The following is a 125,325-nucleotide window of genomic DNA, read 5'->3' on the forward strand; positions in this document are numbered from 1 at the left end:
GGGCCCCACGTGGCCGTCAGAAGTCACCGAGTGGAATGCCATCACCGAGGTCTGCTGCATGCTTTTTGGAACTAAGATCACGTCTTCTGGGCTGGTTGCGATGTTTCATGGTGTTTGCGGTTGTTCATATGTTCGGTTATGGAGATACCATCGTCGAAAAAGACCTGCACGTGCTTGCTCGCTTCTCGAAGTCCTTCAAGAGGAAACAATCTTTTTAACGTCACAGCTGCTTCAACATCTATGTTAACAGGTCGATATGCATCAATGCATAAGAGTACATGTTTGAGGTGCTGGTATATCGCTTTCTCATAGCGCGGCTACCTTCGTTGTAAGTTCGCTCCACTGTTTTCGCGAGGATCCTCTGATTTAACTGAATTTTGCCTTTTAGCCCCCCTGGAAAACCGGGGGAGCGGCCGGTGTCAATGCAATAAGTATGTAAGGATGAGTCAACATCTTCTCTTCCTCCAACGTTTACGCCTGTTCGATACACACTACTTTCAGCCATTTGATGGAGCATAATTAGAGTATTGGCATGCATGTGGGCGCGGACTAAGTTGATAGTGACTTGCTTAAGCCCACGTTCTGTGATCAGCCGATTCAAAATTACAACGCAACCTGCATAACATGGAAAATATTCATTAGCCTATACTTACGTTCAAAAATTATCTTAATCACTCAAAAAATAGTCGTTTTAGAGGAACTTGAAATTTGTCCCAATTTATCTGCCCAACCCTGTAGTAGACATAGGGTGGCTCCGAAGTAGTGAGTGGGACATACTCAGTTGAGCTCGCCTGAACTCTGAGCTCGTGACTTATCGTCTATCAGGTGGGGCTCGGCTCAAAGTTCAGCGGCGATTTCTGCAGATAGGGCAGGTCTGTTAAATGTTTATTCCACGAGTCCTTCAATGGTTGGCTGAGTTAAATAAACATGGAATGAGTTGCTTGGCACTTAACCATCCGAAGACACAATCTCACCTCTCTCGCCCCATGCCTGAAGACGCTCCTGTCAGAGATCGATTGGATAACACATCATCCACTCGACGATACTGATCTCAGCAGACCCCTGAGTAGCCGACCTGGCAATGCTGCCGCCTCACCCTCCCAGACGGTATTCCTGGATCCGCCTCTGTCCAGTCTAGTCCAGTGGTCATGCGACTGCCGTGCCCCACGACGGTCCTCCCTGACGCCGCCCCTGACCGGCCGGCGGAGGGGGGGGGGGGGGCGGCTCAGGCAGAAGCCACTCGGGCCTTGGTAACAACTGGATTTCCATTACGTCATGGGTGATGATGTCACACCACGGGTGACGTTTCACTGCTGCTGCTGCTGTCCACGGAGGGCAGCGTTTGTGAGTGGAAAACAGTTGCAACATTGTAAATGAAGGCAGTATTGGCGCTTATGCTACATATGAAATTTATAACAACATATTGATATTAGTGAACACTCTTGCTTCAGATTTCTTGCGGGGAGGACGTGGCAAGAACAGCTGATTGACTTTCTAGTGGTGACGTGGCGGTGGAAGACATCTTGGATCTTTAAGTTTTTGGTTTCAGTTTTGTTTAATTTCAATTCGTTCATCATTTATAAAATCCCAGTGCACAACGGTATGTAAAATGAAGCCGGGAAGGCCCGGTAAACGGGTGAGGGCTGATGAATCTTTTTTCGATCAAGGAAACAATGAAAACTCCGGGTCGTACCTCAAAATCAAACTCCTCTCGGGGAAAACACTTAAATCCAGAGGCTGGCCATGGGTGCAGTTAGGTGTTAGAGGTGTCCTGGGGGATGTTGACAAGTTGGAAAAGGCTAGTTTTTTGACTGATGGATCTTTGCTCGTCAAAACGAAACATGCTCTCCAAACTGAAAAGTTTCTGAAAGTTAGGAAATTTGCAAATGAGGACTGTGAAGTATTGAAAGATGAAAGGCTGAACACATCACGGGGCACTATTCGTGCATATGACTTAGAAGAACTTAGCGAGGACGAGGTGGTCCAGTGGCTAAAGGACTTTGGGGTTGTTGGAGCAAAGCGCTTCACCAGGAAAGTGAATGGACAAACACAAGGGACCCCAACCCTGCTACTTACCTTTGACAGACCATCCTGCCCAACAAAACTGCAAATGGACTATGTGACATACCACGTGCACACGTATATACCAAACCCCCTGCTGTGCTACCGGTGCGGCAAATTTGGGCATGCTCAGGAGCGATGCACTAAAGACAAGGTATGTCTAAACTGTGGACAAATGCCTCATGAGGGAGAATGCACGCCCCAGTGCATCAACTGCCGACGCACTGATCATGGGTGTCAATCTCATGACTGTGAAACATGGCAGAAAGAGAAAGAAATATGTAGGATCAAAGTGGAAGAGGAGGTATCTTTCAGCCAAGCCAGGAAACTGTATGATGACCGCCATGAGCCCCCTGTTCTCAGAAATTATGCTGCCACTGTGCGCACTCCACATATTACTGGAAGGCAGGAGGATGAGGAGTTGAAAGGAAAGGTAGAAAAGCTAGAGAAGAAGGTAGATGAGATGATGACATTGCTCAAAAAACTGACTGAGTCGCAGATCACAGAAAGTACCTCTAAAGGTGCTGCTAGTACAACAGACACAGTACGTGTAAAGGAAACCCAGAGGGATGTATTACAGAGATCGAGAGGTGATGAGACAATGGGAGATGCTACAACAGACAGTGATGAAGGGGAGGTGAATGATACGAGGAAAACTCATGAAATTACGCAACCCATGGAAAGAGATGAGGGAGACGAAATGATTCAGACATGTGACTTGACACAGACAATAGACACAGTGAAAAAGACCAAAGATGCTGCCAAATGGCAGACTGTACAAAGGCAAAAGGGTTTAGGACGAGGAAAAGGCAAAACCAAACCACAGGTATCTGCTTGTCCAGATACCATCCCCCCCGCTCCCCCGCTTGTGAGAGCAGGCATATCCAATGAAAGAGCAGGGGACAAACCCATGACAAGAAAGCAGTCATGGGTAGATATTTCACAAGCGGCATCAGACAACTGATTGGAGTGAATAGTATATTCACTAGTAGCTAGTTAGTTTTTCTTTTCTTTAAAAAAACAAAACAAAAAAAAAAACAAAACAAAAAAACAAAAAACAAAAAACAAAACAAAAAAACAAAACAAAAACAAAAAAACAAAACAAAAACAAAAAAACTTCTCTAAACTCTAGAGGCAAACACATACTACACCATGGTGAAAATAATGCAATGGAATTGTAGAGCATTGATTGGAAAATGGGCTTCTGTCAAACCCTTCCTTATGACCCAAACATGTGATGTTTACTGTTTACAGGAAACTCACTTCCTTCCATCAGATGAATATGATTTTAACTTGCCGAATTACACAAGGTATGATGTTTTTGGCAATGATGAAAGGAGACAGGGAGGTGTGTGTATATATGTTACTAACAGGATTCCTCACAGACTGATAACTGTGAACACCAACTTACAAGCTGTGGCCTGCTCCATACGAATGGGCAGCTCAACCATGCACATCTGTTCTCTTTACCTACCCCCCACTGAACCTTTACAATATGAAGAGTTGGAAAGTCTGATTAAGCAGCTCCCGGAGCCCATGGTTATCTGTACGGATGCCAACAGTCGTCATATGCTTTGGGGTTCGGATCGATGTGACCGAAGGGGAATGATATGGGAACGTTTGATCAGAACTTTTGGACTCAATGTTCTCAATGATGGTAGTGCTACTAGAATTGATGATTACACTGGGCTGTACTCCCATATCGATCTGACAGTATCTTCAGGATCAGTCGCCCCCCACGCAATGTGGATGACTGAAGATGATCCTCATGACAGTGACCATTTCCCAATTTATATAACACTGAATAATGTTGTTGACCCTTCACAGGACTCAGACATTTTTTATGGATGGAACTTAAATAAAGCAAACTGGAATGAATTTAGAGAAAAGTGTACACTCAACTATGATGATCAACTGGGAGTAGAAAACTGCAAAGTTATGACAGACCTTATTGTCTCAGCAGCAACAGAGACAATACCTAAGAAAACTGGACATGCAAAGTACTGCTGTCCTTGGTGGACAGATGAGTGCAAGAAAGCGATTACAGAACGGAAAAGGCTATTAAACCGATTTAGGAGAAATAGAGAGGTCCCAGGACTATTACTTGAATATAAAAGAGCAAAGGCCAAAGCCAGACAGGTTATTAGGCAGGCCAAGAAAGACTCCTGGCTTAAACTCCTTAGCCTCTTCAATTACCAGACCCCCTTACCCAGGTTGTGGGAGATACTGAGGAAATTCACAAGGAAAACGAGATACAACAGACCTTTACCCGTACTCAGTATAGATGGACGTATTATCGATGATACTTTTGAAGTTGGGAATACACTTGGACGATACTTTGAAAGCATCTCCTCGCAGGAGAACTACTCAGAACATTTTCGTACACGAGTTGATGACATTATTAGAACTATGCCTGATTTCCGTTCTAACAATGCTGAATGCTACAATGACTTATTCACCTTACCTGAACTGACAAACGCCATAAAACGATGTGGAAATACGTCTATAGGACCGGATAGACTGCATTACGCTTTTTTTAAACATATGGGGAATACTCAATACGGAGAACTTCTTAAGATGTTTAACGCAGTCTGGACGGAAGGTATTTTTCCGACAGACTGGTCACATTCATACGTGGTCCCTATCCTGAAACCTGGGAAGCCGGCTTCCAACCCTCAGTCATACAGACCAATTCAACTTACCTCATGCATGGGTAAAATCATGGAAAGAATGATAGCTGAAAGGCTCAAATGGTATACCGAAAACAAAGGAGTGCTATCGAAATACCAGTGTGCCTTCAGGAAAGCACGATGTACGGTCGACCACATTATCAGACTGGAATCAGAGATACGACATGGATTCCTCTACCACAAATATACGTTGGCAGTATTTCTGGATTTTAAAAGTGCTTACAATTTAGTGTCTACCCCTGCCCTCCTTCTAAAGATGTATACATTGGGCTTCCGTGGAAGACTGATGAAATTTGTGGAAAACTACCTGAATGGAAGAACCTTCCAGGTGAAGTGTGGTCGATTATCACAGATTTTTGAACAGGAGAATGGAGTCGTCCAAGGGGGAGTTGTTTCGCCGATACTTTTTAACCTGATGATAAATGATATTTTTGAAGGTATTTCAGATGAGTTCTCCTATGCTATGTATGCAGATGACTGTGCAATTTGGTTACAAGGAAGGCATCTTCCACAACTAATAACAACCATGCAAAACGCACTTGATTCCTTGGTGGAGTGGGCAGATACGTGGGGATTTACTTTCACGCCTACCAAATGTAATGCAGTGATATTTGGACGATATATGAAAAGAACTGAATTAGATCACATTTCCCTACTACGGATTAAAGACGAACCAATTGCATACTGTGACAATGTAAAGTTTCTTGGAGTGTTTCTGGACTCCAAGTTAAACTTGAACAAACATATCCAGTACGTTCGAGCCAGAGCATTGAAACGCATTCCCATATTGAAATGCATATCCGGACGTGAATATGGTGCCGACAGAACCATTCTGTTGAGGATGTACAAATCCCTTATACGTCCCATCCTAGAATATGCCTGTCAGGTCCTTGATGGACCAGCAAACAATGCAGTGCACTCCCTTGAAAGCATACAGAACGCGTGTTTGAGGGTAGCTACAGGAGCATTGCGGACTTCTCCGGTAATGGCACTGCAGGTTGAGTCACATGTACCGCCACTCTTCCTACGACGTTGGGAGATGACTATCAGATATGCCCTAAAAGTGACAGGATACGATGAACATCCATGTCGAGACTACATTGACGGGACCTTTACTCTACCTGACCTAGAGTGGGGATATATTAAGCGAATATCTGGATTCCCCTTCTATGAACGTCTGCAACATGTCGCCCGAAACCTTCGGATAGTTCTTCCCAATGATGTGACGCTTAAAGCCAGTGCTTACCCTGTATGGCAGCGACACCAGTGTGACGCACATAAACTAATTGAACAGCAGAAGGCTAATTTGGAGAGATGTGATGTTTTGCAGGCCTTTGAAGAGTTTAAGGGTACACACCCTGGATATCATTTCCTTTACACTGACGGTTCGAAAAGTGAAAGGGGCGTGGGATGTGCTTTCGTGCACGGAAACATGCAGTATAAAACGAAACTGAAACGTGACTACTCGATTTTTACAGCTGAGTGTGTTGCTTTGCTCCAAGCTGTACATTATGTCCAACATAACCAACTGGCAAACAGCGTCATTTGTACCGACTCCCTCTCGCTGCTATTAGCCCTGCAAACAAATGAAAGTAACCACCCTATGGTTACCGACATTAAGGATACTTTGCATTGTCTGAAGGAACACAATCTGCGGTGTGTAATCCTTTGGGTCCCTGGACACTGTGGAATCTACGGGAATGAACAGGCAGACCTTCAAGCAAAACGGGCTGTTTTACTAGATAGGACCGAGGAGGAGTATGAAGTGTCTGTGCAGGAATATGTGTCTTTTATCCGTGCAGCATGTTTTGATCAATTTAATAGCATGTGGGTAAACGATACTCGCCAGACAAACCTTAAGAGCATAAAGCATGTTACGGGGAACTGGGTGTCTTGTCGCCGGAATGTCCGACGTGAGGAAATAGTGTTATGTCGACTGCGGCTTGGACACACCAGAATCTCGCACTCGTTATTATAGACCGTGATGTGCGACCAGAATGTAGTACCTGCGGCCAGTACGTGACAGTGCAACACATGTTAATTGAATGTCCGAACTACGCTGACCAAAGAAGACATCTCAGTGTACTGTGCCGGCACCATGGTGCGCCGATGGAGCTGGGTACTCTACTTGGTGACTCATACCCTGATATTACTGACGCTTTGTTTAAGTTTCTACACGATAGTGAACTGTTTAAGAAAATTTAAGATTATATTGTTTATTGTATGTTTATGTTATGTGGCTGTGATATGTACAGTCTTTACCGTTTTGTTTATTTTAGTGCAAGTCTCTGTTGTTGTCTACTATGCTGTGTATGAGTGATAATGAGCTGTGATGTATGCTGTGAAAGTATGATATGGATGAGAATGAGATGAATGAATGAATGAATGAATGATGAATGACAGTGAATGGAAAACATGAGAGTGGAGTAGAAGGAGTAGAGATTTATAACAATGGTAAATAGCTGCTACTAACTCGGTGATTTGCTTCCCCCTCCCTCCCCACCCGCCACGGCACTCGCGTACACTAAACCGCTACAATATATCGGTACTGACAGTCGCACACACACATATTCAGACTATATCAGTACCGTGCACAATCAGTGTAGACCACATTGCTGTGTGCGATAGGCCGAGCTGAAACACAGCGCGCTCCTCTTACAGGATAACAGAGGAACATATGTTTACTCTATATACTCTGATACGTTTTTGGTATATACGCGGATATGTTGATCATATGTGAACGATTGGCGTGATGGCTGAGTGCAGGCCTTATGAGTATGAGCTGATGTTAAACTTGTGAAATGTATGATGTTTGTTTTTCTTTCTCTTTAATTTACTTTATTTTTATTTTTAGTTAGTGTAGTTTGACCAATCACTAACATCTAACTACGGCAATACCAACCTAAACTGATAAATCCTAACTGGACAAATCCTGGCAACGCATTTCCTTGTCCCATGGATCGCTTAGTTCCATTCCCTGGCCATGACAAGAAGGAAGAGAAGATGTGAAGACAACTTCTGGACGCTCTGAGCCCAAGAGGCTATGCGCCCTACACCAAAACAACAACAACACGATATTAGTGAATGCTTATTTTTGTTACTTTTCATAAACCCTCCATTTCAGGGTCTGCATGCAAAATTTCTGTTATTTTAGAGTCAAGCTATTGTACTAAGGGATTTATTTTGGCAATTTAGTCATTTGTTAGGTTATCAGGCTGCAGAAACTTTTAGTTGAGGTTGGTATCCACTATCCAGTTGCAGCTATAATTGTGTCATATTTTGTATCATTTTCTGAACATGTAAACACCTACCTATTTGAATTCAAATTTCGTGATTGTAGAAAATCAGTTACCCTCACATTGCAGCGTGGATTAGAACAATTAACCACACTTGTTATACTAAAAGCCTGTTTGCCATCAATTTTGGGAATCCAAATCAGTAGGTGGAACTATGGTCATGAGTACCCAAATATAGGAACGTTGCCATTTTTGGGAACGGAGTTCCCAAATATGGGAACGGGCGTTCCCATTTATGAGAACGGAAGGTAATTTTTCGGCCGTTCACCCACTAAAACTCATTAGTGCATCACATCTCAAAAAAGTGCACGCTAATTCAAGTATCTACTAAGTCTCTATAAAATTATCTTTAATCTGACCGTTGAACAAGGAAATTGACCGTCGAATGATATTTTTAATGATTTTTTGAAATGACGGAATGGTGAAAACATGGGTTATACTACATTTAACATGCAATTTTAAGGAAAATGAAGCGTTTTTTTACAGTTTGAGGTCAAGTATAATAATTTTCGCCTGGTTATGAAGTTTCATACTAGCGACACCAGATGCTGACATATGCAAGCGAACACGCGGACAGTCCCGAGGTAATATTGTTGACTTTTGGTGTCGGGGCGCACGACCGCGTGGAACATCAGTGATTTTACCGAACTACTGTTGTAAACTCAGTTTCAGTGGTTTAAAATTATTCAGCTGTGTTTTATCAGCCCGGAAAGACATATTTTATTTGGATGCTAGCTGTTTAGCGTTGTTTTATAAGCAGAGTCATGAGCGTGGTTTTTGTCTTCCGTGTTTCTAAGCGTGATCGTTTTGGGGGAATTTCTCTTATATAGGTCGCTCTGTGTGGCTAATTTATAATTTTTATGCTGATTTCGATCATTCCTCGTGCCCATCCTACCAGGCCTTTTGCCACTTACACTCATTAAGAAAGGAAAAAAACTAGATTTTCATTGGGACTAGGTGTTATGAGGGGTGTAACATATTCAGCGTTCCCATTTTTGGATACTTTCTTGTGCTCGTCAACTATCGGTGATAAACAGACAGGTGCTTGACATGTCTCCACCCTCGGCGCGAACGGTGGATATAGGTATGGAATGGGAAGACCTTGTTGAACATCGCTGAGCGTTGTGAATTGCGTAATCCTGCAGAGGGGGGGGGGCGTGCCCGCTGCGAGATCGACGGGAATAAAAGCGCAGAAGACCGGGCGAAACATGCGACGGTCTTGCCGGAAAGGTCATCTGATGATTGTTGCGTTAACAATAATTTGCGGCGTTGGACGTGATGCTTGTTAATGAAAAGAGCCCCTGAAAGGCTTCGGTGAAATCGTTCCCAATTTTGGGTACGCCGTTCCCATAATAAGGAACGCTTGCAGCGCCAGTGTACGAGAGCGTTCCCAAATTTGGGCTCGCGGCCCGGATGATGGACTGCTTTAGAAATACGGGAACGATTTGAAACTACGATGGGCCTTACAATATCAAACTCTTTCCCAACAATATTGAGACAAATGTCAGTCGGTTCACGATCGTTTTATATTCTTTGGACGTCATTTAACGGTTCTTTTTCTTGTTTTAAATAATGCCTACATGGCGTTCCCATATTTGGGTTTATCGTTCCCAAACATGGGAACGAAAATGCGTTCCCGAAAATGGATACGCTTGACCATAGTTCCGCCTACTGAAATTGGGTATTGGTAAGGTAGATGTAGCACAAGCTGCCCGATGCACGAGAATGGGTCTTTCTAACCAAACCTTACCTAACCTGACCTACAACCTACAGCCTTAAACCTAAAATTTACAACCTACGACCTAGTCCTACGGTATGGCATATCACAACAGCTTGTGCTACGTCTGCTACCATGACCCAACTTTGTGCCAATTCATACCAACTTAGGATGACAGTCACTGCAGATGTGTGCTGACCATGCAGGTCTTTGTTACAATTGCAATTCTATTGTGTTACAGGTTCGGCGTTCTACAGCTGCAACCCGCCATGGCTGGGCCACCGCGGCGGCATCACCTTCAGGGTGGACCTGCCTGTGGCCACCCGCCGGTCGGACCCGCCTGCAGTCCGCAGGGAAGCTGCCCTGCGAGCCATTGCAGAGCTCCCGCACCCGGACGTCACTATCTGGTCGGACGGCTCGGCTCGCGGCGGACGGAACAGGGCGGCGCAGGCACTGATCCAGTTCCACCACCTCAACAGAGAAGAGACCGTGCGCGCTCCTGCAGGGGCGGTCTGCTCCAGCCTAAGAGCAGAACTGACCGCCATGCGCGAGGCGTTCGCGGCTGTGGCCGGCCTGGAGGACGGGGAGTTGGCATCGACCAAGTCGGTCCGCCTCCTCACCGACTCAAGGTCTGGGCTCCAACTACTCGGCCGCGGCCCAGCTAACCAGACCATGGCCCTGGCCGCCGAGGTGTGGAGGCTGCTGAGTGCTGAGCACCCTCGCCGAGAACGGCACCGAGACGGTGCTCCAGTGGGTGCCAGGCTATGCCGGGCTGGACGGCAACGAAACCGCCGACCGCCTGGCTGGCGAGGCCACGGCGGGCGACCAAGACAGCGCACCGATCGACCTGTCGAGTGCGCGGGCCGCCGTCACGCGCCATGTCCGGGAGCTGTCGCGACAGAGGGCAACCGCTGCCCACCCGCACCCGGACCCCACGCCTGGCCACGACTCCCTGGCGCGCTGGGGTCGGTGACGCTGTCCCAGCTGAGGACCGGCACATCACCGCTGACCCGTGACACGCTCCACAAGATTGGCCCGGAAGCCGACGACGAATGCCCCGCGTGCGGGGAGCCCGACAGCGCGGCGCACCTACTGACCGATTGTCCGGCCTATGAGGCGGCCCGCCGCCGCCGCTGGGGTGTCGACCCTCGCCTGGTCGACGTCCTCGGCGGCCCGGCGACGAAGGTCGTCACCTTCATCGAGGATGTTGGGCGGACCGAGCCGCCGCTCGACCCGCCTGCGCCGCCGCCCCCCTGAGCGGGTTGGCGATGGGATGCAGAAGAAGAAGAAGAAGCAACTGCCAGCGCGCCATGGCGGCGAAGCCGAGTTCCGCCGCTGGACCGCCCGCGCAATGGCCAGCACAGACAAGAGACAACCGAATCACAACACCTACAATTACCTTATTGTTATGGTATTGACATTGTTACAATTAACCCTGCTCTTTCGAGCGTGGATGCACGCTGAAATTGTCGCATAATTCCATGCAGCTTCCACCCTTCTGCAATACAAAGTTTGAATACAAAGTAGTCTTACAATAGGTTTAGAACTTATGTGCAGATTGTCGATGCTGGTTGACTTGATGATTGGAATTGTGTTTATCTGTTTCATCTGTTTTGACTTAAATATATGGCCATGGACTATGGCCTACCTTGGGAAGTGTCTCTGATTTCAACAAAACATTTTTCATCAGGATACGCTGCAGGGTACATAGTACATACGTAGTGAAAATTTTGAGCATGTATGGGTGCGCATGTGGAGATGAAGACTGCGAATGAGACGGACTACGACGGTTTTTGAACCAATTAAATCTGATTGACAACATAATGTAGGACTAAAAACTGACTGTCAGAAGAATATTCACAGAATATTCACTTCACCCGGTACAACGAAAAGGGAAAGTCAGGGAACGGAGGCAGGGTACATCTCGAAGATCAATCAAATTGCAGGTGCCGATTGGTTATGGATCATCGTAGCTCAATGTACTGCCTTGTGCTTCTTTATTGATTGAAATTGCTTCCACCTTGTATTGAAAGAAGTTATTATGGAAGATTTTAAAAAGGTTCTGGAAAAATTCAAATACTTTGAATTTATATTTCTGCAGAATTATACACCCGTATCATTCTTTACATGTCAATATTTGTATATTATCTAGCATATAAGAAAATAGTGGCCTCAAGTTTCTAGAAAATATCTGATTTTGCTCTCTGGGCCACTGCAGATCCCTAAAAAGTTAGGAGCCGTCTTCATTATTTAATGTATAAAACCAAATAAATTATCACTGCTCAAAAGTGGAAGAAATGACAAATTAAAAAAAGTTTTCCTACAGCGTTGCAATCCAGATTTCAAGATAGTGATGGGCGCACTAGAAAGCAAGTAAAAGTACTCCACAAGGTAAAAGTAAGGAACAAGAATATCCTTATACTGTTTCAGAATTCGGTAACAAACATTTTTTTTGTGTGTTTTAAATACCCGAACAGATCGATTCCAGAATCAGTCTTGATGATATTATATGGTTTTTGTATGGTGTTCGTGGTACTTGAATGACCAAAGTCAGTACATGTCCATCACCTTTCGATATTTCCGTGGTGCTCGCTCCCATTTCATAGCTGCTCACGGTGTTTTCTGCTGACGTCATATGGTGCTGCTCCACTAGCGCCACCATACGGCGTCAGCTGGCGAATTATCCAGTTAATACCAGAGCCCAGCCACTCGTGGCAGCGGCGCTCTACGGGGAGCGTCGAGAGGCGAGGCTGAGAAAGTCGGCAGCAGAGGTTTGGGCTCAGGTAAGAAGTAAAAGTGTTTGTGAGGCAGTGTGTGAAGCATTGGCGAACTTTTCACAACATGTTGGAAAGCGTGTTATTCAAAGGTCGCGCTCGAACGACTGGTTGTCACAATTGTGAGCGAGCATGGCCTTGCATTTGATTTATTTATGGAAGTGGGCACTCATGATCCAGAGTCACGATGAGTAGACGAGTTGACCTGTCGCTGGCATGTGTCGTGATCGAATAGCTCATCAAGCGGGCTCCGGTAACATTGTGCACTGCATTACTAAGGTATTGTTCTAATAATCTTAATGCATAAGTATCCTACATCGCCGACTCAGCACAAGTGTAGTTTTAAGGCCTACAGAGCAGCTCAGGTTGCTTATTTCAACAGCCCTGATAGGACTTATCAACCGAGTCTGGCCCGAAGGCCAGAGCCCAGAGGTGTGGCGGACCGACAACCCTTGGACTATGTCCGGTGCAATCTCTACATTAGACTCCGGTGCTAAGAGACCGCACCTACGTTACCTACTAGACCGCGGCTCGTCTCCGCTGTCTGCACATGGTTTTACAAGTAGGGGTGAGCTGGCATTATTTCACGGCCTCAGCCCTCGCGATATCGTAGCCAAAAATAACGCTGACTTGAAGCCACGATGCATTAGGATTATTAAGAGCAACTGTCCAGGTGGACAGTGTCCGTCCACCTGTACCGATATCCACCTTCTTCCCTCAGTCTATCGCCAATGCCTCGCACCAGCAAGTCAGCTCGCCAGGAGGGCGGCGGCAGCGGCGCCGCCGCCCCGTCCCCGCCATCAGCCCGCGGCGTGAGCCTGGTGGCCATCGCGCTGCTACTGCTCGCCATGGTGACCGCCTACATGTACCCGCTGCTGACGGCTGAGCCGGCCGTACCGGAGCTACCAGACAAATGGTGGTCGGCCGGCGAGTCGCCCGCCCGGCCCGACACCAGCGTGCAGCGGTACAAGATCTGGGCGCCGGCCGGCACCATGGATGACATCAGGGTCAGTGCTAGTGATGTCAATTACAGAAAATCGCAGGCATCGGTAAAATCCTTTTTAAAAGGATCGCATTCCCAATCCACATTCCTAGTGCCGAAGTGGATTGCATTCCTACCCGCAATCCCCTTTTTTCACTTGGATTGTGATCAAATCCGCAATCCTTTTTTGCAATCCTGTTGTATTATTATGTGCACTAGTGGATTTGGGGGAGGGAGGGGGGCATAGGGCCGTGCCTCCATCCCCAAATCATCCATTTCTAGTACCTAGTCTTGCGAGTAATTTCTATCTAAGGCACAAGTATTTTATGGGAAATATTTTTTGCCTCAAACACCCCAACATTTAAAGCTCTACCCAACCAGTGTTTTATATTTTTAAAACTCGCCCTCAAATACGTAATTTTGCCCTTTCTATGTAGTTCATCAGCGTATATTATTTTAAGCGTTTAAATTAAAAGCGTTTAAATTATTTCAAGTTTCGATGTAAAGCCATTGATGGCAAAGTACGTTAAGCCGATGAAGCCGATTTCATAATTTTCCATCGCAACAAACCATTTTAGAGCACTAATCAAACACAATCCGGATTGGATTGCAAAAGGTAGAAGTATGATGCAATCCAATCCGCAATCAAATCCTGTTTTTTGGAATGGATTTCAAATCCAGGTGCAATCCACCAAAAGGGAATGCAATCAGGATTTTGCAATCCTGCAATCACAATCCTACCGATGCCTGGAAAATCGGAATACCGATACCAAACCAAATACCAACCAAAACCGTGGGGAAATACCGAAACCGAACCAACTTTGAAAGATGAGGCAAATACCAACTTTTTACCAATTTCTTAGCCTGTTATACATTAGTAAGGGTTCATAATACCAACAAAATACCAAACAATTAGGATTGAAATACCAAATACCAAGTTGATATCGGTTTGGTATCGGTATACCAAAAAGTTAGTATCCGATTGACATCTCTAGTCAGTGCCGAGGAGAGGGGAGGACAGAGGGGTTAGTGGGAAGACAGGGGAGGACAGAGGGGTTAGTGGGAAGACAGGGGAGGACAGAGGGGTTAGTGGGAAGACAGGGGAGGACAGAGGGGTTAGTGGGAAGACAGGGGAGGACAGAACCTCTGTCACAGAGGGGTTAGAAGGAGGATAGGACGAGGGGGAGATTGGGCGGTGGGAGGGCAGGGAATAAGGCAAGGCCGATACTAAGCGCCAAGCATCTTAGATGAGATGACCAAGTGAGGGTCACGCGGTTTATAAAGAGTTTACATAGATAAACAAACTCAGAGAGTATCAGATAGTATGCTTGGATGCATGCAAATGCAGTATTTCGCTTGGAGCACATAGTCTTGTAAAATCGCTCATGATGTTTTTAATAGGGAATACATTGCCGTGACACAACATACCCCGCCCCCGTTGTTCGGCAGTCGCGCCTGGCTCGTGCCGAGAGCCGGCTGGCGCCGCCTCTGGAGGGATCCAACTTCACCTACGGCTTCAACTCGGAGCAGCTGAAGAAGGTGCTGGACCACTGGAGCACAAAGTACGACTGGCAGAAGCGGCTCCGCGCGCTCAACGAGCTGCCCCACTTCCGGACCAACATCGACGGCCTGGACATCCACTTTGTGCACGTGCGGCCCGAGGTAGGCGGCGGACGGCAGAGGGGGAGGGGGCGGGAGGCAGCAGAGGGGTGGCGGGCGGCAGAGGGCGGAGGACACGGGAGGCGGCAGAGTCGCTCAGTGGTTCGTTCAGCTGGTTCACGGTGAGAGCCAGAATCGCCAGAGTCGCTCTGAAAGCGTGCCATTCCGGTGCCTCCACACCGCAAATAGTATCACTTGTCGGTGTCAAAATATCGCAACCGTCACCCAGGTAAGAGTACCTTCTACCCGACCACCAGCACCAAATGTAACTGTTTTAATAGTTTGATTCGTGGAGCCTGGAGGTTCATGTACTCTCGATACAATACCAGGTGGTACGTCTGCTGTGAGTGCTGATTGCAGCCCCGTCCCCCAGGTACCGTCCAACCAGCACCAGGCGGTACCTCTGCTGTCATTGTGCTCCCCTGTCCTCAGGTACCGTCCGATCAGCACCAGGTGGTCCCGCTGCTCCTGCTGCACGGCTGGCCCGGTTCGTTTGTCGAGTTTCGACGCGCGCTGCAGCTTCTGAGCCGGCCCCGGCCCGGACACCGGGTGGTGTTTGAGCTCATTTGCCCCTCATTGCCCGGCTATGGATTCTCCTCCGCTGCGGCCAAGCCGGGGCTCGGCACACCAGAGGTGGCCGCCATCATGAGGAAGCTGATGCTGCGACTCGGCTTCGAGAAGTTCTTCGTGCAGGGCGGTGACTGGGGCTCAATGATCACCAACCTGATGGGCACCATGTATCCGGACAACGTCCGAGGTGGGTGAAACCGCAGCGCGGGGAGGGCTGAATGAGATTATAACACAGCTGAACGGACGGGTAGGACTGGACAGCGTTATATTACGACTACCCGGGACGGGTGGGTGAGGTGAACTCGCAACAGAGAATCGTCAGATCAGCTTAAGAATCAAGCCTTGAATAACGCTTCAGATCATGATTTGTGTTTTGGAAAGTCGCAAAGTCCAAAGAGGAGAAAGCTCCGACCACCATTCAAGATTGTTCATGCAGTTCCCTGCGAACGCCAGCTACCTCTGTAAGCCTCGTGTAATAATACCCCACCATCCCCAGGCGCGCACATGAACATGGTGACTCCAAGTTCCACCTCGCCGCGGATGTGGCTTCTGCTCGCCGTCGGCAAACTCTTCCCCAGCGTCCTCGGATCAGAGTTCTTCCAGAAGCGCTACTACCCGGTGGGCGCGTTTGCGTCGCAGCTGGCCCGCGAGACCGGCTACGCGCACCTGCAGGCCACCAAGCCGGACACGGTGGGTGTGGCGCTGGGCGACTCTCCGGCCGGCCTGGCCGCCTACATCCTGGAGAAGTTCTCCAGCTGGACGGATATGGAGAACGTGGCGCGGCCGGACGGCGGTCTGCCGGGACCGTACGACATAGACGACCTGCTCGACAACGTGATGATCTACTGGGTCAGCAACTCGATCACGAGCTCGATGCGTCTGTACGCCGAGTCGATGGGCCGGCGCGTGGCCGAGCTGCGGCTGCACGACATCCCGTGCCGGGTGCCCGTCGGCCTGCTGTTCGCGGACAAGGAGCCGTACCTGTTCTCGCCGAACATGCTCGGTAACAAGTTCCCGGATATTGTATCGGCGCGGGAGCTGCCCGAGGGAGGCCATTTCCTGGCCATGGAGAAGCCCCAGCTGCTCGTGGAGCACGTGTTTGTGACGGTGTCGGCCATCTTGCAGCGGGAAGAGCGCGACAGGGAACAGCAGAAACAGACAGAACAGCAGCAGCAACAGAAACAGGAGCAGCAACAGAAACAGCAGGAGCAACAGAAACAGCAGGAGCAGCAGAAGCAGAAGCAGCAGCAGAAGCAGAAGCAGCAGCAAAAACAAGCGTGAGGAGGGGAGAACGCGGGAAGAAGGAAAGGAAAAGAGAAGAAAGGACAGAAAGGAAAAATACGTAAGAAACGTCAGCAACAAATGCGGTGGAACACGAAACTAGAAACGAATTGAGACGCTGCCGGACGGTAAGGATCGAGAAGCACCGCAGATACACTCATGGGAGTGAACCGCACGGGGGGCCAGTAAAAGGAGCTGTGGAGGACGAAGGCAGGGCAACGGATCGTGGGGGACAGAGGGTGGATGGTGGAGACGCATGGCGCAATTCTTGGGTCTTTGAGATGATGTGCCTCGCCTTCACGGCGCCTCGAACCTCCTAGTGTGGATGCTTTGTGCCCTAAGGAGACCATATTCGTCATAACCGCTAACTAGTCATATTCGCAATGCTCTTTGGCGTTGGCGTTGGCTTAGTGTCCTACAATGCAATTATTGGTGTTGCTTTGTATCGCATCATGACACTTGCCCATCCCTAATTGATATTGCTTGATTTGTGGGGTGGCAATATACTCAAATGGACTATACATGAATGGACTATACATGAATGGAGAATGATTTATGGAGGGCTGGATAGATAAATTTAGTGGTAATATCGTATTTGTTAAAGATAGTGTGCCAGCTTTCTTGGACCGTATGGAGTTAATGGCCCAGATAAGGAGAACCGGATTTTTAGAACTTATCCATACCTTCAAAACTCATGGAAACGTCTTAAATTCTTCAAATTTTGAGTACCCCAGTGCGAAATTCGCCCCGACGGGTTGTCGGTCGTACCCCAACCACATTTCACACCACTATGAACAATAAATGCACACACTGAAATTGCTATTACCGATATGCTCATCCAATCAAGTTTCGATAAACCCGTTCATCATCATCTCCTGCGGTTTCGAACACGCCTGTTAGGTGGCTTCTGATGCTCGTCGAGGTCGGAATTTCCAAATACGCGTGGTGCGTCGGGCCGCGCGCTCTGACTTCGGCCAAGAAAAATGCGTCAGCTGATCATTGTCATTTCTGCCACTTGCGTGTGGTGAAATGGGGTCATAACTTATAAGATGGCTTTTTCATATCAATTATTTTACATAAAATCATATTTGAAACCATAAATAATGTTCGACAGCCAAATAAAAGAAACAATACCAATACGGGCTTACAGTTTAAGGCTCGACATTGTGTTGTCTACGATTAGACAGCTGATAACTCATTCCCGTACGTCGTATGGTCGTAACACTATAATGACCTTTGCTTATTGTCACAAGTGCGCCGCATTCGCGATTGTTGCCCGACGCCTGTTTGCAGGTGAGCCCACTACAGTTGTTATACATATCTAAAAACCGAAAAACTTTTAGGCGAAAAAGGCACTATTCCAGGCCCATTTTTGATTTTTTTGCGATATTAGGTAAAAACAGAAGCTTCTTATCCTAGGAAAAATAAAATGGGAAATCTTTCAAAGGTGGCACACTACCTTTAAAGCAAAATTTCGGCAGCGTAAACATTTGCATCGCATGACATGATTTAATTGTCGTTCATCACAGATATCACAAACTATAAACACTCTCACCTAATGTACAAACTCATGCATTCTTAATCCTACCAGATGCTTGATGGCGGAGGGGTGAACCCGGCTGGAGACCTCTCAAACACAGTGACATCTGTTCACGCCAATTTCAGCCAGGCCAGATGTGGCGACTCTTGGAGTAACAGCCGGAGGAGATGAATCCACCGGGACCGGGTCTCACCCACAGCCACGCCAGGATCTACAAACCTCCTACGGTCCAGCTCACGGACATCAGAGCAGCACCCACTCCAGCCCACCTCCCCGACCAGGCGTCCCCACCTGCGCGACCCTCCGCCCGCACCTGGCGCCGGCGCTCAGTCCACCATGTCCTTCAGGCCCGGCCGCAGCGCCGGCCGCTCGGGCCGCCGGCCCCGGTTGAAGGAGGCACCCAGCTCGTTGGGCCGCCGATTCTGGCCCGTGTTTCGTCGGTAGGTGATCTCCTTTGTAAGAACCTCCTGTAGCGACTGAAAGCGGACGGGGGGGGGGTTCTCAGCATACGAGTGGTGAAAGATCGAGAGCGAAGCATCGGGGGTGACGAGCATCACAGCTACCGCCGGAGATCAGATCACGTGACGAAACCAGAGAAGGAGATTTTACATTGCTGGATGACTTTTGCCTTACCTACCGAGAAAAACTAGTTACCTAGTTAGATAATGACATTTATGAGGACACGAGTTACATCGCTTGCACAACCTTGGAAATAAATCGGCCATGAATGTAGACTAAAATTTATGTGTGATCACCGCACTCACCAGGCCTTTGACTAGTCCGTAGCTTTCCAAACCCTGCTTGACTTTCTTCCATTTGGACGTGATTTCGGCATCATTTTTCTTTTGTACCGCGGCCTCTACGCTGTCCATCTGTCAAGAGCAGAAAGCATGTCACGTTCATCAATACGAAACGGGTCGACAAAACCATCAGTCAGAAACGCACATGATCAAATCAAAGCGTTGCAATCAAAGCAAAACGTTAATGGCGCTGGCGTTGCTAATAATGACGATACGGATTGCCGGTGATCAAGCCTGCAGCTGCTGACCTCCCATAACAAAAACGTCTAACAATGTTGCTTTCAAAATGCCTTACGGCTTAAAAGGCCATTTCAGTCTCACTTCACCTATACTGCTTTTCCGTATCTTATGTGCATGCGGATCCACCCAGACTCTAGAAAGTAGAACTCCCTCGATCTAACAGACAGAACGCCATATATTTTAGGGATCACTGCCGCCATCTAGTCCCCAGCAGCGCGTCCTCACCGCGTCCTGAGTGACCGAGGTGGCCTCCCGCACGTGCTGCGGCAGGTCCAGCAGCAGAGGGCCCTGTAGTGTGTCCACCGCTGGACTCGGTCGGCCCAGCTCCGCGAGAGACATCGCCTGCACGCCAGAACGCCGGGAGGCGTCAGAGGGACGGGCGGCAGAGATACATGCGTCGAGCGGAGGGCACGGCCGACAAAATATTAGACTGTGTCAAACACGTGTACACGCGTCAATATTGCGGGCAAACCGACTCGGCCATTCATCTCAAATTGTGCAAAACAGCTACCTTTTTGTCCGCTGAATTTCACGTACATGTTAAAACCTGAACACATTAGAGTGTCTGCATGAAACTAGTATTTCAGAAGAATGAAGCTAGCAAGAGAAAAAAAAAACGCCAATTCAGCGGTGTATGAGCCAGTCCCTGTTCCCAGAGACTCCTCAGTTCCCGCCTCCAGTGGCGTCTGCCCCGCCCACCTCCCCTCTATCAACTCTCCCCGCCGAGTGCGGCCACCCACCAGCAGGTCTCGCGGTATGGCGCGGTCCGTGTCGGTACGCGGCTGTAGCATGGCCAGCGCCTCCTGGGGCTCACCGCGGCGCAGTGCCAGCGCGGCAGCCAGCGAGACAGCGCGCCGCGACACCACGTGACCGACAGCGTGCAGCCGCGCCAGCAGCGAGCGGGAGTACTCGTACGAGGCCGCGCTGTTCTGAGGGATGGGGAGAGCAGAGTCAGCCAGGGTCCTGAGGGGTGGGGAGGGGAGAGAGTCAGCCGGTCAGCCAGTGTTCTGAGGGATGGCGAGGGGAGAGCAGAGTCGGCCGGTGGTGACGAGTGGAAGACGGCGGGTCAGCGGTTAACGGATCGTGGGCAGGAGAGACAGTGATTCGGTGATTCATTGGTAATGTCACAGCCTTCTAAACGAGCCTTACCCACTGGTGAGTGGCGAGTTTGCCGATGATATTAACCGTAATGCTTCATATACCGCACTCTCAATCCATTATCAGCAACAAACACAGCAAATTCATTGAACTTCAATGTTGAATCCACCCCACACTACAGCAGACGGTCCGGATCCGCCCCTCCCCCCCCCCCCCCCCCCACCCTCTCGTCACCGTGAACTCACCATCTGATAGCAGGCCGCCAAGGTGAGCACGATGCAGTCGATGGGGTGTCGCGCGCCCTGCACCTGACGCTGCATCACCTGCTCCATTGTGTCCAGCACCTCCTGGTAGCGGCCCTGGCGGTACAGCAGGTCCTGCAGCAGCACAAAGCTCGACAGCTGGTCGAAAAAGCCCGTCAGCGCTGGGTCGTTAAAGGCCTGCAAAAAAAACGAGAGAACGGTGTGAGTTTTGGTCCAAAAGAGCACCTTGTCAACCATGATAATGCTTGGTTTTGATTTTAATCTATTGCTCAATAGGTAATTGGAATCATATTGTACCCATCAGTACATTTACCGAATGCAAATCGACCAGACAGCCCAAACGTAGACAAAGTTGAAGGATTACTCCAGTGGAGTAATAGTTCAAACAAGTCTTACAAACATGTCTCATCAGTGATTTACTACCACACAGTTCAACATGCAGTCTTCTCAGAGAGATTGTGACCGTGTTTACCTGCAGTGCCCTGTCGGCCAGGCCCAGGTGCCAGTACATCCGCATCACCACCGGACCGAACACAAACTTGTTGAACCGCAGTCCGGATGACTCACTGTGATACCTGCAAGGTAGAAATACTGTTACCTACTCCATATAAGTATAAACAGACAAAAGTTCACCTATGTTGACGACATATAATTTCTAATACCAGCCTTACGTGAGTACATCACAAAAATATATTGTGCTGTGGCAAATGTGTACTGGCAGTTGAAGGAATAATCGCAGTGGTATTGCATTTGCACATCCTCATGCCAATCAGAGCACCCACATTGTACACTGTACAGTGCTGGTATGGTCAGAAACATCCTGGTAGCATAGTCACCTGGTGAGCATGCGCTGCAGCAGGCTCTGGTCTTGTTCATCTGCAGTGGCCAGGTGCAGCATTTGGTTGAGGTCACCAGCAGTCACCAGAGCTTCACGTCCCTCAGCAAAACCTGTCATACGACTGTAGAACTCCTCCTTGGAATTGGCCATTTGAAGGGCCAGCTTCTCCCTCTTCTGAACATAGGAGTCGACGCCGAGCCGGGCAGAGCCATACAGGGTTCGGACTGCCAGGAGAGTGGGGTAAAAAAGGGTCAAATGAAGCCACGCTGGCTCCAAATGGTTAGAAATTGAGCAAAGTAAAAAAGTGAAGTGATTTTGGCATGGGCATATGATGTCAATATTCGAGTTCGTAATTGCCTTGCATATGTACTTGTTACGGAGCGAGCGTAGTCTTTCCTCAGATTAACGGAAATTTCTGAGTATGAGCGGCCGGCCGGCCATGCGGACGCTTTTGCGAGGCTTATATCTCAGCAACCACTTGACCGATTTACACGCGGTAATTTTTGTAGCGTAGCATCATTCCTTCTACCAAGTATTGGACTATTTCCGATGCATTTGGGTGACCCCTTATGCATGTGCCACGTGCAAACGAAGAGGTGTCACTTTTGTAACAGTTGCAATATCTCGGTAACTACTGGACCGATTGCGCTGAAAGTTGGCATGTAGGTAGGCACCCACTATAGGCAATGCATATCCATGTGCCACAGTGGGGGTGCTGCTGCACGTGCAGGGGTCGACTCCAGATCTTGAGAACAGATGAACCGATTGCGCCAAGATTTGGCACATGGTTAGGGATCGGTTATTAGGGTGCCATACAAGAGTCAGTTGGGACCCATTCCGCACGTGCGCTCATGCAGGGTGCCGCTTCAAGGGCCTCGTTTCATAATTACCTTGTATTGCAAGTGTATGTGAAGCGATGAAGAAAGCTTGAATAGTTGAATTTATTTATTTTGCAAGCAAGAACAGAAGGGAGAAGGCAGCCACAGCAATGAAAGCACACAGCACAAAATATTAACAAATTTTCATCCAATCAATGCACTCAAGTACTCTAAATCTCATGCAATAATGAATAAACCTTAACTGAAAAGGTCAGGTATACCCAGGTATACCTACCTATTTAGGTACTCACCACACGTTGATAGACCCTTCCGGAAGGTAAAAATCCTCAGTGAACTTGATGCAACGGCTAACATGCTTTCTAAATTTAAAAATTATCCAGGAATAGCTTCTGAATGTAGAATAAGAGCAATGCAGAGCCCAAATCAACTGGAAAATTGGCAATGTGCACACAGCACGCGCACACGAGCCCTGAGCCCTGGGCCCTGTTTCACCGGTGATAGCAGCACGCTGCTATCAAATTGCGCGAGCTGACGTAATGTGATGACGTCATACTGCTGACGTAAGGGGCAATTCTGGCGCACGATTGCCGCAATATTGTTTTACGTCATCAGCTAAATGTTCGAAGTTAATGTCCAAATTTTTCCTAAACCCAACTTCTTTTAAATACATCATATTGAAAAAATATATATATCAAAAATATATATACTATCATGACTGCGTAAACTCTTACTTTTAGGCTCATACGTCACTTAATGCCGCTGCCAAGGTCGCGGCAATCGGTTGTCGGAACTACCCATTACGACAACAGTATGGCGTCACGACAGCATATTTACGTCTGGACAACGAGTTGCGTTGGAGAGGCCGGAAATAGTGGCGATTTCAGGACCGCAATAATGGACCGTCATTGGAATGATTCTTTTTTAAACCGTGCGTTGTTTTTAGCCGAAATTTAGTTCTTACCATAAAAATATTTTGTAATTAGATTTTGGCCGAGAATGAATACCATCAGAGCTAATTTTTTACATTCATTGTATTTTGTCCAGAAGCATATAGTGCTATTTTATTGCAGTTTTTGCGCGTTTGTTACAAAATATGAAGCAAACCTGCAAAAAAGTTTCAAGGTGAAGATGATGTATATCACAAAATATCATATTGACCTCAAGTTCATCCGTTCCTTCCATGATTGACTAGACAGATTTACACATTTCAATTTTTTCTTGGATCAAAGGTGTCCGTGTGATCAGTGCCAACTGCCAGAGGTTAACTTGAAGGGAAGCTTGAGCTATGATAATTGCTCTTGTCCATGTCCCTCCACTAAGAAAAAGAAGTTATTAAATATTTTGCTTTGTGTATTCCAAGAGGAGAGAGAAGTGGGAGCTATTTTCTTTGTGCCTTCATGTCGAATTGAAGATGGATCATTAAATTGTTAAGGCGTTGATCAACCAAGCATTTAGTCTTTCTCGTACATAATCAGTGGCTAAGAAGAAAAAATTAATCATACCTGAAGTTTAGTCATCTTACTTCAACTCAAACTTTGCAGCAAGATCCCCAAGGACAGAGGATATATTGTATACCTATCCTGTAAATCAAAGCATTTTTGTGCTTGCAAAGGCTTAAGTTATTTGTTGTGTGCTCGGAGTGAGGCTATGGGCGCTTTGTTGTATGTTTATGCGGAGATTGAATATAACTGTGACCCTGTGATTGTTTGTATATTTAATACAGTCAAACAGCATATTCAAATAACATACTCACCTAGCTCATAGCTGTACTCCCGCAGGATTTGTACCTGTTGATGTCTCAAGCATGAACAAAGCACTAAACTAGCTTAGTTATCATTTCCCACATTTTTCTGAGCATCTAACATGGCATACAGCAGTGCAGAGCAGCTTCAGAGAAGAAACACTTAAAATGCACAGACTCACAACAGCCACCCAATGAGCCAGTTCCTCATTTGGCTGTTTCCCTGGATGTGGTTTGGCAAGGTGAGCGAACTGTTATCAAGTTGAAGGTTAGCAGGTAAGATTGAGTTAGGGTGAGTACCTAGTACCTATTACTGGGTGCTAATGCTATGCAGGTTTTGGGTAAGTTGCAAATAAGTGTGATGATTGAGGTTAGGTCAGGTTAGTCAGGTATGAATTGATCAGGTCACATTTTTATGAACACTTGGCAAATTAAAAAAAAAAACTAACATGACCTAATATGCTAACCCAACTAAACCTACATAACTACTAAACTATAGGTACTGAGCACCTATACCTACTTGTGCCTACATCTCATACCAAGTCAAAATAAAGAAGTTTCTTTCTGGAAGATTACCCTGGCAGTACTTTTTATCCCAGCCATGTGAAGAAAACTAATACTTCTCAAGTTCTGAGTCCCTTCTGGCCATCCACAGAAAGAAATGCTGACAGCTTTGCTTTTGTATATTAGACCAATAATCACCATCACAGAACACATGATATGATCACATCGTTGCATCATGCATGGATTGTCACATTGACAATTTTACTGAAATCCTTTTTCAAGAAATGCAAAGTAATGATGAACATCAAATTAAACATTATAAAGCTGATTTAGTGATCCAAGCTTTCTCTTCCAGTAGCAATAGAATGATCGCATGTTTCATTTGCCAGACACTGAGTAATGCACATTGACATTACCATCTGCATAGCAAAGTTAAGCTGCCCGGGTTTGTTCATTCTAGATTTTTTCAATTGGCAACTAGCAATCATTGATCTTGCTGCTGTAGCCTGTAAGTAATATTTCAATATTCATACCAATACATCAATACACGTTCATCAGCCAACATTTTCTGGCTTGATAGGTACTGCGCGTGTTCTTCAGTATTGATCTCCTGCAATATTATAGCTTGTTTTCGGCCAATAAGCTCTTTCAATTTTACTTTTTCTTGCTGATAGGTGAGCCAGATCAACTTGCGTTTATCTACCAACATTTCCTAACTTCAACCTGATATTACTCAGGACTCACAACTCAGGACTCTTAGCCTCCTGTATACATCAACTTGGGATGGTTTTCAGTCAACATGCTTCTTTAATATGATATAATTAAGTCACAAGAGATTCAAAACTTACAACAAAACGACATACAAGAGTTCGAAACCCATCAGATAGCGGACCTTGGAACGGAGAAGAACGGAGCGAAGTGGTGCTTCATTTGTTTGTTTACAATAATTGTAGTGCTGATGTATTGTTTTAGGACTCTAGCGGTCGGCTCATAAAAACTGAAACATTTTCACAAAATCTGTAAGGCAATTAATATTTCTCTGAAAGAACTTAAATATTAAAAAGCCAAACACCATGAAATACAGGAATCAGAACGAAAAAGTAACCCGAAAATCCAGCCTAATAACCGGCTCCTAAAACTGCGGCAAAATCAGCACTTTTCCCCGCAACTCGTTGTCCAGACGTAAATATGCGTCACGACATGACGTCAGCTCGCGAAACGTGATAGCAGCTTGCTGCTATCACCGGTGAAACAGGGCCCTGATCGGCGGCCGGCTAGAGCGCTGTTCGGCAGCCGGCTATTTTGTGTGCAGGGTATGACGTATTTCGCGAGCCGACGTCACAGGCGGTGACGTCGGCTCGCGCGCGAGCCGAGCGCCAACGACAAACTAACGGGAACTCTCGGACACCCTCGGGGCATAAACCGCGGAGTAGCATATTGAGCGAGTCTTATAAGGAAAATTCATATATTTTCGTTTCTCAAATGATAATCAGGGTGTATCTTACCTTTTCACATATCATTTAGGCTTACCTAACACTTCAGTTGCCAAATATCTGCAATTTATTCAAGTGAAGGTATTTTCAGTAAATATCAATGGTATGGACCGAACTCTTTTTAATAAAAACTCCAACCAACAGAAATAAAAATAACTTAATTTATTCCAACCATTTCCTCCAAATAAACAACATAAAAACTCACTTTTACACACATCATTCATAATAAAGCATACTAACACGCCGCTTTTGACAATTGCGGCGTCGAGTGGCGCGCTGCTAGCGCTCTTTTTCGATCGCAGAGACCCTGCACGCGCGCGAGCACACTACGTCACGTCCGGGGGGCACAGGTATATGAAAAATCGCAGTGACGTAACACTTTTCTCGCTTCTCATTGGTCAATAGCCCGTTGCCGGGGTAACGTGCACGTATGTGAGCGCGGGCAAGAGTACTAGCCGGCCGCCGATCAGGGCTTAGTACTCTTGCCCGCGCTCACATACGTGCACGTTACGCATATTTACGTCTGGACAACGAGTTGCGGGGAAAAGTGCTGATTGTGTTGCAGTTTTAGGAGCCGGTGATTAGGCTGGATTTTTGGGTTACTTTTTCGTTCCGATTCATGTATTTCATAGTGTTTGGCTTTTGAATATTTTAGTTCTTTCAGATAAATATTACTCGCCTTACAACTTTTGTAAAAACGTTTCATTTTTTATAAGCCGACGTTCAGAGTCCTAAAAATACACCAGCACTACAATCATTGTAAACCTTGTTGTAAACAAACAAATGGAGCACACAACCTGGCTCTGTTCCAAGGCCAGTTTTTGTACGTCGTTTTGTTGGATGTTTTGAATCCCTTGAGATTGACTTATATCATATTTAAGAAGCATGTTGACTGAAAACAATCTGAAGTATCCAGGAGGCTGACAGAGGTCCTGACTACTGAGCAATATCAATATCAAGTTGAACAAGTTGTGAAATTTTGGTTGATAAACGCAAGTTGATCGGGCTCATATATAAGCAAGAAAAAGTAAAATTAAAAGAGCTTATTGTCCAAAAACAAGCTATAATATTGCAGACCTTGGAGCAATACTGAAGAGCACGCTGAGCAGGATCATGCCAGAAAATGTTGACTGATGAGCGCATATTGATGTATTGGTATGAATAATGAATGGTAACTTACAGCAGCAAGATAAATTAGTGCTAACTATCAAGTTAAAATCTAGAATGAATGGACTTGGGCAGTTTTACTATGCTTACTATATTTAGATGCTATGCAGATTGTAATGTGCATCGGTACTCAGTGTCTGGCAAATGAAACATGCAATCATTCCATTGCTACTGGAGGAGAAAGCTTGGATCACTAAATCCACTTTATGTTGATTTTGATGTTAATCATCATCACTGTATTTCTTTAAAAAAGGATTGTAGTAAAATTGTCAATGTGACAATACATGCAATGATGTGATCATATTATGTGTTCATAGTCATTCGTAATAGTCATTATTGGTCCAATATACAATGGCAAAGCTCTCAGTCTCAGCGTTTCTTCCTGTGGATGGCCAGCAATGACTCAGAGCTTAGAAGTATTAGGTTTCTTCACAGGGCTGGAATAAAAAGTACTGAGGGTAATCTTCTTCCACCAAGGAACTCTACTTTGACATGGTATGAGATGTAGGCACAAGTAGGTAGGTGCTCAGTTCCTATAGTCAGTAGTTGACAGTTGTGTATGTTTAGTCGGGTTAGCTTAGATCAGATTGTTAGTTTTTTAATTTGCCAAATGTCCATAAAAATGTGACCTGAGCAATGAGCATACCTGAACCTGACTAACCCGACGGCTGACCTAACCTCAATCATCACACATATTTGCATCCTACCCAAGACCTGCATGGCAGTAGCACCCAGTTATAGGTAGGTACTCACCCTAACTCAATCTTACCTGCTAACCTTCAACTTGCCAAAAGTTAGCTCACATTGCCAAGCTGTGCCCAGGGAAACAGTCAACTGAGGAACTGGCTCATTGGGTGGCTGGTGTGAGTCTGTGCATTTAAAGTGTTTCTTCTCTGAAGCTGCTCTGCACTGCTGTATGCCATGTTAGATGCTCAGAAAATGTGGGAAATGATTACTAAGCTACTTAAGTGCTTTGTTAATGCTCGAGACATGAACAAGTACAGATCCTGCAGGGTACAGCTATGAGTTAGGTGCTAGGTGAGTAGAGTATGTTATGTGAATGTGCTGTTCCCTGTTTGACCGTAAGTATACAAACAAGCACAGGGTCACAGTTATATTCAATCTCCACATAAACATACAACAAAAACGGCCATATAGCCTAACTCCGAACACACCACAGATAACTTAATTGCCTTTGAAGGCACAAAATGTTTTGATTAACAGGACAGGTTTACAATATATCCTCTGTCCTAGGGGGATCTTGCTGCCAAGTTGAGGTATGATGACTGAACTTCAGGATTGATCAACCTTTTCTTAGCCACTGCTTATATACGAGAAAGACCAAATGCTTGTTTGTTTTGATTTACAGGACATGTATACAATATATCCTTTGTCCTTGGGGGATCTTGCTGCCAAGTTGAGGTACGATGAATGAACTTCAGGATTGATCAACCTTTTCTTAGCCACTGCTTATAAACGAGAAAGACCAAATGCTTGTTTGTAAACTGCGTTGAAAATTTAATGATCCACCTTCAATTCTGACATGAAGGCACAAATGAAATAGTTCCCTCTCCTTTTGGAATACACAAAGCAAAATATTTGATAAATTTTAGTGGATGGACAAGAGCAATTCAAATTAGCATAGCTTTCCCTCAAGTTCACTTCTGGCACTGTTGATGAATTACAACTGACGCTTATTCGCTTCATATTTTGTAACAAACGCGCTAAAACTGCAATATAACAGCACTATATCCTTCTTGACAAAATGTATTAAAAATTTAGCCCTGATGGCATTCGTTCTTGGTGAAAACGTAATTACAAAATATTTTGTAGTAACTATTAAATTCCGGCCGAAAACAGTGCACGGTTTAAAAAAGAATCATTCCAATGACGGTCCATTCTTGCGGTCCTGAAATCGCCACTATTTCCGGCCTCTCCAACGCAACTCGTTGTCCAGACGTAAATATGCGCACGTTACCCCGGCAACGGGCTATTGACCAATGAGAAGCGAGAAAAGTGTTACGTCACTGCGATTTTTCATATACCTGTGCCCCCCGGACGTGACGTAGTGTGCTCGCGTGCGTGCAGGGTCTCTGCGATCGAAAAAGAGCGCTAGCAGCGCGCCACTCGACGCCGCAATTGTCAAAAGCGGCGTGTTAGTATGCTTTATTATGAATGATGTGTGTAAAAGTGAGTTTTTATGTTGTTTATTGGTTGGAATAAATTAAGTTATTTTTATTTCTATTGATTGGAGTTTTTATTCAAAAGATTTCGGTCTATACCATTTATATTTACTGAAAATACCTTCGCTTGAATAAATTGCAGATATTTGGCAACTGAAGTGTTAGGTAAGCCTAAATGATATGTAAAAAGGTAAGAGACACCCTGATTATCATTTGACAAACGAAAATATATGAATTTTCCTTATAAGACTCGCTCAATATGCTACTCCGCGGTTTATGCCCCGAGGGTGTCCGAGGGTTCCCGTTAGTTTGTCGTTGGCGCTCGGCTCGCGCGCGAGCCGACGTCACCGCCTGTGACGTCGGCTCGCGAAATACGTCATACCCTGCACACAAAATAGCCGGCTGCCGAACAGCGCTCTGATCGGCGGTCGGCTAGTACTCTTGCCGGCGCTCACATACGTGCTGGTTGCCCCGGCAACGGGCTATTGACCAATGAGAAGCGAGGAAAGTGCAACGTCACTGCGATTTTTCATATATCTGTGCCCCCCGTAGCGCGCTTCTCATTGGTCAATAGCCCGTTGCCGGGGCAACGTGCACGTATGTGTGCGCGGGCTAGCGCGCTAGCCGGCCGCCGAACAGCGCTACGGTGCGGGAAGAAAATGTCTGCGCCACATATCCAGCACATGCGCCAGCGGCTTAAAAGAGTCACAGCAGCCAAAATATGTACGTCGCTAAACCACACTTCAAAACAAATTTCAAATAACTTTGGATTAAGTCAAAGGCGATGTAGAGAGCATTACCGTTCTAAGTAGAAACAACTTTTGTTTAGCTAGTGTCTGGAGTAGGTATTTCTTCTGGTGGGGGTCATCATTGTTTCTGAGACTCCTCACTGGCACCCCGCCCCGCCCCCCGCCTGCTAGAACCGAACCCACTTATATACGGCCATGGATTTATCTCTTATCCATGATACGGCCTTGCCCACTTCTGCTGGCAATGCCTTACATCCTGGAAGCATATTGCTTCGATTTACACCCCAGATTTACCACCAACATAACACGACCTTTCTTCTCAATGAAAGTCGCTGTTGTTGCTAACCCACTCTGACCCAGATGAAAGTCTATCTCCACAAGCATTGACTAAGAAGTGTATATACAGGCATACCAGCCAATATATCGCCATATCTATAATTAGGTGTCATTTCCCATGAGCCTACCAAAATCAAAAGCCAATAGCCATCATTTTAGTACCCAGTTAGTTAGGTTTGCTTCATATTCACGTATGTATCCAGACGTAAATAATGTATGACTTAAGAGTCATGTTACCTTTTCCTCAAGTTATAATGAATATGAAATAATATTTTCGGAGTTTCTTGAGTGATATATGTTGTGTATTGAAAGTCGTCTGCCCAAAAGTGCACGAACCGCGCGCGACAAATAATGTGAAATTGAAGATCAGCGAGTTTGTGAATTGAAATTCGAATTTGTAATCTGAGCTATTTCGTATTGTTTGTATCTTGATTGGTGCTTCGGCAATATAAACGAATTTGTTAAAGTTGTCTAAGTCCTCGATTTATAACATGGTGCCGAAACCCGGGAACTTATATTGCCGAAGTTAAAATAGGTCGTCATATCTTGTGTTTAAGCATGACGACAATCGCTGAATTAAGGCGTGGACGAGCAGCGTCTCGAACCTGGCTCAAACGATCCATTGCGAAAATAGAGAAGCTCATCGACATTGAATGTGAAGAAGAAGAACTTCGAAGTGCTCTTACAGAGCTGGACAAGCGAACGTCAAATGTGGACGCGTTCCAAGAGAAGATCGAACTTGTGATTAACGACACCGAACTTGAAGCCGATGTAGAAGAGGCTGCCGAAGTGAGAGACGGCGCTATGGAGGCGCGCTGGAAAGCAGTTCGGATACTAAAAAGGATGTCCACTTGTGATCGAGATTCGACGGAAAGTGGTGGTTCACCGAGTGGTCAGTCGACGACGGCCAGTACCACCTCGTCAAACGGTTCTGCAGGTCAAAATGCAAGACTTCCCAAGCTAGAGCTGCCCAAGTTTGGTGGAGCGATCCTGGAATGGGACTCCTTTTGGGATCAGTTTCAGGCAGGGATAGATTCCTCTGAGATACCAGAAGTGACAAAACTTGTGTATCTGAAGTCATTGCTATTTGGAGAGGCAAAGCAGGCCATTGAAGGACTACCAGTTGTCAGCGCTAACTACAAAGTAGCTTGCGAAATATTGAAGGAGCGGTTTGCGAGGCCAGCAAAGATAATATTCGCTCACGTAGAGAAGTTACTGGTGCTGGGTACAGAGCGACGAGACATGACTCTAAAAGCCGTCCAAGATTCACTCCTGCTCCACATCCGCAGCCTCGAGCGGCTTGGAATAGGAGGCGACAGATATGGGGTCATCCTAACACCCCTCGTGCTGAGCCGCCTGCCAGAATCCTTTAGGCTGGAGTGGGCTCGTGGAAGTGAAGGTCGAGAAAGTGATCTCAGCTATCTTCTAAGCTGTCTCAGAAGCGAAATCGACCGCATCGACAGATCGATTACTATCGATAACAGCAGCAAAACAAAACGAGACGTCAGAGAACGCGGCCGGGAGCAGAGAACCGGACACACGACTTCCTCGGCCACGGCTCTGCACTCAGCCGCTGATCAGGATGGCAGCGGAGGACCGGAACCTGGCGGCGCGACAGCTCACACTGGCAGGTGTGGGCTCTGTGATGGACGCCACGCGACAGCAAAGTGCCCTGACCTGAATGGGGCTTCGATTGGCGACCGTCACGGTAAGATTAAAGCTGCCAGATTGTGTTTTGTTTGTCTTAAAAGGGGACATGTAGCTGCGAACTGTCGTGCCAGGTGCACGGTGTGTAAAGGGAAGCATCATGCCGTGTGCTGCTTTAAAAAGCACGGAGTTCCTGATAGTGTCAAAACGCAGGTGTCGCCTAACAACAACGAACCCGACTGTGATGATGCGCGGGAAAACTCTGAAAACCCTGAGGCTTCACTGTCGTGTGCTCTGACCAAACAGTGTACTGTTCTGCCCACGGCTCGAGTATGGGTGCAAGGGGAAAAGGGGCTCGTCCAAGCCACCTTGCTGTTTGATAGTGGCTCTGACAGAAGCTATGTCACCTCTTCTCTAGCGAAACGAGTAGGTGCTAAGTGGCTAGGTGAGCAGAGTAGCTCGTATGCGGTCTTTGGGGGAGGTAAATCAGTCACGTGCAGGCGGAACTTGGTCCAGCTAACGGTGTCAGGGGCTAATCAGTCTAGTGTCTCAAGGGAGACTATCAGTGCTCTAGAGGTTCCTGTGATATGCGCCCCCTTACAGCGTCCCTCGGTACCTTCTGAAGCTCTACAAATGTTCAGAGACCTAGAGCTAGCAGAGCTGCACGACTCAGATCAAACACTGTCCATAGACATCCTTGTGGGCCTTGACGCATACTGGCGCTTCATGAAGGACGGAATAGTTCGCTGTCCAGGCAGCTTAGTCGCTCAGGAGACTTCCTTCGGATGGGTAGTCTCAGGCGCGGCGACGTGTGACCAGTCCCAGCCGGCATCCTGTCAGCTTCTGCTTATGAATGACATGTCGGAGTCGGCCCTTCGTAACTTGTGGGATCTGGACGTCATTGGAGTGAAGGAAGATCGAGATGATGACGCCAAAGCCGTGTTGGATGATTTTTCTTCCAAAGTAGTGTACAAGGACGGCAGGTATGAGGTGGCTCTCCCTTGGAAGTCAGGAGTGAGCCCAGGTCAGTTGCAGGATAACCGAGCGGGTGCACAGAGCCGTCTAAGTAGTCTGTCTCGGAAACTGACCCGAGACCAGTCGCTGGCTCATTCATACAACGAGGCACTCGGAGACATGGAAAACGGAGGCATAATTGAGGAAGTGCCAGTAAACGAGCTGAAAGGGTCATATCCTACATTTTACATGCCTCATCTCCCAGTAGTCCGTCCAGACAGTGCATCAACGAAGGTTCGGCCGGTGTTTGATGCCTCAGCACGTGGGCCTAATGGTGTGTCTCTAAACGACTGTCTCGAGGCCGACCCTTCTTTGATTCCGAGTCTGACAGACGTTCTGCTGAGATTTCGCAGGCATAAGTACGCCGTTACAGGTGACATCACAAAGGCCTTCCTCCAAGTCTCCGTTCAACCAAAGGATCGAGACTGTCTGAGATTCTTGTGGGACGTCAATGGAAGGGAGAGAGTGATGCGCTTCTGTCGGGTTCCCTTCGGCGTCACATCGTCCCCGTTTCTGCTTAACGCTACCATCCAGCACCACCTCGGTCTCCAGCCACAAAGCAGGACTGTGGCCGAGCTTCAGGACAACCTGTATGTGGATGACTGGCTCACCGGAGCCGATAGTGAGGCAGAGGCGAGAGCGATGTTCTTGGAGGGGAGTGATATTCTCTCTCAGGCGGGTATGACACTGAGCAAGTGTCATTCGAATAGTGAACTCGTACTTGACAGGAACGGCGCAGCCTCAGACACAGACAGACTAAAGATTCTTGGAGTTCGATGGGATCCATCAGAAGATGTCCTAAAATATGACGGTGTCTCTGTGCCGACTAATATAGTGCCGACAAAACGTGTCGTGCTCAGCTTTGTTGCAAGGCTGTTCGATCCTCTGGGCTTTTTGGTCCCATTTGTGATGACAGCAAAAATCCTTTTCCAGCGGCTCTGGCTAAAGGGACTGGAGTGGGACGATCCTATCCCGAGCGACGAGGCGAGCATTTTTCTGAAATGGCTCGGTGGCATTTCGCAGCTGCAGGAGCTCAGAATGCCTCGCTGCTACATGCAAAACGGTGTGTGCTGGTCCGATATGCCAGATCTCGAGGTGCATATTTTCGGAGACGCTAGTCAAAGCGCTTATGGCTGCGTGAGTTACCTCAGATATCGTACGCCCAGCGGTGACTTTGATGTGTCCTTTCTATTGGCACGAGCGCGAGTGGCACCGGTGAAGACCGTCACCCTTCCTCGATTGGAGCTGTTAGCATGCTTACTAGCAGCTCGCACGGCAGACTATGTCTGCAAAGCTCTGAAACTGTCTTCAGAAGTGCGCGTTCGCTGTTGGACAGACTCTACCATAGCGTTGGCATGGATAAAGAGCGAGCCTACGAAATGGAAACAGTTCGTCAGGAACCGTGTGGTGGAGATCCACACATTGACTGAGCCGTCCGTATGGAGTCATACGGCGGGTGTGGACAACCCAGCTGACGCTGCTTCGAGGGGACTGTGTGGGAAACTTTTCCCCTCCAACGCGGCCAGGCCGTGGCTGCCGCCGGACCCGGCGGACCGCTACGCGACCGCATCGTCACCCCACCAGCTGATGGGCGTAGAACCATCCCTTCCGCCCCGCATTGCCGGAGGCCGGGGGCGGAATGCGGCAGCGGCCGCGCTGGGCCGCGCAAACATCCGCAGGGGAGGACGCGGCGCGGCGAAACCACGGAGCGGCGCAGCAGCGCGACCAGCGGAGAGTCCATGAGACCCAGGTGCCTCCGCCGGCGCGGGTGGACCCAGCCGGGCCACCTGGCACCGCCCCTGCGAGCTCATCTTCTTCATTACCTGTTACGATCACCTGGCCGGCCGACTCCCACCGTTCGGCGCCGCCTGTCACTTGGAGGGGAACAACAACAACCCCTCTGGGCAGCAATCAGGGCAGGCCGGCGGCCGGACGGACCGTTACTAGGTCGAGTCGGCGGCACCATCTACTTCCTCGTTCTGCTCTGCACTGTTCTGCTCTGCACTGTTCTGCTCTGTCCTGTTCTGCCCTGCCATGTTCTGTGCGCTCTGTCCTGCGGGACTAGCCTTGCGTGCCGCGCCCGAGGCAAATGCCAACCGCCGGAGGCGCGGTATATAAGCTGAGTCCCGCAGTGATCTCGCCTCTCTCTTCGCTCTCCACTCGGGAGCTACGTTGGAGTTTTGGAGTGCGACGTGTGCGTCCAACACACCCAACCAATCATGTAAGTAGATGGGTGCGGCCCTTATTAGGGCAGTGTATATATAGCCATGGTCAGTGTAATCATGTGTGCTTATGTAAATAATTACTTTGAAATCTTGCACAGTCTGTTGTGGGACAAATGGTGGGGGAGAGAATGAACGGCGAACTGAACGGAACGGCACGGAACTCGGCAAACGTAACATAGAGCGGCTCGGAAGCTCAAACAAACGCTACCTTTTAAACGTCACGGTTAACTTCGGCACGCCACGCTACCAATAGTAATCCCAACCGTAGCAATGATAGAAATAAGGAACGTAACAACTTATAGAGAGAAAAAATAGTTTCACAGTGGTGGCAGCGGTGGGATTACTAAAAAACTGACTTATTTTATTTTAAGCACGCCTAAGGCGAGCTAATTAAATTATTGTCGGTTCCGCTCCAAACAGGGCGGCGAACCCAACGTTTTTTGTTTGTTTGTTTTTATTGCATATATTTCTTATATTGTGATTTGGTTTTGCCTTTAATATTAAATGTACGGCATGTATGTAGGTATCGGGCCGTTCATGTTCGCAGTGGTTCATCTCCCCCAACCTGTCCCGGCCAGTGGGCCAGGCGGGCGGCTCGGCCCTCGCGGTCAGTCACCGCGGGGTGCCAGCGCCGGCTCGCGGCGGTCCCGCGACAATTAGGCCCTGCCTTCCGCTCTGTCTGATTGGTGTAGGGACGGAGGATGGGCGTGGCCAAATTGAGTGTGGGGCTGAGGGGTGCCTCTGAGGACAGTGTATGTCCAGGTGTTCTTCCGCGTCATCACTGAGGTTTCTCGGGTCCATTCGTGCATTGTGCTGAAAGCAACGAGTCTTGAGGTGAGCGATGGAATTCGCACTTATCGAAGTCGCGATTGCCCTACCAGTGACCCGGGACGATTGTTTATGAGGGACCGGCTACCGTCTCATATTTCAAGTGTACACAACCCAAAGCCCATCAACTGAGCGGTAGGCCAAGCGCGGCTTCGGGCCAAACGTTGTGTGGGGTGAAGCGCTGCTCCACGCCTGATTGGGACTGCAGCCCATCAGAGCGAAGTGGGCATAAACAATCGTCCTGTGTGAGTCAATACCCGACTAGAGATGGGTTAGTTCGGGGGTAGAGGCCGTGTGTCCATAACGCTACTCGTTTCTTATTCAGGGCTTTCAGCACAATGACCGAACCGGAAACCCGGAAACTGCGAACGGGAAACACTGACCATGGGAAATAATAGGATGACAGTTTCTTCCAGAGCATTACCGGACCCCGCGTTGGTCAGGATGCGAGACCGCTGCTGGAGACGCCAGCAGCGGAATGAGAACGGGCTGGAGGCGGTGGAGGAGCCGCAGCTCCGGGAGGACTATTCGTCCTCCTCGGGCGCAGACTCACAGGTGGTAGTGACCGAATTGACTCCACAGGTCCCCCAAGAGAGGAGGCGGCGGCACGGCCGACCCAGGGCCCACGAGGTCTCAACGGATAGGAGACACCCTGACCGTTGTAGTCCCTGAGGACCTATATGGCCTTACCCTGAGGAAACTGAGTTGGGAGTAAAGTAAGGATAGCATTAGCAATCAGTTTGCGCCCCAGTATGATGGTACATGGCTTCAAGTGTATAAATGTGTTTATAAGGCGAACAGACATTCCAGTGGATATTGATTTTAGTGCCTTTAGCACGGCTATCGTTAGCGGAAAAACAAGTACGCAGGTAGGTAACAGACTGTAGGGCTCGCAAGTCGCCAGTGTCTAAAACGTTCTTGATGGTTTAATATTGCTTACTGCCAAACATGCAAGCGTTGCAACATCGGCCAATCAAGTGGTCAGATGCAAGGGTACAGTGCATTAGCTGCTAAAGTTACCGTAACAGAAATGTGATTAAATGTGTTGAATCATTTTGCCTAGAGGACTATGATGTTGTTAATGAATGTAAAGGACGTGGTGGTGGTGGTGGCCTACTTGCTCCTAACCTTGTCCAAGGTACAGCACATTTATTTTACCAAATACCGTCTGCATACCTATGCCTTCCGGCGAAGTCAATGTCTTTTTTCAGTCAGTCTAAATGGAGTGCCATGAATAAGAGTGAGCGCTGCCAGAAGGCCAATAATTGCATCCGCACGCTGAACTGCCGAGACTAACTAGAACGCCAGGTAACGGTCATAAAAGTACAGCTCTATCGAAACAAGCATATTTGAACAACTAGATCAATTCCGCGGCAATGTCCATCCCTGGCCGTTTAAAAATGACGAGATTTGAGCAACGATGTTCTGAGCGAGCTCAGCCTCCCGCGATATCATGACTCACACCTGTCCGGTGTATGGAGCGTCGGCTCTAGTTGCAGTACTTGCAGTGGCAGATAGCCAAGAGCCAAATGGTTGCAAAGACAGCCCAGGCAGCACAAAGTGCACACCTGCTTGCTCGCTTCTTGGGACCGTACAGCAGTGAAACCCATCGGCGTCCACAGTGGTGGTCTCCGTCTTCAACATGGGTCGACTCCATTGCAGATAGGAGGAGTTCGCGTCAGAGTGAGCTATCACTGTCTGGAAGGTCACCATTAGCGGACTAAAAGGGTCACAACGTCATGGCAAACTGTCCAAGCACAATGGTACTGGCACCTGCACACCGGCAGTCTTGTGTAGTCCAACAAATGGGATGGTCAATTACGCTCGGGACAGAGAAGCTCTGCTGTCACTAAAATGGCATCAGTGATGGGACGTCACGGAGTCACCCAAAAATCATATAAGTAAATTATAAATTATATAAGTTGTACAATGTTTAAGGACTAGAATCCAGTGAAACGTTGTTAACGTGACAAGGCAAGAATCCGATACTTTGTGTTCAGTTGGCCGAGTTTAGGATAAGGATGCGAATATACGGCAGAGCTGAGAGCGCTACTCTCACACTCAAAGGCACAAGAAAAGAATAAATTTAAGCAAAGTCATAACCAGTTATTACTGAGGCACGACTGTTTGACGCCATTCCGCTCCTCTCACGACCAAGTTTAAATCCTAGTCCACATTGGTTCCAAATGGCCATTTATTTTGTAAATGACGAGGAAGTAACGCATGTCATGCAGTACCAAGGCGACAGCAACGCAGTAACGCAGTAAGAAATATTAAACCATAGTTGAGGATCTAGAGGAAGCAGTACCGGGGCAGAGCTAGCTATACTGAGCTTTTGGATCTCCCAATTCAGTTGAAATATCAACATGTCCAGGATTTGACAGGTGCTCTATGACCCACAGATCTACCCGGAGTTCGGAATCGCTCTGTCATCTATATTCATCGGAGGGATGTGGGAAACTTTTCCCCTCCAACGCGGCCAGGCCGTGGCTGCCGCCGGACCCGGCGGACCGCTACGCGACCGCATCGTCACCCCACCAGCTGATGGGCGTAGAACCATCCCTTCCGCCCCGCATTGCCGGAGGCCGGGGGCGGAATGCGGCAGCGGCCGCGCTGGGCCGCGCAAACATCCGCAGGGGAGGACGCGGCGCGGCGAAACCACGGAGCGGCGCAGCAGCGCGACCAGCGGAGAGTCCATGAGACCCAGGTGCCTCCGCCGGCGCGGGTGGACCCAGCCGGGCCACCTGGCACCGCCCCTGCGAGCTCATCTTCTTCATTACCTGTTACGATCACCTGGCCGGCCGACTCCCACCGTTCGGCGCCGCCTGTCACTTGGAGGGGAACAACAACAACCCCTCTGGGCAGCAATCAGGGCAGGCCGGCGGCCGGACGGACCGTTACTAGGTCGAGTCGGCGGCACCATCTACTTCCTCGTTCTGCTCTGCACTGTTCTGCTCTGCACTGTTCTGCTCTGTCCTGTTCTGCCCTGCCATGTTCTGTGCGCTCTGTCCTGCGGGACTAGCCTTGCGTGCCGCGCCCGAGGCAAATGCCAACCGCCGGAGGCGCGGTATATAAGCTGAGTCCCGCAGTGATCTCGCCTCTCTCTTCGCTCTCCACTCGGGAGCTACGTTGGAGTTTTGGAGTGCGACGTGTGCGTCCAACACACCCAACCAATCATGTAAGTAGATGGGTGCGGCCCTTATTAGGGCAGTGTATATATAGCCATGGTCAGTGTAATCATGTGTGCTTATGTAAATAATTACTTTGAAATCTTGCACAGTCTGTTGTGGGACAAATGGTGGGGGAGAGAATGAACGGCGAACTGAACGGAACGGCACGGAACTCGGCAAACGTAACATAGAGCGGCTCGGAAGCTCAAACAAACGCTACCTTTTAAACGTCACGGTTAACTTCGGCACGCCACGCTACCAATAGTAATCCCAACCGTAGCAATGATAGAAATAAGGAACGTAACAACTTATAGAGAGAAAAAATAGTTTCACAACTGCTAGCGGACGAGCTGGTAGGCTCTGAGCTATGGGCCCGCGGGCCTGAGTGGCTTCGCTCCCCTCTAGAGTCAGCCGGATGCGGACTCTTCGTGACCAGCGAGGAGCTAGCCGAGACGGAGGAGTCCGCGGCAGCATGCGAGTCTCCAGACGGACCAGATGTTCTGCGGGAAAGTTTGGGCGAGTCGGGATCCGAACAGGATGCTATGATGCTGCGCACTGACTCGATCGCCTCAGAGAGTGTGCTCCCATTGAGTCACTGGAGCTCTTTTGTGTTGGCTGTCCGTGTTACAGCATGGGTGAAGCGTTTCATTCACAACGCGAGAAACCCTGACAGTCGAATCACGGCTGCCGACTTGTCTTACGGAGAGATCCGTGAGGCCAAAATGACTCTCATCGGCCAGACTCAGCGATCACTGTACCATGCGGAGTACACTTCGCTGGCTCGGGGCCAGGCTGTGGCGAAATCATCATCCATCTACAAACTGGGCCCCTTTTTGTCTGATGATGGTTTGATTCGCATGAAGGGTCGTCTCCAAATGGCAGAAATGTCAACAGATGAAAAGCACCCCGTCATCCTCCCAAAATGTCATCTCTCTATGCTGATAGTCCGCTTTCAGCATACACTGATGTCTCACGCAGGCGTCAACACCATGCTGACTGCTTTGCGAAGCTCATATTGGATTGTTGGCGCCCGCCGCATAGCAAAGACGGTGAAACGAGAGTGCGTTTCATGTCAGAGACAGGACGCACAGCCCTGCTGTGAACCGGCTGGTCCTCTCCCACGTCTCAGAGTGACTGAGTCTAGCCCGTTCTCCGTGACTGGAATAGACTTCGCGGGACCTCTGTTTTCAGTCGATCGGCCGCGGCACAAGCTATACGTTTGTCTTTTCACGTGTGCTACAACGCGAGCGGTCCACTTGGAGCTAACAGAGTCCATGTCGCTGTCGTGCCTTTTACTGGCCTTGCGGAGTTTTGTGGCCAGACGAGGCTGGCCAGTAGTGATCTACTCGGACAACGCAAAGACCTTCAAGGCGTGCTCGACTCATCTACAGTCGAACATCGGACACGCGGCTCCCGAGTGGAGGTTTTCAGTGCCCTACGCGCCGTGGCATGGTGGCTGGTGGGAGAGACTGATTCGATCAGTCAAAGTCGGACTGAGGAAGTCAGTAGGGCAGCGGCATCTGGCACAACGTGAGCTAGAAACGATCCTACATGAAGTTGAGGCGTGCGTCAATTCCAGACCTCTGACATTTGTCAGTGATGATAGTGGATGCCCTGGTCCACTCACTCCCAATCACTTTCTCATTGGTCGTGCCTCAGTCTTGAGTCTGGAGAGGTCAGAAGGTATCGAGGGTGCGTCAGGGGAGGCATTAGGCCGACTGAACTCAGTTCGTAGCGAGCGATTAGAGCGGTTCTGGCGTGTGTGGCGTGACGAGTATATACGAAACCTGCCAGCTATCGTTCCCAAGTTTGGAACCAGAGGCAATGTAAAGCTCGGCAGTGTAGTGATCATCAGGCGGGACAATGCTCCGCGTTTGACATGGCCTATGGCAACGGTTGAAAAACTGTATCATGGACCGGATGGTGTGGTTCGGTCCGTGCAGGTCCGCACCAGTGATGGGCGCCGCACATGCTGTGCGGTTCAGCGACTACACAACCTGGAGCTGGTGTAGGAGAGCAGAGCGATAGCAGCACCGGCAGCGCTCGGTAGCCCGACTGTTACAACCGAGTGCTAGAGCGGAGGTGGAAAGACAGTGTATGTTGATTGTGACATGTGCTCTGTAAACTGTATCAGTTTTGCATCTAGGGACTGACATGTGTTGCAGTAGGTAGGTATGTGATTGGTCCACTCAAACCTTCTGCAACGGGGGGAGTATGTTGTGTATTGAAAGTCGTCTGCCCAAAAGTGCACGAACCGCGCGCGACAAATAATGTGAAATTGAAGATCAGCGAGTTTGTGAATTGAAATTCGAATTTGTAATCTGAGCTATTTCGTATTGTTTGTATCTTGATTGGTGCTTCGGCAATATAAACGAATTTGTTAAAGTTGTCTAAGTCCTCGATTTATAACAATATATATTGAAAAATTGATAGCAAATATTTCGATACTCGTAGCGGTACCTTTTTCAATGCGAGTGATGCACAGTGCGAGCTTTGTTAAGCACAACAAAATAACACAATTCCCATGCAATCGGTGGAGCTGGGTCCTCCAGTGCAGATAAAATAACCTATACGATACCGCCTTCCTAAGAACTTATACAATATCACTGTCTATCACGGAATTTTAATTAAATATTTAGACAATCAGCGCTAATTTAATAAAAAGAGCGTCACTTCAGTTACAGGTAAGTCACACTTACACAAGGTGACCCCCCCCCCCCCCTCGCGTGTTCGTTCAGCGTGCCAACCACTATTTTTTTAGCACAATGTCCCATATTGGGCTCAGCTGGACGCCACCGCTGTCGAGATTCATTGACGGGCGCAGCTGTCGGATCTCGATGGCCTCCCTGATTTTACGTTTTTTCCAGTGGCGTTCGATGGCTAGGGTTCTCGCCTCGAACGGGTTCAAGTCACCGCCACAGGTACAAAAGTGTCTGGCCGTCGCTGACGTATCGCAGCGTGCGTGCTTGATATCCGGAGCCGTTTATCAAGAGGGCTATGAGACGCCGTGACGCCAGCCAGACCGTACAGGGGGAAGCCGCCGCCAGAGACCAAGAAGCCTATGCGGCAGTGCCCTACGTCCCAGGTCTCAGCGAAAGGATAGCCAAGGTTCTCAGGCCACACAGAATCAAGGTAGCTCACAAATCCAAGCGATTGAGGGGTCACCTGGTTAACGTCAAAGATCCCGTGGAGCAGAGCAAGAAGAAAGGGGCCGTATATGAGATAAAGTGCTCGTGCGGCTCCAGCTATATCGGAGAGTCAGGGCGACCAAAACAGGACAGATTGAAGGAGCACACCGCCGATATCAAGCACGCACGCTGCGATACGTCAGCGACGGCCAGACACTTTTGTACCTGTGGCGGTGACTTGAACCCGTTCGAGGCGAGAACCCTAGCCATCGAACGCCACTGGAAAAAACGTAAAATCAGGGAGGCCATCGAGATCCGACAGCTGCGCCCGTCAATGAATCTCGACAGCGGTGGCGTCCAGCTGAGCCCAATATGGGACATTGTGCTAAAAAAATAGTGGTTGGCACGCTGAACGAACACGCGAGGGGGGGGGTCACCTTGTGTAAGTGTGACTTACCTGTAACTGAAGTGACGCTCTTTTTATTAAATTAGCGCTGATTGTCTAAATATTTAATTAAAATTCCGTGATAGACAGTGATATTGTATAAGTTCTTAGGAAGGCGGTATCGTATAGGTTATTTTATCTGCACTGGAGGACCCAGCTCCACCGATTGCATGGGAATTGTGTTATTTTGTTGTGCTTAACAAAGCTCGCACTGTGCATCACTCGCATTGAAAAAGGTACCGCTACGAGTATCGAAATATTTGCTATCAATTTTTCAATATATATCACTCAAGAAACTCCGAAAATATTATTTCATATTCAGACGTAAATACTAAATATTGGTATACCTACACTATACAACCGGATCGTTGGTTCCTTTCCTTTCCACTTTCCAGACCATGATTATTTTGGGCACAGATTCTGATACCGGTCTTAAAACCGGTGCCGATCATAAGATGCTGAGCCAGGGTATTATAGACGACTTCGGATATCCTCCTCAATAGCTAAGCGCCATCCGACGGCCCTCCCGTGTGTCCGACGAATATGTTCAAACCCTATCCAGCATTATCGTACCGCTGACATGTACAATGATGCATAGTCTCAGAGTCTGTGTTATCCCCAGAGAATGCTCGCCGCGTCTCAGCTCGTTCCCAGTGATGCCCCACCCCACCAAACCGCACCAGCCAGCGACTCCCCGACCGTCCTCTCCGCATCCGTCATCCACAGTTTACACAGTCGTTTGCGTCGGCCAACTCAGTGTATTTGCTCGGTGAAAGCTTAGTCCCTCATCTCACGCTTTTGCCTGGCCAGCTTCTTCTTGGACACCTTCTTCTTGGTGGGCTCGTCGTCGGTGACGCGCGAGACCACGTCCTGCTTCTCAGTCAGGATGATCTGCCGGACGGAGAACAGGCGTTAATGATCAGTCATGGAAGGGAACGGCAGCGCGGGTACGGGGGGAGGGTATGGGTTTTAAGACGCTTCGGCGACAAAGGCCATTTGGCAGTACGGGGATAGCAGGTTGACATTTCCGGTTCATCACAGTTAGACGCCTGAAGACATGGATTCGTGATGGAGGCTAACCAAGGCAGGTATGAGAATATCCCCAAGTTAACGGCATGGCTACATTGTAACTATGAAAAATGTGGGAAATTTCAACTCAAGATCTAAACGCAACACCTATATGCGGAATCAAACAGACTTAGTGATAGCACACAAGCGGCCGCAGAAGTGTACCATCCCTCCCATACTGTCTGCGCGGCGGCACGTTGCCGCTCTCGGCTCACCTCCACGTGGCACGGGCTGGCCATGTAGGGGTTGATGCGGCCGTGGGCGCGGTAGGTGCGCCGGCGCATCTTGGCCGCCCGGTTCACCTGGATGTGGTCTACCACCAGGTGGTCCACGTCCAGACCCTTGAAGTCGGCGTTGGCCTCGGCGTTACGCAGCAGCTGTAGCAGGTGCTCGCACGACTTCTTGGGCCAGCGGCCCTGCGTGGTGCCGAACGCCTTGGCCTGGACGGACGGAAAAGAGCCAGGTCAGGTCGAGGGGAAGCAAAACACTCCACGGAAGGGTTACATAATCATGCAGCTATCCAAATCGGCAGTAGAACAACCCGAGGACTCTTGCACCAAAATTCTTAGCTAGGTAAAATCGGCAAGCTACTTTCGCTGTTAGCGAATAAATGGTATTTTTTGCACCACTTCATAATGTATACCTACAGGGCTTAGTAGAATATACAGAGAATTAATCAAGGGGGGTTCTGGCCTCTGGGGTGAGTGTACAATGCAACAGAATCTAGGAATTGGTGCAATAGGTTTTTGGCGCAAGCGGCCTCAGGGCTGCGGATTCAAAGTCGGTCAGGCAATCCTGCCCCACGTTGGAGTCGGACTAGTCGTAGTCAACACTACATGGGCCAGTCATGCCAAATACCCATTTCCTTGACAATACTACGCTCATTGACCTTCCCAAATCAGATTTTGTCGAAGCAAGGCCATCCTTCTATTTTGGACGAGCCTTTGCAGCGAAAAAAAAAAATGCAGAAGACCGCGGCTGCACCAACCGAACATGCTTTTGGTTTGGCTGTTGTCCATGATATTAATCAGGGTTTTAGAGTCGGAGTCGGAGTCAGTCGCCCGGAGTCGTGGCAAGTAGCCAGGAGTCGGAGTCGGAGTCGGTCCAGCCGCCTCGACTCCGACTCCGGAAAGTTAACTGCAGTCAATCCGTGCTATCACTTTTCAGTTGTTTTTAACCAGTGGCCCCACGGCAAAATTCGCTTCCAGTGATCACAAATAAGGTATTATTTTACACATCTTGTTTTTGTCCTGAAAGCTAACATTGCCTCTTACAAATTTCAAGTTATGTCATAATTTAGTAGGCAAGCATTTTGTATTCGCGTTATAACTTCTACAATCCAGTGTCAAAGACTTAATGACAACTGTATATTTACCTTCTTCTTTTATCGCTCCGAAAAGTGCCTAACACAAACACAGACCGACATGATGGCGATGCCCGTGGTCATGATACGGCCACACTCGTGCTTCTCGGCGGGTTTTCAAGCTGGCCGCCGGCCGCTGGTCTCTAAGGATTCAGCTGCGTCCACGTGGGAGAAATGGTGACCGCATGAACGAAACCGGAGCGATCTCCCGGTGCGCGAACAGGGTGTCCGGAAAGTTCTGGCGCCTCTTTTGGACGTCGTTTAACGCGCGCTGTGATTATTGGACTTTCCACCAATCACCACAGGTACGACCCTTCGTTCACCGCTCAGCTAGGGGTCGCGTAACTATGACCTTGAAACCGTTTTCAGTGCTAGGTATATGGGCGAAGATGCGCCTTGTCGCTGAGAGCCCGCGCGCGGGGGCCCGGTGCGGCTTGAACGAGGCGCGAGTTGCAGCGCGATGCGGCGTTTCCCGGCGAACGGTTGAGCAGGCAAAGGTGCATTCCGGATCGGAAATTTCTTAGAAAATAGTTATTCTCACTTAGTTACAACCACGGTATGCCAAAGCTGCTGAGACTGAAGCAGCATTTCAGCGGCAATCGAAGAAAATCTGGGGTCTGATGGACACAAATGTTCCATCATCTTCATCAAGGTCAAATAAATGACTGACAGGCTGGTCCACGAGGGGTTCCTGGACACGACAATTAAGGCAACTTGCCCCAAGGGTCATTTCGCACTTCAACAGCACGGAGCGCCCTCCAACAACGCCGCTGCCGTCCAAACCAAACTGACAGAGGAGCTCGGCAGACCCGATCACCGTGGAGAAATGAGATTAGGCCACCTTATTATCCCAGCCTTAACCCACTCGACTAAGGCATGCTACGCGTTTTGCAGAATAAGCTCTAGGCCACTTCTCATCCCAGCCTGGAGTCGCTGAAGACTCGCATCATGACAGCATGGGAGGACAGGAAATGTCCTGCTTCGTCAAAACCCGCAGGCGTTTCCGCCCTTGCGTCGAGGCCGTCGTCGGCACAGACGGTGTTTACAATGAATGGGTACTTAGCAGAAGCATGTGGCTAGTTGTTCCTGGTCATTGTTTTGTTCTATTGTTGAGTATCTATGGACCAAATGCATTTATTTTAAAAAAAATGTTTAAAGCACCAGGACTTTCCGGACACCCTGTAGACCTATCATGGCGCGTCATATCACGCGGAATTTTGGCAGCCACCATTGCCCTTTGTATCAGACCCGGAGTCGGAGTCGGTCAGGAGCCCGGAGTCGGAGTCGGAGTCGGAAGAGCACTACCACGACGCCAAAACCCTGATATTAATATAGCATATTTGAAAGGTAAGGCCTAAGAATACTGACAAAACCATTTTAGACAAGATAAACATGCATTCAACATGAACTTTCCTATCATGATATGGGACTTAGATATCCGGAGTCAGAGTCAATTTTGGAAGCCAGATTCGTGGTCAACAAATAACCCATCGACTCCAAAGCTATGAACACACCCTTATCACCTTAATTTTCAACCCAGATGGGGCAAGATGGAGGGCGTTTTTGACCACACTTACCAGTTTTTAAGCGTGTGTAAAGAGAACCGCTGCGCGCCGCAAAACTTTGCATACTAGCTTATCATACATCACTTTTGTATCATGCAAGATTTCTGACCCCAGGTTACTTGAGGGCAGGTCACCAGGTCAAGTAAGGTGACCATGACTAAGAAAACTTTCTGTAATTCTGTGATTCTGTAATTCCTACAACACATCTAAAATTTTAAAACTTGGGGTGTTGCATGAGGGAATCAGTACCAGCAATTTGTGATGATCATGATTATTTGGAGTGACAGGGCACACCAGCAATGAGGTTATATCGCTACCAGCAGTCTGTATAGCTCGGAATTTTGATATCAGTGACCTAAGGGTGACAGGTCAATTTCTTGACCTCTTGGCTCTTTATTCTAAGTCAATGGGAGAAAAATGAAATGCTCTTCTTTTGGATGAAAGTCAGACTGAACAGTGAACACTCTCACTTCAAGAAACAGGTAAACATTACACAATGAATCAGCAATTTACACCTATGACCCCTCTTTATGCCCCTGAGGTCATCTCAGGTCATAAAAGGTCTCTGCCCCTTAGGTCAACTTAGGTCATGAAAGGTCTCCATAAGTTATTTTTAATAACTTCACTTAGACAATAGACATGCTACAGCAATGAAAGAAATGCCTGACCAATGAGAGACTGATAAGTGATAACTGAGAAGCAATAGTGGCAACAAGTAGCATTTGACAGAACTGAAAGTAAAACAACCACCAAACTGTGCAAAGTAAAACCTTCCAAAGCACAAGAGAATTAGGCTGAGTAGACTCAACAAGTTTTTATCTAACCTTTCTGCTGCCCTAAAAAGCAGCCATGGCAATGTACATCAAGCTGTTAAACTCTACTTAAGAACAAACCATCACCCATTACCCTGGAGGAAAGGAGAAGGAGAGGTGACCTCATTGAAGCTTACAAGATCATCAAAGGATTTGACAAGATCAGTGTTGATGGTAATTTCCTGGCACAAGACAGAACAAGGAGATAAGGGGACACAGTCTGAAGCTTGCTAAACCACAACACAGAACTTGGAAACGATGCCAATTTTTCTCAACCAGAGTAGTGAGCCTGTGGAATTGACTGCCAGAAAGAGCTGTAAATAGTCAAAGGGTCAACACATTCAAACACAACTATGACCAGTACCTAACATGACCAGGAGGCAGCCTTTATGAGCCTGAGCTCACATGTCTCTTTATTTCCATCTACTGGTAAGCACCCAAACATTGGTCAACAATTCTTCATCTACTCATAACTTAATCACCAAAACTTCACCGAAACTGTTCATATTATCATCACTCAATTGCAAAACCTCTGTGGACCTCCACCCATCCTACCACACTAGGCTAGTTGACACCAGGAATCCACCCAAGAACTAGTCACTCCTAGAACCCTAATTCCATTGTCCTACCTTGATTTGACATACCCATGCATATCAACTGCCAAAGAAGATCCAAAGCAAGGGAGGAAGAAGGTAAAATGTTTCCTGACAAGGGTTGACGAAAATGTGATACAAGGACCTATTAAGCAAAAACCTATTAAGTAAAAAACAAAATCATAATCATACCTGAATGCGCCAAGCTGATGATCAAATCACAGAAGCACAACCAATTAAAATTATAAGACATGGTTAAAAAACTGAAAAATCAAAGTCAACAACCCATTAAAGGGTCAAACCTCACCTGGGCACAGCGTCCCACGCCACCGCTGAACCTGGTGAAGGGCACACACTCCTTGTGGGCGATGACATTCTTCAAGTAGCGGGTGGCACGCCGCAGAGGCATCTTCTTTAGCACCTTAGCAGTCTCATAGGTGTTCTGAAATCAGCTTTGTGTCAAAATCCTTTCAATTCATGATGTTATGACTTGTGAGATGTGACAAATATTTGTTCAAATCATTTATTGATCTACTTTATTTAGGACTCGCATCATGAAAAATGGATCCAATTCAAAATTCTTAAAAAAAAACATGACAAAACATACCCAACTGCCAGCACTGATAAACCACACATATTTTGTCAGCTGAAATCAAAATATTTTTCAAAAGTTAAAAATCATTTACTTAACTACCTATCAGGCAACACCCTGGAGAAATTTGAACCATTGATGAATGATTAATGCAAAACCAAGTGTCAGTAACTTATTTCTATTGCAGTTGTATGCTTTTAAAAGCAGCAAAGTTGGCATTTATTGAAGATCTCCATTCATACCTTGAAATGGGCTCGCAGGTTATCAAAGCGAGCCTTGCAGCTCTTTGCCTGGTTGGTAGGCTCCCTTGCGTACCGCCCCATTGTTGGAACTGAAACAAAAAGAATATCCATTTCCATCACATTACCAGAAATATGGCAGTTTTCAGTGAACCTACTAATTCAATTAGTAAAAATATCAAATTAATTGGTTTATGTAGACGGCAATTTTGGCGCGGATGAGACAAATGTTAAATTAAGTAAACTCAAAATCAGCAGAAAATGGCATATGAATAGCTGATTTAAAATTAAACACTATGGCATATGACAAGCAACAGTCATCACAAGAGATCACAGACTGCAATTCAGTCATGCATCCGGAAAATATGACACATATTTCTTCATTCTACTTCACCTACCAGTTGTTTATCCGGAAAGACCGGCGCTGCCGGAAATTAAAAAGAAATTGTCCATTGATCAAAATTTAAATATCACCTTGTGGAATTAATTCGGTAATGCTTCTGTGAGAAAGCAAACAATTTTCATTTTTATTTGCTGAATTTAAAGAATCGACTCAGTATATAAATCAAATCTAAGAATTTTAATTTATATTCATAGTTTGTACACAGTGTATATAAATAGTTTGTATATCTATTGTGTTATTTTCACTGTTATTTCATAGCCTCGAGTGTGGTTTGCAAAATACTGAATAAAACATATATTTTTCATTATATTTGGACGGAATAAGTTTCCTTTTAACGTTTATATTTTCGGAAATTTTATTGGAAGTAATTTTTATTTTACTTTAAGTTTGCTCATATCTGACGTACCAGAGACATAGCATCAAAACAAAATGTTCAAAAGCAGAAAAGATGTTCAGATAGATTTGAGTTCTCTAATCAACTTGCAAGTTTAAAAGCATTGGCATTAGTTTGTCTCATGCTGAACACACTTAGACAACCCACGTGCGCCCAATATTATTTGCGCATTTTGATTTAGAAAATTCAATGATATGATGATATGATATTGGAAAGTGTGAATTTTGCACTCATCTCATGATCTGCTATTTCATTGTCAAATTGAAATTTGAATTGTGGAACAGTTTTTGCAGGGTATATAAGATTTTCTAAGGTTTGTTTGAATATATCCTTATTGCGAGTTTTTAACATTTCTATTTAACAACAGGATTTGTTAATCATAACAAAAATAAAATCCTCAATGATCATCTCAAATTCAACTCAGAAATTCAAATCCAGTCCTCCTTTCTTCCAAAGGAGGACTCGGTGAGGTGAGTCACCTGTTGGGTTTCCTTGACTCACCAGTGCATGAGGATTGAGGAGAGGCAGGAAACCGTGTAGGAAAGAGACGCGCCAATTCCCCTGGTTACGCTGGGCGCTGAGAGATGGACCCCACTCATCCTGTTATTTTTGGCAAAGGCTGTGTCATGAAGAGTTTCTCATTGCATCAGATTGTGACAGATTGTTAATAACTTCTCCAGCTGGTAATATTAAATTTATTCCAAATTTCAGAATTTCAATAGTGACATCTCACTTCGTCTTTAATTGCCTTAATTGCAGAAACATTTGTCATTACATCTCGGACCCACAATTTAATTCCAGTTTGACAGCTATATTTATTGCTGATTCCACAACAGGTTCAATACAGATTGGGGAAAAGTCCTACACCACACTGGAATGCCAGCCCTGTCCACTCACCTGGTTTATTGACATATCAAGCACTCACCTGCTACTGGTTTATTGACATATTTTTGTGTGCTTTCAAACGTAATTTTTCATATGAGTAGAGGTATATAGTTGTCACCAGGTGACCAGTAAGATGCCTTTTGGGGGGATAAATGAGGCCGAAGGAAGCACAACTGTGAGCCCTAAACGTGTGATAGTGCAATACAGTGGCTTTTGGGGTCCAACTGGCTTTTGGGGCCTCCCATCTATCTGATCCATTACATTGAGCTGATCAAATATTGATCGCAACCGTCCCATCCATTTTTGAGATGTTGGCATGTAGAAGCAGCACTGAACTAGCGCACGTGCAGTGTGAAACCCCAACCGAATCGTGAGTTGTGCAAGTTTTTTTTTTGTTCCACGTCAGTATTTGCCCGAAGGTGCTGCTCCACCGCTGCCCTGCTCCTCCGCGTTGTCTGCAGCTATGTCATAGTTACCGTGGACGGCTGCTGTCCGGGGCCCGGGCACCGAGTCTCGACTACCAACGCCTCCTTTGCGCCGCGCCGCGGGGAGCCTCACGCGTCTGTGGCAGATTGATCTCGGCCACCGGCTTTGTCCGATCGGTGCCCGGCGTCCAGAGTTCATTCGGAGCGTATCAAAATCTGTCTCGCGAAATGGATGGGCCGCCACACAGTTTTATGTCTCTGGTGTTGTTGACCGAAGCTGACAGAAAGCACTGCTGAGGGAAACTCGCCGACTGGGAGAGGTCTTCATTTATCAGACGGTTTTACTGTGGGGTCATTTTGTTCAACTTGATGATATATCTTCTAAGCAAAGGCTGGGGACACGATCCGCGTGTTTTTTTTATTGTGTTTTGCATCTGCACTTGCGTCCTCATCACCAAGTTTGCCTCGTCCAGTAACCAAATCGATAAAGTAACATGTTTGTGGGTTTGAAGCAAATCGCGATTGTTGCATTTCTTATATGCTTATTGTCAGCCGGACTTCCTGAATACCTAAACACGACAACGATACGGTATATATCACACTATTGAACTCTTTAGGTCAAACAGTCCAACTAGAAATAGCAAGATTCTGACCCCCGCCCGTCCTTCTGTTCTCTACAGTTGTGCATTGACCGACCGTACGTCCTTCCGTGGAGGCCGTGAGGGGTCAGCATGTCTGCCAGCTTCTGTGACGATTGTGGCGCGATCCTGCCGCTGCCCTGTGGCTCATCACTGGTCTCGTGCAATGTCTGCAAACTGCAGGTCGACATGGCAGGTTAGTTGGTGCACGGTGCGGGGAGGCCGCTGTCCGCGGTGGGGTCGGGAGAGCGAACGATACCAGATGAGATAAGCGTTTAACTTCAGACCTTAGTGCAGCTGATTCTCGGGGAGATGGGATGTTGACAGAGGGTAAGCATGGCGTTTTATCATCATCTTGTTAAAGGGACTATCCCACCTTTAACATGGGGTTTGAGTTGAGATAGCCAAGTTTGCGGCGAGGTTCAGAAACCACTATCTATCTAGGTTGCAACCCCCGCGGCCTCTTGGTGTTGAAGAAATTCGTTCCCTTCATTTGAAAATGGGCCTTGTACAAGGCCCTATCTTCAACATGGAGCGACCGTTAGTGTGACGTCACCTCGTTTAGTCATTCTGATTTAAATGGGTTTGTTCGTTGAAAAATCGCTTAAAACTTGGTCTGAACTTTGTTGTGGTGCCTACAGAGTAAAAAGAATCAGCTTTATGACAGTAATGTGGCCTGGGGAAGGAGGTAATTTTGGGATGTGACGTCACATATTTGAAAGTTTGTGTTTGGAATATGGGAAGCCTAAGATGTTTAATGAAAAATAAATGCCAGAACCGTGTTCCTGGTCATCCAATCTATAAAGTCGGGCACAATTTAACTAGTTTTAACAACATTTTAGAAAGTGGGATAGTCCCTTTAAATATTTTGCATTGAACAATAAACATTTAGTATATTGAGGGTGGGCACAAACCGAGCCATTTGCTAGGCAGGTGGAAATGTATCGCTGCAATTAAGCTAACACTTAACGATGATTTATTCGAGATGCATCACTCCCATTTCGCCTTCATGGACTGTTGGTTGGGCCATATATCAGCCATCTCTATCAATTTTGAATCAGTTATATGCTTAGAGCTAAATAACTGTTTCTTGGGACGCTGAAACTTTGAGTTTGCTCGCCTGACTCGCTTCGTTTTACATAACATTCCTCGAAGTCATATTTTCATCGAGCACAGATAACAGTAGTACTACTGCTTTAACCCTCGCCCGCACATGCCATTTTCCCATCCTAGAACGCACATGGGGGGGGGGGGGGTTTGCCACCCCCCCCCCGCGCCATTTCGTTCCTGTTGGAGATAGAGCTTAGCGGTAAAGACCAAAAAGATTCTTTGGGAAGAGACGAATCCAATGATACCCAGTTTTACCTTCTCAGGTCAGTCATTGACCTTCCAGGTCAGGTCAAACTAAAAATGTTGCTGTTTTAGGTCACCGTTGGATATCAAGCGCGCTGCTTGTCATATACCGATGACGATGCCGTTTTCTGGTGCCAAGCCAGCTAGAACCTCTTTGTCACACTACCCGACCAGGTTTTTGCTGCTGAGGTCATCTCAGGTCAAGTTAGGTCAAGGTCAATAATATGTGTTTGTATGTCTGTGTGTGTCTGTGTGTATACTGATGTGTGCACCGATTGTTTATGTGTCCATATTACATGAAATCATGATCTGAGAAGCTTTTACCAAAAATGTAGTCAAAAAAAATTCAAAAAAAGTAAATTCAGCTTGCCTAAAACGCAATTATCTTAGATGACCTAGGTTGACCTTGACCCTGACCTTAACCTCTGTACATCGTCGAACAACATGTTTCATGATAGGTGGGAGGTAGGATTGGTATAAAAGGCCGAAATCAAGGTGTTAAAAGCTCACAAGGCCCATAGCCAACGCAAGATGTTGAGAATTGGCCATTTGGGTCATGACATGACCTGAAATACAAGGTCATATCTCCGAAACCAAAAACCACAGAAACTTGAAATTTTCAGTGGACATCAAGAAAGGATAGAGGAGCAGCTATACGAAAAATCAGCCTTCTAGCTCTAAAAATGTTGAGTGCAGAGCAGAAAGACTACCTGAGGGGGGGGGTGGCAACCACCCCCCCCCCCCCCCATGTGCGGGCGAGGGTTAAACTGCCGCTGCATCTAGAAAGTTAAGTGAACGTTCGCTCTTCTACGCTCTGAAATAAACAGTAACTCCATTTGGTTGGTGGCATTTGATGTGAAGGCTATACAATCATACAGGTCGCTGGCCGATGAAGGCTATGCCAGCTCACGGACTGCTAAGTCGTTGTTCGAGCGCGGAGCGACAGGGATGATTTGATAGTGTGGCTCCGACAGTTGGGATGTAATGACTGCCTTTTGGAGTCATTCATGCAAATTTTGCGTTTGGATGTGTTTCGCAGATATTCGGTATTTATCTTTTGATGTGTTCGCAACATCGTATTTGTTATGCATGGAAACTTTTGATATCATACCAGGATGTCATACGACGTGAAAATAAGTCGTTTTCAGCGTGTTTATATGCGATGAAGTTTACCTTTTGCACACAGGAAATGTTTGGTGGTGGTCACAGCGTGAGCATTTTTGACATGGCTGGCGAGAATCTTTGTTTTTTTTTAGTCTGGTCATAATTTCTAGCGGAGTCAACAGTCTTTTGCTCCTAGGTCTGTTTGTCGTCTTTTTATACTAAGCCTTTTTTAGGCCAAGTCAAGACTTTAAAAGATAAGGAGTATACGGTTCTTCCTCTACGATAAGTACATACATCACGTCTAGGAGGATGCCCGCTGTCTGGTTTTGAGCGAAGCGGATGCCATTTTTCATTGTTACCCCCTTCTAACGTCGATGAAGCAAAGGAAGCATATGACTCAGTGTAACCGATGAAGCGGGTCTAATGGGTCCCGGCGGGCTAACTTCGCATATCCCCACGTAGATATATTACAGCGGCGATTAATATCACTCATCGCTCTTTGTCGGGCGGTGCGAGAGGAGCAAAGTTTGCCGCGGGCGCACCCCGACTCTGCCCCTGTGGCTGACCTCTGGTGACCTTGACCTCGCCGACTGAGCTGTTGCCACGCGGCGGGGAGGCTGCGCCGCCCCCGGGGACTCGTGGCGAGATTTTACCAACGAGCGCAATATGCATAACACGCTCACATTCAGCCGGCGAGAGATTACGGATCGTGCTGCAGTTATGTAAAGTCAAGATGTGACACTACTAACATGTTAGTGCATACATGATGTGATTGACTTTGCTCAAACCCAACTTGCGCATATTATACAACGCTCGACTAAATTCCATGGTTAGCTAGTTAAAAAATTCAAGACGTGCTACCCAGCCCGTTATTTGCGGTCATTTGTTTACTTGTGGGAACTGGGAACTCTCTTGAAGCCACTCCGATGGAAGATCGAACAGATAATGCTAATTCTGGCTGCCGATTTCTCGGATGTAATCAGGAGCTTTTCACGACGGAATAGCATAATGGATTAGATGTCCTCCCTAAGTTACGGCCGAAGTTGGCTGCTGCGCTCGGGCGGTTCAAGACTGCCATGGCGGTGTGTAAGATGACTGAGGAGAGTGTTCTGGCCTATAGCGCGATAATGCAACCTCGCCAGAAGTCGTGATAGGGCACACTCGTCACCGCGTGCGGTCTTCCAGAGGAATAATCACGGGCCAGAATACCCGGAAGGACGCATTTGCCGGGCGCGCTTCGGAACTTTTCACTAGCTCGTGCACTTGATTACAACGATTGAGAAGGCACAAGACTCAGCGTCGTTTCGTAGAATCGCTAGCCGAAAGTACGATACGTGAGCTGATCAATCCGCTGTTCAAAACTGAAACAAGACCAATTTGCCAGCGTTTTCAGCATTGAACTAACCGCTGAAGTGTTTTTAATTTATATTGAAGGACTATCGAGGAACTTGAAATTTTCTTATGGTATTATCGTGAACGGTAGTCGACTCGTCAGCTGACTAACGGTAACGGTTGGTGATGTACAGTGGATCTAGTAAGGATCTCCAGACGTAACTAGATGGCGTTGAGCCTTAGTCGAGTCCATGTCAAATTCAAGGAGAGGTCACTACCGAGCTGGCCCGTTAGGGAGGTGGGCTAGGGGGGGGGGGTGGCGAGGTCACGGTGCGGGTGACCTGTCAAACAGTCCCGGCGCGGTTGGGCACTGCCGCAGGCAAATGACGCACTACAGCCGGCCTGTTCCATATCGCGGTGGTGGGCCCGGCGCGGCGGCCGGTAGCGTGGCCGCTTGGAAGGGAACTGGGAAGGATGATGAGGCGTGGGTTTACTAAGGCCGGTTTATCTATTGTCAACTACAACTAACTATGATGCACTCAAATAAATGCATATATGATGTTGGCAATGCAGCTGGCAATGGAATGCTAGCGAATGCTGCGAGCGTCCAGTAAATCTAAGGATTAAGGTTATTCGTATCTCCTGAAATTTTCAATTGATATAATTAAAGCACTAGAAAGATCGTATCGTTGGCCGGTTTTTGACTGGCTGGCGTTTCTTGTGTAGAGCGCTCTTGGGTAAATAATTATAACGGCAGGCCCTTTTTTATGACGGGCCAAATTTAGTCGTTAAATTTAGTTCAAATTTAGTCGTTAAAAAGAAGATGGGGAAGCGTGGGCGAATATCCTATTTTTCTGCATTAAGTCTTGAATTAATAAGTTAAAAACAATAAGATCATTTAATAAAAATATTTGACCCGAAATTATGCTTTTTCTGACCATGATTGCGTGTAGGACCCCGGTGCAACCTGGTTTAACCCGGTCCAATCTGGTTCGGCTCCCTCATTTACCTTCGGGCTTAGCCTCGTAACATTGACAGACGTCAGACATCCAACCAACAACTTTGGCCGAAACACTGTCCAGCAAGCTGCGCAGGGCGATAGATGCCCGTAGCGTAGAGGGTGGGTGACCTGTGAGCGGAAATCGATGTAGTGAGTTCGAGTCTCACTCCCGGCTCTGGCTTTATCTAGACACGAACCAAAACGTTTCCTTCTACTGCAACACTGACAAGCACGGTGATTTAGCTTTTCCCAGTATCCTCTCAACAACGTTAAAATTGTCGCACCTAAAGGTTTTGCTAAGTTAATCTTTAACCCGCGACCGCCTGGGGGGGGGTCGGATCCGACCCCCCCCCCCCCCCTCCGTTTTTCTTGAATAACTCATGAACCGCTTGCGCTATCAACTTGAAACTTGGCATACCTTCTCCCCCATCAATTTGACGTCTCCTGTGCAATTTTTAAGAAAAAATTTTCAAAAATTTTTGAGATATATCGATTTTAGTGATGTAACTACATGGCGTTTTCAGTCAAAAATGGTAAATGTTTAAAAAATCGCCAAAAATCGAGATTTAAAGCAAATTGCAAATTAAGGACATGAAAAGACGCAGCTCAACGAGTTCTTTAAAATGGCTATCTCGGATTTTCCATAAAATGCGTTTTTCACCCCTAAAAATTCAAAATACTTTATTTTTTGGAAAACAACTAATAAAATCCAAAATTTTGAGAATTTCCAAAAAACCGGAATATATGTTATAGAGCTCTATTAGAACATTAGATGTCCCAAATTTCAACTTTCTATCTTGATTTTTGACCCCCAAATTGTAAAAATTAGCTCCAACATGCATAGGGCATGGTGACGTCATAAGCATTTTCGCGAATTAGAGGCACTTCTGAACATCGCATGTGAAAACAAATGGCACCACTAGATTCCTGGGACAAAGCTCGTCTAGAAAAGTGCATTTTTATGTCAAAAATAAAAAGTTGAAAAATTGATTTTTTTTCTTAGCCCTCGTTTAGTTATGTATGGAATAAACGATTTTTTATGCTTTCAATGCACACTTATCACCAGCACAGTGACTTGGGGTCACATATAACCATTACCATCGGATTTGGCGTGAAAAATAAGCCATAAAACATGTGTCGCACGCCCATGTATCAGAAAGTGAAAACCGTGACCTTTCGTGACCTGACCTGACCTTGACCCGTACTTAGTATGACCCCTATACGCACATGGTACCTTCACTAGGTCTTTGAGGTCATTTGTGGTGAGTTTCGAGCAGCAGCTATCGATTCCGCTGTCCGTAAGCCTAATCATGCAAAACCCCTGAATTTGACCTTTGACCTGACCTTGACCCGAAAGTTGACCTCAATCTTAAAATCTTAAGAGCGCTTTGGGAAGGTCTCGTAGAGACCTTTCGAACGCCGCCTCGCGGGGCTCGATACGACCATTGGTTCTCGAGATAACAGGGGGGGTCGGATCCGACCCCCCCCCCCAGGCTGATGTGGGTACGGAAATAGCCCAGGCGGTGCCGGGTTAAGAAAATATTTTTGGTCATTTTCTGGCCCCATATCAACCCTTTTTCTTTTCTTCTCCCTTATTTTTTTATTCTTTTGGACCCGATAAAGCCCACCAATGCTGAGCGTGCCAAACAATGAATTAACATGGAACTCAAAGAGCAATTTAGAAAGGCCTAAGACAGCATGCAAATGTCGACTAAAAGTTTAGGTCCTAGATTTCAATTATCATTTGTTTAAGATTTTGCTTAAGTGAATGGCGTTTTTCGCTTGCCCGTTTGTTTGAGACGATTATTCCCTTCAGGTGCATTTTTTTCTGGCTGCACATGAAAAGGATACCACCATACCGGAGTGAAGGCACCCGCAACCATCATCCCTTCCCCTCAGCCGCGGCGCAGGTGGCGGGCGGCCCACTCCCGGCGCACGCACGCTCCGCGCCGCGATAGCGCGTCACTCCCCTCCCTCCTTCCCCCACAATGACCGGTGACCTCACTCCCCTCGCGATTTGGACTCGCTCCACCCCGACCGTAGCGCCACGTGGTGGCTCTGGAGATCTTAAATAGACCCACTGTACTATGACCTGTGTCTGTGTCAATTCGGCCTATTTACTGGCTGTAGGTAGGTATTATGTAGCCGCGTCGCTTTGGGGTCGTACGGGGTATGATCCGTGCCAGTGCCGGTAGACAGATGGCCACCTAGAAGGCTCTGCTGCTGTATTTAACTCATTGCCGCGAGCTCATATATCGCTAATATTATGAAAGGAACACCAGGGTTCATTCGCGAGCAGAGCCTTCAAAACATACACATGAAAATAGCAGGGTCTGAATCTTCCAGGAGAAAAACATACATCGATTTTAATGCTGATTTTACTGTTCACCCGAAATATACTAACAATGTTTCAGAACGGGCTCGTACAGCATTTACACGATTACCTAAGACTATGCTCACACCGCCTTAACCCTCGCCCATGTAGGGGGGGGGGTGCAACCCCCCCCTGAGGTTTTTCTTAGCTAGACGCCGAACCGTTTCAGATAGCCTGCTCAAATTTCCAGTACCCTTTGGGGCATCCTTTGCGCAACTGTTGGTACCTATTTTTTTTGTCAAGGTCATGTCAGGTCACGGAGTTATGACGTCATAAAGGGAACAACCTCCGGCCAGATTTACGCTAAATTGGAGATTGCTTCACATTGGTATACAGGGTGTCCACGTCAAAAGTGTACCCAGACTTTTCTCCATATTTTATCTTAAAAACACCACACTCACGAACAATTGCCCTCGTTTGAGAGACAAGGCAATGGCAAAACATTTGCTATGCTTTTCAACTGTGTTCGGCACTCTGCTGACCAGCGCGTGCCGTCTAGAGCAACTGCTCTATATGAGCCCCTTTGCGTCGGGCCACCGCCGGCAAATGGACCGTCTGGAGGTGGGTGATCGCCTGGTCAACCATGTGGGAAGGAAGGCGACGGATCTCGTCGATGATGACGTCTTTCAGCTCCTGGGTCGACCCTGGATTGCCAGCGTATGCACAAGTCCTTGAGAAAGCCCCACAAGAAGAAATCTAGAGGGCTGAGGTCGGGCGAGTGGGGAGCCCATTCCACCGCGCTTTTCAAGCTGATATGGCGGTCAGGAAAGCGCTCCTCCAGGAATTCCAGCGACCGTTTGGCGGTGTCAGGCGGCGCCCCGTCTTGTTGAGACCATTCTTCATGGCGACGGATCCCGCGTCTCCGCTTCAGCTCTCGCCGGAATGGTTCCAGTGCCTCCGAGGCGTAGCGTTCTAGCGTTACGGTGTTGTGTTTGTCTCTCCCCTGTCGTCTTCGAAAAAGAAAGGGTCGATAATGCCCCCTCCATGCCTCATTGCCACCCAAACCGATACTTTCTTGCTGTGCAGAGGCATGGTCTGAACTTTTTCTAGGCAATGGGATCCCCAGTGCACGGGGCATTGTGGGATTTCACATGCCACGGTCCGTCTGCCGGCGGTGGCCCGACGCAAAGCGGCTCATATAGAGCAGTTGCTCTAGACGGCACGTGCTGGTCATCAGAGTGCCGAACACAATTGAAAAGCATAGCAAATGTTTTGCCATTGCCTTGGCTCTCAAACGAGGGCAATTGTTTGTGAGTGTGATGTTTTTAAGATAAAATACGGAGAAAAGTCTGGGTACACTTTTGACGTGGACACCCGGGAAATGCCGACTGACCTGACACACTGATGGATTGTTTTAGAATCACAACTGGCTGATTTGACATTGGCACAATGTCCGTTGACATTTTGAAGGTTACTAAAGGTCAAGGTAAGGTCAGTGACCTCGGTTGACCTGTAATGACTTCTTGCACTTGTATGCCTTTTCGGGGTATTTTGATGCTCTGAATTCGAATTTGCTATCCATTTCAGGCATCGTCGGTTGTTTCTTGTAGTTCATTTTGGGTCAGGGTCAGGTCAGTGACGTCACACGCCTGACGTGACCCAATGCACAAATGACCTTGCAGACTTCCGATGCTCCCAACGCATCATTTTTTAGAGTTATGACATCGAAATATACACCAAACGATAGAGAATTGATCAAGGATCACGATAGTGAAGGTTTCAAGTCGATATCTCTTACCGTTTTGCCGCAGTCGGCGTGGAAATCTGAAAAGGTTAGATTTTCCGAAAATTTGACCTTTGACCGGTCATAAGTAGGTCAAATGTTAACCTAGGACCAAAAAAATATACCACCAATCGCGAGATCTCGTTGAGAGCAATCCGTTGGTCTTTTCCGCTAAGCTCTACGCAGTGTGTCCAAAATTGTAATGATGCGGGGAAATCCGCCCACAATGAAAAGTATAATGACATCCTAAAAATACAAATAAAAACATCCAAACAGCAGTCACGACTCATAATAACAACCTCGAACCCAAACATCTAGGAGCAAGAGAAACACAAACCTCGCAAACTCTTACAACACGCCAAGACAACCATTCGAATACCCCTAATGTTCAAATATATGACCCAACTTAAACCTCATTTAACATCCCAAATATCAGAATACCTTCAAAGTTTTGTCAGTAGTTAATATTTCTACATCATTTTCTCGTGACATAAAAAGGGTCGAAGTCAAGTTTTATTAAAATAACGACATCCTGTCAGGCCTTTTTTCTACATCCTCCCCTAACGTAAAATGAATTTAGCCACACACAGAAAAATATTAACACCGTTAGCGGTGTAATTGCACAGTACATATCTGAGCACTTGAGGAAAGTTAATTTAGTCCCTTCCCCGCTTAAATTACTCGGGCTTCCAAATGAACACCAGGAAGAAGGTAATAGAACACTGTTAGGAGGGTTGGGTGTTTTGCTACATGTAGTAAAACACCCAACCCTCCTAACAGTGTTCTATTACCTTCTTCCTGGTGTTCATTTGGAAGCGCGAGTAATTTAAGCGGGGAAGGGACTAAATTAACTTTCCTCAAGTGCTCAGATATGTACTGTGCAATTACACCGCTAACGGTGTCAATATTTTTCTGTGTGCACACTGGCTCTACGACGCTCCGTTTTCAAACGCCAGGGGGGTCGCACCAACCCCCCCCCCCTGCATGGGCGAAGGTGGCAAAACACCGTCTACGGGCGAGGGTTAAAATAGAAACAGGGAGGTGGGCTAGAATCCCAACAGAAGAGAGGCTATGCTCCTGTCGCCTCGGTGTGCAAACAGAGGCGCATGTGCTTTTACACTGCCCAATCACTGAGCCACTTAGGAGAAATTTTACAGTGCTGAGCTTTGATAGTTTGGCATGCTTGATGAAAAGAAGTCCAAATGATTTGGCCATGTACTCTCAGAGGGTTTTGCTGGCATGTGAGAACGTATGACGCGACGGATTTTAACGTGGTGTTTATGTATAGTTTTAATGGACGCTGGTTCTCTGTATGAAATGTTTGGCGGTTTAATATGTTTGTACATACATGAACTGAACATACATACATGAACTGGACCCTCCCACCTTCAAAAAAGTTAATGAATTGGCATGAAAGTGATGTCGCTCGGTTCAGAAAGAGCAAAAACGAATATCTACCAAATTTCATCGAAAAATATTCACCGGTTTTCAAGATATTAGACTTTTACTTTTGTTTACTTTTTGGGATCTCCGCTGTTCCTAGCGACTTTATTTGAAAGTGCGGAATTTGTTGCGCGCAAAGCAGCATATACCACCGCGTGCTACAAAACGTTTTAGTCAAACATTTAACGGACGTTCGAAAGCCTGATGACGTCATCAGATTCCCGTAATGGTTAAGAGATAGGGACCACGCTGGTCCCACCCTGCAAGTAAAGGGAAGAAATTTCTTGAACACCATAAAGCTGCGGGGGTTGCGACCAGGATTAATGGTGGTTTCTGAGCCTGGCCGCAAACTTGGCTATCACAACTCAAAACTAATGATAAGGTGGGAGGGTCCCTTTAATGGACACTTGTGTTCTGGGTTTTATCCATCTAGTACCTAAGACTGTGTCAATCAACTACTACTTCTACTACTACTAACATCCGTGTTGTTTTTCCATCTACGGATCGGCAGCCCAGCATTCTACTGATGACTGCTTTAGTATTGTTTGATACTGAAAATTGATATAATGGTCGCTGGTAGTCTCTTTTTTGGATGTGTGAAAATGTTTGGCCATCATCGGAAAGATGTCATGTTGATCACGTTAGCTGTGATCACTGCTATAGATAAATTGAAAAAGCGAGTCCGGATGCGTGCTGTCAAAAAGGGAGAAGCGACAGGTCCTCCGAAATTGCCACCACCCTGTCTACCCCTGTTTCTAGTGAATTGGGCTGTGGCCTGTGCTAATTATTAAGAGAAAACCGGTGCCTCGAATGGCATTTTTCTGTCCTATCCTCACTGTTTCATCCAACAACGGTTTTGTAAAACTGTTTTGGCTATCTCCTCTTTTTATTGCGTGAGTAGGCTGGCTTACGTGTCCACACATAATACACAGTTGCTTGTACAGCTTTTGCAATGTAAGCCGGTTTCCACAGCTATGCGAAAGTTGTCATGCCAGTTTGAGTAATCATCTTCCGATCCGTCTGCAGGGCTGCCAGTTGGTCGGAAACTCGCCCAAATTCCAGCCGATCCGCCTAGACGCTTGGCCACCATCTCCCTGAAGGTCGTTTGTGTTGTATGAGATTAGCTCCAGTGGCGACACGAGTGGTGAGAAGCTTGGAGTCCTGTCTTGTTGTTACGTCAACGTCTTTTTTATTTTCTGAGTATATCAGCGGAAGCTGGTCTGCAATCTGAACCCATAACCGGCGGTCATTCCCCTGTGTTTTTCTGCACTGCTAAGTGCTATCGGCCATTTCCGGCTGCCGGAACCCGCCGCGGTTTCTGACCTGGCGACGGGCCTGGCCTCCCGGGCGCCGGTGGCGGCCCCACCTCCGACAAACCCACAAGTCAGCGTCACGGTGCGCCTTGTGAGCACGCGCGGCGTTACGGCGGGCGGGCGTCAAGTGCGGCAACGCTCTGCCAATCGTGACCGCGGCGCGTCGTGTGTGTTATCAGCGTGTGGGCTGATATATCTGGGCCCAGCCCCCTCGCGGCGTGCCGGTGACGGCGGCGGCCGGTGCGTCAAGGTCATCCAGTGTATGAGGACAGCACTCGTCCCGCGGCGGTCAGTGGGAACTCTGGGTGCCGCGGGCCGGTGTGGATCGTCCGTCTCTGGTGTGAGCTGCAGCAGGGCCTCAGTCTCGCCGACGTGCTGTCGTGAGTGTGTGAGAGGGTGCCAGTGTCTGAGACGCAGCCATGGCTCCGGCGCTGCCGTCGCTGGCGGAGATGTGCAGCATCATCGTGCCGCTGCTGGTGCTGCTGGTGACGGTCTCGCTGCTGCTCTTCTACCGGACTCCCGCAGAGCGGCTGCTGCAGCTGATCCCCGGCCCGCGGCCTCTGCCCATCCTCGGCAACCTGCTGGACCTGCCGTTCGGGCAATCGGACATGATGGAGGTTCTGCGCCGCAACTGCGACCCGGGCGGCCTGACCTACATGCACTGCGGCTCGCTGCACTATGTGCTCCTCACCTCGCCGCAGGCGCTGGAGGGCGTGCTCAGCAGCAAGAATGAGCTGGACAAGGGGTACGACTATGAGCCTCTGCATCCGTGGCTCGGCAAGGGGCTGCTCACCAGTACCGGCGAGAAATGGCACCGGCGCCGCAAACTGATCACGCCCGCCTTCCACTTCGCTATCCTGGATTCGTTCCTGGAGACGATGACCAAGAACGCGTCGGCGCTGGTCGAGCGGCTGGCGGCCGGCGGCGATGGTCCGCAGGAGGTGTGGCCACTGGTCTCTGACGCCGCGCTCGACACCATCGCCGAGACGGCCATGGGTGTGTCGGTGGGGGCCCAGCAGGGTAGCGCCGTCAAGTACAAGGCGGCCATCGCCAGCATTGGTCACGTGGTTCACTCCCGCTCTCTGCGACCCTGGTTGCGGAACGCCACCATTTTCCGCCTGCTGGGCTGGCAGCGGCAGCAGGAGGAGGCGCTGGCGGTGCTCCACTCATTCACGAGGAGGATAATCCGCGAGCGGCGCGCGCGCCGGGCAGACGGTGGCGCGGATAGCTTGGAGCAGGCCGGCGACGGCCGGCGGAAGGCGTTCCTGGACCTCTTGCTGAGCTCGGAGGAGGGCGCGCTGCTCACGGACGAGGATGTCGCTGAGGAGGTAGACACATTCATGTTCGAGGGGCACGACACGACCACGTCGGGCATCTGCTGGACGCTGCTGCACCTGGCGCGACTGCCGGACGTGCAGCGCCGCGTGCATGAAGAGCTGGACGAACACCTGCCGGACGAGGGCATCCCGCTGACGCGCGAGCACCTGACCAACCTCAAGTACCTCGAGTGTACCATCAAAGAGTCGCTTCGCGTCACGCCGCCAGTGGTGATGTACTCACGCACACTGCGCAACAACTTCACTGTGGACGGCTACGTGGTGCCCGCGGGCACGAACGTGATGATGCTTCCCTACGTGGTGCACCGCGACCCTCGCCACTGGCCGGAGCCGGAGAAATTTGACCCGGACCGCCACCTGCCTGAGAACGCCGCCGCCCGGCACCCGTACGCGCTCGTGCCGTTCTCTGCTGGACCGCGCAACTGCGTCGGCCAGCGATTCGCGATGCTCGAGATGAAGTCGATGCTAGCAGCCATGCTGCGCCGCTTCAGTTTGAGCACAGAGCAGCAATTCAGCGAGAAGATGTTTTACGTGAGCTTGACGCTTCAGAGTAGTCCACCAATGAAAGTGAGCTTCGTGCCGCGCGAAAAGGCATGAGGCACGTCTGAAGAACTCTATAAGGCACACTATGGTGTGTTTTGTAGTAGGGTTTGGTGAACTCTAGTCCTTGCGGGGCCGTGTATGGCACATGCCAGCGAAGGTTGCATCGGCCAACCTTAGTAAAAGACTGCGATGGTTGACTGGCAGTTGGTTTCGATGGTTGGCAATCGTCTGTCGTGAACTGGGCTGGCAGATAGAGGGGATATGATAAATATTTCACAATCGTTAAGCACTGAAGGCCTATTTCGAATGGTCATAACCCTCGAGCGTGCGGGTGATTGAGAGAGCAGTACTCGTAATTGCCGCTGGGCGGTCGTAGAGTTGTGGCTCAGAGGAAATGTGCTTAATGTTTGTGTCTGTATTGTCCGCTAATGTGTTGTCAGCGTGTCACGTGTGCGCGCCACGGGGGAAGAAACACGTTGTGCAAGTGGAGATCAGTGGACAACGGACATGTTACATTGTTACAGTGGACATCGGTAGACATTTTACATTGCTAAAGTGGTCGTCAGTGTACATCTTACATTGTTTAAGTGGACATAGGTGATTTGTGCTCAATTTTAATGTACTTGCTATTACGTGGTGGTGTATTGGGCTCCGTATCCTCTCTTTTGCATCGCTTAGCAGTATTTGGTGACTGATTCGCCAATATTGTCAATTGCGTGTAGGGGAGAGTGGGGCAAAGCGGCCACCCTAACGTTTCTAACGATGCCGACGCTTGATTTTTAAACTTGGAAAGATTCTTTCTATACCAATGTGATCCCTATTAAATTGTCTTTTATTCCAACTGCGTTTCATTTCCAAAGGCGTTCACATATGGGAGATATTGACAAAACTTTAAACCTATAGCATATTGGCCACTTTGCCCCATCCCTGAGGCAAAGCGGCCACTGGCGACTTCTCAAGTCCCGATATGAGAAACAGAATAGTTGCCTCATGCACGACTAGGGTATTTGATGGTGACAAGGTTTAAGGGAAGATGGATGTTTACTTTGTTATCCTCCCACCTATTGCTAAACAAAGAAATAATTTTCTTGGAAAAACATTTAATTGCATAATTTGGTAACTCATGTAACCGAAAAGTGGCCAAGATGAATGCATGACGACACATTTGAATATAAATAATGTTTTTATCCAGATGGAAACAACTTATGGCCAATTGGGGGCTGGCCACTTTGCCCCGGCCGCTTTGCCCCGCGCATACCGTCCGAGACAAAAATATTCCAGCTCAGCTATTAGTGGGGTAAAAAGCATTAAAATTGGTAGAAGGCATGTACGATAACCACGCAATGCATGGACAAAAACGCTTATAAAAATTCCAAATGGTTATGGAATAAAATAACATTTAAAAATTGTAAACATAATTGGTAACCTGGCAAGAAATGCTTTTCCGTGTTTCACAGAACAATGGCGATGGGCCTGAAACCCCGGTCTGGCTCATTCGAACGACCGCAAAGAGAAGTATAATTGGAAATCATAAATTGGAACTGACGCCAGCTGTGGAGGGCTAAAACGATGGATGGCCGCTTTGCCCCGGGTGGCCGCTTTGCCCCACTCTCCCCTACCTACAAGGAAAGGTGCCAGCTTTGCTCAACTCATGCCAGTACAAGTCACGCGCTTACGCTTTCCTTGAACAAACGCCGGATGTCGGCCAATCCACCCGAAAACCTGGCATGAAGTCATCGCATAGGTACGGCTGTTTCCAGGCACGTTGGGAGTTCTCCAACCCGTAGAATATGTGGACCAGCTTACACGCATCGTTTAATCCTGTTAATAAATTTCAAGGTCGTGCAGATAGCTTTGATGTTTTGTTTATTTCTTCATTGCTTAGATACGCGTGACCTCGGACTCTGTCTCTTACCGTCTGCCCGGTGCCCAGTGTTGGGGCATCTTGAAGTTTCTTACGACAGGTTTAAAGCAGTGCAGTTTATCTTCTCAATTTTGAATATTTGTGTTAAATAACTGGCACCAATGCCATTGTTTAGTTTGTTGTATGTCAGCATTAATAGTCATGGTAATTTTATGCTCGTTTAATGCGAATATACCATTCAGAATCTGCCTTTTGACACCAGCATCTGTAGCTTCCACGTAGGTAAAGCCTAAAAACCTTTTCCAGAAACCTAGCAACTATATTCAATTTGCTTGGCTTTCTCTAAGGAATAGCGATGCCGCTGGGGAGAATGTCCAGCGATCAATGGGAGACGTATCACAATATTTATCGGGGCGGCTCAGTAATGAGCCGGGATATGTCCGACGTCGCACGTCAGTGGCCGCCGGCTATTCAGCGGCTGACGGCGTGACGTCACTAGTGGTGCTGCTCCCGGGCAGAGCGCCTCAGACAGTGGCAGATCTCTGTCCGCGGGCAGAGCGCGCCTCAGACGGTAGCTAGACACCGCCTCCGGCGCCGCCCCAGGCCTCGGCGACCGATGTGCGCGGCCGGAATCTGGTCCGACAACATGATACGAATACACAACACTATCAGAATGTTATATACCTAAGGGCCCTTTTTAGGGTCTAGTAGATAATAACTGTGAAGTATGTGCCGAAAAATTGCGAGCAGACGTGACACGTTCGGTCTGCCTTTCACACCGTGCAACATGTTGCACAATTTATCCCCATTTTCATTCAGACTTACGGAATTCCTTGGGCATCGCAGTACACCTGTTTCCGACTTGACCAGATTGCGCGTTAAATCATTTCGCCATGCTATATGTAGGCCTCGAGTCAGGTGAAAAGGCAGCGCTCACAATGTGGACTGTCAATCGACTGTTTGCGATTTTGGCTATCTGACACACCCGCTCTCGGTGCCCAGATAATAGTAGATGTCCCGCAGAGCCTCGCCCACAGATACCGAATCGAAACACAAACAACTGGCTTGTCTTGTCACCTAAGACAACACTCATGTTTCATATCAACCCCCAATCGGATATTGCTCAACCAGACCCTCGGATAGAGACGGGTGGGATGGGTTTGTCTTTACAGGACCGTTATGCCTCCACCAGTCCTCGAGCTTTATCCACGAGCTTCCGGGGTAGTGTTTGTTTCACCAATGATAGCAGCACGCTGCTACCACACGTGTCAAATTGGGTTTCCATGGAGACGTCAGCAAGCCCATTGCTCCAACACTACCACAAGTATGACGTCAGCTCGCGAAATGGAAAAGCAGCGTGGTAGCAGCGTCCAGTGAAACACCGCCCTGGTCATACCGTGGAACTAGCTAGCTATGACCCATTCACATGGCGGCCTGGCGGAGCGCACTGGTGCCTCTGATATTGGCCTTGGGTCGTACTCGGAATAGCACTCTTATGCCTGATAGCCCGGAGGCTGGGCGGAGGCCGAGATGTCTGCCGGTCGGCAGCTGTGGCCCACGCGTGGGAGATGGTCGGAGAGGTCTGGTGGGAAGAAATGATGATTCAGAGAGAAATGTGAGGAAGAGAAGGAAGCGGAAAGGACAAGACAGGAAAGGATGGAATGTTGTGATATGTAGGGGTCAGGAGAATCAGGAACAGGGGTGTGGGGATCGAGGGAAATGGTACTAGTACTGACTGTGATAGAGATCAATGATCATTTGGTAGGAAATGGTCAGTGAAAGCAGTGAGGACAACCATGTAGTAGGCAATAGGACAGATCCAACTAGGATTGGGAGGTCGGAAATGGGTGACACCTCCATTGCGTAGACTTTTGCAGAGTACCATTGGCCCAAATTTTATACAGTGAGTGGGTGAACGCATCGTTATAACAGCTCTGGGACATCCCTAGGGAGCGATAGGGCTCCATTTCCACACGCGTCTACAGTCTGACAATGGTCGGGGCTGTCTCACAATCAGGCTGCCCAGTCCCCACCATTTGACTGCTTCATGCCCATGCCCCCGGGCGAGCTGTCTCCTCTGGGGTCTCGGTTTGACCCGATGTAGGTCAGTAATTCGATGACACCCACCACCCCAGCCGCGGTCACAGGTGCCTGTGGGACCCGTCCCTGAGCAGCGTCTTCCCAGCGGCGTCGGCGTGGTACAGAGGCAGTCGGCGCCTCCCGTGGGACGTGATCCCGATCATCGGCCGACCCCGTGACCCGAGGTCACCACTGAAGGCGACAGATGCCACCTGGGGACGAACACGTGCTGATGTGGCGCAAAATACACACCCGTAATTAGCAGCGTCTTGGCCGTAAGGCCCAGACGCCGTAAATCGACTGATCCCATTGGCTTCATTCGAGGTGGATAGCGGATTTCACGCCCAAATACATAGAGTTTACTCCGTGATAACCTTTGTTTCGAATATAATCCATGACGTTTATGATTATTTCGACGACAAACACCAGTTAACCAGGGCAGGAAATAAGGCAACTTATGGTACGCGGCTGTGTTGAAGGTGTGCGGGCATGCTCATTGCTCATACAGCGTACGCCAGGGCAATGTTGGTATCGATGCATCCCATCTCATCTCGGGTCACAGGAGAGACGGAATCGTTCAATACCTGGGGAGGATAGCGAGCAGCTGTTCTCCAGCCGCTCCGTTGGCCTCACTGCTGATCCGGCACCAGCCGTGTGACGGACAGACGCAGACGACGGCACGGGCGCAAAAACGGGCAGAGGCTACAAAAACCAGGTGTTAGTGTCATTCGATGGATCCAAGTGGATAATGATGCATCGGCGTATTTGTATTCAAACACGTATATTGAGGCAGATAAACAATAAAATGTCCTGTTTCCATATATCCTGTTACGGAATCTGTTTGTCCGAGTTTTTTATTTGTGATTTCATCAAACGTGAATCTCGCTGAAGCGCAACATAGTGCAATATTGCATTCAACGTCTGACCATTTATAACGTGAATGCAATATCACGGTAGCTGTGAAAGGAAAAGGCAGCTGGTAGTGACATGTAGACTACCAGTTTTCATTTCCTGTAAGCCCTGAAATAGCGTGGCGTTTGTTTGTAAGGGAGGGGAAATCCACCGGCCAAAAACAAACGGTGACCGCTGCTTTGGTCTCGGTGTCGGTCAGTGGTCTCGGCGTCGGTCATTGGTCATTGTGATGACCGACGGTGGAAGGCGCAGGATCTGCGATGTGCATAATGGGTACCTACCATTGTGAATGAGGCTACAATGGCTTCTCGATAGTGTAATGGATAAACCCTTTATGAGAGGCGTATGGTGGAAATGGGTCACTTTTACTGTGCCAGTGTTTTAATAGGAGTTTGATGTCCAGTTTGGCATAAGATTTATAAAATGTTTTTGATTCAAAATCCTCAGCAGTAATTTCATCGATCGTCATTGAACTGTCCTTATGGTGTCTAGACATCCATTGGTCATAATTATCAAATAAGTGAAGACGATTTCATTCTAACTCCATTAAGAACGGAATTACGTCTGGTCGGCGGTTAATCGCGGCGGTCTCTGCTCGGCCTGTGCCACAGCTTTGTCGAACCACACTCGTCTGAGGCCCGCCAGCTGGACCTCAATCGGCGGGCCTTTGCGGACTCCACTCGGGCCGCGCCGCTGCCTAACGACATTGGCCCGCGGGCGACACGCACTTTGGAGACGCGCCGACACTGTGCGTGCGGCGGGTGACGATCTGTGCGAAGTGTTCCCATTTCGCCGGATGGCTGTAGCGCTGGGGTAATACTCGTCGGGTTTGTCCCAAATAGCCCTGTGCTCGTGATGGTAATGACGAAATGTATTGCCCGCGGCAGAGTGGGAGAGGTCAGCACGCCGGGTACATGCGCTTTGTGTGTGATGTTCGTGTAGAGGATAATCATAATCCAACGAGCACGCACGCGAGCAATAACCCTGAAATGTGATGGCACCCGGTGCAATGATGCAATAAAACTGACCCAGGCCAACAACTGGTCATAACGTACGATGTTGGCGGTGCGATTTCAAAATAAGTTGTTTTCAAGCCCAACCAATTCAGATAATGAGCTCACGCTTGCCATTGAGGCATGCCATCATCCACTCATACTTTGTAGCGTTTCTGTCTTTGTTTCTCCCTTACCTATCCGTAGGCTTGTAACAAATGTGGCCGGCCGTTTTCCGCACAGTCTTTGACGGGGCATTTATTTAATTCTTGCGAAACTCTTGTTTTTGTGTTTTTGGCGAATACCGTTTTGTTTTGTTTTGAAAATACGAACGTTTTTTTAGATACAATAAACTCCGTCCTTTGATATGAATAGTAAGAACTATTTCCCTCCCAAGAGTCACCTCACGACTCACGTCCACCTCGCTCACCTCCCGCTCGTCTTCCCACAGACCAGCTCGGCAAGGAGGTGACGTACGTCATCAAGTTCAACGACTTGGACGTCTACACCCGCGGCAAGGAGCAGTCGTCGGACGGCGCGGCGGCCGAGGCCAGTGGACCGGTCGCCGAGAAAACGTGTCCCCGCTGCGGCCATCCAGAGATGAGCTACGCCACGGCGCAGCTGCGCTCGGCCGACGAGGGCCAAACCATCTTCTACACGTGCCCCAAATGCGCGTGAGTATGGCGTGGGTGCTCTGCTGAGCTGGGGAGGGGTGCTGGGTGGGGTGGACAGGGGGTGGACGACTGTGGACAGGAGTCAGACGCGTTGTGGAACGTGGACAGTGGTTGGTGGACACACATTGTTGTGCGTGAGCAATGGATTGGTGCAACAGGTGGTTGACGGTTGACATTGATCTTTGCTTGGTGAACGTAATCGGTCGCCTACTGCTTCAGTTCAACTCGCTCCAGTTTTCCTTCCAGTGGGCGCTCTCTGTCGCAAAAGAGCGAAGATTATGTTTTTCAGAGACATACTTTTCTGTCCCATTAGGTAATCTTGCGTCATTAAGGGATTAGGGAGACGCTAGGCACATAAGTCATTTCGATCTCAGTAATTCCAGCCGTAATCCACCATCCATCATCGCGTTGCTCGTTTTGTCCCGACAAAGTGCTCCTTTTGTCTGTCAATGAACGGCTTTCGCGAATCACTTGAGCTCAAACTATCAGGCGTAACTCGAAAGCAACTTTTTATGGAGAAACATTAGGTACTCCAAATCTTTGCATAATCCTAGTCGCGAAAACTTTGGAAAGGTACCGATAATGATCGCTGACATAATTCGAATCGCCATTCTCGCCGGATACTCGGGAAAGAGGTTACATATCATTAGGCCAGGGTACGTTACCAGGCTGTGCTGCAATCGGCTGAATTTTGCTAGCCTTACACCAGAAACCAAGAATCTGTCCAATTCGGCTCGAAGTGCGAGGCTTACGTCCCTGTTCGTAGTCAGTTTTCATGGTCTCACTCATCTGCATGCTGCTTGGTAAAGAGGAGGAGCATGAATCGGGCGCAGAATGAGCCTTTCACCGAGAGTATGATATCTTTTTCTGCCGATTGAACCTTCAAAAAGCGGCCGGATGGCAGAGGGTTGGCGAGCGGGCGCGGCTGGGAGAAAGTGGTCCGACGTGCCGACGACGTCTCCGCTGCTGTCTGGGAGGCTATGTGATAAGGCCGACAATTAGCCCGGCTTTCCGAGGTGATATATTGTCTGAGGGCAGACACTGCTCCTGAAATATCACAGCAGTTGAGAGCATTCAAGGGACACAAAATGCGGCTAGATGATAGAATGCTTTCGAAGGATGTGCTATATATATACTGGTTAGCAGCGCCGTTGTTGTATTTTCGTTGACTTCATATGAGAGGAAATTATGTGAAGCTTATCCACATATAATTTGCATATGGTGAGACCTGCTTGGGGCCATTCATTTGCGATGAGGTGATAAGCCGTTCAACGCAAATGTGGTCATCCGGATCGCAAGTGCACCAGAACCGGTGTCATTGTATCACATAGTTAGACATCGATACTGAAGATGAAAGCGTTTTTGATTTGTACCTATCGAACTGTGCTCCGTTCTGAAACCGCTGAGCCGTTTTCAGAACGGTCTCGGTCTCGTTCGGTCTCTCGTTAACAGTCTCGTTTATGGTCAGACTGGTCACTGCTGCGGACTCCGTACAAATGGGCGAGATCCGCTGAGTGCTCTGCGTATTTACTTTGTTTTAGCAGGTGTTCTTTTGGGACTTTTGAATGGTTGGGGTCTGCCTTGTGCGTTTCTCATTTTGCCAGCTGCAGTGACTCGGCGGTAGTGCTGCTGAAGAAACGTTGCTGAACTTAAAAACAAAAGACTGGCTACTGATCAGTTGCACACCGAATGAATTTTTGGGTTTGTCTTTGTTTCTTTGGCCATATTGGGCAAATCTCCGGTTCGCGTCACTTCCGTGTTATTGGTAGCCTGAAGCCATCTCGTCAGATCAGACCGTGCTATTGAATATGGTAGAGCTGCGGCACGGCTCTGGACCGCCGGAGGTACCGAGAGATAATGGGAGTGGAAACTGGAAACTTGCGATATCCTTTGATCTAAACTTTTGACACAATTATGCTCTTTATGGGCTCTGAAGTCCTATTGCCCTTTTTCTAATATAATGCCGTATTAGCTAGCTGTACACCTTTGCAATCTACACATTCACATGAAATAGATCACGTAGCTGCACGTCCGGTTGCTGAGCGATCGATGTCACATATCAGTAGCACGCGCTGTTCCACTGCTAAAGAAGCGCGCTCCGCCCCACCTGCCAGTCAGCCGGCAGGTACCGGTTCGTCTCGGTGTTCTCGCCTCATCAGTCCGTCCCCGGCACCATCAGCCGTCGTGCTGTATTGTTTTCCGGCCGATATTAATCTGCCCCGGCCGTCTGCGCCTTTTACGTCACTCGCCTTGCGACGCCTCCGCGGATGTCAAGCTTTCTCCGTGTCAATCCGCCACCGCAATATGTTACCCTCGGCCGACCGGGGGCGGCAGAACGGATGAGTGAGGGGAGGGGGGGGGGAGATTGCCGTCGGGTCGGGATTGAGTCGGTCGCTGCGCTGGTCAGTCCTGCACTTTGCGTAGTGGTGTTCCGAGTAGGAGATGAAGGTTGCGCAGATGAGACGTGCAGAGCGCAGCTGAGGCGTGATGTGGCGCAGTTGGATGAGGATATCTTTCTCGTTAATCCGTTACATAGATAGAGCCGATCGTCATAGAATGAAAGACGAGCTGAGACTTCGTGTTAGGTTTTGATAAGGTGTTGGCCAATGCGTGATGAAGTTCTTTAGTGCTCCAGCTGAGGTTCATTTGCGTAGTTTGTTCATTTCGCACTTGTGTTATGAAGAGGCTTGACGGCGCAGTAGCACAAAAGTATTTTATACACCTGCCAGTATTTTATACACCTGGTACATGCCGAGATGTGTTTAGGGGAATACCAAGACTCCAGTTCTGCACTCCAGTCACGTGTTCAGATATGAAATGTGTTCGAACCGCCAGCTGCTACTCGTTGCACCAGCGTACCACTGGTGTTTCATGATCCCTGGCATGACGCTGTTCTGATGCGCATTACCTTGACGAGCGCCTCTGACGCCGTGTGGGTCTCATCACCGGAGCTGGTGCCTCCTGTGCCCAATGTCCGATGCGGGCGTTGGAAGCGAGGCTGTGTGGGCGTCGCGACGCGCTCCCAGTTCGTCAGTGGGCGGTGGTGATACGGGGACCGACGGCGTACCGTGTCCTCACGGCGGTGACGAACTGCTCGTACTGCGCCGCACGGGCGCGGTGTCACTGTGGGGAGAAGGAAATGCCCCTCCGTGCGTGATTTGTATTGCAATCCCGACTCCTAAGATCCTCTGATATATGGTGTGCGAACACCTAGCCCACTCGATCTGAAACTTTGATGTCAGTTTAGCTCCTGGCGTGCATAAAACTCCATTTTACCAAGCTAATTTTAAAGCGCTATAATGTATATTTTGATGTTTGTTACAAGTTTTTTTTATTTATCCGTTCAACTTTGAATAACATTTCTGCTGTTCGCACTTAATTTTGGTGGCATTTAAACGAATATCGTTTTCTAATTCCACGACATTATCATTAATTTTCCGAGTCGCAATTTCCTCAAAACATCCTGCTCAAAGTCACTGCCTGGCATTTGTTTTGCAGGGGATCTCTGCAATACAAAACTTCTGCAGCAGACTTATGCACAATGTCTCGCCGTGCCAGTGGTAATTAGGGAATGGCTAGAGTTAGTCGAGATCCGTCTGGCAGCACTGAAAATCAGTGGATAATGTCACGACTACACCATGTTTGCATGAATCTGTATACTATATAGCAACATTGAGAACTGCCTTGGTTAATTCCTTTTGACATGCGTAGTATTGCTTGTCGTAAAATGCACGGTGCGCATGCTTTAGATGCCCATTTGACGTGGATCTCTTGTCAAATGCCGGATAAGCTGAAGTGAGTCGATGGATTTTCGGTGACTCCGGCTGCGACTCCGGCTCCAGTTTCCAAAATCGACTTCTACTCCGACTCGGTCAGGAATGTGGACTGTGACCGACTCCGACTCCGACTCCGACTCCGACTCCGACTCCGACGCCGACCCCGACGCCGACTCCGCAGTCCTGATTGTGGCACATGTGCAAACTCTTTAGACCGAGTATGAACTTATGACTAAATACACTAAATATACCTACCGTTTTCATACGAGATGTTATAATCACTCACAGAATATCGATAAGCTCCTGTGAAGCCAATATTTTGTAAAACAATACACCCGACAGACTGGAGCGAAACCTTAAATTCCTCATCTCGGGTTATTTCGTTTTTTGTTGACCTCAAGGCCTCCCCATCCAATCGCGCCCTGCCAATCTAGGTTGTGCCCGATCAAAAGGCTGATCGAGTATAGCGCCGCTGTGGGCTGGACCATCGATAGCGGTCCTTTCAGAGCGCCTCACTTGCAGGCAGTATGGTTCCGTCGGACTATTTTCAGTCAGCTCAGTTCCCATAAATTGAGGTGTTCCGGAATAATTTTCCAGGAGTCCTGATTAGCTCAAATAATCTATGTTTGCATTTATTTGATGCTAAGGTCTTTCCTGATTGAGTTTGGAGCTTTATTGACCGTCGGTGATTGCAATCTGATATTCAAACGAGTCTCGGGTGGCAAATACCCTCTGGTAGTAAATGATATTTCAAGTTGATATGTTCCGGTATTTAATGCAGCTGTCGCACCTGTAAACGGAGTCTGTGAGCTACGTAATCCATTGCGTTTCTTGGAATGATTGTTGGATCAGTCAAGCCGAAAGAGCGGATCGTCGGGGAGGGGGAGAGGGAAGATGAGCGCTAAACACGGTCGTCGTGCCAATCGGTCAGGGTAACCGCCGTCAGTGGCTACTGGCTCTACCTTTATCACCCCCCCCCCCCTCTTACTGTGAGTGATGTCCACTCCAACGCCGCCGGGCACATGGTGCTCGATCAAACGTCAGCGCCGACCCTCCTCTGTTCCACTCTCGTTCTGATCCCCGCGACCACCTCTGGTGAGCGACCTCAATCCTCTTGCACCAAAATACCTCAAACTCTACTTAGATAGATTGTGGTTTCCTTAGCTTCGCTCTCACCGGACACCTCCCACTCGAAAAACTACCCGTGATAATTTACTTAGAAACTCTAACGAGCAGCTATAGGTTTGGGTTAGGAGCTGATGCAAAAGAAACTACCAACGTTGTTGTGTATCGAGTGGTCAGTACTTTCCTTATTCTGCTACTTCCGATTGTACTTCATGCTTTTGGCTGACTCCAAAGACTCCTTTTTACTCAGAACGTTTCTTCCATACTACACAAGGCCAAGAACAACAACTTCCAAGGTTCTCCATATGAGGCACACTCTCTAAATCCAGGCAGAGTAAATGACGTCACAAGAGACATCATCCTAATACACAACACTCCTCCCCACTAAACAACACTTTACAGGTTCATGCGCACTACAGGTTTACGCTCACGCTGGGGATGAGTGCGCAGTTCTGGGGTCTTCCGGATGACGTCCGCTGGACGTGCCCTAGGACCTACAGTCTCTTGTTCAGTGTTCGCCTTCGCTGCTGACGCTGCTTCAGGTGACTGTGTTGCAGCGATCCCATCTTCCTCCAGCACGAGCCCGCGGTTACCGGTTGAAGTTACCGACTGTTCCACAGCGCTATGCAGTGGCGGTCCATGTTCCCGCTGCACCGCTGGTGCGTCTTGCGCTGGGAGATTGCAGTGCTCAGACGGATTTATCTCCTGCCGCAGATTAGTCACTGGAGGTCGGACACCTGGCAGACAGACAATCTGATCGATGTGTCGACGCCACACTTCGTCTTGCACTTGGACTAGGTAGTGTTTACTGCCTTGTCGTTCGATGACGTCTCCCTCCCTCCATTTCTGTGCACCTCGGTAGTCGCGGACCAGGACTGATTCGCCGACTTCGAGCGTTCTGTCGGTTCCCTTCTGTGATCTTTCTACTTGTTCCTGTTGCTTCTCTCGAACTTCACTTGCGAGGTTGGGCTTCAGGAGGTCCAGGCGGTTTCGTAGCGGCCTGCCCAGCATCAACTCCGCCGGTGTACGTCCTGTTAACGCTTGTGGCGTACTGCGGTACGCCATCAGGAAGTTCGGGATGTTGACCTTCTTGCCTTTTGAGGCCTTCAGCAGGTTCTTCAGACAACCCACTGCTCTTTCCGCAGCTCCGTTAGTGGACGGCTTGTACGGCGCTGTGACACTGTGCTTGATTCCGTTCCTCTCCAAGAACCCTTCGAAGTCCTTGCTGACGAGTTGTGGACCATTATCCGTGACCAGTTGGTGAGGCAGTCCCCACCTAGCGAACAGGTTCAGCAGGTATTCAATCGTCTTCTCTGTTGTGATGGTCTTCATTGGAGCGATTTCCATCCACTTCGAGTAGCTGTCGATGACAACCACGTAGAATCTACCTTCCACAGGACCAGCGAAATCTAGATGTATCCGTTGCCAGGGTCCCTTGGCATACTCCCATGGGTGGAGATCTCCGCTTGGTGGCTCTGCTCGCTTTTGCCAGCAGCCTTCGCAGTTCCGGACTTCCGCCTCGATCTGCTTGTCCATGTTCGGCCACCAGACGTGCATCCTTCCGAGCTGCTTCATCTTCACCATTCCTTGATGTCCGGCATGCAGCTCGCTCAGCACTCTGGATCTCAGGTTCGGCGGAACCACGACGCGACATCCCCACATTAGACATCCGCGCTCCACGGTCAGTTCGGTTTGCCTCATCTTGAATGGTTGTAGCTCTTCATTTACGGCTTCTGACCAGCCGTTGTGCACGAAGTGCATCACCTTCGCCAGGATTGGGCTTCTGGCCGTCTCTCGTTGAATCGCTGCGGCCGTCACCGGACTTAGCGACTCCAGTTGTCCGATCAGACAGACAGTGCACTCGTCTTCTGGTGCTTCTGACTTCAGCACTGAGCCTTCTCTCGGTAGACGTGAGAGCCAATCAGCTACTGGAATCTGTTCCGACTTCCTGACTTCCACAGAGAAATCGTACTCCGCCAACTTCATCGCCCATCTCTGGATCCGTGAGGCAGCCAACGTCGGCAGCGGCGCCTTAGGTCCAAAGACGTGAGCTAGCGGCTTGTTGTCCGTTACGAGCTTGAAATGGCGCCCGTACAGGAACTGCTTCAGTCGCTGAAATGCCCAGACTACACAGAGTCCTTCCCTTTCTATCTGAGAGTATTTCCGCTCGTGTTCACTCAGCGATCTTGACACGTACATGATCGGCCGCTCATCCTTCCCTTGAACGAGTACGGCGCCTAGTCCTTCTGGACTAGCGTCCGTGATCACCGTCACCTGCTCCGTCACGTCGAAATGACGCAGCACTTCCGTTGATGACAGCTGTCTCTTGATGCTGTTGAAGCTGGCTTCACACTCTGCAGTCCACTTCCATTCGCTGTCTTTCTTCAGGAGTTCATTCAACGGCCTTGCTGTCTTCGAGAGGTTCTTCAGGAAGCGGTTGTAGAACGTGACAACACCGAGAAACTCACGAACTTCTTTCTGGTTGGTGGGTGCTCTTGCGTTCAGCACGGCTTTCACACGTTCTGGATCTGTTCTGATGCCCTCGGCTCCTAGCCTGAGCCCTAGGTACCGGACTTCCTTTGTCAGAAACTGACATTTCTCCTTTTTCAGACGCAGACCGTGTGACTTCATGATCTGCATCACTTCGTCCAGTCGCTTCAGTGCTTCTTCTTCAGTTCTTCCTGTGATGAGCATATCATCCAACAGACACTTCACTCCAGGCACATTCTTGAGGATTCTGTCCATTTCCCTCTGGAAGAGCATTGGACTTGACTTCACCCCGTATGGTAGTCGCAGCATACGGTGCATCCCCCATGGTGTGTTGAGAACACAGTACTCCTGGCTTTCTGTGCTGAGGGGCATCTGCAGATACGCTTGGGAGAGGTCAATTACTGAGATGTAATTGATTACTGCTAATCCAATGGGGTATCCCCGCGTGAGTTCGAATCTCATCCTTGTCGCCATTTTGTTGTGTATCGAGTGGTCAGTACTTTCCTTATTCTGCTACTTCCGATTGTACTTCATGCTTTTGGCTGACTCCAAAGACTCCTTTTTACTCAGAACGTTTCTTCCATACTACACAAGGCCAAGAACAACAACTTCCAAGGTTCTCCATATGAGGCACACTCTCTAAATCCAGGCAGAGTAAATGACGTCACAAGAGACATCATCCTAATACACAACAAACGTAATGTATGCTAGTTGTGTAAGCACGAACATAGTTTTTTTCGCTTTAACTAGCTCCGTATTTTAGTGTGAGAGACCTCAGGTCGCGTATCCTCCGGCCGGCGCGCGAGGGCTGCCTGTTCGCGGGTCATTTTGGCGACGACTGTCGGTTGTGGAGTGGGACGGGCACTAATGGGCCGGGTGAGACGTGACCCGCCCCCGGCACGCGGCGCTGTGATGAAACGTCAACCGTTCCGCGTCAGCGCGACTGGTGTGCGGTGTTTATTTTCGACACCCCTGACCGAGCGGCCGGTTACCAACCAGCTCAGCCGCCAGCCGCACCGCTCGCCAGCGGTGCAGGCTGACGTTCGTGGGTGAGAAAAACGTCGGGAGTTCGGCATTCGTGGGTTTGCTACTTCGTCCCATAGCTAGACAGTCAGTGTGCGCTGCATCTATTTTTTTCAGAAATGAAGGATAGGCTTTTGGCTTTTTGGATTCGGCTTTTTGTTTGTAAGATAATTGATCATGAAGCATGATACCAAAATATCATGAACGGTTGTCCTGCTTCAGTGGGATCTAATGAGCAATTGCTTATTTGTTGTAGCTAAACTCGATTGCGTAGATAAGTGCAACACACTGAGAAGATTGTACATATGTGGCTCCTTCCTCAGTAATGCGTCGCTTCCGTTACCACGCCGACATTCAGTAATGACCAAATTGGGCTTGGGTTCTGAGCTCGCCTGATCCAAGCAGGCTACTCAATTTTCCTTTTTTCCTGTCTTAATCTCGTCCTGATATGATCCGTGTGCTGTATTGTTGACGAGTGGGCGTCTGGTCTCGCAGTGCCGCGAAGTCGTGCTTTTTACGGCTTATTGTCCCATTGTGGCGGGATGTGTTGGATGAATTGCGCAGTGAGCTACGCGCCAGATGTGTCCAAATGCGCCGGCACCGCCCCTGGTCGCATTTGTCGGGCTGCATCAGACATTGACACAGACTTGAAGGAACCTGACTAAAGTGGGTGTGACTGTAAAAGATATGGTGGCTTACGTCATCCACCTTTGTAGCATATAGCCATGCAGCCATTGCCATTTAGTACAGTTTGACAGCCATTTTGCGTCATGTCGTACGAAGGAGCACCACGTCATATATCCATTGGACTTTTCCATCTTCATTCATCTCATATTGTATAAACAGATCGGCGAAGCCCTGCACATGTATGATATCTCTTTGTAATATCCTGTAACTCAAATCTCATGTTTTGTTCGCGTCATTCCGGGAAATCTTGTTATATAAGGCTGTGTGCAGCCATATTTGCTTCACCAGTCGCCTATTCATTTAGACTAAAGTTTCTTCATCTCCGGCCGGCTGGCCCGGATCGAAGGCGGTCTGTTTGGCGGACCATGACTGTGACACTGGCCGGCGGCCGGGCGGTGATCGGTCTATCCTCTGTTTGGGTATGGCCAAAGTACAGTCAGTCTCAAGTACCGTGCATCGGTGCGGTGGATCCATCAAGCCCGACCGAGGAATGGCTGGTAACTTTGAGTCACCGAACCAACTTGCATCCTCCTCATTCATCCCCGAGGTCAGTTGGTTCGGCGACTCTTTAAGTTTAGCAGCCCTTCCTCAGCGGGGCTTGATGGATCCGCCGCACCGATGCGCGGTTCTGTCAAAGACTGACTGTGCACTGTGCAGATGTTGGTCGGCGTGTCGACAGCGCGCCTCTGTCCACTGCACACGTACCGCCGCGCTGAGCGCCGCCGGAAAACATGTTTGTGGCGCTGTGAGATGAGCTGCTGTCTCGACCATCACACCCTGAGCACGGACATCTGCTCTCGGTTGTAGGGTCGGAATGGGCCCGTCCGTCTGCAGGGAGGAAATTGGCCGCCAAGACGGCGACTTGTTGAATAGTGGTCATAACGTGGACAGGCTCAAAAGATGTTTTTACCGTTCAGTGCGTGTTTGCCTCTTCTTTTGTGATGTGCATGCAGGATGATGTAGGCTTTCGTACTTCTTTGCTTTTTAGTTGTTTGCACATCTATTTTATGAAGGAAAAGGCAAAATATTATTTGGCGGTGAATTACCTTTTTTGCGTTGATGACGTGCATTGACGGCACCCGTGGCTGTTCAAACCTGTCTTCATTCCCCGCACCGGCCCGTTACTCTACATTTTCGTTCCGAGTTCTGAACACAGACGGGGTCTGGCTCTGGACCTCAGCTCGGTGTACCATGGTGCGCAACTGAGCAACCGATGGGTGTAATGAACTGGCTCCTGAGGGGCGCCGATACACAGTGATGCAAATGGGGTTCACGAGTGGCCATAAATACCCAAAAGTCAAGTTTACCAAATCCAGTTAATTGCGATATGGCCGAGTAGACAAATGTTTGGGGCATCTGAAACCACATGGTTTTCATGTTTTTGTCAAAACCGGCCTCGTGTATCATCGTCAGAAGTCGTGACATTTTCTAGGTCGTAAAATGACGGTCAGACACTCGCAATTTCAAACGCCGCTGGTTTGCGTTCATTTCGTACAAATTGAAAAAATTATGCATGAGAATGATCCCCAAAGCCTTCTGCTTCTAATGCCGGGTCACAAAAAGCCGTATCTCATTCGCTTTGGCGGTAATCTGACTATTTATCATCGTGTTGCAATCGCAGTTTTTTACTAAGAAAAAAATGCTTTCGTTTCACCTACAGCACTTAACACAGTGCGTGCCCGTTAGTCCACCATACCATAGCCTTCCTTAATCATTTCTGAGTCGCATCGTGAAAGAATTAAGGCGCTATCACAGGGCTGACCGGCGCTACAGAGGTTTTTGTCCGGGCGGTCGGGTGCCGCAGTGGGCGGGTGAGTGCCGCCGCGCGGCGTCCGGGCGGCGCGGCGGCGCGGCCGCCCGGGCCGCCCGCTGCGCCGGGAATACGATTCAACCCTCATTCGACTTTTTTGCGCTCGAATTCGACTTTGCGCAAAATAAAACGACAGCGCTTAAAAGCGACAGTTGCCGCAAATTGCACACTCAAACTGCGCTGAAATACGACATTTCTTTCATGTCGCAAAATCTTCAAAGTTATGCATTCTAGGAAGCTCGCTGCAATGAAAAGAGGTAAATTTAGCCCCCCGGAATATGTGATAGTATCAGGACACTGTTTGATTCCGCCACAAATGAGAAAAACGCGATGCAGAACGATGCGGTGAAACTGCGCTCATTCGCGACAAATCGTGGGTAAATTGCGCCTGTATTCAACAGTCCTGTTGGAGCCTGAGTGGTCGAGCACTTTCCGTTTTTCTGTTCTCATTCGTTTATTTCGTAACCAATCTTTAAAAAATGATGCTCATTTGAAAGAGATTTTCTCGCTCGTCATTTCTGATGCATAATGCATACATTTGGTACATCACACTCACAACCATATGTACTTGAATTTTCAGATGAAGGATTTTGCCGCGAAGACGGAGTGGATGTCGTATACCTTACCTAGATGTTGAGCTGGAATTCGGTGAACAAGTTTTTTTAAAATAATGACCTGAAGGTGACCCAAACACTTTTAATTGATAGGTGTGTTTGCAAAACGCATTCCGACAGCTTTTTTTTGCTTTTAACACTGTATTTTTCTCGAAATACCTGTTTGAATAATTTTCCCGAGTCGACTTCAGGCGCAATTATCAGACACTTAGCCTAAAAACGACACTACCGAGTCAGATAAAAGCGCACTGCGCCATTTTACGACACTCTGCAGTATGATCCGAGCGCATATGCGCCCTTTCCAGACACTTTTATGTTTGATTTGGGCGCATTGCACTTACACTTGACGGCACAATTTACTTGACAGAGGCGGCTTCAGCCACTGGTTTTGTGGATTTAATGCCTTTTATGCTATACTTTAGCATGTTTAGGTGTTAACGATCAGTTTTGTTGTATTTACTCTATGCACATACTTACCTGTTGCTTGCGCGGGACCCCTCTTCATTAGGCCTGTTATGCGTAAAGTATTAGCGGAGGGGATTTCCTTCGCACTGGTGTATGTGCTGCCAAATGTGTCCGTGTGGCGCTCAGCTGGTCGGTGTTGGCCGAGATATGAATGCATAGGTGTATGCAAGGCGGACGGCTCCAGTGGCGGTCGCAGGGGGGGGGGGGGGCATCAGGGCCATGCCCCCCCAAAAGGCAAATCAGGGGGGCATCATATCATTTGCCCCCCCCCCCCAAAAAAAAACGATGGGCCCCCATGGCCGTATGGGGCCCTGGCCCGTATTCGATTGTCACGAGGCTCGAGAAACCCACGCCAGCTATTAACAGCTCCTATACCAGTCTTTGAGGGTCCTACACTGACCTCTGAGAGCCCTTCAGTGGCGGTCAAGCGTCCACATTGACCGCTGAGGACCCACATTGACCTCTGAGGGCCCTCCACTGGCCTTTAAGGGCCCCTAAACCGGCCTCAGGGGCCCATCCGGCGTCTGATAGCCTCACGCCGGCCTCTGGTGGCCTCATTTCTGTCTCTCTAGTCCCAAGACTAGCCTTTAAGTGCCTCTGAGGGCCCCGCACTGGATTCTGAAGACCCGATGTCGGCCTCTAAGAGCCCGCATCGGCCTCTGGGGGCCCATTTTGGCCTTTGAGGGCCCTCCGCTGGTCTCTGGGGTCCCACGCCGGCCCATGCCGGCCTTTAAGGGCCCCACACTGACCTCTAAGGGCCCCATGCTGGCCTGTAAGGACCCACATTAGCCTCTGAGGGCCCCTGCACTGGATTCTGAAGACCCAATGCCGGCCTCTCAGGGCCCGCATCGGCGTCTGAGGGCCCATCTTGGCCTTTGAGGGCCCTCCACTGGCCTCTGGGGTCCAACGCCGGCCCATGCCGGTCTTTTAGGGCCCCACACTGACCTCTGAGGGCCCATGCTGGCCTGAAAGGACACACATTAGCCTCTATGGGCCCCGCACTGGATTCTGATTTCTGAAGACCCCATGCCGGCCTCTAAGGGTCAGCATCAGCTTCTGAGGGCCCATCTTGGCCTTTGAGGGCCTTCTGTTGGCCTCTGGGTTCCAACGCCGGCCAATGCCAGTCTTTTAGGGTCCCATTCTGACCTTTGAGGGCCCCATGCCGGTCTGTATGGGCCTACATTAGCCTCTGAGGGCCCCCGCACTGGATTCTGAAGACCTGATGCCGGCCTCTAAGAGCCCGCATCGGCTTCTGAGGGCCTATCTTGGCCTTTGAGAGCCTTCTGTTGGCCTCTGGGGTCCAACGCCGGCCCATGCCGGTCTTTTAGGGCCCCACACTGACCTCTGATGGCCCGTGCTGGCCTGTAAGGACCCACCTTAGCCTCTGAGGGCCCCGCACGGGCTTCTGAAGACCTGATGCCGGCCTCTAAGAGCCCGCATCGGCCTCTGGGGGCCCATTTTGGCCTTTGAGGGCCCTCTGCTGGTCTCTGGGGTCCAACGCCGGCTCATGCCGGCCTTTAAGGGCCCCACACTGACCTCTAAGGGCCCCATGCTGGCCTGTAAGGACCCACATTACCCTCTGAGGGCCCCTGCACTGGATTCTGAAGACCCAATGCCGGCCGCTCAGGGCCCGCATCGGCGTCTGAGGGCCCATCTTGGCCTTTGAGGGCCCTCCGCTGGCCTCTGGGGTCCAACGCCGGCCCATGCCGGTCTTTTAGGGCCCCACACTGACCTCTGAGGACCCCATGCTGGCCTGAAAGGACACACATTAGCCTCTATGGGCCCCGCACTGGATTCTGAAGACCCCATGCCGGCCTCTAAGGGTCCGCATCGGCCTCTGAGGGCCCATCTTGGCCTTTGAGGGCCCTCTGCTGGCCTCTGGGTTCCAACGCCGGCCAATGACAGTCTTTTAGGGTCCCATTCTGACCTTTGAGGGCCCCATGCCGGTCTGTATGGGCCCACATTAGCCTCTGAGGGCCCCCCGCACTGGATTCTGAAGACCCGATGCCGACCTCTAAGGGTCAGCATCGGCTTCTGAGGGCCCATCTTGGCCTTTGAGGGCCTTCTGTTGGCCTCTGGGGTCCAACGCCGGCCCATGCCGGTCTTTTAGGGCCCCACACTGACCTCTGATGGCCCTTGCTGGCCTGTAAGGACCCACCTTAGCCTCTGAGGGCCCCGCACGGGCTTCTGAAGACCTGATGCCGGCCTCTAAGGGCCCGCATCGGCCTCTGAGGGCCCATCTTAGCCTTTGAGGGCCCTCTAATGGCCTCTGGGGCCCAACGCCGGCCCATGCCGGCCTTTAAGGGCTCCACACTGACCTCTAAGGGCCCCATGCTGGCCTGTAAGGACCCACATTAGCCTCTGAGGCCCCTGCACTGGATTCTGAAGACCCAATGCCGGCCGCTCAGGGCCCGCATCGGCGTCTGAGGGCCCATCTTGGCCTTTGAGGGCCCTCCGCTGGCCTCTGGGGTCCAACGCCGGCCCATGCCGGTCTTTTAGGGCCCCACACTGACCTTTGAGGACCCCATGCTGGCCTGAAAGGACACACATTAGCCTCTATGGGCCCCGCACTGGATTCTGAAGACCCCATGCCGGCCTCTAAGGGTCCGCATCGGCCTCTGGGGGCCCATCTTGGCCTTTGAGGGCCCTCTGCTAGCCTCTGGGTTCCAACGCCGGCCAATGCCAGTCTTTTAGGGTCCCATTCTGACCTTTGAGGGCCCCATGCCGGTCTGTATGGGCCCACATTAGCCTCTGAGGGCCCCCCGCACTGGATTCTGAAGACCCGATGCCGACCTCTAAGGGTCAGCATCGGCTTCTGAGGGCCCATCTTGGCCTTTGAGGGCCTTCTGTTGGCCTCTGGGGTCCAACGCCTGCCCATGCCGGTCTTTTAGGGCCCCATACTGACCTCTGATGGCCCGTGCTGGCCTGTAAGGACCCACCTTAGCCTCTGAGGGCCCCGCACGGGCTTCTGAAGACCTGATGCCGGCCTCTAAGGGCCCGCATCGGCCTCTGAGGGCCCATCTTAGCCTTTGAGGGCCCTCTAATGGCCTCTGGGGCCCAACGCCGGCCCATGTTGGTCTTTTAGGGCCCCACGCTAACCTCTGAGGGCCCCATGCTGGCCTGTAAGGACCCACATTAGCCTCTGAGTGCCCAATTCGGTTTCTGATGGTCTCAAACTGCCCTTTGCAGGTCCTGTACTGGTCTCTGAGGGCCCTAATTTTGCCCCTAAGGACCCAAACCAGCCTTTAAAGGTCCCACACCGGCCTCTGATGGTCCCAACTCCCATTTCTGTCTTTGGGACCCAAACTGACCCTTATGTGCCTCTGAGGGCCCCGTACTGGCTTCTGAAGGATCGATGCCGGCTTCTGAGGACCCATAACGGTCTTTAAGTGCCTCATACCGACACCTGAGGCCCCACACTAGCCTCTGAGGGGCCCCAAACTGGCCTATGAGGTCTCTACACCGGCCACTGATGGCCCTATTATGTTCTCTGGGGGGCTCAAGCCTTACCTTTGGGCGTCACGCACTTGCCTCTGAAGGCCCACATCAGCCTCTTGGGCCCTACCTTGGGCCTTTGCCCTTTGATGCCCTTCGCTGACCCTGGGGTCTAACACCGGCCTCTGGGGGGTCTGACACCGTACTCTAAGGGCCCCATTGCAGCCTCTAGGCGATAGGTATCGCCGAAGCGCTATCGATGGGCCCATAAGGGCGCTGTACGGTGAGGAGGGCGCTATAATACGATAAGGAGGGCGCTGACAGGTCAGGAGGGCGCCGGCAAGTGTGGAGGGCGCAGAAAGATCAGGAGGATGCTGTGTGGTAAGGACCATGAAGGCGCCGACTGGTCAGCCCAGAGGGCGCCGAATGTGAAAAGGGCGCCGGCAGGCCATAAGAGCGCTGAATGGCGAGAAGGGCGCCGACAGATCAGAAGGGCGCCGAACAGACAGAAGGGCGCTGAAGATGATGCCAGGGTGCTAGATGGTCAGGAGATTGGGGGGTGGATGTCTGGCAGTTCAGGATTGTGGGTGCATCTTCACCCACAAAGAGATATAAAATTGTAAACCTGGGCGCCAGTGCCGCATGGTGTACCGCAATGGCTAACCGTCGAGGGCGCCTAGAGTGCTGGACATTAGAAAGGCGCCTTCGGCGCCCCGAAATGATCGTGGAAGGCGCCATCCAGTGAGGGCGCCTACTAGATTTGGGGGGGGGGGGGGCTAAAGCCCAGTGTGCCCCCCCCCCTTGGCTGCGCCCCTGTTTAGAGCGTTTTACTGTTGTGTTTTCTATCAAGATAAGGTCGATGAGATTGTTGCCTGTGCCCGCGTTATGTACCTACCTACTGTGTGCGGCCGTCTGATCCTTGCGGGGCGGACGACCATTGACGTCATTTCGTCAGCTGAGCAAATGTAAACAAACCTACTGACGAGTTAACCCCCTAATATACGGCCTTGGACGATAAACCGATTAATGAATATTGTCCTGGGCCCTGGCCCCTGTCTCACCGCCCGACGCTGCGCGCGCTGGGAGCTAAGGCATACCCCTGACGTCACTCGAATGACGTTGCGAGCGATCTGTTAGCTTATGATGAATCGCGTTTGGAACAGAGGTCCTAAGGAAACAAGTACAAAGAGAACAGGTTTGAGTGCGAATGCTGCTAGCGTGCTGGCGGAGCGGCGCGCTAACGTTTTGCGATGACGTCATAGCTTAGCGTCAGAGTGAAGTTTGTTGATATTGCCATGGAAACCCAACGCGCCGACGCGCGCAGCGCACTCAGCGATCTGCTGTCAAACACCACCCTGGAGTCAAGGTCACTGGAGTAATTGGGAGACATTTTCACTGAAGTTCCTCTACGTCATTAACGCCTTTGGTTTCACACTCGAACGCCGTCAACAGCCACAGTATCTATAATAGGGCAAAGTTTCCCGAGTATTTCATGATAGTAACTACAGAATGCAGATGGACCAGAGACATGCGATCAGCAGCTCATGACTATGACATTCGGTTGAAATAAATCAACCACCAATGAAGTCATAGCCTACGATTAGGCAGCCCAATTCAAAGAAGATATGGAGCCGTAGATTTGTGGACGGCTCCGGCTCCGGTTGAGTACCTAGGCTCTTATTGAGCTTCGGACGCCACAAGCCATTTGCTACTTCTTCCCCACTTTCTTACCCCCCCCCCCTTCCTCCCTGATTCCGCCACTGGCGGTTTCTGTCGCCTGCCGGCGCAGGTGGAATGGGTGCGCTCGGACGGCTCAGTCGACTGTTGTTGTAAAGCGCAATTTGTTAAAATATGTGCAATTCTAACGCCGAATTAATTCGAAAAAGTGTCGAATGCCAAATCGTCTCCTGACTACAATGTTTGATGGATTGGCAATATCGTTGGTACCGAAGCATTATGAAACATTTATCTCGCTTTATTGAAGAGAGCAGGTTAAACTGAGCACGTTTATTGTCTTTAATTGCGTACAACTCTCGGTTCGATATAAGCGCACTCTGTCTATTGAAAGCGCACCTCTAGGTCACGTGACTGGGGTGTGTCACGTGATTGCGCTTAAAACCGAAATCGGCGTCACGGTTGCGAGTATCTGACAGTCATTTTACGACATCGAAAATGTCTCGACTTCTGACAATCCTACACGAGGCCGGTTTTGACAAAAACATTAAAATCATACTTTTTCAGACACCCCAAACATTTGCCTGACTGACCATATTACGATTTATTCGATTAAGTGAACTTGAATTTTGGGCCTTTTTCGTATTTATGGCCACTCGTGAACCCCATTTGCATCACTGTGATACGGGGTGATTTACCGCGGGGTCGCTGGCCTGACGCCCATAGTACCTACTGGTCTCGTTCATCAGGTCAGCTGCTGCAATCCAGCCGGCTTCGAAACAGAGCCTGACTCAGCCATGGTGTTCGGTGCTGCTGGGCCTTCGATCCCAGAATTTTGGGATAAACACCACTCAACAGTTCAAAGAAATGGGTGAGCTGTCCCGGCTTCTGCGTTTTCCCAACGGTCATCGTTTTCGATAAATGGCTTTACGACAGTCATCGCTGTGGATGAGTGTGGTCCTCAAATTATGGGGCGAGGGGCAGTAAACTTCTGAAGTTCTGACTCTGGGTAGCTCTGGTGGGTCATGATTTCACGCACCAGTAAGGCGTCCCATTTCGGTGATATCCCCCGGGAGATGTTCCTCGCAGGCGCGGCATGTTCCTCGCAGGCGTGGCGAGCCCCTTTGGTGGGCGCTCAGCCGCCGGCTCCTCGGCCAAGGTCCTGTGCTCAATGTCAACACTTGTGTCCGGGTCCGTGATGGGTTATCCAGTCAGCGGTCAGGGTTACTTGTGTCCCAGGAGGTTCCGCTTCATGCGGTACGTTGAAATTGACACCGACGATGACAGACTGGCGCTCATGCCTGAGTGGTGTGAAATAACGAGCCTTTCATATTGAAAGGAAAATCCTGTTACGTTGTTTCAAATATTTTTTAAGTGACTTGTGTTGGAACTTGGAAGGGTTTTGAGCCTCAATGACTTTTCCATTGTTGTGGAAGGTATTCCCCAACGAAGCAGAACCTCCCTGGCGAATATCTGGTCGCTACATGGTCTAGTATCAATACCATCCTGACCTTTCCTGTATATCAAATTTACCGCTTATCTGTGGCCGCTATCATCTTAGGAGAAGACACTTCTTATCCGGTCTATCACTTATATGTAATTGTTTCCTGCAGCAGTGATTCCCTCGGGCTCCCATCGGCGGCACCCTGATGGCATTGGCTCTGTGATTTGCGCATTTAGCAACGTTTACCTTTTAGGAATGCTTGCACATGAAAATGCGCTTGGTGTGCATAAAAGGCGTTTGTTGTGCACTATTGGGGTGTTCAAAAGTTTCGTTGTGTTACGTTGACCACTTTTCTTTTTTATGTAACAAGTTCTGGAAATAAGCGAAATTGTAGAGGCGGGGTTGTTTGCTGCTTTTTAAAAGAAATTATTCATTTTTTAAATTTATTTTGCGAAGTTTTGATGGTAAGAATGCGCTGTTTTCCAGTCATGCGAGGATATCAAATCGCTGCTGCACCGAAAAGTTATCTCACTTCAAGCTTCACTGCGGTTCTAAGTATACCGCCTTATCCTCCTCGTTTCTCTCAGGCCATTTAGGTATTTCTAATTAGACCAGTATTCTCACGGGACGCTGCTGATATGACACGAGAAGCTCGCAGTTTCTGCTAAATGACTTTATATTACCGGAATTAGAAAACAATTAGGCAATTCGAGAAATGCTTGTATTGCTAGGGAAGCAAACCGCTTGCTAAATTGTGACTGCAAAGAAGGTGACTGCAAAGACAACCTCAAGCCAAAAAAAAAAAAATTCTCTATCATGTTCCACCTTAGGAATAATGTGTTCCTCTTCAGAATGGTGACTTGGACACTCATTATACTTTAATACCCTTAAAAGCTATTTATTTTGCCGAGTTTCATAAATAAATTAGGTATATTTAAGAGGTGAGCCATCATTAAATTCTATTCCATAGCTTAACAGGAGGCATTCTGGCACATTTATTACCATACAACACTCATTTTTATAACATTATTTTCATCCATATGTAACGCTCTACTCGTCGGTGGTATTGTTAGGGCCCTGTGCTGGCTGTGTTCAGCCGCCGGAGTCGGCCGGCGGGCCCGGGGCTCCACTAGCCCGGGGCGGTTTCATGACGGCGCGGCGGGGCGGCACTGCCACTTCCCCATAGCTGAGCGGTTGAGCACCGATCGGCCCGCCCTGCCCGGGGAGCCACCGTAAAGCCGCGGCCGTCACTGTGCCTCTGGCAACACCGCAGGCGCGGATACAAGGGGGGGCCATGGGGGCCATGGCCCCCCCCTTGGCCGATTTTTTTCAAAAATAAAATAAAAAGTTAAAAAGTTAAAAAGCTGAAAAGGGGGCCTCCTGAAAATAAAGTGGCCGAAATCCGATGAGTTTTTTTTTTAACCTACCCACTTAGTTATTTCTTAGAAGACTAGCTGAGAAGTCTTCTTTGTTAGAAGATTGGTAAAGCTTTTCATAACTTGGAGGTCTCTTATACTCACAGAGATGACCACTTTTACAGGGCCTCCTAACCTGCACAGAGGGCCTCCAAGCCTGCACAGATGTTGAGATGTTGCCTGAACAGTTAGATAAGCTCAATAGACGCAGTTTTTTTGGGGGGGGCCCAACAAGTGGGAAGATGGGGCCTCCAACAGGTGGGATTATGGGGGGGGGCCTCCTGGTTTCTAATGGCCCCTCCCTTGGAGATTTTCTGGATCCGCCCCTGCAACACCGGCTACCAGGAACTGGTGGCGAGAGCTGCCACTAGACGGCAGCCGCTTGAGGGCCGTTCGGAGAAAGTTGGCTAGAAGAGAAAATGGTATCCATCGGTTGCAAGGTGAACGATTGCCAACAGGTCATGCAGTCGAAATGCTTTAAACGTCAATGAGCTCAGTTTTATTAAAGTTAATTTGTAATAGATGCTAACAGCATGACATTTAACACATACATAACATGATTCATGTTATTTATGGTAAAAGCTAAAACTGAGCGAGCCTAATCATCGTACCGATATGTCAGAGAAAGCACACAAGTTTCATTTGCTTTTTGACGCTTGAGCGAGTATTTGACTGAGCGTAAGTGATTGATTGATAAGGCGGAACATATTGTGCAGGTCGCAGTGATAGATGCGAGTCCGATGACCCACTGCATCGTTTGCTACCGACACTATTCAGGCGTCGACGCGCTACGCATCCGTTGCCGTCTGAGTTGCCATCCGTTGCCGGATGTACGTCTGAGTCGTCTCGCTAGCTCGCATCCGTCTGTCCCACCGTGGCTTGGGCCCGGCGGGTGCCTTGTTTTTCCCGGCGGCCGCGCTCAGCCATTGCGCCGCGGCGCGACCCAAATTGCGCGTCTTTACCGGCTACGTGCCGGACCGCCCGAATCGGTCCGTTTGAGGACCTCGGCTAGGGGGGGGGGGATGTTCCGGTGGGAGGGGGGTGTCACGTGACGAGCCGCTGACCGGCCGCGCGATGATCGGTGTCACCCATTACAGGCGGTTGGCGGGGCCGGCGTGGAGCGTGCCGGGTTAACGTCCCTTTAGGCCGCGTGCGCCGCCTCCGCGGAGAGGGCGCCGATCAAATAATGGCCCGTTTTGGGAGGCCACGCGCAGTGCGCGCTCACATCACGCAGTAATGAACAGATTAAGTGCCGGCGGGGGGAGAGTTCGACAGCGCCGCTGCGCAAACTGATGGACATCGGACTATTACCGTCCATTGAGCGAGCCCGAAAAGTGATACACAAGTAACTACACATAGTCTGAATGTTTTTATTCACGAATGTTTTTAAGTTCTATTAGCTGTGAACTATTAACGTGACGCCTTTTTTGTTTTGTCAAAGCCTACTTTGTAGGCTTTGGAACGTTTTTCATTAAAATGTATGACGGCCTCCGTCTCAACCATTATTGAAGGTAAGGCTTCATGCGCCAACAACTTGCCAGTATGTCGGACCCAATCATGACATCTCATGTGCATAACTTGATACAAAGTGGACACGATTGTATTGTCAATCCCGTGTATATCGCTACCTCTCATCATTGTCCTAGATTCGCTTGTAGTTGCAAGAGAGCGATGATGCTGACTGCTCCTCTGAATAATATTTTCCCGTCCTATCTTGATTTGGATTGTCCGATGCGCCCGTCGTCAACCATGGAGCTGGCGCCGCGATCGTGTTCAGCGGCACAGCATAACTTCAGGCGTCCACAACTAGAGACATCTAGCGGCGGGAGCGCGAATGACTGGGCGCGCCCGCGGCTGAAGCGGAAAGCCCCTGCTTTAGTGATTGCATGAATAACTACAATACGCTGATAGATTTTCTTGGTGCTTGTTTTTCTACTGAGTCATATTGATGGCCTCATTTCAGGTCAGTATTGGTTTTCTGCCCACGGTGTCCTCCGCATTACTGTTTCGGTGGCTGGGTTCGGCCTGTGGTGTCAGTTTGGAGTCCCTGACCTAGGCCTGGGTGTTATCACGTGTGGCACCGCTGGCCGCTGGGTCCGCGGCCCTGGAGCCCTCTGACCTCCGACAATCTCCGTCAGTGCTGGATCGAGAGCGTGCGGCTTTGAGAGCCGCTAATGGTGTTGTGTGGTCGCATGACCGTCAGTGGCCAATTGTTTGTTTGCGGTTGTGCCGGGGCGATATCCGGCCATTTTTGTTGATAGGCGGCGACTGGTCTATGTTGCCAGAAGGTGGTTGTTGTATTTACAGGGTGGGGCAGAAAGATTTACCTCTTGATTTTCTTAAATATTTCGGCCCTGAACAAAGATATCAAATTGATTTCTGGCACATATATGCAGTAGCATGTACACTTCTCAGCGACGGCATTATGGCTCAATATGGTCACCTTGTCCTTCACCACTGCCACGAAATGTTCCTCTGCGGAGGGGCACGAGCGCCGCATGGTGTCCCCGCCAAGATTCGACGGTGCCGTCTCAAGGGCCAGCTTCAGGGCGGCGATTCTGCTGTGTGCTGCTGCGCACACCCTCCTCTCCAAGATGGTCCAGATTGCGAAGTCCATCGGGTTCAGGTCTGGACTTGATGATGGCCGAATGTCTGTGTCCCAGAACCCAGGCATGTGAGTCTTCCACCACGGTTGAGCGATGTTGGCCGTTTGCGGTGGCGCACCGTCCTGGACGAAGACGTATCCGTCTCGGAACGACTGAGTGACCCAAGGCAAAACATGTTCCTCCAGCAGATGGACTTAAACCTGTACATTAACTTTCACAGCCTCCTTGATGAAGACCAAGGATCCTTTTGAGCCGTCGGATGCGACGGCAGCCCAAACCAAGACACCAGCAGGCTTCTGGCGACGAAAAATGGTGCGAATAGCAGGATCAATGCTGGATGAACCATCTGCCAAAAATTTGACGTTTTGGGAGTGTCTCTGGGGCTCAAGCATGAACATGTTGTCATTGGACCAGAAGAATGCCTTGTTACCGGCGCTCCTGATTTCCTCCAATGTTTTTTGGGTCCTGTGTAGCCGCTTTTCCCTGGATGCCGCCGAAATTAGGTGCCGATGTTCCATCCTGTATGAAATAAAGCCCAAGCCGTCGTTTATGATTCTCTTGGCGGTTCTGGGCGAAACACCGAGCTCCCTTGGCAGTTTGCGCATGTTTCGCCTAGAACTTGAAACACCTTCTTGTGCACGATATTTACCAGCTTTTTGAAGCAGATATCCCTTATTCTGCCTGGCATGGACTTCGTCGACGCCAACCCTGTCTTTTTAAGTCATTTATTTACACTGCAAACAGTTTTTACGGCAACACCGAGCTGTTTGGCAACGCTTCAGGAGCTATGGCCAACCTACTTTAGCGACCCAATTTGGGCTCTCTTAGTCAGCTTCGCCATAGCTCACCAACAAATATTACGAAATGCAAAAACGATCTTAATGTTGATACATGAGTCAGTTGGGAAGCTGCATGCCAAATTTTATCAAAATCCGTTCAAAACTTTTTGAGTTATGGACTGAAAACAAACAGGTAAATCTTTCTGCCCCACACTGTATTGCATCCAGATGATGGCTTGTGGACCTATACGTAAACGTAAATAGAGCCTTGTCCGATTGTACGAATTTTGTGGTGAAATGCTCTGACTGACTTGGCCTGGTATTTTTTTACGCGTTTAGCGGTCTGTTGCCAATTGTTCCATTATTGTTCTTTCTTTTTTGAAGATTATGTTGATTGTTTGCATATCCCATGCCAATATCGATTGTTACTAAGAAGTTATTTTGTTCTTTTTGTGATATTGAAGCCTTCTTTAATTTTTGCTCGGAACTGGTAGCCATAACTTCCAGTTTGGTGATATTGACGCTAAAAGCTTCACCGGATCATGCATTTTCCCTGGGCAGATCCCAGCGGTGACATTCAATGAAATATTAAAGGGCAACCGCTCAAAATTGCATGGCATCTCTAGGAAGCAGCTGTGCATGGTTACGAGCTTTTTGAGGGCATTGTGGACAAAGTGCCCACTAAGAATGCCTTTAAACATACGGCCAAACAAACGTTCATGACCATTGCCCGGACTTCCATGACATAAACCCTCTGTTTCTGACGGGCGTACTCGGTCTGCCCCAACGTCGGCCCATGGTATCTCGGACCATGGTGCTGACCGTCTCGCTACGGCGGGGCTGGTCGCGAGGGGGGGGGGACTGTTGTCGGGGAGCTGGATCGCCGCTGTTAGACGTCGGGACGAGACCACCGCTGAGACTGGCTTTCATCTGACCGCCACCATTGCTTGGTTGTCTTGGGTCCCTAGTAGAGATGTCAATCGGATACCAACTTTTTGGTAAACCGATACCAAACCGACACCAATTTGGTATTTGGTATTTCAATCCTAATAAGTTTGGTATTTTGTTGGTATCATGAACCCTCATTAATGTATAAGAGGCTAAGAAATTGGTAAAAAGTTGGTATTTCCCTCATGTTCTCAAGATGGTTTGGTTTCGGTATTTCCCCACGGTGTTAGTTGGTATTTGGTTTGGTATCGGTATTTCGATTTTCTGTAACTGACATCACTAGTCCCTAGCACGGTCGGGGCACGCCCCCGTCCAGCGTCGAATCACCGGGTTACCCACCGCCGTCGGTCTGTGTGTGGTCAGACGAACTCAATTCGCCGCTATAGTGACAGAGAGCTCGCGCACAGTCCTTCAAACAGGTCCCGGGCCTTCCCCACTGGGCGTGACGCGAGTCCCGCGTCCGATGGAAGGCCATAGACCACGATAGCCGGCGGTGGTGCGGACGTGACCGCTGATGACACGGGTCAGGCGGCAGAGGCCATCTCTCAGTGCCGTTGGCAGCGACCTTGGCAGCGGGCAGTCTGGTGGATACCCCCCCCCCCCCCCATCTGTCCCCCGCGCCTACTAGCAACACGCTCTGAGCCGTGTAAGCACCATAAAGCTTGTTTACGCCGTCAGGGATGGCCAATAAATGTATCCCATTTCCGACTCTGTCACCATACTAGGACTTCAGTGCTGTGAAATACCAGACTGGATGCAGTAGTCTTTGTGTTTTATTGTTTTGTTTTGTTTTTATTTTAGATGCTGGGCTTTTTCTGCGCACGAACTGTTCGGTGTAGTGCCTAGTCCTACTTATCATAACACGTACGAGTAAGCTATCTCAAATAACGGATAAAATGAGGACATAAACCAGGCGATGCTTACATTGATTTATCAGTGTCTCTGTTTCTCGTCTTTGTCTTTCCCCACATCTTAGTTCTTCCTGTTGTTGCTATAGGAACTCCGCGTCCGCTTGACACATTTCTAGCGGACTTTATTTCGTGGATCAACACTGGCCAGCGTCTTTTCTCTGCTGGTATGTTTTTTAGGATGCCAGGAATGTTGTTCGCGAGCTTTTTGTTTCCGAAGCTCAGAATTACGTTGCTCGCTAGCACATAGAAGGACAGTAACCGTTGACGCTATGAAAGGTTTGTTTCCCCTTCTGCGAACAGCTCCCCCTCTTTTTTATGGAAGCGAATTGGAACTATTGAATTCGTACCGTTGAGCCTGTGAAGCTTTCGTTATGGTCAATATATCCGCTGTTCCCTCGCCCGTATGAAATTGACGCCGGTGGATCGGACCGTGCTGCGATGCTATTGACAATTCCCGCTGCGGTTTCCGGCTCGTTTGATCTGCGCCGCCGCCGGCTGTGGCTCCATCGACCTGTTGATTGCCGTAGTCTGGGTTGGCGGACATGTGGCGTGAATCGCTCAGCCACCACCGCGCCTCAATTCAGCCTGGATTGCCGGGGCAGCGGCGCCACCAATCACTGCCTGGGGGCGTGAACGAGCCGTCCGTCACCGCCCCCCTCTCCCTTCCCCGGTACCCAACAGACGATCGAACGCTGCCGTTCAACGGACCATCGAACTATGCCGTCTGGCAAACCGTCAAACCACGCCAGACAAACCGTCACACCGCGCCCCACCAACCGTCAAAAACCGCCCAACAAACCGTGACAACCTAACTGACAAACCATCAAACCGTGAAACCACCTCCAGACAAACCGTCAAATCCCCTCCGAGAAACCGACAAACTGTCAGACTGCCTGACACCGTCGAACCCCGCCTGTCAAGCCTTCAAGCACCACCTAACAAACCGTCGACACCGACACTCATTGAGCTCCATCGTTGGACAGCCTATCAGCCCCCACCGGACTACTGATGTCGACGCGACCTTGACCCTCAGTTCTTGTAAGCCGCTCGGCACACGACCAAACGAGCCATGCTAGCCGCGTCGGCTGCCACGGGGGCCAATCTGTCTGCGATGGCCGTGGCAAGGTCACTCCGAGGCGAGGGTGATCTCATGGGTGATGTTGTGAGGCCGGAGTCAGTCGGGACGCCGTCTTCTTGCTGAACTGCTCGCTGGTTTTGTTAAGAGGATCATCCCCACGGTGTGCTTTCGGCGTGTATCTGGATCTCCCAGCTCCCGCCACACTGGCTCTTCTTACGTGTTTTTTACAGACAGACCAGACTCTGCGCCATGCAGCGTCGGATCGACACCATCACCAGCTCTCCCCGTGGCTGAGGTGTCATCGGGCCCTGATTTCCCCAGCCACACCGTACACCGAGCTCGCCGGTCCTCCCTCCGCCATCACATTACTGACTCGCTCACCTGTTGCAGGTACAAGTTCTCGGAAAACTCATGACGGCCGCGCCTGGCGCTGGGTCTGTCCGCTGGCTGTACTGGTGGACTGGGGGCTCCCCACCTTACTTTGTCACTCGCGCTGCCCACCGGATGGAGTGCGGAATGTGGTGGCACACCACCCGCCGGGACTGGAGCGGTGCTGCTGATTGCGGGAGTGCTACTGACGGCTACTGACGGTGACGTACGCGGTGGGGGAGGGAGATGGTCTGGTTACGTGCTGCTGCGCATGTTCATGGTGACGTGGGCTGCCGCTAACAAACTAGCGACTATGCTGTTTTTGATACGGGCTCTAATGATGTGGTGTTTGTTTTGTTTTGATAGGAGTCGTACGTGTCCAGAATGTCAATGAGTGTCCTGATACAATAGTTATCCGTTCGTTGTGCGCTGCCTGATGTGTGTATACAGACAACTACAAGTGATGTTAAAAACATCTGCTCTTAAAAAAATCCGTAGCTGCTTTATTGTTTGAGATACTTTGCCTGATATACTATTTTAGTGTCAGCTAGCAATTGGTGTAAAAACTTGTTCACAAGTTCAATATATTTTTAGTTGTGTGGAAACTGCCATCATTTCAGTTCGCAAATTTTGAATTACTATTCACACTCCATATTGTGTTTTCGCTGCCATTTTACAATGACTGCAACACGTCAGAAGAATACACATTTCCGTTGATGGGTCTGTTTTTTTCTGTTGTGTTGCCCGCGGCTGTGTCTGGCGCCGCGGCGTGTCGGGCCGCTCGGTCATCTGCCCCTGTCGGCCCTGTTTACGTCTCCACGCGCCGTCTGAGGAGGAAAGTGGCCGGCTCGTGGCCGCGCCGCCGTCCGCCGACCCCGCCACTAGTTTGATGGTCGTGCTCTGTCCCTGACAGTTGTTTGCCGCAAGCCACTATTCATCCCGACTTGATTTGCATAGGCCATTTGTGTTGATATCATTCGGAGCCTGAGAGATTTAAAGTGCGTCTCCAACTGGTAAATTGGGAGTGATTCGGCTCTCGATGATTGAAAAGCGTGTTGTCGCATTTGCCTGCAGGCGATGGGTTACATTCTGCGGTGAAATGATTTTCACGTTGATTCCTCTAAGCACAGAAATTATATGAAAGGCTAGAGTAATCGACAATATTTTGGCTTTCGTTTCAAATACGTGTTTATTTTGTATGTGCAATTCGAAACATTCGGTAGACGTGCTATCAAGTTGGTCGCAGAGTAGCTATCCCGTACGGTTCGGACAGGCTCTAGGCACCCGCTCACTGATAGATCACTGATCAGTCGACTTTTTATAGTTCGCCGAACGCTAGGGCACGTGTCCTCCCTCAGCAGGTCAAAGGCGACCTTAGGGTGGCGTCAGATCGTAGTTATTCATACGACCTAGGCGGCGTTATTAGAAGTTATGCCGTGTATGCCCGAGTGTCGCGGGCTGTGACAGGCCGCATACCAGTTATGTGAACGGTCGAGCTATGTGAGCGGTCGGCCGGCCTGCCAAGGATGTGAACTCACAGTGACGCGCCGTTACGGCTCATATTGTCACCCCTCGTGATTCCTGACTCGTTAAAAAACTGCTGAAGGCAGTGTGTTTCTGTACCGTGAGTTTGTCGGAAATGGTTCCATGGTAAAACATACAGTGCTGCCGTGGGGGTTGGGGTTGGAGGTTGACGGCGCTTCGCCGAAGACGCGACAGTTACCTGTTGGTTTATCATCAGATGACGTTATGGTTGTCGGGTCACGCGACATAGAATCCCATCAATGCCGGTGCTGTGCTGGCCCGAAAATAGCCAACCACCGCGTCGTCGCCGCCGGGCCTCACAGGAGGCGCACACCGGGCGGTCAGGATGACACTGCGCCGGGGGGACGGCGGAGACAGCCCAGACGGCACAAGACCGCAGGCAGCGCCGGCCCGGCACTGATTGTCAGCGCATGACTCACACCACATCACACAAACGCGCGCGCGCCGCCATCGGCGAGATGATATCGATTCGAGAGGTAACGATATTGCAGAGATCAGAACATCGCATAAATAAACAAGGCTTGTAAACACAAACAGCGAGGATCAAATCAATAAATACGAGCACACCTGTTATTCCAAACACATCAAATGTGCACTAGATGGGCCTTATTTGTTTTCATCAATCTTGATGTGCCTTATCAACCTTGAATATAATTTTGGAGAACGTTTTGATGCAAATTAGTCATTGTATCAGCCATAATGATCGATGCGCTTGGTTACGCGCCTAGTCAATGTCGCGTTAATATTGATACATTACATTGAAAAACGCGGATCTATGCTACCAGTTCGAGTATGAAAACACTCCCAATCGCGTATTTAGCAACAATGCACGCTTACTGAGTGCTACCCCATAACGAGAAATGATGACACTGGCGAGTGACGTCACACTAATACACCGCAGAGACCATCACCGACATTAATCGCCTAATGAAACATGACTGATAATCATCCCAGTTTGGTGCGTCACTCCATATTTCTGCAAACATGAAACAAATGAATGGCAAGAGTGAACAATGGGCAATAAATATTAGGTATGTACGGTGATACTTTGGGCCAGAGCCTATATCATGCCGCATCAGATGCTGATGTAGAGTCATGTGCAACATCTATTCACACACTTATGAGATTATGTCGTATCTGATTATTCTTGCTCACACGCATACGAGTACTTCACCGGTCGTCAGAAACTGCAGCCTTGCTTCACCCCATACTTTTTCTGAACAGTACCAGCCATACCGTAACCACTAATACCACTCTTTCTATACCGTTCCACGACTTTGTCTCCAACCCAAGCCTCCACAGCATCCCCTCTGTACCTACGCATCTGTACCTCTAGCTCACGCGCTCTCAGACCAGCTAGAGGGACCACGCCCGGCGCGCGGCGCCGTGCGCGTGCCATCAAACGTCCGTCTTGGAGCTCTTGGAGGGCACCATGACACTGCTGTGTTCACGGAGTCCGATCGTCTTGAAGAAGGTGTCGCGGAACTCCTTGGTGAACAGACAGTAGATGTAGAATGTCAACGAGTAGTTGACGATCTCCAGCACGTTTGACACGGCGCGGAACACCTGGAATGGATACGACCACATCATGGACTGGCTGAAGCTGACACTCAGCACCACCATCGGCAAGTTGCAGAAGAAGAAGAGTGTGGCCGTGGAGCCGAGCAGCATCATCAGACGGTGCTCGTCGGTCTGCTGTGCGCGCTGCTCGCGCGACATGTGCACCAGCGAGCGGCGCTTGCGGCACACGCGCCGATACGACCAGTAGATCTGCAGGTTCAGGTAGGTGATGGCCACCGTCGGCGCGATCTTGTAGAGGATCTTGAGCGTCCACTTGTAGACCAGGTAGTAGACGGACTGTGTGAAGGCCAGGTTCTCGGCGATGCGGTAGGAGGTGGTGCCGTTGACGCCGGCGCAGGCCACCACACTGGTCCGCAGCGTGTACGGCGAGAACATGATGAAGGTACAGACGGGCAGCACGGCCAGCGTGATGCGCGCCCGCCGGCCCTCGTTGGTCTGGTTGTGCGCGCGCACCGGATGGCAGACGCTGATGTAGCGCTCGGTGGTCAGCGCGACGAGCATCAGCACCGACAGGCCTGGGGGCAGAGATCATAACGTCAGCACCACAGAACTGGGAATAGATCATAGCATCAGCACCGACAGGCCTGGGGGCAGAGATCATAACGTCAGCACCGCAGACCATGAGAGGGCACAGCCACAGATGCATCAGCCCCGGCAGACCTGGAAAAGTGCTGCACAGACGGACTAGTCGCCGCCTAGAGGCAATGTCGATATGTATAAACATATAAAGGAATGCACCAGCGCGCGGGCTTGGCAATAAGCTCAGGTGGTAAAGAAACACTGAGGAAGGCATGTGAGGACGTCATTCTCTGGGGAAGGCATCGGCACTGGCGCATGCCACGCCCTTAAAGTCAAACAGATGCATCGTTTCGCCATCAATGAGAGCCGTTTACCAGGTTAAACATTCAGGGAGCCTGGGGAGAAGAGAAAGCGCACATAAAAAGGTAACGCGGGCGATGGATGACCTGTGTCCAGCAAAGAAGGGACGGCAGGGCAGTGCAGATATGTTGAAGGCCAAAGTTGTTATACCATTACCGCGTTTGTTTTACTCAAACAAAATGTTCCTCCAATCAAATGCAAAAAAAATGTGGTGTATCCGCTTTCCGGGCTCCGCTCAACTCTGGTCTCTGACAGGTCACTATCAAGGCTGTTACGCTTGTGGCATGCAACGCAGTCCGTCGTCTTATGTGGTCCCTGACTGACAGAATTATTTCATCGCCAGTACACAGGCGCGACAGGCTTTCTATTTAAGACCGTGAAATCCCCGAGAAACCATAAACCACCCAGATTGTGCGCAGAAGTTATATTGCTCCAGGGACTACGGTACATTATCCGGAATAAGCCCGGCGTCTAACACCTGGCCACCACCCGATCACGCCCCTTAGGAGGGGTCGACGGCCTGGGCCTGACACGTGTGTTATCCGCGTTATCCTTCCACCGAACGGGGGTTGCCGACTTCCGCACTTCCGCAGGTAAGGATAGTTCCATAGTTCCCGGACAGTTGGGTGCTGCATGACTCCTGGACCGAGACAGACCACACTGGGACGGGTTTGTGGCTTCGCTACAGGTTCCAATCTACACCCCAGTTCATTCACTGCAATTCAGGCATGACGCTGATTCGGTGCAATATGTTGGAAGTCCACTCCAGTTAATCTCCAGTAGTCAAATCAAGTCCAGTCTAGGACAGCGCACTTCCGTCACCGATCCGCCTCAATCCAGCCCAGTACCGTATAACCCTCTCTCTCTCTATAGCGAGAATCGCCCCCGCCTATCGCCAGGCCGTCCGCCACTGGACAAACATCCCACCGCTGCCGTCGCTGCCCGAGGGCACTGTGGGTCCGTCCCACCGGTCAATTTGAGCTCATCCGCAGCCACCTGCCGCAGCCGGGGGCGACACACTACCGGTGGATGACACTGGTTCGGCGAAACGACGCGTCCGACGCTGGGCAGCCGGGCCAGGTGGGTGAAAGGAACTGGGGAGGTTGCGAGGGATGGCAGACGGACCTGGGGAGGTTACGACTTGCGACTGACGGTGGAAGGAACTGCGGAGATTACGAGGCATGGTAGAGACTAGAGAGAACAAGACAAGTCACGAAGTGTGGTTAGAGGGGATTGAGAGGTATACGAGGGCATGGCGAACGGAACTGGGGAGGTTGCGATAGGTTTTAGACTGAGCTGGGAACAACGCCTGTTACGGCCTACTTGCAATCACTCACGATGTGTGGATAGTGAATACCTACTGATCTTCCCTGAATATCACTCGTAAAACTATTGATCCTCGACGCTGACAACCAACGAGCTGCGACGCATTCTATCGACTTCAGTGTCATTAGTTTTCAATAACTGACGCCGCCCGCTGGTGTCGTGGTGCCGCCCAATGGCCTGATACCTATCACGTCCTCGTGACGTCCAATGGATGTGGTGATGCGTTACAAGTCGGCTAATATTGGCTGTAACCGTCGTGTTGAGGCGCCAAACCAGCATCAGTACAGTTCGGCTCAAAGGCAGTCTGGGTGACAGGCAATGGCACCGGCCCAGGCCCCAGAGTGACCTCGGATACCCGTGTTACACACATGGGACACAAACTTGCAATGACAAAATAGGCATTCTTTGAACTTCGAGTGTGGATGATTCTGTAAATGAAAATGATTGAATTGAGAATGAATTGTGTCGAAAAAAAATGAAGTAAATCGGAAAATATACTACCTTCTTTGAAGCTATCGCAAAGATAATGAAGCAATTTTCTTCAGCCTGCTTTCGCTTCGTTTGGCAATCTACAAACATTGTCAGAACTTCTGGAAACTGAGGCGTGCAATCTCACGGTAAACTGTTAACAATCACAAACTTTCCGCATCTTCTCGAGTTTCGCTCCGAGATTGACGCTTCATCCCCACGTCCCCACCCGAAACCACTGAACTTCTTCAGCATCACTGAGCCTAATCAATCCCGTCATCACACAGAGCTCGCTGTAGACCAGCGAGCTAAGTGGCGCGGTCGGTCTCACCGTATTTACTCGTTCTTTTGTTACGGCATCTCCGGTCGCACGTGCCGGTCCCACGGCGGCAACCCAGTCTCGCGGCGGCGGCCCGTCCCATTTGCCGGTGGCCGTCCGTCGGCGGCGTGGCGTCGTTACCGTCGTTTTTGCTCCGATCACGGCCGTTTTTCCTCCCGACAGCCAGTTGGCGGGACGCGTTGGCCCGCTGTTCAGGTGCAGACGGGTACGGGGCATGGTGATGCCGGTAAACGGTGACGGGTTTACTGTCGCTGCTAGCTGGTGACACTGAACGAGGCTCCTAGTCTTTTCCCGACTGTTCCTAGGGCTGCTGCATCTCTCATGGCTGCGCTGTGTCGGCTGGTCCGCAGCTCGACTACCCTTCACCGGTCCTGGTGGCCGCCCGAGCCCGAGCCCTCGGCCACAGCTCTCGCGTGACGCTGTCCGATCTCAGGTGCCATCTCAGCGGCGAGCGAGACTGCGTGATGTGATTTCTCGCAGTGGCGGCTGCTCAGTGATCTGGAGATCCAATCGACAGCTGATCGATCGGCAGGCACGATTGAAACCCGCATGGCCTCTCTTCGACGGCAAGGGGGTGCATGTGTCTAAGGGTGTTGTACTGCGCCGTGAGAGCTCGAATTGCCTGTTCAGACCTCTAACTGCGTCAAAAGCACTGCGCCATGGCATGCCACACTACACCTCAAAGTGTTGTGCTGTGCCTGTGAAGCTTGCATTTACTGGCCTACTGCGCGGTACAATCCATTACATGCTGTGCCGTGTAAAGCGGCACTGCTCCAACAGCCGACTGTACTGCGGTTCAGTCCTCTGCACCTACTGGCTACTGCGCAAGCTGAACTAAAAGCATGCCAGGGTCTCCCGGCAGTCACGCGGCGCAGATGCATGGTTCCCTGGGCACTGGTGACGTGCAGTGATGTTACAAATTGGCTGTTTTTGCACATAATCCATCCAGGTGATCCTACGTGATACAATGACTTCCAATCACTACAGAAATATGTCTGCAATGTGCGTGGGCTTGCAAGACGAAACATGGAGGTACTTTTATATCTACATTTATTGGAGGTGATACGTCGGTAAAGTCATAACGAAAATTCATTGCTCATACTGAGCTTCTCCGAGAAGTAGGACAAAGCTCATATCTACTCCGTCAATCACATCTGCAGTCATATCGGAAGTCTCATCTGACGAATCCAATCAGCTGCTCTCCAAGCCCATAACAGTGCGTGAAAGGCTCACGCACTGGGCGCATATCAGCCCATCTCCCATTGATTAGATGAAAGTGCGTATCCGCAGAAATCGCGGTTCTCTGGCGGCGCAGAGATGGGACTGAGCTGGCGCCTCGGCGCGGGATGCGGGCCGGCTCGTCCGCTCGTTTGTGGGGCGACAAGGAATGATGGGATCGAGGCGGGCTTAGCGTGATCGAGGGAAGGAGCAACGGACGGCCGAAATCCGGACGGTCCAGAGAACAGGCCAAATAAATGACATCCGGACGTGTTCGCTGGGGATGGAGCTGGCAAATCACCGTGCCCAATTGCTCGACGCGATGAGGGTATCCATAGCAGAACAGGTCATCAAACGAGCGTGCGTGTGCGTAGGCCTGTTGGGATGTCGAAAGATGAAAATGACTTGGAACGCGCCTCATCAGAAGTGCGTACTGGATGAGAAGTGAAGGAAATTGAGCCATAGCTTCTCGGGAATTTTAAACATTAGTTTGACAACGCTGAATTTCTATTAATATTCCACTAAATGCTACGCGCTAAGCAAAGACTGAGCTTGCAAAGCACATGCATATAGTTGCGACTTACGAGATGCATGCGACTCGGCTTCTTTTTAGAAGTAAAAAAGCGTTTTCCGCGCATTGCTGTCAGATACACATTGATATTAGTAAGATAGTCAGAGAGAGCAGACGACTCACCCAAACGCAGAACATCTCCAGTGAGCATTTACGGTGATTGCAAAGAAACGATGGCAATCGGCTACTCCGCCTAAATCCCTGAAACTCAGGCGTATTTAACTTAGTTGCTATCTGCCGTCCAGCTCACCCCGACACCTCCGTAATCCTGTGATAGACAACTGTCGGATGAACGCCTTTCAACCACCGTCAGCGCGGCACCTAACGACCGGCAGTGCCGATCCCTCCGCCTCGATGGTCGCCTAAAAACGCCCTTCTGAGCGCCATTCCGGCTCACTGGACAACTCGAGCTCCCAAGAGTGCTCTGCCGGCTTCGAATTTCGAATCCGAGTGGATCGTCCGGCGTTTTTCGTTCTCCATTTCCGGCCGGGACCGAGCGGTCGCCGGCGGCCGGCGGCAGACCGCAGTACGCCCCAGCGCTCAGACGCGATCAAATCAGACACCTCAGGATCTGGGTCACCGCGAGAGAGACGGGGCGCGGCGACGGTGCACGCATTCACAGCGTGACGTCACCACTGGCGGACGGTCAAAGGCGCGCTGCGGCGGCCCGGCGACGGTGACGGCTGGGACTGACACGCCGCCGTCGGCGCCGGTACCGTCTCGGCTGGGTCGGGAAGAGGCGGAGGTAAATCAACTAGTCGAGCCACGCCACCTGCTTCCGACGGCGGTTTTGCCGTAACGCCGTCAACACTCGCCACCGCCGCGCCGCCAGCGGCCCATATTGCGTGTGGCAGCTTTTCATCCTGTCCGAAACAGGCGTCACATTTAGTGCCGCTTTAGACAAGGATAGGAAGTGGCTGAGTGCTAACTAGCTGCCGCGTAGGGCACTGACTGGGTCCTGACTGATAGCTGAGTACAGTGAGTAGGGCTCCGGCTCTGCTGATATGCACCACAAGTGATGTGTCTCATTGGACGCTGTCTGGACGGCGCGAAGACGTCACTGTGCGATTGAAGTATGAGGATTGAGGACGGGTGACGGTATAACGGTGTTAAATATGACGATATACGAGCGGTTATATACGAGCGGTGGAACGGACGTGCAGAGGGACGTACGAGGTGTCGAGCACGCCACGCAAGCATGCCGTGGCCGTCGGATGTCGTTCTTTATTGTAATGACGTGTCCGTGAATGAGCTATGCCCGAAGTTGATAAGCCGCTGAGATCATTCTGCATAATCGCTCCAGCGCAGGTCCGGAAGGTATGACCTTTCTATAGTCAGCAACATCTGGACTGTTCCTCTCTGTTGTTCTCTACTCCCATGGTTCTGTTCTCTGGTATGTACAGGGTCAAGTGCCGTGGGCATGCTGAATTTTGAAACGATTATTCAGCGTAGATATTGAGCGCTTTTTAGTTTTAATTTATGACACCACCAGCAGTACTGATTATTGAATACATTTGTATGCCCCTCACTCCTCAGCACCACATCAAAATGAATGAAAAGACCACCACCTAAAGAATTCGACAGCCCTACCAAGCACAGCGTGACGATTTATCTAAGCGGCCTGCGCGGTCGATTTGGCGCCCGGCTCCGCCCCGGGTTTCAGCGACACAGATGTATCGGCCGCTCCGTCCCGCCGGAGACCCGGCCGCCTTTGGCCGCGGTCGGCGAACCAGGGTCGTTAGCACTCCGACTTTAATCCGCCGCTAAACCACAATCACCGGCAGAGCACCCTTCCGGTCGTGACTTCCGGTTTGGCCGGCTGCCTTCCGGTCAGAGTCGCTCATTGGCTATCTCGCTGCGGGGGAGGGGACTATAACCGGGGCAGAGGTCGAGATCCTGCCAGTGCTAATGATGTCAGTTGTCACTGCTGCTGCGTGCCCCTCCCCCTGGCTACTGCCACACTGTCCCCCCCCCCCTCCTGACCTGCAGGGCACTGACAGCACAGGCTGATGGGAGGGCGTTTGTTGGCAGCGTTAGGATTGTCGCGAGTCCACGTGCCAGATAAGCGCGGGTGAGAGGAAGGAGGGTGAGGTGCGGGTACGAGAGCGAGAGAGAGAGAGAGAGAGAGAGAGAGAGAGAGAGAGAGAGAGAGAGAGAGAGAGAGAGAGAGAGAGAGGGGGAACAGAAAGATCAATGGATGTGTGTCAGACGAAGAAAATTCAGGACGGCAAAAAAGCTATTCGGGGCGATGCATTGACGTCAATTCCTGTTCCGTCTGCCACGTCTCAGTCCTGCATGCAACATGCATCCCTGTGTTGCCCCATGGGGCTGAGACGGGGCAAAATAATGGCCATTGTGTGGCACCAGCAAATTCTGTGGAATTTCTGAAGGCCTTTAATTAATGGCGTAATTGCTTAAGTTGAACTAGAATTCCGATCCTCACTGCCCAGAAGACAAATTACCCAGCTACCCTGGCGGCTGTCATGACCTTGGCCCATGAGCCCATGAGTGCAATAACGTAAAGCGATCCTGGCAAAAGCGCCACACGGTATAGCCGGATCGGTACAGCTCTTATCCAGCATTGCAATACGACACCTGGGGGAACCATATCTACGAACAATACCACGATGCAAGGTCAGGTGGTCAGCGGGGACTGCTCTCGAATCCGGGACGCCGAAATGTCGCCAGAGGTCATGGTCTTTTCGCCGTCAGCTCAACGATGATTGCGCGTTCAGAAGATTGCAAGTTCAAGGAAACAGGATAAACTTTGACCGCATAGAAACTTTCAAGCGTCACCAGAAGTAAAAGGTGTTGTCTTGAGGCCCAGTTATTGAATGTTGCAGTTTAGACCTAGACGATGTTCACAAGGTAATTGGTAACGCTTAGTAAAATTCGTAGCCGCTGTCGGCATGTTGATTGTAGGTATACCATCAGCCATGATGACCAGACCAGCTGTGCTTTGTTTCAGTCCGTGCTCCCGATGTCTGTCCAAAGTCCAAACCCACTCCGCCATATTTCCCATACCGCTTTGCAATCAGGCTAGAGCCACTCACCGATGAACCCGTTGCCGAGGTAGAGCTCCAGTCTCGCGAAGTACAGGGCTGCTCCGTAGTGGCTCCACGAGCGAGCCTCGCCGTGTACCAGGATACGCAGACAGAACGGCACTGCCAACAGCAGGGCGACCAGCGAGGAGGCCGCGTACCCTGTGGAAGAGAGAGGGCTGGGTTAGAGATGGAGGGCATGGCAAAACTCTGAGTTCTATGCCGGGAGAGACAGCTTGGTCAGATGGCAATTTGCATTACAAAATAAGCTGGAATGTTCGAGTGGATTGAATGATCGGCTCTAACCTCTATCTAAGCAGAGCTTGATGCGCAGGCCGCGACCTTTACTTACAGTCTAATAGGGCCATAGAGAGTGATCGGAAGAACTGTGATGGCGAAATTTGCCCTGACCATCAAAGCCGGACACGGTTCGTCCCACTCAACTGACTTCAACACTACACATGCTCCCACCAACAGCAGACCATTCTGTCAGAGTCTCATACCTGCATCGAGAGACTGCGTACCCTGCGACTGCGACTCGAAACTACACTCTTAAGGCCGGAACACAGCACACGCTTGCAAATCGCGTCGAACTCGCGTCAAGCGCGGAAATCGCTTCGTCCGCTGTGTTTTCACTTGCAATTCAGCTCGCAACCCGCGTCGAAAACGCGTCTCGCTTGGAAAACGCTTTGCGCTCCCAAATCGCGGCTGAAACGCGTTGATTATTGATTGCACTTGACCTTTGCACGTGACATCTTAGCATATCAATGCGTCTGTTTCATGACAAAATTTTATGCGACATTCTTTCGATGAAAATTTTTTAGCTTTGGTATTTTAAATGAGAGAGAGATAAATGACCTTCTCCTCGATCATTAATTAAAATCAGCACAGGTTAAATGTTACTTTCTTTTGTAAGAAATTCCTTAAAAAACAGTTGATGCCATGCCACACAGGTAGTTCATCATGCCACATTGGAACTTAACTATAATTTGTTCAGTCAATTTTAGTATTTTAGTCAGTATTTGTTTGCCACGTATCATGGTCATTGGTCACAATCGGTTGTTCAGAAGTTTTTCAAGCGAATACAACACCGCTCTTGCAAATCTAACAACTGTTATCGTTCAATCTAATCTAGCAATTCATTCAATCTAATAATCCAACGATTACCATCCGTAAGTAAACTACATGTTTCTCCTTTTGCGTTATGCAAATCACAGGATATACTTAACCCTCGCCCGCACATGCCATTTTCCCATCCTAGAACGCACATGGGGGGGGGGGGAGGCGTGCCATTCCCCCGCGCCATTTCGTTCCTGTTGGAGATAGAGCTTCGCGGTAGAGACCAGAAAGATTCTTTGGGAAGAGACAAATCCAATGATTCCCAGTTTTACCTTCTCAGGTCAGTCGTTGACCTTCCAGGTCAGGTCAAACTAAAAAAAAAATGTTGTTTTGGGTCACCGTTGCATATCAAGTGCGCTGCTCATCATATAGGTACCGGGCGATGACGATGCCGTTTTGTGGTGCCAAGCCAGCTAGAACCTTTTTGTCACACTATCCGATCAGGTTTTTGCTGCTGAGGTCATTTCAGGTCAAGTTAGGTCAAGGTCAATGATATGTGTTTGCATGTCTGTGAGTGTATGCGAGATACTGATGTGTGCACCGATTGTTTATGTGTCCATATTACATGAGATCATGAAATGAGAAGGTTTTACCAAAGATACAGTCAAAGAAACTTCACGAAAAGTAAATTCATCTTGCCTAAATCGCAATGATTTTAGATGATGTAGGGGTGGAGACTCGAGCCCGGGCCTGTGGGTCTGTCGCTATCTCCCCCTTTATCAGCTACTTTACTCTACATATGACAAGTGGTTGGCTGGGACGTCTCCCTTGTGCCGTTAACCCGTCTGCCACCCGGGCCACGTGTCATTCTACATGTGCATCTACGGTGGGGCCGTTTACTCGAGTGGTTCAGTGGTGAATGCTCGCCATTTGGTAGCCACGCGGTGGGTAGCGTGCCGATGGCTATACTAATCTAATGAGCACCAAACCCTTAAGCCAACTAAAGTTAACTGGCAAAACTAAAGTACCGACATAAAATTGCTTCCACTCTTTTATTCCTCCTTCTCGTATTCCTCCATGAAAAGTTGATATCGATTTTGCAAGTGGCTGCGATGGTCAAGTGGCCCAAGGAGCGGGTTCGGTTTTTGGTAGGGGAGGATGGGGTAATTTGGCCGCTTTTTTAGGAAGCGCTGTAGCTGGGAAGTTGGCGACAGACTTCTGCACTCTCTCAAGGCTGGCAGGTGTAGCATTCATTTTACTTTCTTTTACAGCAAGCTGAAAATGATAGAGCAACTGCTTATGCCTGAATTTTGTCGTTCTACAAAGGTTTGCAAAGCGGCTTAATTGCCCCTCTAGCAGGGTTATTTGGCCGGTGGGGTACGGGTAGAGCAATTTGGCCGGTGTTAATTTGAGGCCTGGATTTTATGTTACGGGCAAGTCAGCTTCAGCGCCAGCAATGACATGTGTCCTTTACGCATTTTTAGGCTGACTCGATGTCGGACTTATCTTCGAATGATTTTGACTCAGGTCTTATTTCAGCATTTTCCTGCACAACTGAAAATGCGCTTCCTTAGCATACACTGCTAAATCAAACATTTGCATTTTATTTGTGGTGAGAAAACGTTAACCCTCGCCGGCCGAGGGGGGGGGGGGCGGGTGCCGCCCCCCATAGGTTTTTTCGCGATAGCTCCGAGCACGCTGGCGATAGAGAGCTGAAACTTGGAATACCTGACCTTTGATTCAAGCCGGATCTTTTGACACCAACTGCATTTTTGGGTCAGGTCAGGTCACTGACCTATGACGTCATAAGTGAACATCTGCACGGTCTTCAGATGTCGCAACTTTGCAACGCCCTCACTGCCAGAGGAGATGCCACAGGGAAATAAAACTTGCAGAATCTAGTATCCATTATGAGTCTCACAACTTGTATATCTCGGATTTTTTTTTTTCTAGCAGCAAGCGGCTGCGCCACTTGCTTTGCTGCGTGGTCATAAAATGCGGCACCAGCCAATTTGCTTTCGAATGGTGTTCGATTCAAATCGATGCGTCGTCTAGAAGCATAAATATGGACAGAAATGTGAAGAGAATTTAAAAAAGAACTGTTCTGAGGACTTCGTTGGATGAAATTTGGGTGATACGGGGTCAAGACGGGTCGAGGGGGTCACCCCCGGTCACTTTGGGTCAGGCCAGGTCACATAGGTCACCTCCCGTCCCATGGGATCAGCCCGGGCTACACTTCTATTTTTGCCTCCACCACTACCCCTACCCCTACCACTGCCCCTCCCCCTACCCCTACCACTACCTCTACCACTACCCCTACCCCTACCCCTACATCTACCCCTACCCCTACCACTACCACTAACCCTACCCCTACCCCTACCACTACCCCCCCCCCTACCACTACATCTACCACTACCACTACCACTACCCCTACCCATACCACTACCCCTACCCCTACCACTACTCCTACCCATACTCCTACCCATACTCCTACCCCTACCACTACTCCTACCCATACTCCTGTCTCCTACCCCTACCACTACCCCTACTACTACCCCTACTACTACCCCTACCACTACCCCTACTCCTACTACTACTCGTACCACTACCCCTACCCCTACCCCTACCACTACCCTACCCATACCACTACCCATACCCCTACCCCTTCCCCTACCAACACCGCTGGGTCATGTCAGGTCCCATAATAATTGGATCCAATCAGTACTAAAATATCAGACTTAAAGTGTTCCCAGCCCTGCCCCTATTCGTGCCATTCCATTACGTTCAATCGTATTTGTCGGAAATGACGCCTTGTGGCATATGTGGCGCATTGCGACAAACGCGGCGCATTTTCACCCGGCGATTGAGCATGCATCTTGGCACCAAATTGTACCCATATCGGACTATATTTGACAAAACTGTGCGTTTTGCGGCAAAAATGACGCCTTGGGACAGATGTGGCGCATTGCGGCAAACGCGGTGCATTTTTATACGTGTATCACAAACTGCTCCCATTGAAAGAAAATCAACACATTCTCTCGCCACTTTTCATTCAAATTAAAACCTGCCCATCCGCCAATGCGAGGCACCCGTCGCCGATCGGCATGCATTTAGTCCACAAAGTTCTTCGACCCTGGCTCTCAATGAAGATCTACGAACCGATCAGAATTTCAGTGGCGTTCTTCCGGCGCGCCCCACGCGCGAACCGTGCACCCCAGCGAGTCGGAACCTAGAAAAGGCACTGACCCGCTCTGTCACCTATAAGGTGTGCAAATTTCAACCCCCTACGATATACCGTCTGCCCTGTAGGCCGGCTGAATTGAGCCCACTACACGGCGTGGCGGACAGACAAACAAACAAACAGATGGATCCTGTTCAAATAGTAGTATAGACAAGCGGCTGCGCCACTTGCTTTGCTGCGTGGTAGGAAAAGATTGCGGCACCAGCCAATTTGCTTTCGAATGGTGTTCGTTTCAAATCGATGTGTTGGCTAGAAGCATAGATATTGGACGGAAATGTAAAGAGAATTATAAAAGAGCTGTTCTGGGGGCTTAGTTGGATGAAATTTGGCTGATAGGGGGTCAAGACGGGCCAAAGGGGTCAGCCCCGGTCACTTTGGGTCAGGCCAGGTCACATAGGCCACCTCTCGTCCGGTGGGATCAGCCCGGGCCACTGTTCTACTTTTGCCTCCACCACTACTCCTACCCCTACCACTACCCCTACCACTACCCCTACCTCTACCACTACCCCTACCACTACTCCTACCACTACCCCTACTACTACCCCTACCCCTGCCCCTACCACTACATCTGCCACTACCACTACCCCTACCACTACCCCTACCACTACCCCTACCACTACCCCTACTACTACCCCTACTACTACCCCTACCCCTACTACTACTCCTACCACTACCCCTACCCCTACCACTACACTACCCCTACCCCTACCACTACCCCTACTACTACCCCTACCCCTACTACTACCCCTACCCCTGCCCCTACCACTACATCTGCCACTACCACTACCCCTACCACTACCCCTACCACTACCCCTACCACTACCCCTACCACTACCCCTACTACTACCCCTACTACTACCCCTACCCCTACTACTACTCCTACCTACCACTACCCCTACCCCTACCTCTACCACTACACTACCCCTACCACTACCCCTACCACTACCCCTACTACTACTCCTACCACTACCCCTACCCCTACCCCTACCACTACACTACCCCTACCACTACCCCTACCCCTACCCCTACCAACACCGCTGGGTCATGTCAGGTCACAGAATAATTGGATCCAATCGGTACTAAAATATCAGACTTAAAGTGTTCCCAGCCCTGCCCCTGTTCGTACCATTCCATTACCCTTACTCGATTTTGTCGGAAATGGCGCTTTGTGGCAAATGTGGCGCATTGCGGCAAATGCGGCGCATCTGTACCTTTCGTTTGAGCATGCACCCTTGCACCAAATTGTACCCTTCTCGGGCCATATTTGACAAAACTGTGCGAGCTGCGGCAAAAATGGCGCCTTGTGACCAATGTGACGCATTGCGGCAAACGCGGTGCGTTTTTATACTTCTATCACAAAATCTTCCCATTGAACGAAAATCAACACATTCTCTCGCCACTTTTTATTCAAATTAAAACTTGCCCATCCGCCAATGCGAGGCACCCGCCGCCGATCGGCATGCATTTAGTTCACAAAGTTTGTCGACCCCGGCTCTCAATGAAGATCTACGAACCGATCAAAATTTCATTGGCGTTCTTCCGGCGCGCGTCACGTGCCAACCGTGGACCCCAGCGAGTCAAAACCTAGAAAAGGCGTTGACCCGCTCTTTCACCTATAAGGTGTGCAAATTTCAATCTCCTACGACAAACCGTCTGCCCTGTAGCCGTAACAAATTGAACCCACTACACGATGTGCGGACACACACACTCACACACTCACAGACAGACGGATCCTGTTGGAATAGTAAGTTAGATTATGAGTCTCACAACTTGTATATCTCGGATTTTTTTTTCTAGAGGTCATATGAGGTCAGGTCATTTTCATGACCTCTCCATTATAAGTCAATGGGGAAAAATGAAAACTGCTATTCTGGCGCCGGGAACGATCTCCAACTATCTCAAGTACAAGGTAAGATGCAAGGTAGATGCGTCACTTTTGCAATGTTGACCTAGCGTGACGTCATTTATGACGTCATCAAGGTCATATTAGTTTTTCGTCAATAACTCTTGAGCAAATTGAGCTAGCGAGTCAAGAAAGCCACCAATGGACTCAGGAAGACCTGCCGAATCGAATGACATGCGACATGACCTCTTTCGACCAACTTCGTAACCTGGGGGTGCTGACCTGACCTTGACCTGAGGTCAACACCCTAAGTTGAACTGACCCAAACAAAAATTATATCATTCGACGCGCCTGATCGAGGCGATCACGATGCTGCCAAAATCGCGGCTCTGCGGCCGTTTTTTGCGAAGTTTTTCACCAAAAACTGAACCGTACCTTGGGTACTTGACCTGACCTGACCTCAGAGGTCACCGGTTGACCTAGGACCTTAAAATTGGGTACCAATCTCTGTGTCTCGTAACGGCGCACACGCTCGTTTTTTTCGCGACGCGCTAGCTCCACCAGGGGCGAAACGGCGGAGGCGGGGGGGGGGGGGGGGTCGTACCCCCCTCGGCCGGCGCGTATGTAGAAAACCAATAGGTCCGGCGAGGGTTAACTGTTTATTTTAGTAAGGAAATAATCGACTAATTTCAATCAAAAAAGTCTTAGCAATCAGAGAAACTACTCAACCCAGTCTCAAATCCTCACATCTCATACGCCTCCGATGTCTGCAAACGAGTTGTTAATAGTGTTTACTAGCTGGAGATGTGACTATCAGTTTGGTTTGAGCAGATCCCTAGCAACGTCGTCGTGCTGCTTTGCGCAGTGTCTTGCTGAGCCCCTAGGAGACAGACTGTGCCACAATGCCACCGCCAACGGCTATAAACCCAACCAGCTCGGTACGGCGACCTTATCATTATGTACATAGGTTGCGGAACCGGGATGGGGGGCACCGGGTTACCGTGCCCCCTTGATTTTGCCATTTTAACATTAGCCCTATGGGTATTGCATGGAAAGGATGGGCAGTGCCCCCCCCCCCCCTTAATTGAAGGTGTTTCGCCGCTACTGCTTATCAAGTCGGCCGTTCCAGCATAGCGATCCTGAGAGCACCGTCAAGGCTTTTCCACTAGCACCGGCAAAATTACCCCGCATTGCCACTCTGAAAAGTTTTGTCTACAAAGTACCTAGTTATGGTTTTACGGAAATACATGAAATTACTCTTGAAAACGCTGAACATCCTAAGCAATGGGACCACAATGTCAAAATTTGTCTACAGCCCGAATTCTACACACCAGGCATATAATTTTTCGAACGGAAGTAAATGTTACCATTTTCTAATCAAATTTATGTTTTACGAAGGGGAGATTTTTGAAAATTTTCCACGGATTCCTCATTTTATGTTGCCCGCAGTACAAGATACGTTTAAGATTTTTTTAAACATCGAAATATAAAAACTAAACAATTTAATACGTTGTACGTATAGAATTGTCAATCAAATGAATACCGATGTGCTGAAAGCGGGAGGCCACGCCAGTATTTAGTTAAAATTGCCGTAAGCCAAGGTGCTTTATTTGGTTTCCATGGTTACTGACGCTATTACGCTTGCATTTCGCGAGCAGAGAAGCTGAAAAGTTGAAACAGATTCAACTTTTCATCTTGCAAATCGCGCCGGACTGATTTTGCTTGCGTTTCGCTTGCGTTTCGCTCGCGTTTTCCGAGCAGGATCCGGCGTGATTTCGCGGCGTAAAAGCGAGACGTCCTGCGTGTTGGGAGCTGAAAATATGCCATGTATTGCAATGGGAAAAGCGAGACGCGATTTGCGAGCTTAAATGCTGTGTTCCGGCCTTTAGCCTCCGGGATTCCAGTGTTCAACAAACTGAGCTACGGAGCGGACGAGGATCACCGCAGGGCTTTATGATTTCTATCTGTAGAGAGGGCTGGGTCAGATTGCGGCCACAGCAGGGAGCATTATGAGTGGATAGGATGAGGAGAATGGGGTTATGTAACTGTTGGAGAAGGCATCCGAGCCGACTCGTGCGGAGTGAAGGTTTCATGGCTATTAGAAACGCTTTTAGATAAATGACTGTTGCAAAATCATAGTCACCGTGGCAAAATCCATCTGCAGATCGGTTGGTGTGATATGCGATTGAATCTACGAATGAATGCAGGCATTATTGAAATTTTATCTCGTGCGGCTTATGATGATAGTTCACTGGGAGCGTTTCGTCTATTTTCAACTCTCCGGAACACGTGCTGTGCAATGGGAGCCTGAGTATTAGGCAATGTAGACTGACTTCCCACTCGTTGTTAGGTACTTGGTAAAATTGTTTCAAAGCTGCACCTGTTGTTATGTTACCAGCAGCATCACGGAAAATCTCCCAACAAGAAAATTACCTTTGCATGCTTCAATCAACTGAAGAAGGTTAGCCTATGGGGTACACCCGGTACAGTGGTGGTAAAGGTAACAGGACCTAGATGCTGCTCATTGTACTGACAGACCAGTAATCAAGTTTCAAAATTTTACCTACCTATATCTCGAATAGGCTAGCATGGGGTCGGTAGAGCGCATCACGCGCACTTAAATCCACGTTTTACGTAACCTCAGCCTTAGTTATGCAACGCATTACAACTGCAATCTATTGGAGCGTGGGATTTTCTCATTTGTTCACTTTCACCGACAGCCGAGGTGCGATGAAGTGTTCTGAAAACGGCATTTATACAGCTACCCACAGAAGCCATCGGATGCCGGGCGCCGCGTCTGTGGAGCAGACCGCTGCCGCCTGTGGAGTAGGCTGTACCGCAGCACCCAGCTGTAATGCGGTGCAGCTGCACCAGCGAAGGGAGGCCGGAATTCCACATTGTCGCAGTGATTGGAACGGAGGAGGAAGGTGTCTCGAAAAGCAGCGGAGAGAAAAGTTGCAGTATCCTCGGTTTATAATCAGAAAAGCTTCGCGAATATAACTTATAAACATACGACTAGACCGAAGCACTTTCGAAGGGTAAGTGTTATCTAACTGAAAACGAACTCGAGCGAAGAACGGATTAGATGTTGACAATGCCACCGAGTATACCTACTTATATTCTCATCCGCACTACGAATCACTGAAAATATTTCGGTTTGTCGGAAAGTGAACATTGAACGCAGAACAATGTACATAATTTTAACTATGCTGCAGAATTATAGCACTACGCTTTTGCTCAGTGCACGATCAAGAAGTTCAACATCATTTATCGTGCACGATATCGTCCCAGAGCAGAGCAACAGGGAAGAAAGGGATAAGGCGGAGATAATGCTGCATAGTCACGCCTCACGGTGTTTAGCTGGTAGCTGAGGATGCATGGGAGAGGGGAGCGGAGTTGGTACAAGAGGCGTCTATGTAACCGCCAGCGCCGTACGATTTTTCCAGTTCAGTTGTCGTCCGCTGACCGAGCTGAGCCCGTGTCCGGACAGCGCCCGACCGCGCGCTGTGACCTCCCGCTGCTGGCTGAAGACAGTCTCTGTCTGTCACAGATGTCCCGGCGTCTCGTGTCCGGCTCGCCGCCGGCTCTCGGCGCCCACACGGCTCATTGCAGCCGCCGGCGGCCTCGGGACGCTGATCCCTCCGCCCGGGGCATCACCCGGCCGCGGATCGGGCTGCCTAGCCGTCCATGATCCCAATTGATCCAGGACGGACGCCAGATGCTGGCGGGAGACAGCCAGAACAGGAATGTCGGCTATACCAGCCCGCAGGCCGCACCCACACACCGGAGACCGGCCTGCCTGAGATCAGATAACAGCGGCCCGTGTCTCCTTGAGCCAGCCACAGTATCGCCTTCAGAATGTGCACAGGCCTAGCTTCGGGATAAGGTTCGCATATCCGTTCAGAATGCAACCCACGCAAACTAATCTTCCATCTCTGGGTGTGAGTTGGGCAAAAGTTCGCGGCCCAGATGCAAAGGAGTCTCTCCATCTGGGCCGCTGGGCTCGTCAGTCGCACCAAGCACGCGAGTTATCCAGGCTGCGGCGGATGGACGAACTCGGCCGCGGCCGCTATACGCACGGTAAAATGGCTGAGAGGGGGCGGCGCTCCGCATACTGACGACTGTGCGTCGGCTTTCCATTGAGGTCACGCAAGATTCGCGGAACGGGCGAACTTTCTGCGGGCTCAATACGGACGGGAAACGTGATCGGCTTTCCCGGAACAGTGCAATAGGATTGATGGAGTGCACGGATTCAACATATAGGTACGCTTAAATCGCTCCAAAAACTTTAACGGATATCAGGGATGCTCAAAACAAATTAAGGTTTCATGACATATCGTACAGTCACTGTATTTTTAACAAAACTGGCAGCTGTGACTTCTGATTCAAGCTCAACGGCCCCAAAGAAAATGACTGAATGATTATGATTTATATTGATAGAGACAAGTAGAAAAACACGGAACAAATCGAAACGCGTCCATGCACTATTTGTTCCGTGTTTTTCTACATGATTATGATTGTTGATAGTTTAAAGGGACCCTCCCACCTTAACATTAGTTTTGAGTTGAGATAGCCAAGTTTGCGGCCAGGCTCAGAAACCACCATTTATCCTGGTCGCAACCCCCGCAGCTTTATGGTGTTCAAGAAATTCTTCCCCTTTACTTGCAGGGTGGGACCAGCGTGGTCCCTATCTCTTAACCATTACGGGAATCTGATGACGTCATCAGGCTTTCGAACGTCCGTTAAATGTTTGACTAAAACGTTTTGTAGCACGCGGTGGTATATGCTGCTTTGCGCGCAACAAATGCCGCACTTTCAAATAAAGTCGCTAGGAACAGCGGAGATCCCAAAAAGTAAACAAAAGTAAAAGTCTGATATCTTGAAAACCGGTGAATATTTTTCGATGAAATTTGGTAGATATTCGTTTTTGCTCTTCCTGAACCGAGCGACATCACTTTCATGCCAATTCATTAACTTTTTTGAAGGTGGGAGGGTCCCTTTAAGAGCATTATAAGATCATATAATTCTTGCTGAACTAGAACTAACAGAACGTTTCGTATTCCACCACACTGCAATCTCAAAGAATTTTACGAAAACTTTTAAATAGCATATATCGTCAAGAAAAATGAATTTCTCTGGGATATGCTGACTTATAAAAGAACTGACAGCTAAACGCACGCACAATTTCATGCGTATGTGATCAGACATAACAAATGTCATAATAAGTCAGGAAGCGTCCTCCGAAACGAGAGTTCTATGAGACATAAAGTAAATTTACGTTGGAAGCTTAGAATTTCGCCGAGCGAGTCTGGACAGTTTATGGTGTGCGTAGCTCCTCTGTCATGATAACTGACATCAGCTCACAGCTACCAGCTCGCAGTCAGCTGTCGGACCAGAGCGTCTAACACGCACACTCGCAGCCCTTTATCCCGCCGTAAAGTTGTGTGGAAACCTTCCAAAATGATGAGGGCATTCCCTTCCGATGAACTCCGCAGGGAAGCAGGGCACAGCCATCAATCGTCCACTTTTGCAATATTCTGCCGACCTAGTTCCGGCTCCGGATGCTGCGAGGTTTTGATGATCAGACTTCATGCGGCCGGGTGCGGGTCTGTGAACCCGCTCTGACCGCCCGGAGATCCGCCCGGAGTGACCGCGCGCAGCTCCCTGGACAGTCCGCAGCTGGCTAACTCTCGCTGGGCTCGTCTGGGGACCGAGGCAGGCGGTGGAGAGCGGCCTCAGGGCAGCCATTAGCGTCCGGACATCAATAGATGGCCCGGAGGTTCCCATGCCTCTCGCGAAGACGGCAAATGAACCATCCGTTTCTCAATGGACCGGTAAGGCGCTGGACTATCGGTCGCAGCTCTCGCTGTGGTTGACTGTAACTGTCTTCTAGGTCTAAATCTGAGATTGGTAATTTAATCACGCTAAATAGGGCGGCCAGGTGGGTCAACTGACTGTCCAGTAGAGTTCTGCACGGCTGCAATTTTCCACAGCCTAGCCGCCCCGCAGCCGTGGCTCCACAGCCACAGCCGCCCACAGCCGTGGCAAACTGTGGGCAGCCAGCCGTCAGCCGGCCGTTGATACTTTCAATGAAATGCAACCAAATAGTATATACTAAGTTGTTTTTAGTTGAAACATATAGCCAAAGGCACATTGCAATGGGCTATAGATTCTCAAGCTCATGAAGCATCATAGGTTAAGTGGTTGTGTATCTGGCTTTAGGCCGAAGGCCTGAAGCCTGATGCGCAATGCATGCCTACACAAGCCCTTGCAAGTTGTTAAGAAAGATGGGTAGGTAGGTACCTACATCAACAGAAAACATAAACAACAAACCAGAATAGAAGCACTAGCAGTGTAGACATCTAATGCCAAATCCTGAAGCATGGTTGTGGGACAGAACAACAGACCCTGATGCTTTTCATTATCAATGTTAGGTATGGAAAATGAAACTGAAGTTGATGGACTGTCAAACAGTGATTGTCTAAGTCAAAACTCTTGCTTCTTTCTTACCTTGCATATTTTCTGGGGTGTGATATGCCAGGCTTGAAGCAGCCTTCCGAGCAAGTCTCAAACTGATTTGATATGCAAGGCATCAAAACACTAGTGAGCATCCAAGAAAGAAAAACATTCATCTAGTTTGATTTTTCCAAATAATGATCTTCGCTCAAATCCCCAAGGACGTGCGAGCCACAATTACCTGTTTCAATCAAAAATTTTACTTGAGTTTTTAATGACGTCAATAGAAAGGAAGTGGCAATAAATTGTTTTGTTTCACTATAAACAGCCATAAAAATTATAATTTTTTAAATAATAACGCTATGCAGTTAAAAACTTGCTCTAAAACAAAGATCAAGTATCAAATTTTTACATTTCTAGAAGAAGACGTCATTTTGTTAGTAAAGTCAACAGCTCGCGTAAGAAATATTGTGTTCAGGGTTTTCACCGTCATGTGAATTACGTGTTCAGGGTTTTCACCATCATGTGAATTAACCGTAAGTAAGGTTCATGCTCACTTATAATCTAATTCCATTGGCTTCATTGATCGGCATTTTCTGTTAGCGGTCACTCACACACCAGTTAGAACATAAAGCGCCAGTTTTATATTTTGTAATTGGACTTGCCGAAAATCCAGAAATTCATCTAAGAGGTATTTTAGATAATATTTTATGAAGCCTTTACCTGCCTTTACCTAGGCATGATTTCTTTTTCTATTACCTGAAAGAATTATTGAACGCTCGTCTTCAATAGCTGTAAGGTGCTCTCCTAATGACCAGGTGAGATTGATTTGAGAGGGATGTGACAATGCAACATGTTGCATTTTCTGAAACTGTCAAGCTCTTGATAATGAAGGAACAATTGGTACCTATTATTAGTATTCTGTACCAGAGTGCAAACTCCCCTACAGCAAATGGTAAAACCATTACAGGTTCTCAAAGGCTTCACCACTTTCAATGTTGCTGGGCATCCTTTGCATGATTTTTACAGGCTATACTGCTTATCAGAATGTAAGATTAAGGATTTAAAATTTTATATTTGAGTACTTAAGATTGAGCTTGAAATCTCACAGCCGTGGCCACAGCCGTAGCCGTGTTCTTGGAGATATTTGCAGCCGCCCCGGCCCACAGCCGTGGGGCTGCAGCCAGCCGCGGCTGCAGCCGGCCGGTGCAGACCTCTACTGTCCAGGTCACCAGCTCGGGTCACCAACGTACTGCGCATGCGCACTGGGTACGGTCAGTGGCCGGCCGCGGCGGGCGGGCCGGCCGCGCCGCGGGGGTAAAAGCATTGGCCTGTGTCCGAATAGGGTTAGACGGAAAGGGTATTGCGTGGCAGCCCACGCCAGCCGGTCGTGGGACGCGCTGAGCAGGCCGGCGCATTGGGAACACGGCGGGGAGGCGCTCTGGCACGGGCCGACACCAACAACGGGTGGCTGTCGACCGACACGGGCATAGCCGAGCGGGCTGAGAGCGTCTGAGGAGGCGCGGAGAGGGGTGGTATACAACGGCCGGGAGTCACGCAGGTAGAGCCGAGCATGTAGGACGAGGTATGACAGATCGGTATGGGGAGAGGGAAAGGATTCAGTCGAGATTTTCACGATAGGTACGATAGGTACTTATTGCAGGTGCCTCGAGTGTCCCTAATGACCGAATAGACTCGAAGCAGACACGGGCGTGCTTGCTGCGCAGAAGTAACGAAATAGAAAGCGCTTGTTCATCCGAGGGTGAAGCGCGACATCGTGATTTCCAAAGGATTTTAGGAGCGTGAGAGATTTATTGCCATCTATCGGGGTCACATGACAAAGCAGCACAGTTTCCTATGGCAATAATTCTGCAAAAGTGATGGTCCGTGTTCACGTCAATGATTCTGATATTGCGATTCACATACGTACCATGTCAGCACAACATGGATGCCTCTCCATACGCGTCAAGGAGTAGGGCACAATAGGAGCTCGCCGGGCCTTGCTATTGGTTGGTGGAGCCGTCAATAGCAAGTCTGAGGCTGGTTGTACCGTAAAAGAGTGGTGTGGGTATAGCGGCGACTGGTGCCATGGGTCGCATGACACGGTTCCCACTCAGCCGCTACTGTGTGTTAGAAGGTGTGGCGTGAGGAGGGCAAGCAGCGCACTGAACCGTAAATCACAATCATGGTGGCTGCATAGTGCGTATACGGAAACACGCCAATTAGCAAATGTGTTTATGCGGCAAAGAAAAATGAAGACGCGGAGCAGTTTTATGTCGAAACATGCAAGGACTTTGTTTAGCCAATTCCATATGATCATTTTGTTTTGGACCAAACTAGGCTGCCAATTCATAAAGTAACTGCTGCTACAAATAATTTGCTAATTCATCAGGTCACATGGCCAAGTACATAGATGTACATAGTAGATATCGTGCCAAAGTGCCATGCGGTGGTGCAAGTAGGACGAGGGAGGGTCCGAACCGGGTCGAGGGGCTACCGATAAAAATCCTCCCCCACATCGTTAGTGAGGCCAACTAGGCCAGGCCAATATGGACAGGTGTATTGCACGTACTTGGGACGGTGTTCCGTTTACACCGGCCCAAATCTGGCAGGCCGGAGTTGCCGGGGCAGAACGGACTTGAGCCAGACCAAATGCTCGCTGGGGTGGTGGGTGGTAGAGGGATGGTAGGCCTGCGTTCAACGATGGCGATCTCGGGGCACCCCCAAAATGTGTTTCATAGAAGACTGCCAGGATGTAAAGAATGAAAACCGTTTATTACGTCGATTACGCATTTTCCTGGCGGCAAAGG

The 125,325-nt window shown here is 49.3% G+C and overlaps 7 protein-coding genes across 16 annotated transcripts; 3 read left to right on the forward strand and 4 right to left on the reverse strand.

Moving 5' to 3' along the window:
- The first annotated feature begins 1,342 nt into the window (after positions 1 to 1,342).
- LOC122391440 (juvenile hormone epoxide hydrolase 1-like) lies at positions 1,343 to 17,551 on the forward strand. 2 transcript variants are annotated; one of them, XM_043385344.1, is made up of 5 exons: positions 1,343 to 1,600; positions 13,260 to 13,545; positions 14,970 to 15,182; positions 15,612 to 15,936; positions 16,246 to 17,551. In XM_043385344.1, the coding sequence occupies exons 2-5, from the start codon at positions 13,270 to 13,272 to the stop codon at positions 17,028 to 17,030; spliced, it is 1,599 nt and encodes a 532-aa protein (XP_043241279.1). In that variant the 5' UTR covers positions 1,343 to 1,600; positions 13,260 to 13,269; the 3' UTR covers positions 17,031 to 17,551. The 2 variants fall into 2 exon arrangements, with proteins under 2 accessions (XP_043241279.1, XP_043241280.1); XM_043385345.1 differs by lacking the exon at positions 1,343 to 1,600 and adding an exon at positions 12,367 to 12,547.
- Positions 17,552 to 18,525: 974 nt separating this feature from the next.
- On the reverse strand, positions 18,526 to 23,157 carry LOC122391441 (pentatricopeptide repeat-containing protein 2, mitochondrial-like). The gene is made up of 8 exons (XM_043385346.1): positions 22,939 to 23,157; positions 21,808 to 22,033; positions 21,444 to 21,546; positions 20,954 to 21,148; positions 20,351 to 20,539; positions 19,836 to 19,952; positions 19,335 to 19,442; positions 18,526 to 19,046 (listed from the first exon to the last, which is right to left on the reverse strand). Exons 1-8 carry the CDS (start codon positions 23,000 to 23,002, stop codon positions 18,897 to 18,899), a joined length of 1,152 nt encoding a protein of 383 aa, XP_043241281.1. The 5' UTR covers positions 23,003 to 23,157; the 3' UTR covers positions 18,526 to 18,896.
- Positions 23,158 to 44,016: 20,859 nt separating this feature from the next.
- Positions 44,017 to 68,599, reverse strand: LOC122391444 (60S ribosomal protein L17-like). Of its 5 annotated transcripts, none has more exons than XM_043385350.1 (5): positions 68,467 to 68,599; positions 49,514 to 49,602; positions 48,987 to 49,121; positions 44,562 to 44,786; positions 44,017 to 44,169 (listed from the first exon to the last, which is right to left on the reverse strand). In XM_043385350.1, the coding sequence occupies exons 1-5, from the start codon at positions 68,480 to 68,482 to the stop codon at positions 44,056 to 44,058; spliced, it is 579 nt and encodes a 192-aa protein (XP_043241285.1). In that variant the 5' UTR covers positions 68,483 to 68,599; the 3' UTR covers positions 44,017 to 44,055. The 5 variants fall into 5 exon arrangements, with proteins under 5 accessions (XP_043241285.1, XP_043241286.1, XP_043241288.1 ...); XM_043385351.1 differs by lacking the exon at positions 68,467 to 68,599 and adding an exon at positions 49,909 to 50,065; XM_043385353.1 differs by lacking the exon at positions 68,467 to 68,599 and adding an exon at positions 49,881 to 49,909.
- Positions 44,689 to 99,664, forward strand: LOC122391445 (DNA-directed RNA polymerase I subunit RPA12-like). Of its 5 annotated transcripts, none has more exons than XM_043385359.1 (4): positions 44,689 to 44,809; positions 52,298 to 52,451; positions 72,076 to 72,298; positions 98,969 to 99,664. In XM_043385359.1, exons 2-4 carry the CDS (start codon positions 52,349 to 52,351, stop codon positions 98,991 to 98,993), a joined length of 351 nt encoding a protein of 116 aa, XP_043241294.1. In that variant the 5' UTR covers positions 44,689 to 44,809; positions 52,298 to 52,348; the 3' UTR covers positions 98,994 to 99,664. The 5 variants fall into 5 exon arrangements, with proteins under 5 accessions (XP_043241294.1, XP_043241289.1, XP_043241292.1 ...); XM_043385354.1 differs by lacking the exon at positions 44,689 to 44,809 and adding an exon at positions 50,247 to 50,620; XM_043385357.1 differs by lacking the exon at positions 44,689 to 44,809 and adding an exon at positions 50,433 to 50,454.
- On the forward strand, positions 63,886 to 66,496 carry LOC122391443 (cytochrome P450 4c3-like). The gene has a single exon (XM_043385348.1). The coding sequence runs from the start codon at positions 64,317 to 64,319 to the stop codon at positions 65,829 to 65,831; it is 1,515 nt and encodes a 504-aa protein (XP_043241283.1). The 5' UTR covers positions 63,886 to 64,316; the 3' UTR covers positions 65,832 to 66,496.
- LOC122391442 (uncharacterized protein K02A2.6-like) lies at positions 77,727 to 80,077 on the reverse strand. The gene is made up of 2 exons (XM_043385347.1): positions 78,304 to 80,077; positions 77,727 to 77,860 (listed from the first exon to the last, which is right to left on the reverse strand). The coding sequence occupies exons 1-2, from the start codon at positions 80,059 to 80,061 to the stop codon at positions 77,822 to 77,824; spliced, it is 1,797 nt and encodes a 598-aa protein (XP_043241282.1). The 5' UTR covers positions 80,062 to 80,077; the 3' UTR covers positions 77,727 to 77,821.
- Positions 99,665 to 100,665: 1,001 nt separating the features above from the next.
- LOC122391427 (probable G-protein coupled receptor B0563.6) lies at positions 100,666 to 110,639 on the reverse strand. The gene is made up of 3 exons (XM_043385327.1): positions 110,420 to 110,639; positions 109,929 to 110,078; positions 100,666 to 102,588 (listed from the first exon to the last, which is right to left on the reverse strand). The coding sequence occupies exon 3, from the start codon at positions 102,572 to 102,574 to the stop codon at positions 101,891 to 101,893; it is 684 nt and encodes a 227-aa protein (XP_043241262.1). The 5' UTR covers positions 102,575 to 102,588; positions 109,929 to 110,078; positions 110,420 to 110,639; the 3' UTR covers positions 100,666 to 101,890.
- Between the last annotated feature and the right edge of the window lie 14,686 nt (positions 110,640 to 125,325).

This window comes from Amphibalanus amphitrite, unplaced genomic scaffold (assembly GCF_019059575.1).
Source record: "Amphibalanus amphitrite isolate SeventyFive unplaced genomic scaffold, NRLGWU_Aamphi_draft 000437F_arrow, whole genome shotgun sequence".
Lineage (NCBI taxonomy): Eukaryota > Metazoa > Arthropoda > Thecostraca > Balanomorpha > Balanidae > Amphibalanus > Amphibalanus amphitrite.

Coding starts and splice junctions, on each gene's coding strand:
- LOC122391427 (XM_043385327.1), bottom strand. CDS start 102,574: ATGCTCGTCGCGCTGACCACCGAGCGCTACATCAGCGTCTGCCATCCG.
- LOC122391440 (XM_043385344.1), top strand. CDS start 13,270: ATGCCTCGCACCAGCAAGTCAGCTCGCCAGGAGGGCGGCGGCAGCGGC. Junction 15,183..15,611: donor TTGTGCACGTGCGGCCCGAG/GTAGGCGGCGGA, acceptor CCCTGTCCTCAG/GTACCGTCCGATCAGCACCA. Junction 15,937..16,245: donor GTATCCGGACAACGTCCGAG/GTGGGTGAAACC, acceptor CACCATCCCCAG/GCGCGCACATGAACATGGTG.
- LOC122391445 (XM_043385359.1), top strand. CDS start 52,349: ATGTCTGCCAGCTTCTGTGACGATTGTGGCGCGATCCTGCCGCTGCCC. Junction 52,452..72,075: donor ACTGCAGGTCGACATGGCAG/GTTAGTTGGTGC, acceptor GTCTTCCCACAG/ACCAGCTCGGCAAGGAGGTG. Junction 72,299..98,968: donor TACACGTGCCCCAAATGCGC/GTGAGTATGGCG, acceptor CACCTGTTGCAG/GTACAAGTTCTCGGAAAACT.
- LOC122391443 (XM_043385348.1), top strand. CDS start 64,317: ATGGCTCCGGCGCTGCCGTCGCTGGCGGAGATGTGCAGCATCATCGTG.
- LOC122391441 (XM_043385346.1), bottom strand. CDS start 23,002: ATGTTAGCCGTTGCATCAAGTTCACTGAGGATTTTTACCTTCCGGAAG. Junction 20,540..20,953: donor TGGCGGCCTGCTATCAGATG/GTGAGTTCACGG, acceptor CCCATCCCTCAG/AACAGCGCGGCCTCGTACGA. Junction 19,047..19,334: donor ACGGACTAGTCAAAGGCCTG/GTGAGTGCGGTG, acceptor GTCCGCTTTCAG/TCGCTACAGGAGGTTCTTAC.
- LOC122391442 (XM_043385347.1), bottom strand. CDS start 80,061: ATGCCCCTCAGCACAGAAAGCCAGGAGTACTGTGTTCTCAACACACCA. Junction 77,861..78,303: donor GTCTGAAGAACCTGCTGAAG/GCCTCAAAAGGC, acceptor AGCGCAAGACGC/ACCAGCGGTGCAGCGGGAAC.
- LOC122391444 (XM_043385350.1), bottom strand. Junction 49,122..49,513: donor ACCTGCGAGCCCATTTCAAG/GTATGAATGGAG, acceptor AGCTGATTTCAG/AACACCTATGAGACTGCTAA. Junction 44,170..44,561: donor CCAGCCCGTGCCACGTGGAG/GTGAGCCGAGAG, acceptor TCCGTCCGGCAG/ATCATCCTGACTGAGAAGCA.